The sequence below is a fragment of the Palaemon carinicauda genome, chromosome 31 (assembly GCF_036898095.1).
Source record: "Palaemon carinicauda isolate YSFRI2023 chromosome 31, ASM3689809v2, whole genome shotgun sequence".
Classification (NCBI taxonomy): domain Eukaryota; kingdom Metazoa; phylum Arthropoda; class Malacostraca; order Decapoda; family Palaemonidae; genus Palaemon; species Palaemon carinicauda.
The window spans coordinates 60,285,822-60,430,000 of NC_090755.1; the positions used below are offsets into that span (position 1 = coordinate 60,285,822).

The 144,179-nt window shown below is 44.0% G+C and overlaps 2 protein-coding genes across 2 annotated transcripts; one reads left to right on the top strand and one right to left on the bottom strand.

Annotated features, from left to right (window-relative positions):
- The first annotated feature begins 11,015 nt into the window (after positions 1-11,015).
- Positions 11,016-88,596, top strand: LOC137624423 (developmentally-regulated GTP-binding protein 2-like). The gene is made up of 8 exons (XM_068355169.1): positions 11,016-11,158; positions 44,603-44,763; positions 45,981-46,151; positions 60,585-60,728; positions 62,671-62,778; positions 63,538-63,695; positions 78,820-79,021; positions 83,175-88,596. The coding sequence occupies exons 1-8, from the start codon at positions 11,095-11,097 to the stop codon at positions 83,262-83,264; spliced, it is 1,098 nt and encodes a 365-aa protein (XP_068211270.1). The 5' UTR covers positions 11,016-11,094; the 3' UTR covers positions 83,265-88,596.
- A 23,913-nt stretch (positions 88,597-112,509) lies between these two features.
- Positions 112,510-140,163, bottom strand: LOC137624424 (eukaryotic translation initiation factor 2 subunit 2-like). Its single transcript, XM_068355171.1, has 8 exons — positions 140,012-140,163; positions 123,039-123,183; positions 122,234-122,506; positions 115,217-115,356; positions 114,231-114,360; positions 113,842-113,905; positions 113,531-113,669; positions 112,510-112,875 (listed from the first exon to the last, which is right to left on the bottom strand). Exons 1-8 carry the CDS (start codon positions 140,027-140,029, stop codon positions 112,825-112,827), a joined length of 960 nt encoding a protein of 319 aa, XP_068211272.1. The 5' UTR covers positions 140,030-140,163; the 3' UTR covers positions 112,510-112,824.
- Positions 140,164-144,179: the final 4,016 nt, after the last annotated feature.

Sequence of the window (144,179 nt, forward strand, 5' to 3'; positions counted from 1 at the left end):
ACTCATATCTATTTTTGTTCCTACTTTTCTGCTTTCTCTATTCAATTTTATCATCTTTTGCAATTCCCTCATGATTCACTAAATAGAGGTATGTCATCTGCAAATCTTTAGTTGTTCAAATATATCCCATTGATGTTAATTCCTACCTTCTCCCAATAAAAATTCTTAAAAAACTTCTTTTAGGCATGCGTGAATAATTTGGGATAGATGGGTTATTCTTGTCTAACACCTTTCTCATTCAGAATTTTCTATCTTTAAGTAGTTTTTGGATTGCTGTACTCCTAACATAAGATTCATCTATTCTTTGCCTTTGAAGGGCTTTCATTACTGCCGAATTTTGATAGAATTAAGAGCTTTCTCATAGCCTAAAAGTGCCATACATTGTTGATTTTGCTATTGTCTGGTTAATTACATGGATATGGTCAGTTGTGGAATACCCTTTTGTAAAGCCTGCCTACCCTCTTGGTTGGTAAAATCTCTTGCTTGAGGGTACACTCTGGCATACTATTCTACCTAATTCATCTTCTTGTTTTGTTAAAGTTTTTATGTTTTATATAGGAAATATTTATTTTGATGCTCTTACTGTTCTTGAAATATATTTTTCCTTGTTTCCTTTCCTCACTAGGCTATTTTCCCCGTTGGGACCCCTGGGTTTATAGCATCCTGCTTCTCCAGCTAGGGTTGTAGCTTAGCAAGTAATAATAATAATAATAATAATAATAATAATGATAATGATAATAATAATAGCAATATTATTATTAATAATAATAACAATATTAATAATAATAATAGCTGTCTTTCTATTTGGCCTAATATGACCTTTGTATATATTGTCTACATATTACTGAGAGTAAACTTACTAGGCGGTAATTTTCAAAACCTTTATCTCCCTTTTTTTTTTGGTAATTGGTATAACGATAAAGCCTTTCCATGCTGTAGGTATAGAGCATTCTTGTTGACATTTCGTACAAAGTTCAGTGAGTTTTACTAGCATGAAATCTCCTCCATCTATTAATAAATAAATGGTTAGGCCATCTTCTGTTGCTTCGTCTCTTTTCATGGCTTTAAATTTTTTTTTCTCATACTGATACTTTTGGTACCGGTGTAACGGTCTGAACGATCCCCCGGTCTCAGAATTCTCCTTGACATTGTATAATGGTTATTTTCCGCCATTAGCTCGCTTCGCTCGCATGAAAATAAAACATCAAGCTCGTATGTACTGGCAAGCGGTAATGTTGAGCTGCGCACGCTAACATTACAGGAAAATAAAACATCAACCTCGTATGCACTGGCAAACGGTAATGTTCGCGCATGCGCAGATTATCAAGGAGAATTCTGAGACCGGGGGGGTCGCTCAGACCGTCACACCGGCTCAGGTATTTCAGTGAATCGTTATTTCTTATGTCACTATTTGTATAGTAATGTATTGAAATACTTTGCAATTTCATCACTCCATCTTTTTTGGTGATATTTCCCTTTCTATCCTCTAAAGCAAATATCTGTTGGCACCATGTCACCCAAGGACAAAAAATCTGAAATATCAGAATTCTCAGAATTCCATGGTAAATTCGCTCTTAAGACACCTAATCAATGCCTGCTATCCTGATCTAAACTGGTTTAAAGGTTACTCATAAGCGACAAAGATAAAGAAAGGGTGGACGACATCGAAATGAGATTTCACGTCATTCATTTTTGGTAAAAAAAAAAAAAAAACTGCCTATGCTTTCAGTCATTTCTTAATATTGCTTTCCACATTGGCTGAAGTATGTACTGCTGTATCTGGGGGCAGCATTTACGTGCAAATCCTCATATTTCCAAACTTTATCTAATACTATTGAAATTTTAATATTTAAGCCCTTTCACGGGCCCGCTGAATCGACTTACTCCTTGGTAGTCAGAGAGGGGAACCAGTCAGGAGCTCGCAATGACCTTTTAAGTTTATATATTTACATCCTCCCACTTGTGACAGCAGCCCAAATTCGAGCTTGCTTAAATTAATGTTCTGGAGACCTCTTGGTTATATAACCATATTATTCCTATACATAAATTTGGGTATTGATGTTGGTGTTTATATGTCACTCATGAATGGCAGAGGCAAGGGACATTAACAATGCCCTAGAGACATACATATAACCAGCGACCAAGCACCCTCTCCAGTGTTAACACAAGCTTGGACCAGGGAGGACAAGGAAATGGCTGCTGATAACTCAGCAGGTAGACCTATAGGCTCTTCCCAAACCCGCCATCTTTTGCTCACAAAGATAGTGAGGTTGCAGACTCTACAAGAAACTATGGCGCTTCTCAAACCGGAGTCTGGCAAAAAGGCCATAAAGGGACGTTTGCAATAGGGTACCACAACCTATAGTCCATTTCTTTCAGCGAGTCAGATTTGCGCCGACTCACAGCGGTGCCCTTTTAGCTCGGAAAAGTTTCCTCATCGCTGATTGGTTAGAATTATCCTGTCCAACCAATCAGCGATCAGGAAACTTTTCCGAGCAAAACGGACACTGCTGCGAGTCGGGACAAATCTACCTCGCTAAAAAGAAATGGACTTAAGTGTTTGCCATTCTTCTTCGCTATCACTAAGTAACGCCGTGATCTCCACATGAACTGCTTATGGACCCTGTCCTTATCATGCACACTTGCACTCAGATCGTCCATCATATCTCATACATATTCTAGATCTACACCCATAAATGTAATAAACAGCCATGGACACGACACAATAATCTGATACACTTTTAAATAAAACTAGTCCCTCTTTTGTATGCATATTCCAACACAAAATTTGCTTCCACCAACAGAAATTTATATCTCCAGAAACTGCCTTCTACACCACCTACCATCATCACCCTAAACGTCATTTCTCTAACGGCAGTGCGATGATACATAAAGAATTTAATGATAATATTCGATAATTTTTGCTGCCAATGGCAATCCCATAGCTAGCAGGACAGCGCCCTGGAGACTAACCTTATATACATACTATATCAGCGCCCAAATCCCCTCTTCACCTAAGCTAGGACCTGGTATGGGAATGTAGATGACTCAGCAAGTAGACCTATAGGATCCCACAAACACCCCACCTCCACCATCACAAGGATGGTGAAGTGGCAGACACTACAAGAAACTATCGAGCTCTAGTTGAACTCGAACCCCAATCGGCAGGGACGTTTCCAATAGGCCACCACAACCTTTACAGTAATATACTAAATAAATCAAGACAGATTATCATTATTACAAGATAATCTACAACCCTAGTTGGAAAAGCAAGATGCTATAAGCCCAAGGGTTTCAACAGGGAAAAATAGCCCAGTGAAGAAACGAAGCGAGGAAATAAAATACAAGAGAATAAAAAATAAAGATAAAATATTCTAACAACAGTAATAATAGTAAATTTGATCTTTCATATACAAACTATAAAAACTTCAAAAACAAGAGGAAGAGAAATAAGATAGAAATTATTTCGCTTTCTAATATTTTTGTGGGTACTGATGAGAGTATACGAGTGATAAATCAAATTTCAGACTTACCGTCGTCCAGCCCGGGACCAGTGTCTCTCTCTAATAACGTCCGTATAAGCATGCAGATCAAATGGAAACAATCTCTTTATTGTAATTTTAATAATATAAGTACACCAGTATAAAATAAAAAGTACTATTTTAATCTCTCTCTCTCTCTCTCTTACACACACACACACGAGGCTCCACGTGGCACTAGAAAAGTTGGAAACCTAGGCCTACATGGCTGAGGACTGTGAAACGTGAAATGGAGAAGTATTGATTTAAAAGCTCTAGATAGAGACGACTGGCAAAGTCTAACCGAGGCCCTTTGCGTCAATAGGCGTATGAGATGATGAGATATATATGAGCGTGTGTTCTTCAATTTTGCACAAATGAAAATATTACTTATTCTGAAAAAAAAAAATGAAATCATGAATACTAACCTACAACACTATCAGAGAAAATGCGAATTGATACAACTTTTCTGTTTTAATTAAAATCTGACAGGAACTCTGGTACATTTTCCTCTATTTAGATATGTCCGTTTTCGTATACCAGGTAATTTTTTTTAAATAAAATCTGTGTGAAAATAAACTATACATCTGCGAAAAATGAGTGTTCTTCATTCATTTGCCAAAACATCAAATTCTCTCTCTCTCTCTCTCTCTCTCTCTCTCCTCTCTCTCTCTCTCTCTCTCTCTCTCTCTCTCTCTCTCTCTCGCATAAAACAGCACCTACTGATTTTCATTTACTAACCCCGACATTTCACACTAATATGAAATTACAAACAAGATACTCTTTACCAAATAAAGAACGAAAAGTAAAGGTTTTAATAAAAAGAAACAAAAGGGAAAATAAACATGCATTTTATTGAACAAGAAAGTGCATTACAAATAAAACTAAATACAGCAATATCAAAAGAATTACAGAGTATTTCACGCAGGCATGCAAGGATGAAATGCAAATGAATAAATAAATTAATATAGATAAACGTAAATAGGTGAAGAAATCAATAAAAACTCAAAACATGCATTTATTGACCTGGAAAGTGTATTATAAAATAGATAATCAAGTTAATAACAGCACAGAAAAATGACAATGTCGATTACACTGATATGCCAGTATGTTAATATATGTAGAGTCTAACATTCTTAAACTAAATAAAACATAACATAACATAACAGAATATTACCAAGGGTCTTAAGAGAAATTACAGCAACCTTAAAGAAAAGAATGTGAAAATTATACCATATTTACGACGTACAGTTGGACACAGGAATTTCTGGTACACCTCGCTCTGAAAGTTTCACCCAGCCACACCCATACAACGCGGCGAGTTCCTGTGTCTAACCCCGTTCCGCCACCTCTACCTACACTATCTGTTTGGTCACTCGCCGCGAAGTGAGGGTGTAACACGGTGCACTTCGAATGAGGTGTGCCAGGGACTCCCGTGTCCATCTGTACCACTGTACAATTTTTCCCTGTTGGAGCCCCTGGGCTTGTAGCATCTTGCTTTTCCAACTAGGGTTGTAGCTTGGATAATAATAATAATAATAATAATAAAAAGAGTAGGCCTACAACTTCTACAACTAGGCTTAGGCATAGAGTGATGGAAGAGAGCAGTAACAATGAGCAATTACTACTTCTGTTGCTAGGAACAACTAATAGGAAGCTTACAATAACAAAACTGAGAATATTTCTATTATGGATAGCTTACTAGAAGGTGAGAACTTAGCATTTAATATTACTAGTCATATTAGATGGAAGTGAGATGGAAGTGATAACTAGACTACAGGTACTATTACTGTCAATTCTACTCTCATTACAAGTACTGACATTAAGAGTAATGGCGATGATGATATGTAACAGAAGTGACAACTACTACTTTCCCCCACATAATAAAGAGCAAGTATCCGGTTATATATATATATATATATATATATATATATATATATATATATATATATATATATATATATATATATATATATATATATATATATATATATATATATATCGCACACGGCCAGCTCTACGGTCTGGGGAAAGGGAGAGAAGTAGTCATACCCTGATTAGATGGGTGGTGCCCATGTATAACTGTATATTTAGCCCTCATTTTTTGGCGGGTTGCGTTCACTAATAATCAATAACGATAAAAGCAGAAAAAATAGACCCCCCTCAAGAAGAATAAAAATAAATAAAAAAGGCAATTAAAGAAAAAGTTGAAGCGGAACTTTGCGCCACATCCAAATAATACGCATGAACGCTCTCTTTTGTCTACCATCGAGAAGCGTAAGAGGCAAGAGCAGCAGCCCAAGCATTATGTTGCATATAAACAATGCATGCACTCTTTTTTTTCATTTGTTTAATTTCCAACTGCAGGGTTCAAAATGGTAACATTTAAATACTACTTCCTACATGCCCATAATGGCTGCATTTGCCCCGCCAAGTGGGCTGCATCTGGGTTTATAAGTCTAGGTTTACATTGCTCAATTATATATATATATATATATATATATATATATATATATATATATATATATATATATATATATATATATATATATCACAAGCACACATGATTTCAATCAATGTAAATATCACCCACGAATGGCATTTAATACCGAATTCTGTCTTGGGAATATATATCTACTTGGAATTCATCTTATGGTAACAGCTGGCCGGGTGGAGATTCGAACCCCCACCAGGTCGGCTGGAAACTATGCCTGCAGAGACCCTACCGACTGAGGTAGAAGCTGTCATCATAAAATGAATTCCAAGTGGATATATATTCCCAAGATAGAATTCGGTATTAAATGCCATTCGTGGGTGATATTTACACACACACACACACACACACACACACACACACACACACACACACATATATATATATGTATATATATATATATATATATATATATATATATATATATATATATATTTCACTTGATCTGCTTATTTTTTTTTCTTTGCAAACGCAGTATGACAAAAAAGTGTGGATTCTCAAATAAATATTTAGACCGATCTGATAACAAAGTGGGTGTGGCCTATCAAGCGGTTAAACTTATAGATAGGATATTAATTTTAAGAGAAAATTTGTAATCTCAGAATGGTATTTTTTTCCTATTAAAACTGCCTGCAATGAAACTTAACCTTCATGAATACGAAATAGACCTAACACTTAAAACAACAATGATACAACACGAACACAAAATAATATTAAAAATCAGGCTGAACTAGTTTCGTTTCAGTTAATTTTCTGAATTAGTAAATTGGAACACAAGAATGGAAAATTTACCTGGGACTAAGAAGTAATGAAGCATTGGTCTAATGATATTTTGGCGCTTTTTACGTTTTGGTAATGCAAGCCTTTATACAACCGCGCGAATCTGAAACATATAGGCCTACATTTTCTAACCCACAAACTAAGATTGTTGCCCATTGCAGTAATGATTGAATTTGTGAATTCATTATATATATATATATATATATATATATATATATATATATATATATATATATATATATATATATATATATATATATATATATGTGTGTGTGTGTATATATATATATATATATATATATATATATATATATATATATATATATATATATATATATATATATATATATATATATATATATATATATATAATCAACGAAGAATTAATGAGCACATAGAAATGAAGGTATCAAATACCTTACTGACAAGAGTTGTTTGCAATATCCGAGTCACAGAGTCAAAACATCTAAAAAGAAATATTCAACGCACATTATACCAATAAAACTGAGAGAGAGAGAGAGAGAGAGAGAGAGAGAGAGAGAGAGAGAGAGAGAGAGAGAGAGAGAGAGAGAGAGAGAGAGAGAGTCCAGCTTATCCTTGACGCATGATGCATTTAGCTGACACAACTGTTAGGAATAATGATGCCATTAAAGTAAAACACCCCAAATGAACTCATATGCGAAATGATAATTGGCCTCTCATATTGTAATTATCTAATTGCTAAGACTTAGAGAAATACAATGTAAAATTAGAGAAATTTATCATTTTTTCCTTTCGACATTGTTCAATTATTGTTTGAACCTAAATAAAATAAACAACTGAACCATTTTCAAATTCTTATCCAGCATTGCTAAATAAAAGCTTAAAATGATAAAAAGCACAGCTAATCAACAATGATGTACCTCTAATTGCAATTAGGCCTATGCTAAGACGTATAACTACCCGGTCTCTCCCCGTCCCTAGGGCAGGGGAATTGATTCATTGATTTGGAGTTTACTGGTATTCCGACATCTAAGATCATTGAAGCCGATCGGGTAGGGGGAAAGAGAGTAGCCATACCCTGATGAGAGGGAGTACTCCGTACACTCGGAAACCACAATCTTCCAAAAATTGCCGAACCAGTGGATTGCAGTCTGGAAAGGGGAAGGGGTGGGAACGGTTGAATCTGTGTGGGCCCGTGTAATTAATGATTTAGCCGCCATTTTTGACAGGTCGCGTACACTAGTAGCTAAATAAAAAGCCACCAAAAACCAAAACTGACCAACAAGAAAAAATGAAAAGTTAAAGAAAACCGACAAGGAAAAAGTCCAAACCATTGAACTCAATAAAAAAAAAAATAAGTTGAAATCCCACAACCGAGCACTGCGTTGCACATCAAATTTGATCTTAACGACTCATCATATGCAGGTGTTAGCTTCTTCAACAGCCACCCCCCCCCCCCAACCTACTCCCCGTATCCCCTACCTTAGACAGCCCTCCCCCCCCCCCCCCAAGACCAAGCAACCTCCACCAGGGTCCCTTTAAAGACGAGCTGTGGCGCATAGCTATACAATTGAGGAGGCGAACACGTGTAGAAAGAATTAAATGTCGCCAGGTCGGGCTTTGACTTTGGTGGCATTATCGCATGAGACGACCATACACACACACACACACACACACACACACATATATATATATATATATATATATATATATATATATATATATATATATATATATATATATATATATACAGTATATATATACCGGTATATATATATATATATATATATATATATATATATATATATATATATATATATATATATATATATATATATATATATATATATACACATACATATAAACAAATGCAATCGTTTCTAGTCTACTGCAGGACAAAGACCTCAGACACGTCCTTCGTCATGTTCGGGGGTTTGGTCATTTTCATCACCACACTGGCCACTGCCGATTAGTGAAGTGGGAGATTTTTATCTGATCGCTCACAGCAAACCAACCTAGTATGGGTGGGTCTGACTTAGCAGATCATGTCAATACACAAATCCTTTTACCATCTAAGGTACCCCCACTCGGAGATGGATATATATATATATATATATATATATATATATATATATATATATATATATATATATATATATATATATATATATATATATATATATATATATATATATAATAATAATAAAACACGATAATAATCACTTCCACATTCCTCCCTTGATAACTCCCTAAAGAAAGATGAAGCCCAGTGTTACGTAATAATAATAATAATAATAATAATAATAATATTATCATTATAATTATCATTATTATCATTATTATTATTAGGAATAATTAACGAAATAATGATCGTACTTAACAGTAACAATGACCAGCTTAGCTTATGCAATGCATACAGAAATTAAAGTTTGATATATATAGATATGCATATATATATATATATATATATATATATATAATATATATATATATATATATATATATGTATATATATACATACATACATATATATATATATATATATATATGTATATATATGCATACATATATATATATATATATATATATATATATATATATATATATATATATATATATATATATATATATATATATATATATATATATATATATATATATACCAGTTTGCTTTGTACCCACAAAATCTATAAATTCAAACAATTAAGCACAAATATTCTAGTCACAGCGAATTCACTATACCTTGAACTTAATTTGCATTAAAAACTATAGCCTAGTCTAATGATATCATTTGAACCCATGAATTAACTGATCAAGACATGGGTGCGAAAACTAGTCAGGACACATCTATTTAATACATAAAATTATCTTAAATACAATATATATCCATATATATATGTGTATATATATATATATATATATATATATATATATATATATATATATATATATATATATATATATATATATATATATATATATATGTGTGTGTGTGTGTGTGTATAAGATGTGCTACAGCAAACAGTCACCGTCATGGCCTTTCGCCGAAAAGGTCAAATCGACGAATAAATAGCTACGATTTACAGACCACCTTATTGATAAACAATTAAACCGCAAAATATTTCATCATTAGGAACAAATGACAATATATTAATTAGAACTGTGGCTAACGTCACTTACTATTTCATCTAAAAACAGAACACCTACACAAAATTTCTTTACAAGTAGAAAACAATGTCATCTTTAAATGACTCTACCTTCATAATGACAATCAGCTGTCTAACCTATTCCTATTTTTTTTTTCAAAATCTAACAAATGATAGGTTAAAGCAGTAATTAAATCGATTCATACAGCATCATAAAGTATAGATTAGATTATTTTCGAAAAGGAATATTCTCAAATTATGCTGTTTGAAAGGATAAAATCACTAAAATATAAAGAATTTTTACTACTACGAAAGGATGAATTCAATTTGGGTTGAGGTATTAAAGCAAAGCATATTGACATAGTAGTTTGCAATTAGGTATTTTCACTCCTCTGATAAATGCAAGGTAATTGATCATAACATAATACACATACATTTAAGAGGCTATCTCATGCTGATATGCCAATGCAGAATACGAAATAACAACAACCTAATGAGAAATACAAGTGCTTACGCTAGTAGCTATTTGCAGCTGTATGGGCGAATGTACACTAGATTGGGAAATAACTCGGCTAACAACGTTATCCAGAGATATGACTATCAGTCTGTTAATTACAGAACACACTAGTAATTGTTCGAAGCAGATACGGATGGTGAGAAACACTTAAATGTCACGTAGCAGAAGACACTTTTCAGTTGGATGATGTGACGTTACTGCCATCTCTTCTCTACATTTCTTACTAACACTCAGTCTATACATCTTTGCAATTTGTGCAGCAAAATTTATACATATGTTACATACCTATATAAAGACAAGTTTATAAATACTTTAATTAGATTTAATCGATATAATCTAATCATTATTCATCTTTAAAAAAACTAATGTAATATACAATTTCAACATATTTATTTCTTTTCAATTTGTACAGCAAAATTTATCCATATGTTACATATCCATATGAACACAAGTTTATAAATATCTTAATTATATTAAATAAATATATTTTAACCATTATTCATCTTTAAAAAAACTAATGTAATACACAATTTCAACATTTATTTTGAAAGATGTTCTACCTACCTGTCTCCGTCAAAGAAAACAAAACAGCCATAATTTGTTCCTGCCTGTAAAACACGTTTCGGTACATAATAGTGGATTTTAACGTGTATCACCATGGGTATTCTGGAAAAGATTAGCGAAATTGAAAAAGAAATTGCAAGAACTCAAAAGAATAAAGGTAGATAAACTTTATTTGTGTGGCTAACAGGTGTATTTAGTCTTAATCTGCTTAGTTTATTACGGTATGCAATGTTCAAACCCATTATAAATTGGTGTTTTTATGTCTTGATTATCTGGAATTGGTTAATTTGCTGATTGCCATCAATTTTTATAATGGCTATATATGTATTTGGTGTCCGTGCATATTGCCGGTGAAAGATGATAACGCATTTAGGGTATGTCTACAGTAGTATATATTAGCTTAGGCCTTGACGGAGATTGGCATGCCGATATCGGTTCGTAAATTTACCGTAAGTCGCTTTAGATTTCTGTCACTTTCAGTTTACGAAGAAATACTGCATTTTGAGTTGAATGATGTATATAAATAAATTTTTGGTATTGATATGAGGGGTGAATGTAGTTTATCGGGACAGGGCAATATCTTTCTTATTACTAGCCCAATCGTTTTTCCTTATGGGGAAGATGTGCTTTACTATGATCCGATTTCCATAATATGAAATTATTTTATATTTTCTAAGTACAGCCCAAGAAGGGGGGTCCGGGGGCTTTCCCCTGGCTTGTGGTTGTGACCTGGGAACTACTAGGTTCGGTTAGGTTGGATTATGGGGTTTGTATGATAGTGACAGTGGTTGGGGGTCGCAGGTGCGCCCCCCCCCTGGTTAGGTCATTAGGAAGGTAAGGACACGGCTTGTAGGTCAGGTTGGGGGGTGGGGGGAGTTTGGGTTAGTTGTTGTCCATTTTTCTTGGCGTGTCCCCATGAACTACAAAGGCTCCGAGATTAGTTCAACTGGGCTCCACAAGGGACTAGAAGAGTTGGAAGACCCAGGCCTACATGGTGGAGAACAATGATGAATGGAGAAGTATTGAATTAAAAGCTCAAAATAGAGACGACGTGTGATATCTAACTGATGCCCTTTGGTAAAGTTTTACTGTATTACAGATTTCGGACAGAAAATATTTGTTTTCCTGTAGTAAATAATGTGATTTGACCTTCATTTCAACTGCAAACAAACAGAACAACCAATTCGACTAACTTTTAAGGAGCTGAACTGGTTGCTGTTATTACAGATGAAATGAAGGTGAAATCCGGTTAAATCACGTTATTTTCTACAGGAAAACTTATATTTACTGTTAAAATGTTTAAATATAATGACTTTTGTTATATATATCCTGTAAAAATGATTAAATATAATGTCTTGTTCAAATTCCGTGTCACTTCACTCACGGATGTACTGTACTGCGAATGCTAACATTAGCAACGTTACTAATGTTAAACAGAGTTACCGTTACGATATCATTGCTAACGTTAGCAATGCTACGGTAATATTAGCATGTGTATTTTAAATCATTTTTCCATATACCCTTTACACAATATATATAAAGGTACTAACAAACCCACCTAACCTAACCTAGAAGTTCATAACATTAGCAACACTATATATAATGGTTCTTGTTCGGCCACTGGCTCGCTAATGCTCCCAGAAAAATCGTATGTACTGGCAAGCGGTAATGTTGAGCTGCGCACGCTAACGTTAGCATCGTTACGATAACATTAGCAACGTTAATATAATGGTTCTTAAAATATAATGACTTATTCAAATTCCGTGTCACTTCACTCACGTATGTACTGCGAACGCTAACATTAGCAACGTTACCAATGTTACACAGCCTTACCAACGTTACCCTTTACACAACATATAAAAAGGTACAAAAAGGGTACAAAACCTAACAAGATCTAAAACCATTAAAATTAAAGAAATGAATGACTTTCCTTATTTGAATGCCCTTCCTGTAAGATAGGAAGGAACGGCACTTGGGGCACTGTAAACGTTGAGGTATTGCATTGTGTGCTTTAAGGAAATTATCAACATTGGATGTCTTATCAAAAAAATCACCATGAAATTTAGCAAATGCTTTTAGGTATGGAATACTGCAGTCACTACAAGTTTCTATAACTTCCTCCATTGCAAAATACGAATAAAAAGCTCACTTGAAATAACGAACACCTGACTAGGACAAAGGTTTCCACGGAAAAGGATTTGGTGGAAGGAGTATGAATAGACCACTTGAAGAGATAAGGGAAGGGGGTAGGGAAATATTAACCCCCACCCCCTGTGCAAACTTTCCATGCGTATGGGTTTGTGATTGGTTAACGGGAAAACAACGGAGTCTAGAGGGTAAACATGAATGAACTAGAATGGGAAACTTGTGTGAAATCGGGGTGTGACAACGCAATAACAAAATGAATAAAAGTAATATACTGTAGGAAGATAAAATGGAATGTGTGATAAATAATATTTAATGGATATATAAAATGGGGTGATTTTATAAGGCATCGGATAATAAAACGTGTAATATGGGGTCAATCGTAATATGTATACGAGGGTATTACATAAAAGGAATGGTATAGTTGAACTGGATCAAGTTATATACAGTACTTGAATAAAGAGGGTGAAGAAGACGAATAGTTACATTTCATGGTTAGAGAAGAAGAAATCCTATTGGTGGAAGAGGAGTCTCTGCGCAGGGAGGCGGCGTTTTTGCGCAGAAAGTTGAAACCTGCTATGTACAAACGAACGAACAAGAGCGACTACAACCGACAAGTAGAATGACAAAAAATAAATGAAAAACTGCTAATGTTAGCATGTTACGCTAACATTGCTGAAGCTCTACATCACACATAGGCAGCTCTGGTTACTGTATTTTTTCATGAGACATAGCATTTGCAACGGCGCCTCCAAAGTTTATCCAGTTATACTGTTCTGTCTTTTCCTTCGTTTACTATACGTCCAAGAAGGTAATGTATAGAGAAGAAAAGGCTTGTTTTACCATTATATATTGTTTCCCCAGTACAGTATGTTTTCCCCACCCAAAACCCCGAGTTCCCACTGGGGGTCCCCCATTATTGTAGGATATAGATATATTTATATATATTTCTGAAGCTATTCATTTGCGATGGGAAAGAGTGTCATTTTCGGAGAGCGGAATTTTTTCTATAGAAAAAAGTAGTTTTTTTCCTAGGTTACATTGCCCTGTAATACAGTAAAATAATACCGGCCCTTTATGTCTATAAGCGTAGGAGGAGGTAATGATTTCAAACCATGTTTCAGTTACAAAAGTGTATTTAGCAAATATATGATACATGTACTTCAATTTTTCTAGCCAAATACATGAACTATGTATTTTTCCTGTGTGCTATCTTTCAATGGCAATAATATCATGTTAAGTAGGAGATGATGAATGGAGAAGTATTGATTTAAAAGCTCAAGATAGAGACGACTGGCAAAATCTGACCGAGGCCCCTTGCGTCAATATGTGTAGGAGATGATGAGGAATGACCTTGTGTTTTATCTATTTCTGGCCATGAATATTAGGGCAAAAAACTCAGTCCTGAGTTTTCCCAAATCATATAAAAATGGTAAAATTATAGTTGTTCCGACACAGAGACTTACCTCGAAACACTTTCTAGGAGATTACTGGTAACTCCTCTCCGACGACCAGATTTTTATGTAGTTTCCCCCTACTTCCATGTTCTATACTGTCCTGAATAACGGGAGATAACATGACCTGGGGGCATTGCCCGAGAAGGTAGCGCGTCTTTGAGAAGCCATCGCCAGTAAGTTTTCTGGTCGGTTCGTGAACACACGTGCTTCACGACGCTCCTCATACTAAATACAAATTACTTAAAATTTGTGATTTATGGACGGAACACCACTTTAAACAAAATTAGTTTTTCCTGTAGTAAATAATAAGCTTTCACTGAATTTGACCTTCATTTCAGCAGGAAATAAACTGAAAACCCATGTGACTGACTAAGAACAGGGATATTTTTTTAGAAATCCAATGAATTTTGCTCCGACGTTCTGATAGCTTGGTGGGTTATTGTACATTATTTTTAACTCAATTCTCACTTTAACTGGCAGCCAATGTAGATTAATTAGTATAGGAGTGATCCTTTCTCTAGGTGGGACACCTTTTATCAGTCTTGACCCAATGATTTACATTTACACAATAATATATATTAACAGAACCAAATATAGCTGTTTGTTCCGTAACCGAAATACAAACCACGCTATTTACAGAGGGTTTACTTTCGGCGTAGCTGAAATGACGAGCCATTAGAATTTTAACGAGGGTGTATTACCCCCGCGCTAGTTAGCAAGGGGGTAGGGGAGTGGTAGCAAGCTCCCCCTCCCCCCCTCACACACCGGTGAACTGCTTCACTTCACTTTTGGCTCGGACTATGAACAGACGTCTCTGTCCCGTCCTCGCATTGCAGCCATTAATGTTTTGTCTTACTTAATTACTTACTTTTCTTATACTTAATATATATGTACATTCTTATGTTTATGTATATATTTGAGTATAGAAATACAGTAAGTTTCCTTTTCAGTGTTTGTGCTGTGTGTGTGTGTGTAGGAAGTCCACTCATTGTACGACAACTTCTCCGTGTGGTCTCAGGCCCCCACGGTGACATTTCATGGGTCGCGATCTCTCCCTTGGTCTCCCTTCGGCGGGCGCCGTGGGGAATCGTCATTGCTGGACTTTATTTATTAATCTGTTTCTCCGCTGTTCCTCCTTCCCTACGGGGAACTTGGTGTATCAGCGTAGGGAACATGGGAGTTTAGTTTGACTACGGTCTCTCTCTCTCTTCTTGAGGTCGTTCACCCTTTTATTTTTACTACGTATTACGGTAGCCCTCCTTCCCGTTGCGGGATGAATTGCTACTCCGTTTATTTTGTCTTAATTATTTTTAATCAAATCTAATTGTATTTGTTAACTTTTCAGCTTCTGTGTAGAACGCTTCCCTTCGGGGTTCATTCGTTCTTACTATTAGTGAACATTCTTAGATGAATTACATAATTATAATTGTTATAATTCTGTTTTGTTACAGTTCTCCGCCTTCCCCCCTTCCCGTGAGTGTCAGTGGGGGAGGAGGGCGCATTCCTGGTGTATAATTCTTATGTTCTTTTCCCTCGGGGGTTCCTCTTCGGAGATCCCCCGAGGGAATAAATGTTAACTAATTATTTTATTTTCACAGTTATCTTTCTAGTTTTTCGTTTGCCTAATGTGCCAACGAAGCAGAGTTGTCCTGTTGGGGCCTGGGGAGTCTGCTGTTGCCGCCTCCTCTACGACTTTATCATGGGCGTGTTCCCTTCTCCTAGAAGTTCTCCCGTGACAACTGTCAGCTCCTTAGTTCATTTAGAACGCTCAGGAGGCTCGCCTCCATGGGTGGGTAACTTCCCTTCCCAGGTTTGAGTTTTTTTCCCTTCAGGGGGGGCATCTTCTCTTACCTTAATAATTTCTGGTCCTCGGGTGGTTATGCTCTTGGTGCTGAGTGACCGCTTTTGTAACCATGCTCAAGGGGCTGAGCGGTTGCAAGGCCGGACCATGGAGTTCGTGCAATTATGCTCTTGGTGCTGAGCGATTGCACTTGCAGCTATGCTCATGGGGCTGAGCAGCTGCAGGAGCTCCTCTTCGGAGGGTTGCTCTTTATGGTCAGCTTGCTGATCCAACGGCCCTAAGGGGCACCTTCATCAGTTCTTCCTGTCTCTTCTATGAAGTGTTCACCTCTCTCGTTCGCGAGAGAGGACAATCATAGAGACTCCTCTTTGGAGGACTTCCCTGCTGTCGTTGCAGGGGCAGCTGAGTCCAACGGTCTCTCCTGCGAGTGTCTCTCCCCCTCGGGGGAGTTCACTAACAGAGACTCCTCTTCGGAGGACTGATGATGGTGCTCCGTGGTCGTCTTCATCTTCAGCCGCAGAGGATCATCCTCGACAAGAACAGACAGTTGCAGCTGCTTCGCTAGACCTGTCGGCAGTTCGTTCGCGATCTCCGACACCTTCCAGATCTTCTTGTCTTCCTTCTCTGTTCCTGGACGCAGAAGCACAGTGGGCGCCTCTCCACCCCGTTTTCCAAACGGGCACTGGTCCCTTCGGGGCAAAGGGCTTATCTCACATGTGAGTAAGTCCCTTTGGTGCTAGGTTTTTTACCTGTGCATCCTTGTTCTCGCATTAGTTCGCAAATGCTCTCCTGCTGTGGACCAGACTTCTGCTGAATCAACTCCTGATCGCCAACTCTTCTGAGACCTGTGCGGCTACGCGCCATGTGCACCTACGGTCTCCTGAACGCCCACGATCGCCTGCTCGCCGGTGCACATCTGATCGCCCTTTTCTGATGTGCGCAATGCGCGGCAGCGTTCGCCCTCACGCCCACGATCTCCGGATCTGGGCGCAAGCAGGGAGATTATTTCTTCACTGAACTCCACGTTCACCTGCTCGCCAGCGCGCATCTGCGCCCCCTTTCCTGATGTGCACAATACGCGCCAACGTTCGACCACGCTCCCACGATCTTCGGATCTGCGCGCAGTTCAAGAAGTTCCTACGCTAGCGCACAGGCGCTCACAGGTTCTTCTGGACTCACAGCGCCCTTCTGAAGTTTCGCGCCAAGCGCGCCCACGCGCGGTTCTAGTTCCAGCGCGCCAACGCGCCAGCACGCTTCCACTTCACACCGCGGCGCCCAGGAGACACCTAAGCTAGCGCACAGTGCTCTCCTTACGCGCCCGCGCGATTCTTCGCCTGCTCACAAGCGTTTTCAAAGCGCCAAAGCTTCATCCGTCGTAGGTTTCCTACGCGCCAAAGCTTCATTCGTCGTAGGTTTCCTACGCGCCAAAGCTTCATTTGTCGTAGGTTTCCTACGCGCCCACGCGTTAACTCTCCTGTACGCGATCGGTTGTTACGGGCCACCGCTCGCCAACGCGCCATTGCTTGCCCACGCGCCTTCGCCCGCCTACGAGCCATCGCTCGGTTATGTGCCATCGGTCTCCCGACCGCCAGCGCTCGCCCTCACCTGCTTGCCCCGCATGCGGGCGCACCCACGTTCGCCTGCGTGCGAACCAACGTTTTACCATCGCGCGAGCGCCAGGGTGATTTCGACCACGAATCCCGTCGGGTTTTCGCAACACGGGGAACCTGGCGAGTCTTCTGGAGCGCGTACTTCCAGATCACGATCTTCACCCCGTAAACGCAGAGCATGGCACGTGCAAGAGCAGGAAGAATCTTCCGAGAGGTCTGGGCAACATTCTTCTCCTTTTTTTCAGGCAGGCCCCATCATCTCTACTCCTCAGGATCGTTCAATTCCCTTCCCCCCCAGCGGGAGTCGCTGACACTGCGTCTGTCAGCCGTCAGCAGAGGAGGTACTTTGAGATCATGGGGGAACCTGGTTTAGCCCTTCCTCTCCACCAATCCGTGGAAGGGGCTTACCAGGGAGTTTTTCTCTCGAGAAATTCTCCGCCCGGCAGGTGACATTCTCGTCTTCGGAGATCTTAAGCCAGGAGAAAGCCGCAAAGTGTGCCATGCGGGCTACTTCGTGGCTGGTCGTCTGGCTTGGATCTCTGGACATCCTGTTCCGATCCGAGAATTTGTTCAAGGAGAGATCCAGAAAGGTCATGGAAACTTTCTTCCTCTCGGGCACGAGCACCATCGTTTCCCGGCTCACCAAGTTTCGAACTTGTGGGCAAACTCGATGTTGAAGCATTGAGATGCAGTGACCGAGAGGTTCCTCTCGGAAGTCCCAACCATGGATGTCGGCAAGCTCAGACACTCTTCCACCCTTGGAAAGACCTTGTTTTGAGCCCAAGGACGGGGACCGGACGGCTGAGAGGTGGAGAAAGTCGAATCTCGATTCGCTCCTCCAAAGGCGCTTACATCCAGACCCTACAAGCCTCCAGCGCCTCAACAACAACAGCCTCGTCAGCCTATTACATCGGAACCGGCCCCGACAGCTAGGACAAGGTGTCTAAACAGCAGCCCCCTCCTGTCAGAGACAAGAAGGGCGGGAAGTTCTCCTGGGGAGGCAGTAATCCTGAGGAAGTGGCCGAGACCGCAAACGCTAGGATTGGCAACCCCCCTGCATGGTCCCCAGTGGGGGGATGCCTAAGGTTGCGTGCTCAGGTGGCAGCAATTCGGGGCCGATTCCTGCACGATCTCCGTGATCAGCCAAGGATATCGCGTCCCGTTCTTTACATCTCTACCTCCACTGACAGCGAATCCAGTGTCGCTGAGGTCCTATGCCATGGGATCGGCAAAGGGGCTAGCCCTTCGGGCAGAAATCGAGACCATGCTTTAGAAGGATGCTCTCCAAAAGGTCATCGACGGCTCCCCCCCCCCCCGGCTTCTTCAGTCGTCTCTTGTAAGAAAGCGTCTGAAGGCTGGAGACCTGTCTCGACCTCTCAGCCCTGATCAAGTTTGTCGAACAAACTTCGTTCAGCGTGGAACAGCAGAGTCAATTAGGCTTGTAGTGAAACCACAAGACTTCATCTGCACACTGGACCTGAAGGACGGGTACTTCCAGATCCCAATCCATCCGTCTTCCAGGAAGTACTTGAAATTCAGCCTAGACAACAAGATATACCAGTTCCAGGTGCTGTGTTTCGATCTCACCACAGCACCGCAGGTGTCCACCAGAATGTTCACCCTGTTATCTTCATGGCCACACAGGAGCGGCATCCGTCTCCTTCGCTTTCTGGATGACTGGCTATCCCAGGCAGTCTCGGAATCGACCTTTCTTCGACACCGAGACAAGCTCCTGGGACTTTACCAGGATCTAGGGATCATGGTAATTCTCGAGAAGTCTTCTCTGCTTCCATCTCAACAACTGGGATATCTAGGCATGATATTAGACTCGAATCTCCAAGCCTTCCCATCAGATGACAGGATAGCAAGGCTGAGGAGAGTTGCACCTTTCCTCAGACGAGGAAAGCTTCCAGCCCAATCTTGGTTACGCCTCCTAGGTCACCTTTCCTCCTTGGCCAGGCTAGTTCCAATGGCTGCCTCAGGATGAGATCCCTGCATCGGCGGCCCAAGTCCGAGTGGAATCAAGACAACGATTCCCCGGACATTCTGGTCCCTTTGGGACCTGCGGAACGAATGGACCTGCAGTGGTAGTTGACCTACGGAAACCTTTGCAAGGGAATGGATGGATCTTCTCGTCCTTTCCCGGCATTTGATGCTGTTCTCGGACTCTTCAAAACAAGGGGGGGGGGCTCGTTCTGAATCAGGCCTATTATCAGAACCAGAAGGGTACCTCCACATCAATCTGCTAGGAATGAAGGCCGTATTCTGGCCCTTCAACACTTCCAACAGACCCTGGCGAGTCACTCCGTGAACGACAACTCACGGTAGTGCCTTTTGTTTCAACAAGCAGGGAGGTACTTTTTTATTACAAATTTCTCATCTTGCAGTAGAGATACTGAGATGAACCGAAGTTCACTCAATACCCTATCGGCTCGCTTCATTCCGGACAAAGGAATATGCTTTTCGACAGTCTGAGCAGGGCCTCACAGATAGAGAGTACCGAGTGTTCCTCGGCCCCCCTGGTAGCCAACAAGTCCTGACCTTGTGGACCTGTTTGCGACAGCCTTGAATTTCAAGCTGCCGCTGTACTACTCCCAGTCCCAGATCCCAAGGCACTCTGGCAAGATGCCTTCCTACACGGTGGGACAACATCGACGTCTACCCACTGTTCTGTCTGTTGAGAAGGGGGCTCAACAAGACCAGACTATCGGTCAACCTGTCGATGACTCTGATAGCTCCGCTGCGGCATCATGCAGAGTGGTTCCCGAAACTTCTGCATCTCCTGATTGAACTCCTGAGAGGGCTTACCCCACGACACGAGCTACTCAAACAACCACACTGCAACATCTACCACAAGCCGTAGCATCGCTTCGGCTTCATGCCTGGAGACCATCCAGCATCTCCCCACAGAGATAGGCGTTCCGCAACAAGTTGCGGAGCGGATGTCTCGACACCTGCAAAAGTCATCCGCAGCGGTCTACCAGGCGAAGTGGAGAGTCTTCTGTGGTTGGTGTTGTGGGAGAGGTACCTCTCCCCTTGATGCCACTATTCCAGCAATAGCGGAGTTATTGTATATCGGCGGGAGGAAATGCGCCTTTCGCTCTCGACGGTGGAAGCCTGGCCTTCAGGCTGAAAGGAATTGACATTTCGTCCTCACTGGATCTTTCTTCGCTCATACGAAACTACGAATTTACCTGCCCCCAGTCGGAAGTGAGACCTCCACCGTGGAACATGGTTCGGGCTCTTAAGAGATCTCCTTGCGAACCATTACGCCAGGCTTCTGATCATCACCTGTCTTGGAAGACGGTGCTCCCGCTCGCTCTGGCCTCAGCCAAGCGTGACAGTGAACTTCATGGTCTCTCGTACGACGCCGCCCATTCAAGAGGATAGGTGGAGGTAACGTTCAGGTTCGTCCCTGAGTTGGTTACTAGACTCAAATCTTGGAGTCACAGACCTTTGGTTTGACTCCTTCAGGATTTCGAGTCCCCGTTCTGTAACAGATGACCCAGACCTTCTCCTACTATGCCCAGTAAGGAGTCGGAGGGGTTATCTTAAAGGACAGCTGCAGTTCGTCCTCACGTGCAAGCCCTGTTTGGGAGCACAGGGAGGACGGAGAGGAGGGTCATCAAGAATGCCTTTTCAGCCTAGATTCAAAGGGTCTTCCATCACGCCTGAATCCAGACCCTCCTCCGTCACGTCGCCTTAGAGCACACGATGTCAGAGGCATCGCAACGTCCCTGGCCTTCAAGAGGAACTACTCTGTGACGCAGGTGCTACAAGCTGGAGTCTGGAAGCATCTAACGACCTTCACAGCCCACTACCTGCAGGACATGACCCACAGTGTGGAGGATTAATTTGATTTTAATTTATTTTTTTTGTTTTGCCAAATCGAGAGAGAGAGAGAGTTTTAGTTTTGTTACATCGAGATATTTTATTTGCTTTAGCTTTATCAAATAGAGAGAGAGAGAGAGAGTTTATTTGCTTTAGTTTTGTCAAATCAAGAGAGAGAGAGAGAGAGAATTTTATTTGCTTTAGTTTTAACAAAGAGAGAGAGAGAGAATTTCATTTGCTTTAGTTTTGCTAAATCGCGCGTGAGAAAGAGTATGTATGTGTGTTTGTGTCCGCGGTGCGCGCCGCCGAACAAGTGGTAATTAGCGGAATGATTGTTTGTAGTGGGAAAGACTGTCGGTATATTTGAGGTTGTTTGTTTAAATTTTTTAGCTAGGTTAGGGGGGTAATGAATGTCTTGGGCGAAAGCATTTTCTATTTAACTGTAGCAGGAGTCGGTTGTGTTTTTTTTTGTTCTTCGAAAGCAGGCTGTGAAGTGATTTTTTTGTATCAGAGTAAGTACTGATTTTATTTATTTTTGTTAGGCGCGATCATGAATGATAGAAAGTTTGTTATTTATATCTTTGATTATAGTGCGATAGTTTGGTTAGTTAGGAGTTTTCGTAAGCGTTTTTTCTTTTTTGTTGCAGGCCGTAATTCCTCCTTTGGACTCCATAACATTCTTTGGAGTTAAATTTAGGCCTTGATGGGGTTGCTTGCCTGCCTAGCCTTGTATATATAAATAACGTGATGATGACGACCTGGACCGTACTATGAACATAGGAGTAGACTGCGGATATTTATATTTAGACTGCTGAAATATAGAAGGAATTTTGATCGTTGACGTTGACGACCCGGCTGAAAATAGATTTGTTCTTGTTGATGATTTGATGATGATGACCACCGATAATGTGATTGGACAGTCGAATTGACTGCAGTTATTGTTTGCCAGGAAGTTGTGGCAATTGGCCACACACGTATATTATATATTTAAGAGGTTTCTCGTATGTTTTAGTATTAAGTGATTTACTGTATTTTAGTGTTTAAGTGATTTTCGTTACTGTGTGGGGACTGTTGGTGTTGGGTTGTAAGGTTTTTGTGATTGGTGAGTTCTCGGTACCCTCACGCACCGATATATATTTATACAACAAATTTTGTGTTATTTTTGTCTTGTTAAATTTAATGTGTGATTTTTGTTTTGGGTTGCGGTGAATATAGTTTTAAGGTTATGATTTGTTTGTTTTTCCCTTCGTGCAATAGTCCAGTTTGAAGTAAAGTAAGGGGAAAGTTTGTGTTGTGGGATATTTTGGAAGTTAGAGTGATCAAAGGTGTGGGGGTTTGTTATTGTTTACATCCCGCCACAACAGGAGCCTCGATACCTTTTCTATCGGCCCTGTGGTGGTTACACAACAGCTGGTCTAACCTCAGGCTCCTTAATAGACAGGTAGCAGAAGGTTGAGGGCATTGTTATCCGGTTTTAGACTGCATGAATGAAAGAAGTATGTCTGGCCCTTACTTCTTTTTTCATCCTCCCCTCTCTTGGGGAAAGCAGCATCCTGGGTTCTCTGCATAGCTGACCTCTAACCTCTGCAGGTAAACCATGCTTCCTTGTGTTCCTAGTATTAAGTTAATACTGTCACGTCCCCCATACCCTGACGAGGTGGTATTGGGAACGTCCTAGCCTAGAATTCCAGCTAAACGACTTCAGGTCGACTTCCTAGTACAAGTCACACTTCTTCCCTCCACACACAAGCTTATGTAGGTCGCACGTTTCTTGCGTAGCAAGAAACTTGCGAGGTGCAGGGACTCCTTTTCTCAAGTACTGCTCACTTGGATTCTGAGTCCCCGGGTAAGCCAAGCCAGTAAGGCTGGGGACTTTCCACTCTACCTAAGGATAAGTCACCCTATGTAAATAGCGTGGTTTGTATTTCGGTTACGGAACAAATGACAAATTCGGAGATAATTTGTATTTTTCCTAACCATACAAAGCTTAGCTATTTACACATATTTGCCCGCCAGCCCTGTCCCCCAAGGTAAGTCCTACCTCTAAGTCAAGTGAAGCAGTTCACCGGTTTGTGAGGGGGGGAGGGGTAGCTAGCTACCACTCCCCTACCCCCTTGCTAACTAGCGCGGGCGTAATACACCCTCCTTAAAATTCTAATGGCTCGTTATCTCAGCTACGCCGAAAGTAAACCCTATGTAAATAGCTAAGGTTTGCATGGTTAGGAAAAATACAAATTATCTCCGAATTTGTCATATTTACATTATTCGAAGTCACTGAAGTCAGATTCTTTGGATAGTATCATTGTCTTTCCAAGGGACAAATTTTTTTTGTGGGAGATGAGATATACCGGCAATTAGCAAAGAAAAAGGAAAAGGATTTTGCGATGAACCAGGACTTTCGGACTCATGGGGTGCAAGGAACAATGTTGCAGTGATCTGACAGATATCCTTCAAATATAGTTGTTCCATAACTGAAATACAAACCACGCTATTTAATACTGTATGGGTAATTACTTTCGGCGTAGCTGATATGACGAGCCATTAGATTTTTAACGAGGGTTTACTACCCCACCGCTAGTTAGCGGGGGTAGGGAGTGGTTGCTTGCTACCCCCCCTTCACACACACCTGTCATTTAGCTCACTTTGCTATCACCTCGGGTGACATTTAGCTCACTTTGCTATCAGCTCGGGTGACGGTCGGACGTGTCCGCTTTCACCCTCGCTTTTGTTGATCAGCCATTAATCTTTCTTTGCTTTTTCTTTTTCCAGAGTGTTTGTGAAGTTGGCCTCTGCCATCATGCGTAAGTGTCCTGGTTTACCTGACCGTCCCTGTGGCACATTTATGTCGTCGGTTGACACAGATCCCCACACCTTGTGTCCTCATTGTAGGGGCCAACGGTGTGATAGTGTTAGCGTATGTGGTGAGTGTAGGGAGTGGTCTGCCTCCCAGTGGGAGAGGTTTTCTCGGCGCCGAAGAAGTCTAAATGGGACATTTCTCCTTCAAAGGTTTCTTTGAAAAGAGAAAATCCCAAGGACTCTTCCTCCGTTGCCCAAACCTCCTCCGAAGCTCCCACTTGATCGGTTTCTCCCGAAAAGCTGCCGAGTGGTAGCGTAGACCATAGTTCTGTTGACCGATCCCGGGGTGTGGGAGAGGGAGTTGCCTCCCATAGCGAGGCAGCTCCTCCTCCTCTCCCGTAGGAGGATATTTCTTTGACTCTTAATAATAATGATTTACTACAGCTTTGGGCTTCCTTGGGGCTACAGGGTTCGCCCTCCAAGTAAGCTCTGTTTGACATGATCAAGTTGGGAGCAGCTGTCAAACAATCGCCGGCGGTAGCAGAGATCGATCCTCTGTCTATCGTCGACGTTGTTGTGACGGAGGCTTCTGATGTGTTATTTCAAACCTCTGCTCCTGATGTTGCTGTGGTAGCTGAAGGCTTAGTTCCCCCTCCGAACATCCTTCGAGGGAGGAACTAAGTCCTACGGTCTCTCCTGCCGGTGATTCTTCCCCTCGGGGGAGTTCACTCATAGAGACTCCTCTTCGGAGGACTGCTGATGGTCAGCTTGCTGACCCTATGGCCCACAGAGGGCGTATAAGGCGGAAAGCTCGCCTTCCCCTTCGCCGTAGAGGTCTTCCTTCACCTCACAAGGGTGTTAGGAGGCGCCTCTTCGGCTCGTCATCTTCGCAGTCCTCCGCAGAAGAACCTCGTCGTCGTTCACCGATCCTGCCAGCTACCTCCTTGGACCTCTCTGGAGATCGTTCGCGATCTCCTTCGGTGGAAGGTCGTCCTTACACAGGACACGCTGACCTTCCACTTTCCAGACCTGCTGTCGCCGTTCCTGGCTGCCGATGCGCTGTGGGCGCAATCACACCCTGTTACTAAACAGGCATAAAGGACTTGAGCACAAGATTGTGTCTCAGTCCCTTAAGCGCCAGGTACTCCCCGCGCGCCAACGACCTGCAGCAGAAGTTCCTGTCTTAGTGCGCCAGCGCTCACGTGCGCGCACTTGCTGTTGATCCTGCTGTTAAGCGCCCATGACCACCTGCGCGCCAGCACGCCCCTACAAGTTCCTGCAATAGCGCGCAAGCGCTCTCTACTGGTTCCTGTTGTATCGCAATAGCGCTCTCCTGCGCGTCAGCGCGCAAAGGAGGTTTCAGAGTTAGCGCGCAGGCGCTCACCGGACCTCCAGCGCTCTCCAATGCCTCAACGCACGACTGCGCACACGCGCACAACTGCTGTTATAGCGCGCCAGCGCACAGCCCTCGAGTCTCTCAAACCAACAGCGCACTTCTGTGCACCCGCATCCTGATGCGCGCCCATGATCTCCTGCGCGCCAGGCATCCCCACGATCTCCGGATTTGGGCGTAGTTCTAGTTGCTCCCGCTCGCCAGCGCTCACCTGTGCGCAGCCTCCATCGCGCGCCCTCGCCCACTGCTTCAGCCAGATACACGCTCCGCGCGATAGAGATATTTCTCCTGCGTGCGCGCCCAACGTTTTCGCCCTTATGGGCCCTTCGGCAAGATCCTGCGTGCGCGCGAACAATCGCCTTCGCGCGTGCGAGCGCTCATCCAGCCTCCTGCGCGCCACCTGTCATCGCCTGTTCAGGCCGGCACGCGCCATCGCTCGCCCGCGACCCAAGGCAGGGCCCATCGCGCGACCACCAGAGCGATCATAGGCCGATCCCACATGTGAGGCCGCAGGACATCGCTCGGCCAGATCATCATCGTCTCGTTCCCCACCCCGCAAGCGTAGAACAGTGCGCTCGTCAGAGGAGGAGAGGTTTCCGGATAGGTCCAAGGACTCCTCTTCTTCTGTTTCAGCATCTTTGCAGGCGAACCCTCGTTTGGTCACTCCTCCTAGGGATCGAACGATCCCCTTCCCTCCAGAGGGAGTGACTGACAGCGCGACTGTCAGTCAGCAGCCGTGGTTTTGTACCATTGTCAGAGCTCTCTTGCATGCTTTTAAGCCTGTATTCTCTGAACTTGGCCACAAAACAGGGGCGGCTTCGCCTCCCCTGAAGAGGAAGAGAGGAGTTCCTTTCGTGGTAACTTCTCCAAGGGCGAAACTGTCTCCTCGGAAGTCCTTGAGGAAGGCTCCCTCTCCCCCCCAGACTTTCTCTCCCTCCCCTGCGGACGAGGATTTCCTGTCCTCTGGGGAATCAGGTGAGGCGGGTCATTCCCCCATCGCACCAATGGGGGAAACCCCACCTCTCCCCGAGAAATCTTCTCTGGTAGCTGTTCCTTTGCACCATTCTCTGGAAGAGCTTACCAGGGAAGTCCCTCTAGAGAGAGACTCCAACCGGCAGGTCTCGTATTCGGCAACGGAGATCCTGAGCCAGGAGAAGGTAGCGAAGTGTGCCATGCAGGCTACTTCGTGGCTGGACATCTGGCTAGGGTCTCTAGGCATCCTGGTGCGGTCTGAGGACCTGTCCAAGGAAAGCCCCAGGAAGGCCTTGGAGACCTTTTTGCTCTCAGGCACGCGTACCATCGAGTTTCTAGCCCACCAAGTCTCGAGCTTGTGGGCTGACACTATCTTGAAACGACGGGATGCAGTGGCTGAGAGATTCAATCAAAAGGTCAACATTACTGACATTTGCAGGCTCGGACATTCTTCCATCCTCGGTAAGAATTTGTTTGAGCCTAAGGACGTGGAGCAGGCTGCTGAGAGGTGGAGGAAGTTCAACCAGGATTCCCTTCTCCATAGGGCCCTAACATCAAGGCCCTACAAACCTCCAGCTACCCAGCAACCACGTCCTGTCAAGAGTACGAAGAAGGCAGCGGCAGCGAAGACAAAAGTGTGTCAGCCCTTTCCTGTCAAGGACAAGAATGTCAAAAAGTCCTCTAGGGAAGGAAAGAATCCTAGAGGGAGCGGCCGTGGCTGCAAACGCTAGGATTGGCAGTCCCCCCTGCATGTCCACCAGTGGGGGGATGCCTACAATGTTGCGCGACAAGGTGGCAGCAAGTCGGGGCCGATCCCTGGACGATTTACGTAATCAGTCAGGGATATCACGTCCCTTTCATGACATCTACCTCCCCTGACAGCGGATCCAGTGTCGCTGAGCTCCCTTGCCATGAGATCGGCAAGGGGGCAAGCCCTTTGGGCAGAAGTCGAGACCATGTTGAAGAAAGACGCTCCAAGAGGTTGTCAACGGGTCTCCAGGCTTCTTCAGTTGACTCTTTCTTGTAAAGAAGGCGTCTGGAGGCTGGAGACCAGTCATCGACCTCTCAGCCCTGAACAGATTTGTCAAGCAGACCCCATTCAGCATGGAGATGGCAGACACGGTCAGACTTGCAGTGAGACCGCAAGACTTCATGTGCACACTGGACCTGAAGGACGCGTACTTCCAGATCCCAGTCCATCCGTCTTCAACCCGAGAACTGCTACAAGCCTCTTGAGCGGCTGTATGGGAAACTGCTATAAGCTTCTTCAGAGCGCAATTTTCTATTCCTTCTCGCAAATTCCCTTGTGAACTTATTCGACTTGTATTATTTTTTTCGTGATAAAACAATATATCTGGTAGAAGTTTGAATGTTTTTAACTTTATTTTACCTATATAATTATGTATAATATAAAACCTTTCCATAGACGTACTATAAGTTTTTTGCAAGGGAAAAATGCGAATTAATAATTATTTTCAGTTAAAACTTGTTTTATATTAACATATTAAAAACATGAATGATGAAAAATCAGAACATAACAACATACATACACATACACACAAACAATATCACATCGTAATATATTGTGTAGGAAGGGAAATAAAACCTGTGGCAACCCTCAAATCCTACCTCAGGATGGTGGTTACCTAGTGTAAATTATGACAACACTACCGAATGTTTTTGATTTGAATATCTACGAGTGTTTGTTTACAAAGTATAATTGTTCCGTAACCGAAATACAAACCACGCTATTTACATTGGGTTTACTTTCGGCGTAGCTGAAGTTGACGAGCCAATAGATTTTTAACGAGGGTTAACTATCCCCGCGCTAGTTAGCAAGGGGGTAGGGGAAGGGATAGCTTGCTACCCCTCCCCCCCCACACACCGGGGAGTTGTCTCACTTCATTTTTGGCTCGGACGATGAGCAGACGTGTCTGTCTATCGTCCTCGCTATTGACAGCCTTAATCTTGTCTTTTGCTTTTCCTCAGCTTGTGTGCTTGGAAATTGGCCTCGCCCTTTTTATTTCATCATGCGCAAGTGCCCTGGACTCGCCGGCCGCCCCTGCGGTACCTTCATGTCGGCGGTCGAAACTGATCCCCACACCCTTTGCCCGCAGTGTCGAGGCCAATGGTGTGACAAGGAAGTAACGTGCAGGGAGTGGTCTACCTCCCAGTGGGAGAGGTTTGCCCGCCGGCGTAAGAAAAAGTCCAAGAGAGACCTTTCTCCTTCAAGGGTTGCCTTGAAGGAGGAAGGCTCCAGGGACTCTTCTTCCGCCGCCCACACCTCCTCCGAAGCTCCCACTTGACCGGCCTCTCGTGAGAGGCCGCCGAGTGGTAGCGTAGACCCTTGTTCTGTTTCCTGATCTCGGGGTGTGGGAGAGGGCGTCACCTCCCATAGCGGGGCGGCTCCCCCTCCTCCTCCGGAGGAGGATTTTGATTCTAACGTTGATGACCATAACTCTGTCTCTAACGATGATCTCTTTCAGCTTTGGGCTTCCTTGGGGCTTAAGGGCTTGCCCTCCAAGGAAGCCCTGTTTGACCTTATCCAGTTGGGGGCCGCTGTCAAGCAGTCGCCGGTGATAGCAGAGGTAGACCCTCTGTCTATTGTCGATGTTGTGGTGGCAGAGGCTTCCGACGGATCTGGTCAAACCTCTGCTGTTCCTGACGTTGCGGATGGCTCTCCTCCCCCTTCCGAACATCCTTCGAAGGGGGAGGTGGGTCCCACGGTCTCTCCTGCGGGTACGTCTCCCCCTCGGGGGAGCGCACTGACTGAGACTCCTCTTCGGAGGACCGACGATCCTGATGACCTCCCTTGTGGCCGCCTTCGCCGTAGGGCTCGTCGTCCTCTTCGTCGCAGGGTCCTCCCATCTCCCTATAAGGGAGTCAAGAGGCGCCTCTTCGAGTCTTCGCCTCCTCCGTCCTCTGATGAGGATCCTCCTCGTCGGGAGCAGACTGTAGCAGCCACGTCCTTGGACCTCTCTGGTGATTGTTCGCGATCTCCTACGCCTACCAGACCTTCCACCTCCGGCGCAGATGTGCAGCAGGCTTCTGACCTCGTCAGCCGACGGGCATCGGTCCCTTCGGGGCAAAGGGATGTGTCCCACAGTGTGGGGGCTTCCCTTGCGCGTCAGGGTTCTCCTGCGCGTTCACGCGTAGTAGCGCGTAAGCACTCTCCAGCTTTGCAGTCTCCTGACTCACCTCGCCAGCGCTCTCCTGATCGTCAGCTCTCTCCTGAGCGCCAGTGCTCTCCTGATCGTCAGCTCTCTCCTGAGCGCCAGCGCTCTCCTGATCGTCAGCGCCCTCCTGTCGACAGTCAACAAACTCCTGTTCCTGTTGTGCGCCCAGCGCGCCAGCGGTCTCCTGAGCGCACAAGATCTCCTGCTCGTCAGCGCGCACCTGCACATCCTATTCTTGATAGGCGCCCTGCGCGCCAATGCTCGCCCACGCGCCCTAGATCTCCGAATCTATAAGTGGGCAAGGACCTGAATTCCTCCTCGCCCACGCGTTCCTGCTCGTCCTCCTTCACCTGCGCAGCAACGCGCACGGTCTCCTGCACGCACTTCTAGAGTTCTTGCGCGCACACGCGCCCTCTCATCCTGTGCCCGTTCGCGAGCGTTCGCTTTTGCGCGTCGCGCCTTCTGATCCTGTGCAGCAGTCTACGCGTCGACACCCTACGCGCCAGCGATCTCCTGCGCGTCAGCGATCTCCAGCGCGTCAACGATCTCCAGCGCGTCAGCGTTCTTCAGAGCTTCGGCGATCTCCTGAGCGCTCGCGCGATCTTTCGCTTGCGCGCAAGCGCTCTCCCACGCGTCAGCGCCACCTGGACCTTGATCGACATAGGTCTCCTACGGCCATCTCGCCCACACGCGGTCGTTCGCCTGCGCGTTCTACGCTCCATCGCTCGCCAACGCGCCACAGATCTCCAAGACACCATTGATCTCCTGCGCCTTGCCTTTCTCCTGAGTTACATTGATCGCCTGTTCGCCCGCGCGTTCCCTCGCCCACTCGCCAGCACGCCCGCGCGCGTTTATCTCCGCGTGAATACACGCCCGCGCTCCAGCAGCCCCCCCCCGCGCGATTATTTGGATCCTCCTCCGTGCGAGCGCCAGCGCGACCCCCGTTCTCGCCGGGTTCCGCAGCTCGTGGCGGCAGCAGGTACGCGTGCTTCTAGATCGCAGTCAGGATCGCCTCCGCGCAAGCGCAGGTCTCTCTCTCAGGACCAGGAAGAATCGTCGGAGAGGTCAAGTCAACATTTTTCCCTTTCTTCTTTGCAGGTAGGCCCAGTTGCGTCCACTCCGAAGGGTCAGGAGATCCCCTTCCCTCCAGCGGGAATTACGGACACTGTGTCCGTATCTCGTCAGTCTTGGTTTGGTCCTTTGATGAGAGCGGTAGTGCAGGCTATGAAGCCAGCGCTCGCCGATCTCGGACTCAAGCCAAGGACAGACTCGCCCCCGCTGAAGAGAAGGAGAGGAGTGGACTTCGTGGTGACTTCTCCCAGGGAGAATTTGGTTCCTAAGAGGTCCGCCAGGAAGGCTCCATCCCCTTCGCAGTCGTTTTCTCCTTCTCCTGTGGACGAAGCTTTTCCGTCTTCAGGAGAGTCCAGCGAGGCGGGGGTCTCTCCCTCGGCACCAAGGGGGGAGTCCCCTCCTCGTGGAGGAGAACCGACTCGCGTGGAAGGCACCTTCCAGACCTCTTTGCTGGAGTCTTGTATCCCGCCCAGGAGGGATCCCAAGGACTCCAAGACAGTTCCGAAGTCTTCTTCGCGAATTCGTCAGGAACCAGCCAGACCCCGGGAGAATGTCCACGTGTCTCCCCAGGAAGAGCCTCTGGGGACAGGAGACTTAGCTGCCATTCCGCAGGGAGGAGAGCAGCACGAGTCTGAGCATGCCTTCTGGCAGGTCTTGAGCCTGATGAGGCAGCTCAACAGGTTCAAGGACCCGGAGATCGCCCCTCGCGAGGGCAAGGACACGGTCCTGGACCAGGTCAATGGAACTCAGAAGCCCCCAAAGGCCAGCACGGCTCTGCCCTGGTCCCAGGGGGTGAAGAGTGCCAGAGACAGGGTCGACGCTCGGCTCTCAGACCTCGCCTCCTCCAGTTGTTCCTCTGCCGGGAACAAACTCCTCCCACCTCCTCTTTACAGCAGAGGAGGTACTTTGAGATCATGGGGAGTTCAGCCTTGCTCTTCCCCTCCACGACTTGGTGGAAGAGCTTACTAGGGGAGTTCTGCTTGAGAAGCTCTCCGCCCGGCAGGTGACATTCTCGGCGTCAGAGATCCTGAGCCAGGAGAAGGTCGCGAAGTGCGCTATGCAGGCCACTTCGTGGCTGGATGTCTGGCTGGGTTCTCTGGGCATCCTATTGCGCTCTGAGGATCTGTCTAAGGAGGGCAATAGGAAGGCCCTAGAGACCTTCCTCCTCTCGGGCACTCGCTTCATCGAGTTTTTGGCCCACCAGGTTACTAACCTGTGGGCCAACTCGGTCTTGAAGCGGTGTGATGCGGTGACCGAGAAGATCCACCCGAAGGTCCCTGCGTGGATTTCTGCAGGTTCAGACACTCCTCCTTCCTTGGGGGAAGTTTGTTTGAGCCCAAGGACATGGAACGCACAGCTGAGAGATGGAGGAAGTCTAGCCAAGACTCGCTCCTCCATAGCGCCCTCGCATCTCAGCCCTACAAGCCTCCAGCTCTGCAGCAACATCAGCAGCAGCCTCGCAGGACACCGAAGCAGGCGCCGGCAGCTAAGAAAGTGGTGTCTAAGCCCCAGCCTTTTCCTGTCAAGGACAAGAGGGGCGGTAAGTCCTCCAGGGGAGGCAAAACTCCTAGAGGGAGCGGCCGCGGCCGTAAACGCTAGGAGTGGTAGTCCCCCCGCGTGTCCACCTGTGGGGGGATGCCTACAAAGTTGCGTGCACAGGTGGCAGCAACATGGGGCCGATTCTTGGATGGTCTCCGTGATCGGCCAAGGTTATCGCGTCCCATTCTCGACATCTCAACCTCCCCTGACAGCGAATCCAGTGTCGTTAAGCTCCTATGCCATGGGATCGGCAAAGGGGCTAACCCTTCGGGCAGAAGTCGAGACCATGCTTAAGAAGGAGGCTCTCCAGGAGGTCGTCGACGGCTCCCCAGGCTTCTTCAGTCGACTCTTTCTTGTAAAGAAGGCGTCTGGAGGCTGGAGACCTGTCATCGACCTCTCAGCTCTGAACAAGTTTGTCAAGCAAACTCCGTTCAGCATGGAGACAGCGGGCACAGTCAGACTTGCAGTGAGACCGCAAGACTTCATGTGTACACTGGATCTGAAGGACGCGTACTTCCAGATCCCAATCCATCCGTCTTCCAGGAAGTACTTGTGATTCAGTCTAGACAGCAAGACCTACCAGTTCAAGGTGCTGTGCTTCGGTCTCTCCACAGCACCTCAGGTGTTCACCAGAGTGTTTACCCTGATTTCGTCATGGGTGCACAGGAACGGCATCCGTCTCCTCCGATATCTGGACAACTGGCTGATCCTGGCAGACTCGGAGTCGACCCTTCTTCGACACCGAGACAGGCTTCTGGGACTCTGCCAAGATCTGGGGATCGTGGTATATCTCGAGAAGTCCTCTCTGCAGCCGTCCCAGCGACTGGTTTATCTAGGCATGTTATTAGACACCAATCTCCACAAAGCCTTTCCATCAGACGACAGGATAGCAAGGCTGAGGAGGGTGGCAGAACCCTTCCTCAGGCAGGAAGAGCTTCCAGCCCAATCGTGGTTGCGTCTTTTAGGTCACCTAGCCTCCCTGGCCCGTCTGGTCCCGAACGGCCGTCTCAGGATGAGATCCCTGCAATGGCGGCTCAAGTCCCTGTGGAGTCAAGGTGCCGATTCCTGGACTTTCTGGTCCCGATAAGACCCTCAGAACAGGCGGACCTGCGGTGGTGGCTGATCGACGAGAACCTGCAAAAGGTAGTGGATCTTCTCGTCCTTCAGTATTGATAATGTTTCTTTAAAGTTGTATGACTCTTTCAAAATTTTAGGTGTGATTCTCGACAGCAAATTTACTTTTGAAAAACATATAAGGTCTGTGTCTTCTTCAATTGCATAAAAAATAGGCTTATTGAGAAAGTCTTTCAAGATTTTCGGTGATCAATCTATTCTGAAGAAGTGTTTTAATTCTTTCATTCTACCTTGTTTTGAGTATTGTTCTCCTGTCTGGTGTTCAGCTGCTGATTCTCATCTTAATTTGTTGGACAGAAACTTACGGTCTATTAGATTTCTTATTCCTGATCTAGATATTAATCTCTGGCACCGTCGTTCAATAAGTTCATTATGCATGTTGCATAAGATTTTTCATAACTCTGACCATCCTTTACATTCAGATCTCCCTGGACAATTCTATCCTGTTCGTAATACTAGGCAGGCAGTTAATTCTAATAGCCAGGCCTTCTCCATCATGAGGCTCAATACTACGCAGTACTCTAGAAGTTTTATTCCAGCTGTTACCAAGTTGTGGAATGATCTTCCTAATCGGGTAGTTGAATCAGTAGAACTTCAAAAGTTCAAAGTTGGAGCAAATGCTTTTTTGTTGACCAGGCGGACATGAGCTCTCTGTCAAGATGCTTTCCAACAACGGTGGGACAACATCGACGTGTACGCCTTCCCACCGTTCAGTCTGATGAGAAGGGTGCTCAACAGGACCAGACTATCGGTAAACTTGTCTATGACCCTGATACCTCCGCTATGGCATCACGCGGAATGGTTCCCGGACCTTCTGCAGCTCCTGATGGAGCTTCCGAGAGAGCTTCCCCCATGACACGAGCTTCTCAGACAACCACATTGCAACATCTTCCACAAAGCCGTAGCCTCGCTTCGGCTTCACGCCTGGAGACTATCCAGCGTCTCCTCATGGAGAGAGGCTTTTCGCAACAGGTTGCGGAGAGAATGTCTCGTCACCTGCGGGAGTCTACAAGGCGAAGTGGAGAGTCTTCTGTGGTTGGTGTCGTGGGAGGGGTATCTCTCCACTCGATGCCACTATTCCAGCAATAGCGGAGTTTCTCGTTTATTTGCGGGAGGAAATGCGCCTTTCGGTCTCGGCGGTGAAAGGCTATCGCTCAGCCTTAAGCCTGGCTTTTAGGCTGAAAGGAATGAACATTTCTTCCTCGCTAGAACTCTCTCTACTCATATGTAGCTATGAGCTTACCTGCCCTCAGTTGGAAGTGAGACCTCCTCCGTGGAACGTGGTTCGGGTTCTCAGGGCTCTTAAGAGACCTCCCTTCGAACCATTACGCCAGGCCTCTGATCGCCACCTGACTTGAAAGACGGCTTTCCTACTCGCGTTGGCCTCTGCCAAACGAGTTAGTGAACTTCATGGTCTCTCGTACGACATCGCCCATTCAAGGGGATGGGGGAGGTAACGTTCAGGTTCGTCCCTGAGTTTGTTGCCAAGACTCAGAACCCTGGAGTGCTGGACCCACGGTTCGACTCCTTCAGGGTCACGAGTCTCCGTTCTGTAACAAGTGACCCAGACCATCTGCTATTATGCCCAGTGAGGAGTCTGAGGCCTTACTTGAAGAGGACAGCTGCAGTTAGTCCCCGCGTGCAAGCGTTGTTTGTTAGCACAGGCAGGACGAAGAGGAGGGTCACCAAGAACACCATCTCGGCTTGGATTCGAAGGGTCATCCACCACGCCTTGAATCCAGACCCTCCTCCGTCACATCGCCCTAGGGCACACGACGTCAGGGGTATCGCTACGTCTCTGGCCTTCAAGAGAAACTTCTCTGTGACGCAGGTGCTACAAGCTGGGGTCTGGAAGCGTCAAACGACCTTCACAGCCCACTACCCTCGATACCTTTTCTATCGGCCCTGTGGTGGCTGCACAACAGCTGGTCTAACCTCAGGCTCCTTAATGGACAAGTAGCAGAAGGTTAAGGGCGTTGTTACCCGGTTTTAGTCTGCGTGAATGAAAGAGTATGTCTGGCCCTTACTTCTTTCTTCATCCTCCCCTCTCTTGGGGAAAGCAGCATCCTGGTCTCCGCATAGCTGACCTCAACCTCTGCAGGTAAACCATGCTCCCTTGTGTTCCTAGTATTAAATTAATACTGTCGCGTCCCCCATACCCTGACGAGGTGGTATTGGGAACGTCCTAGCCTAGATTCCTATCTAAAGGACTCCAGGTCAACTTCCTGGGACGAGTCACTCTCTATTCCTTCACACACAACTTACGTAGGCCACACGTTCCTTGCGGAGCAAGGAACTTAGTGAGGCGCAGGGACTCCTTTTCTCGAGTGCTACTCACTCGGAGTCTGAGTCCCCGGGTAAAGCCAAAGCCAGTAAGTCTGGGGACTTTCCACCCTTCCTAAGGGGTAAGTCACCCAATGTAAATAGCGTGGTTTGTATTTCGGTTACGGAACAAATGACAAATTCGGAGATAATTTGTATTTTTCCTAACCATGCAAACCTTAGTTATTTACACATATTTGCCCGCCAGCCCTGTCCCCCAAGACAAGTCCTACCCCTAAGTGAAGTGAGACAACTCACCGGTGTGTGGGGGGGATGGGTAGCAAGCTATCCCTTCCCCTACCCCTTTGCTAACTAGCGCGGGGGTAGTTAACCCTCGTTAAAAATCTATTGGCTCGTCAATTTCAGCTACGCCGAAAGTAAACCCAATGTAAATAGCTAAGTTTTAAATATTAAACTTAGCCGGTGAATATATAATAGCTGACGTCTCCGACGGCTCGACAGATTCCAAAAACTCGCGAGCGATCGCCGTGAAGGTTGCGGGTGTGACCACCAGCGCCGACTATCGGCCAGATACAGCATATACTTGTAAACATCTCCAGTTCTTCTCTGTCGGTCTTGTCGACAAGTTGGTTCCACTCGCTTTATGACCTCGAGTTTTCTACCGAATTGGTGAAGTACTTGGTTTTGGTTTTATTGCTTTCGCCGTGTTGGATTATTCAATACTATCTTCAAAAGAAATGCTTTTGAAAGGAGAGGAAAAGTGTTTTGCCCTTGCTTTTTTTTTTTTTTTTTTTTTTTTTTTTTATCTCTGGTTTTTCCATAGAGTAAAGATGGCCGACCCTTCCCTCAGTGTACGGAAGTGTGTTTAAGGCTTTTAGTAATTATTTTATCACGTTATAAATTATTGTTGATATTTATAGATTTTCCTCTATATATTTTATATCTCACCCGCCTTTATTAGGCTTCTTCGATTAGCTTTCCATTTATACTGAACATCAAGATAAATTTTATGTTTTGTTTATATGCGGCCTTTACCTATTCCTTGTAGGCGGTCCTAACTTGGAAAACGAAGTTAAACAACGTTGAGCCCATTCAACTTTTATTTTTGTTAAGTTTAAATCAATTGCTCTGTAAGAGTTATGAAATGAATATTTTTTAGAAAATATTTTAAGAAATATATTCTTTGAATAGTCTTCGTGCTGTTTTTTTTCAAAGATGAACTAACGTTTGGTTTATTTATGCTACGCAGTTTGCGCTCTATCGTTACGATAGAGAAAGAGAGAATCACGGTTTCACTTTGCAGAAAGAGTAAATCGATTTTGACGTTTTGTTCATTCTTCTTTCAAACTGAAGTGTTTTAGATACTAATTTAAAGGAACTTGTTAATTTTCAATTTCTTAGTCCTTTCAGTTTTTTCCTTTGGTCAAATAACCTGTTTATTGACTAAGGGTGAGTGGGCAATTCTCTTGTGTGTGACAAGAGAGAGAGAGAGAGAAAGAGAGAACGATCCGATCTTTATTCTCGTCCCAAGTCTCTGTACAAGGAGTTTGGGAGCGAGTAACGTTGTTCTCGATTCAGTTTTTTACTCTCGTCCCAAGTCTCTGTACGGGGAGAGAGGATAAAACGTTTTTAGTTTTTATTCTCGTCCAAAGGCACTGTACGGTGAGAGATTGAAAACGTAGTCTTTAGTGAACTAGTGTTTAGTCTCCTCCCCAGTCACTGATCCTTTTTAACTTTATATATTTCCGTTTGATTCGATATATATGTATATGTTTATTGATTTTTGCATGTGTGTTTCATTTTGTACTAATGTGCTTAAATTATACGACTCATTTCGCAATTATAACCTTATGATGTAAGGGAGAATTGCGTGCTTCAGGTAGAAATCAATTTTATTCATGCCTAATGTGAAATTATTGAAAAATACGATATCAGTGAAGTAAGTGCAAAAATCATGTTCTGTGTTGCGGAGGGTTCGTTTGTTCGTGCTTGTCGCTCCCCTAGTCCGAGACCTCTTTCAGGCTCCCCTGCACCAGGGAGAAGTAATGTCGTAGGACTTAAGGGGACAAGAGGCTTTAACCAACGTACATACGTTCCCTCTTTGGTATCGGACGTTTCTCGTCAAGATCGCCCTTACCATAAGACGGGTGAGACTGTGTTCTCCTCGTCATCCGAAGACTTTTCGCAAAAGAAACCTTGGCGCAAGGTTTCTAGACCCTTGAAGCGAAAGTCAGTCCCTTCAGGACAGGTCCAGCGTCCTGGCTGTAGCCATTGGGACAGCTCTGACCCTTTGCAGTCGTCGGAAGACTGTTCGCCTATTAAACGCAAGCGTAACACGGGGTCCGAGGGTCGCGGTAAAGGCAATGTTTTGCCAACACAGACGTTACCGTCGTCTCGGCCCGTCCCGACTCCCGTTGATCCTAAATGGGTTGTCCTGCAGGACATGCAGACTAAGCTTGCCTCCCTTATGGAGAAGTATGACGTTGAGCAGGTTCACGATGAACCTTCGCTTTCGAGTCGCCGTTACGCTAAACGAGACTCTGGCCGTCAGCCGCCCAAACGAGCATTTACTCGTCCGTTTGACATTAGTGCTGACGTTTCTTGTACTTTGAAACGTGATGTCAGTAGTTTTTCACGTCAGTCACGGGACATGGATCCTCCCTCGCTGCAGTCTCGTGTTGACTTTCAGCCGCTGCCGCAGTCTCGTGTTGACGTTCAGCCGCTGCCGCAGTCTCGTGTTGACGTTCAGCCGCTGCCGCAGTCTCGTGTTGACGTTCAGCCGCTGCCGCCGCAGTCCCGACCTGACGTTCGCCGACCGGCTCAGTTGCCTCGACTTGACGTTGAGCGTCAATCACCGCAGTCGAAGGTTGTTTTGCCTGCTCAGTCTATGCAGTCAAGGCAGTTCTGACGTGACGTCGAGCGTCAATCAACTTCAGTTGTTGTTGGTCAGTCACAAGGATTTCAGTCCTTTCAGCAGCGGCGTGACGTCGCTTCCTCTACTGCTACTGCTGCTCCTTTGCTTGTTGACATTGCCTGTCAAGCGTTGCCGCCGCGGCAGGTCTCTCTTTTTCATGAGACTCGGCAATTGTCGGACGAGGTTCCTTCAGATGAGGAAGTTGCTGATACTCCTCCTACTGATGTTCCTTTGGGGACTCTGTCAGACGGAGAGGAGCCTAAAGCTGCTCAGCCCTCTATGGACTTTAAAAAAATCATGCTGATTTTTAAGGATCTTTTTCCGGACCATTTTGTAACTGCTGCTCCTCGTTCGCCTTCGTCAGAGTTTACGCTAGGCCTAGCTACTTCGAAGCTGTCGTTTTCTAAGCTAGTGCTCTCTCGCTCTTCTAAGAGAGCTTTACGTTTGCTAGGCGACTGGTTGATCACCAGGAGGAGTTTGGGGGAGACAGCCTTTGCTTTCCCTCCTTTTAAACTGGCTTCTAGAGCGAGCGTCTGGTATGACACGGGAGAAGTTCTCGGCTTGGGAGTTCCTGCCTCTGCCCAGGGAGACTTCTCAAGCCTCATAGACTCTCCCCGTCGCCTGGCCATGAAACGCTCCAAGATTTTATGGTCGGCTTCAGAGCTAGACCATCTCCTGTTAGGAGTTTTTCGAGCGTTTGAAGTTTTTATTTGTTGGATTGGTCCCTGGGAGCCTTAAGTAAGAAGGTCTCTCAAGCTGTCAATGTATTGCTGTACAATTATGTCATGCATGAACAAGGCTATCAGGGATGGCTCCAATGATCTGACAGCCACGTTCACTGCAGGAACAAGGCTATCAGGGATGGCTCCAATGATCGGGCAGCCACGTTCACTGCAGGAGTACTTAAGATCTAAGTGCGCTCAATGTGTTCATTGTCAAGACAAACTTCACGATGAAGACTACCAAATCTGTCTTGGCAGCAGTAAGGGAAGGCGAGACTGGATGGTCTCTCTCGACCTTCAGGATGCATACTTCCACATCCCGATTCATCCAAACTTTCAACAACATCTGAGGTTTGTGGACGGGAAAGTAATGTACCAATGTCGAGCACTGTACTTCGGCCTCATTCCTGCTCCTCTTGTTTTTACAAGACCCTTGCAAAATGTAGCAAGCTTTCTACATTTTTTGAGGATTCAGAGCCTCCCTTTATTTTGACGACTGGCTAATCAGGGCGTCGTCATTAAATCGCTGTCTGGAGAGCCTCTAATGGACATTAGACCTAACCAAGGAGCTAGGTCTCATAGTGAACGTAGAGAAGTCGTAACTTACAGTACCCCATCCCAGACTATTCTTTATTTGGGAATGGAGATACAGTGTCTGATTTTTCGGGCCTTTTCGTCTCCCACAAGAATGGAACAAGCTCTGTTAAAAGTCCTTCACTTGCAAGAGAAAAACAGTTGCTCTGTAAGAGTTTGAACTAGCCTCGTGGGAACTCTTTCATCGCTGGAATAGTTTATCTCTCTGGGGAGACTCAACCTATGCCCTCTCCAATTTCACCTAAACCATTGGAACAAGGAGAAGGGCTTAGAGAGTATCTCTTTCCCAATCTCCAACTCAGTCTAGACATGTCTGACTTGGTGGGACAGCAACATCAGACTTCGAGAAGGTCTTTCTCTTGCGATCAAGAACCCAAACCATGTGTTGTATTCATATGCATCGGATTTGGGTTAGGGAGCTCCACTGGACAGTCTGGAATGCTCGGGTCTTTGATCCACGGATCAGAAGGAACTCCATTCAAGGCAAGTAACATCTCTCCTTTGGCGAGATTTGTGCAAGGAAAAATGAATGTCTTGGCGGACTGCCTCAGCAGAAGAGGACAAGTCATCTCCATGGAGTGGACGTTGCATAAGACTGTGTGCGAGAAGCTATGGATGACATGGGGTCAACCCACCATAGATCTTTTTGCGACTTCTCTGACAAAGAGGCTCTCGACTTACTGCTTTCCAGTTCCAGATCCAGAGGCAGCCCACATAGACGCTTTCCTGCTGGACTGGTCTCACCTGGACGTTTATGCCTTTCCACCTTTCAAGATCCTAAACAAGGTGCTGCAGAAGTTCACCTCTCACGAAGGGACCAGGTTGACATTGGTTGCTCCACTCTGGCCCGCGAGAGAGTGGTTCACAGAGGTACTTCTATGGCTGGTAGACGTTCCAAGAAGTCTGCCGTTACGGATGGATCTCTTGCGACAGCCTCACGTACAGAGATTTTATCAAAGCCTCCCCACGCTTCGTCTAACTGCCTTCAGACTATCGAAAGACTCTCTTGAGCTCGAGGGTTTTCGAAGGAGGCAGCTAGAGCGATCGCGAGGGCTAGAAGAGCCTCTACCATCAGGATCTATCAGTCGAAATGGGAGGTATTTAGAGACTTGTGCAAGTCCTCCTCTATATCCTCTTCCAAGTGCCTCTGTAGCGCAGATTGTGAATTTTCTGCCTTATCTGAGAAACGGTCGCTCCCTCTCTGCATCCACCATTAAAGGCTACAGAAGCAGGTTAGCTTCTGTTTTCAGGCATAAGGGTTTGGATCTTTCTTATAACAAAGATCTCCAAGACCTGCTTAAGTCTTTCGAGACTTCCAAGGAGCGTCATATTTCGACTCCTGCTTGGAACTTGGACGTGGTCCTACAGTTCCTTATGTCAGACAGGTTTGAACCATTAAATTCAGCCTCCCTGAAGGATCTTACCCTCAAGACACTTTTTTTTTGGTGAGCTTGGCTTCGGCTAAAAGGGTTAGTGAGATACATGCTTTTAGCAAGAACATCGGTTTCTCTGCTAATAAAGCAGTATGCGCTCTTCAACTTGGTTTTTTTGGCCAAGAATGAACTTCCGTCTCGTCCTTGGCCTAAATCATTTGAAATCCCCAGTCTTTCTGAGATTGTGGGGAATGAAGTTGAAAGAGTGCTGTGCCCCGTTAGAGCTCTTAAATTTTGTTTATCCAGAACTAAACCGCGACGAGGTTGTTCAGAGGCTTTATGGTGCTCCGTTAAAAAGCCCTCTTTGCCTATGTCTAAGAATGCGTGGTCTTATTTTATTAGACTTTTGATTCGGGAGGCACACACTCAATTAAGTGAGAAGGATCATAATTTACTTAAAGTCAAGGCTCATGAAGTTAGAGCGATAGCAACTTCTGTAGCGTTTAAGCAAAATAGACCCATTAAAAGTATTATGGACGCGACCTTTTGGAGAGGCAAGTCGGTTTTCGCTTTATATTACTTGAAAGATGTCCAGACTCTTTATGAGGACTGCTACACACTGGGACCATTCGTAGCAGCGAGTGCAGTAGTGGGTGAAGGCTCTACCACTACATTCCCTTAATCCCAATATCCTTTTAATATACTCTTGAAATTTTTAATCTTATTTTGGGTTGTACGGGAGACTAAGAAGTCTTTCGCAATCTTTTTGATTTGGCGGGTGGTCAAAATATTGTTTCTTGAGAGCGCCCAGATTAAGGGTATTGATGAGGTCCTGTTATAGGGGTGTTCACCCTGGTTATAGCAGATCCTGGGAGTCTTTCGGCATCCTAAGAGGATCGCTGGGCTTCATGAGGATAGCGGACTAATGAAGCAGAGTAATAATCAGAGTCTGCTTCCTTACCAGGTACCTATACTTAAGTCTGTTTTTTGAATAATTGTCAAAAACTCTTGAGCATATACGCCTTTATTGTATTAATACTGGTCTCTACCCACCACCATGGGTGTGAATCAGCTAATATATATCTACCGGCTAAGTTTAATATTTAAAAATGATATTTTGATTATAAAATAAATTTTTGAATATACTTACCCGGTGAATATATAAATTAAAGGCCCTCACTTCCTCCCCGATAGAGACCTAGGGGACTGAGAAGAACTGGAGATGTTTACAAGTATATGCGGTATCTGGCCGATAGTTGGCGCTGGTGGTCACACCCGCAACCTTCACGGCGATCGCTCGCGAGTTTTTGGAATCTGTCGAGCCGTCGGAGACGTCAGCTATTATATATTCACCGGGTAAGTATATTAAAAAATTTATTTTATAATCAAAATATCATGTTTGTATGGTTAGGAAAAATACAAATTATCTCCGAATTTGTCATATTTGGAAATGTGTAGTTTTTCTAACCATACAAACCTGAAGCTCTTTACACATACTGGCCTGCCATCACCTACTCCTGGAAGTCCTGCTTGCAATTGCAAGCTGGTTTGGCTAGTGCGTGTGTGAGCGGGGTGGTTAGTCCTACCCCCCTCCTCCTGATAACTATAGTTACATATTGCTAAAAGTTTTACAGGTGGTTTCAGCGGTCACCAAAATATATCTCCAAAGTAAAGAGCCTCGGGTTTCTATGGTTAGGAAAAATACAAATTATTTCCAAATTTGCCATGTTAGTTTTATAATTTTTTCATTATGCATAGTTATGTTTGAGAAAACTGTTTCATTGTGGTTAATTTAATAAACAACCTCAATCATATCTATGAGAGTGTATCCTTCGTAGGGTCTAAGTCTCCTATATTAAAGACAAAGGTTTGTAAATTTTTTGAAAAAATTAAATGAAATTTCATTTTCCATGGTATAAAAACCTTGAAGTCTTTTATCATACAATACTCCCTCTTCAAATGAGCTCTGTTTTTATTCCCTCTTCAAATAAGCTCTGTTTTGTTCGAAGGAATCTATAAGTTTATCAGTCTGGGAGTGGTGGACACCCTGTACTGTACCCATCTCCTAACTACTTTGTCAGCAAATTTCAGTGACTGATTCCAGCTGTTAATGGGGGAATATTCTTATGTTAAAAACTTCATGTTTTTATATTCAGGAATAATATAAATTACTATGTAATGTCCTGTTTTGCATTGCTTTAATAGGTTTTGCATATTTCATGATATAAAAATTTGGAAGAGTTAGCATTATACTATATAAAGCCTACTCTCAAAATATGTAAGTTTTCATCCTTTGGAATAGGCAGACAATTATTAGAATGTCTTTTCAGTGTTTCAGAAGTGTTAAACTGTGATCTACACTTGAAAATAATTTCATGACTGTCTTTATTATTCGAGTTAGATTGTTTTTATAATGTTAAATCTGTATATTATAATTCCTTTATCTTTTCCTTTATCTTTCTCTTTGCTATTGATAAATATCTGGTGAGCTTGTAACTCTCTTCATATCATAAGCAGAATTTATGGGATTGTTCTTTGCACTCCCCAGAAACATTTGTGTGAAGCTGAATCTTTCTAAGTTTTTGGAAAAGGTGTCAAATAACCAAAGAACCATTTTGATTATGTATCTGGAAACTGCCAAAAATTTAGATGTTTTTCACCAGATTCCAGATTATTAAACTTGCACAATTATTTGAAAAGTAGGTTAGTTTTGAATGAAAAGATCAGATGCAAATAGCAATTTATTTTCCATTTAATTAGGTTTTAAACATTTCAATTAATTTTCCCCAGCCACTGAATATCACTTGGGTGTGTTGAAAGCAAAACTTGCCAAGTATAGAACGCAGCTTTTAGAACCTCAGGGGAAGAAAGGAGATAAAGGCGATGGCTTTGATGTTATGAAAAGTGGAGATGCCCGAGTTGCTCTCATTGGTTTTCCTTCAGTTGGTAAGGTAAGTGTAAATATGAGTTTGTTGACAGTGTTAAGATGTTCCTCTAAATAACTGCATAGTAAAGTATATGGTTATAAAAGTTATAAAAGATGTGGTTTGGTTTATTTTGGAAATGTGAGTAGAACTTGTTTATTCTAATGAGACTAAAGTACAGTAGGTAAAAGGTAACTTCAAAAGAGTTTTAAAGGCAGTAAGCAATGATTGTACCTGTAAATTTATTTTCAAAAATTTTCAAGAATCATGATCTTGTATTTTGAAAATGGAATGCAGATAGATAAATAAGAAATGCTTTGCAGAAAAATAAAACTAACCAGCTGTGATGTTATGAACTATTTACAGTTAGGCAAAAGTCATGTTGACTTCTAATGATTTAAAATGAGCAAAAATATATGAAATAAAGTTGCAAAGCAAGCTTTCACAAAAAAGAATGGCCATTTATGAAAAAGAAGAAACTGGTAGAAGGAAACACATTCATAGTGTTAGATTGATAAAAATGTCAAACTGATTGATAATAACACCAGGTAAAATGTGAAAATCGCAGGAACAACGAGTGCTTTGTAGTGTTTTCAAGTACTGTAATTTTGTAGTGCTTTTAACCCTTTCACCCCCAGGCTATTTGGAAATTTCCAGCCCTTAACCCCCAGGGAGTTATTTTTTTCCCAGCACATTTTGCAGTATATATTTTTTAAATTGCTCTAACAGCCTTAATTTTTGTCATAGAGAGGTCAGGTTGGTCTCATTTTCTTGGAAAATGCCTGAATTTTCTCAAAAAATATAAAAAATATTAAAAAAAAATTTATAGCATTTTCTTGCAAGGACGTACCGGTACGTCCATGTGGGTAAAGGGATGGCTTTTGTGAAACGTACCAGTACGTCCTTTGGGGGTAAAAGGCTTAAAGACTGGCTTTTCAGAAACCTTAGATATTTGGAGGATGGAAGTTGGCTGTTAATTGTTGGAATCAACACTAATTGAGATCTGGCAAACTGCCAAAGTATTTAGTCACTATTAGTGAGGTTTCTGTAGGCACTGAAGCATATAAATATTGCTGCATGTTTGCAAAAAAAGAAAAAAAAACATTAAATAAATATAAGAGTTTACGATGATGTTTTTTTTTTTTTTTTATATTTTAGATACTCTTCTAGGAACTACCTGGCTAATCGCAGGTTTTGTTTATCATCAACTTCTGAATGATTGAATTTTTATCTTTTTTTTCCAGTCAACATTGTTGAGCACGTTAACCAACACTCAAAGTGTAGCAGCGTCGTACGAATTTACCACATTGACGTGTATTCCTGGTGTAATTGACTATAAGGGTGCCAATATTCAATTACTTGATTTGCCTGGTATCATTGAAGGAGCTTCACAAGGCAAGGGTAGAGGAAGACAGGTGAGTTCGTCTTTTTTAGTGCATGTTTGTTCCTAAACAAAATACAGGCCATTGTCCTTTAGGCAGAGAATATGTTTTCAGCAGAAGCTGGAGGACTGTTGAATCATTTTAACGAGTAGTTAAGCAACAGGTGGGAGTGAGGGCGAGGAGGCCTTCCCCCCTACCTGTTAAAAGCTCTTATGTTTTCGGTTGCATCGAATAGTTTTACTGTTGAGCCCATAATCAAACTTTTCATTGTGTCGTCACTAATACTAACCCTTTCGCTCTATATTAAGGAATATATTTTTGGCGAAGCTGGAAGGCTAGCAATAAGACTATTAGCAAGGTATAACTACTCTGCCACAAGGTAGCGGTGAGGTAGGGGATAGTACCGGATACCCCGCTGACACACATCTGTGTTGTCTCGTCACTTTTTGCTTTTAGCTCCGTTGAGAGTGGACGTCTTTCTCTGCCACTGTTTACTGACTGCCATTTGACTGATCTTTTCCTTTGCTTTTTTGTTTCAGGTGTGATTGTTTCTTCTAGGCCAGCATGCAAACTTGTCCTTGACCTGAGGGGTGGAAATGTTGCGCCTTCATGTCTCCTGTCGAGACCGACCCACATTCCCTGTGTCCGGCCTGCAGAGGAGGATCGTGTACGCAGGAGGATACATGCGTTCAATGACGAGTGATCTTCCTCCCAGTGGGAGAGGTTTGGTAGGAGGAGGAGGAAGAAGGCAAAGAGGGATTCGTCTCCTTTTTGGTCATCCTCGAAGGGGAATAAACCCCAGCCTTCTTCTTCGGCCTCTCTTATCTCTGCCCGAAGCTCCTCCTCGGTCACCCTCTGCGAAGGCTCAATCGAGTAGGAGCGATGACCGTTTAACTCATGGGGAGGACTCTGCCGCTTCCCCTAGCTAAGCGGCACTGCCCTCTTTCTCAGGAGATTCTTTTACAGTTGATATACTCCAGCTGTGCCTATCCTTGGGATCGCTGGTCCTCCGTTATCAGAGGTTGATCTCGATCCTCCTCTTAGAGACTCAAAAGGTAATGCACCGGTGGAGTTTCCAGCAGTCCTTCCTGTGGAAGTCTCTGCTTCTGCAAAATCACCGCCTTTACTGACTTTGCCTGTGGCAGATCCTGATCAGCTTGCTGACGACAGCACTCTCCCTCGTTCTGAGCTTGCTAAGTCCGACGCCTGTTCCTGCTAGTCACTGTGGACACCTTTCCCAATCACAGGTTTGGTCCTCCCCAGAGTGGTCTCTGTCACGGGGAGTAAAGACAATGTTGTTGTATTTGTCCATGCCTTCCTCTAGTTTCTCGGAGCGTGGTTCCTCTGAGCATGTGGGTGAGGTAGCTTGTAGGGCGGGTGCAGCTGCGACAACTCGCCGGTGAGTTCAACGCTACCAGTGACTGTCCATCTTCATTCGCCCTTCCAGTTTGTCTCTCCCTGCTGTCTCGTCTTGCCCAGCTGACTCCTCTTGCTTAGCAGACTCGTCTCATCCTGCCCCTTGGCTCGCCCAGTTCCTGCTTCAGATCTTTACAGAAGTGCTTGTCACACTCCCTTGGGAGTTCTGATGATGAGTGCAACATCTCCAACTTCGCATAAGCAATCTTCTCATGATCAGAGAGATCTCGCAGACAACAATCAACGCTCGCCACCTCCAGCTTGCAGCACCGACAGTAGAGACAACCGATGCGATCCAGAGCGATCGCCCAAACATTGATCAACATCATCCAGACGACACTACTCACCAGCTTGCGACCAACGGCCAGGGTGCAACCAGCTTCCAGCTCGTAACAGCGTGTCTCCTTGTGACGTATCCTCTACTTGTGATTGCCTGTCAGTTCATGATAACCTCTCAGCTTGTGAATGCGATAGCGCTTCAGCTTGCGGTGTTACTTCAGATGTGATGACGCTTCATCTTGTGGCTTCACTTCAGCCTCAGCTCATGAACAGCCAGCAGCTCGCAGCAGCAAAACAGTGCGTTACAGCGCTTCGTCCCACGACTGTGGAACTTCACGCGACCTTATAATGAATCGCAGTGACGCAGCAGCCCTTGAGCATGTTCGGGAGAGTTCTCCCTTGTGACTCCCTATCTAGTAGGATAAGCGAGTGATCGCCGAGAATGTTGACAGATGTCCATCCACAATCTCCGACGCATTCCTCCCAGCTGGAACGTGATGATATGCCAGTGTGTATAAAAGGTAAGCGTAAGCACTCATCCCCGCACTAGGACAGACGGTTACATCTGGTTCGAGAACCACTGCAAGGGGCTTCGACTTCCATCCCATCATCCGGTGAGGACACGCCCTGGTTTGAGGAGTTGGTAAAGGCAGTTAAGCAGGCGGTTACTGGCTCTTTGCACGCTCCTGAGGTAAGGATAAAGTATCTGCAGCATTTACTAGCACTCCTTGGATCTCGTCAGAGTCTTCAAGTGCTGCAGGGGTCACCTCTCCACCTTCAGACCCGAGACGTAGGAGCTCGGTTCAGGAAGAACCATCAGAATGAATCATGTTACAGTATATCCAATTCTTTCTGAGGTTTGTAACCAGCCATCAGGTTCTGCAACACTACAGCAGGACTTCTCCAAGCTGAAATTTAGACCGAGGATGACGACAAAAAAACTATGTTAAAGAGCAATGCCTCCTCTGGGGGACACCCTTCACCCCTTTATCAGCAGGAATTGGAGATCTCTCTAACAGAGCCTTACCCCCTTTTGCCAATCGAGGTTGTCCCATTCACTCATGCCGCTCCAGTTTCAGAAGCAGACCATCTAGCTCACACCTCTTCTCCCAAGAAGGAGAATGTGAGACCTTCCTTACTTTAGGAGTTCTTGCCTCAACCTCGGGAGAGGAAGTATACCAAGACAGTGCTGAAGAACTGGTCTTCAAGGATGGAGGCTCCTGTCTAGGAGAAACTTCAGAGTGCCACGCACTCGACTTCAACGATGATGACCAGAGAGGTTCCAGCATCATCGAGGGACTCAGCGAGGCGTCAAAGGACCACAACGACCCACCCCGGGCACCTAAGGGTGAGAGCACGTGAGTGGATGATTCTCATATCGACTTGTTCAAAATATTAAAAAATGATCTTCACAAACATGGCTTTTGATGAAGATCCACAAGGTGGAGGTACGTCAGAGTGGTATATAGCACTGCCACCTGTGTTCCTCCCAAAATAGTGAGTAGATCCAGATGGGTGTGGTGAGTAGGCTGGCTACAGCAAGTATTTCTATTTCTGTGGCATACTGTCCAGCCTGTGCAATGTTGCTGACATCTACATTGTTTTCATGTGTTGCAATTTGCTGAAGGAGATGTTCTCCTTCATGTACCGGAGTGTGGGCATGGAGAATGCTGTGGTTTGTCTGTCTGAGTGCCTGTAAGAGATGGTCAAGAAGAAACTGTTACCATGACTCCGTATGGCAATGGTGTTGATCGGCTCCTCTTCATGACTGATGGTCTGCTAAGCTGGTGATGGTGGAATCTTTCAGATGCTGAACCCCGAAATCTTGGCACGCTCACACTGCCACTATCTACTGGGTCGAATATCAATGGTGGCGCTGGAGTGAAACCAGTCTCCATGCAGTCAGGTGAAGGTGAAGGGCTGGATGAAACAGACACTGATGGTGTTGGTGGTGTGGATGGAGGGCTGTTGGAACCTGGTGACTGTGGATAGCTGTGGTAGCTGAGTCTCTGCTTAGCCATGAGGTATGGCTTTATCCTCATGGTGTTCACCAGCTGTTTCAGCCCCTTCAGGGGTCCATAATGTGTGCCATAGAAAATGGACTCCAGGACTTTAAAACATTATAAAATTCAAGGGATACAAATTTATGCCTTGGAAAATGGACCCATGTGCAAAAACTGCATAAATTGACATTTTTCAAGAGGGTCCATATTCTATGCAACAGAAAAAGGACCTGTGGTTTAAATAACTGTATAACTCTTACCAATAAAGTTTGTGATGTCATTGTACTGAGGGCCAGGCCAGAAGTAGTGGCTCACGAGGGAATTGGTCTTGTTGACACCCTGGTGATCTGCTGTAGGGGCAACAAGGCATGTCTGGGGGATGGCCTCCTTTTCTGTAGCCCTGATGGCACGAAGGTGCTTCTGGGTCTTTGGGTGAACATAGTGAAGAGTGCTGTTTATTAGTACATACCTGTTGGCCGTCCTGAAGTTCCTCCTGGTGTTCTCTGTGTTAGCAGAGGCTGGCCAAGCCTTTGCTTGTTATAACAAATAAGTGAATGCTTGATTTAGGCAATTACCCAGCTTTTGTGTGAGACTTGTTTATGATTTGCTCACAGCCTAGTTCGGAAGCAAAGTCTTTTAAGCAATAACAATCAGTACGGAAACAACATTCAACCAATCACTACGGTGGAAATGGAAATCACTTAACCCTTTTACCCCTAGGCTATTTGGAAATTTCCAACCCTTAACCCCCAGGGGTAAATTTTTTTCAAGCACATTTTGCAGTATATTTTTTTTTAAATTGCTCTGACAGCCTTAATTTTTGTCATAGAGAGGTCAGGTTGGTCTCATTCTCTTGGAAAATGCCTGAAGTTTCTTAAGAAATTATAAAAAATATGCAAAAAAAAATTTAAATAGCAGTTTTTTGCAAGAACGTACCGGTACGTCCATGGGGGTAAAGGGATGAGTTTTGTGAAACGTACCAGTACGTCCTTTGGGGTAAAAGGGTTAAAAACAAAAAGTCTTATCTATCATCATATATCTTAGCCATGATTATGGGTATTATGCATTACTTAGAAGTCTTAGCAGTATTCCTTTAACCCCTAGCTACTTTACCTCCTTTTTGTATTTCTTTTCTTCCATCTTGCTGTCCACCTTCTTTAACTTATACCTCATAGTGTAACTGCAAAGTTTTCCTATGTGCACTTTTGTCATTGAGTGGTCTCAAAGGCCCCATTGTTGAGCTATACAGCCCAAATTCATGAATCTAATCTAGCCATGATGGTAAGAAGACAGTGGAAAATAGCACCCTCTTAAGTCTGGATTTTGATAGATGGAACCCTAATGATTGTTATGCATATCATAAAGCAATTTTGTTTTATTTTATGTTCACATTAACCCTTTTACCCCTTGGCTATTTGGAAATTTCCAACCCTTAACCCCCAAGGGGTTATTTTTTCCCAGCACATTTTGCAGTATATTTTTTTTAAATTGCTCTAACAGACTTAATTTTTGTCATAGAGAGATCAGATTGGTCTCATTCTCTTGGAAAATGCCTGAATTTTCTCAAAAAATTATCAAAAATATGAAAAAAAAATTTTTATAGCATTTTTTTACAAGGACGTACCAGTACGTCCATGGGGGTAAAGGGATGGCTTTTGTGAAACGTACCAGTACGTCCTTTGGGGGTAAAAGGGTAAATAGCAGGACTTATAAAATGATGGGTATGAGAATAAGAATACTCATTTCTAATATGCACTGACATCCCCTTTGCTTCAGGAATATCAACATTCTTTTGTAAAAACTTGGAATGAGCAGTTTAGTAATTATTTTTTAAAAACCTGGAATGATCAGGTCAGCAAATGGTTTTTAAACCTGGAATGAGCAGGTTCATAATTTTTTTAAAAACCTGGAATGAGCAGGTCAGCAAATATTTTTTCAAAACCTGGAATGAGCAGGTCAGCAAATATTTTTTCAAAACCTGGAATGAGCAGGTCAGCAAATATTTTTTCAAAACCTGGAATGAGCAGGTCGGCAAATGTTTTTTTAAACCTGGAATGAGTAGGTCAATAATTTTCTTTTTTCAATATTAAACTTACCCGATAATCATGTAGCTGTCAACTCCGTTGCCCGACAGAATTCTACGGGAGGGATACGCCAGCTATCACTATACTAGAAGGGGGTGTACTCACCAGCGCCACCTGTGGCCAGGTACTACAGTACTTGTTGTTGACGCCACCTCACTTTTTCCTCTGTCGTGCTTCCGGCAAGACGTTCTGGGATACGCTTATGATTTTGAAGTATTGTTCACGGCTTTTGGTGAAGTATTTCTTCAAGATTTCAGCTTTCGCTATACTGGATACCTTCATAATTAGCTTAGATAGCTTTTATTTGGTTTTTTGATTAATGGTTAACGATCTTTTTGCTTGATTTGGAATCCCCCTTGACTAACTCTTTGATTCAAGATGTCTGACCTTTCACAAGCCCCACCCCATAGACGATGTAGGTCTTGTAATAGGCGTGTTCCGAAGGCCTCGGTTGATCCTCACACCGCTTGTTCTGACTGTAGGGAAAGACCCTGTCAGTTGGAAGATCGATGTGAGGAATGCGCCGGACTTTCGGAACTTGAATTTGTGCGATTCTTAAAATATTCAACTAAGTTAGAGAGAGAGAGGGTTAGGAGGAGTTCTTCTCGCTCTTCTCTTTTTTCCTCACCACACGATCCTCAACCTTTTCCTCCCCCTGTAGTGGCTACCCCCGAACCTTCTATTTGTGCTCAGCCTGATATGTCAGTTGTTTTGCGTGCCATTCAGGCCTTAGGAGACAAAGTGGAATCGGTGGTTAGTGACCATAAGTCTCTTGTGGCAGAAGTCAAAGAGCTTAAGGTCAAAAGTGCAGTGGGAGGTGATAGTGCCAGTGTTGTGCCGAGTACTAGTGTCAGTGCAGTGCCAAGTGCTAGTGTCAGTGTCAGTGTGGTGCGTGAGGGTACTTCTGTGCGTGCCAGTCGTCCTCCCAGTCCGGGACCTCTTGCAAGCTCCCAAGCCCAAGGGAGAAGCAATGTCGAAGGGCAAAAGGGTTCGGCAGGCCTTGATCGGCGCACAGAAGTATCCTCGGTGGTTGCGGGCGTGTCTAACAGAGACCGTCACTCCCACCCGCAGACGATTGAGCCCGTCTTTTACTCGTCTGCTGAAGAATTGTCAGGGAGGAAACGTTGGACTAAGGTCTCTAGACCTCTCAAACGCAAAGTCCAGACCTCAAGAGCTCTACAACCTGGTTGCAGTCATTGGCTTAGCTCTGACTCTCCGCTGTCATCAGGTGACTGCACACCTCCTAAGAGAGGTAAGGTGTTGCCACAACAGACCTCATCCTCTGTTCAGGCTTTACCTCAGCAGACCTTAGCGTCTGTCGACCCCAAGATGACTTTGTTGCAGTCCATGCAGTCACAGCTTGCGGTCTTAATGCGTGAGTGTCAGGCTGAGAAGGTTACACCTCCTCCTGCGATCGCTCCGCCTCGCCGCAGTCCAGTCTGCCAGGCGTATGATGTTGAGGTTCCTCAGGATACCTTACCGCGTACTGAGTTGCCAGTTACCAGCGGTGTGCAGCTACCTCCGCCTTACTTAAGACAACCTCAGCAATGGGAGCAGGAGTCTTACGCCTTTCTGCCTCCGCTTCCGCCTGCAGTTCCACCAGCGAGGCAGCATTCTCTTGAGGTACGACAACCTCTTCCATCCATGAGGCAACCACCTCAGCTCTCGCTGCAGCGACCTCAACCCTCCTCAAGGCGAGAGCCTCAACTCCTCAGGCCTGCGCCTCAGGAACCTCAACTCGCAAGACAAGAACTGCGTTCTGCGCAGCCACTACCTCAACTCTCGCAGCTCTCACCTCAGGAACCTCAACTCGTTCCTCAGGAATTTGCTACTGCGCATCCGCCTCCCTTACAGCAAGCGCAACTCTTGAGGCAAGACACTCATGCTAGGAGTCAGCCACCTCAACCCATGCGCCTACCTTCCTCTACTCTTCCTGCCCAGTCTTTGCAGCCTGAACCTCAGGATTTTACTCAACAGGGACTTGAGGATGAAACCACAGGCGTTGATGCACCCGCTTGTTCAGACTCTGCTGTTCAGCATTCCACTGTTCCATTGCCTTTCGCTTCGCTACACTCTGGTGATGAGGCTTCTGATGAGGAAGCTGCGCACCTGGACCCCTCATCAGACGTGGAGGAACCCAAGTCTTCTCCTTTATCCATTGACTTTCGTAAGGTCCTGGCTCTTTTTAGAGAGGTATACCCAGACCATTTTATCTCTGCTACCCCTCGCTCTCCGCCATCTGAGTTTTCGCTGGGCATGCAACCTGCTAAGTCGACTTATACTAAGCTCGTCTTTGCTAGGTCATCTAAGAGAGCCTTAAGGATATTGGAGGAGTGGTTGCAGTCTAAGCAACAGTTAGGGAAGACTTCCTTTATGTTCCCACCTACTAAGCTCACTTCTAAGGCGGTGTATGGTATGCCACAGGAGAAGAACCAGGCTTGGGAGTCCCTGCCTCTGCCCAGGCTGACTTCTCGAGTTTGGTCGACTCTCCTCGTAGATCAGCAATGAGGCGCTCTAAAGTTTGTTGGACCTTCTCCGATTTAGACCACTTCCTAAAAGGCGTTTTTCGTGCCTTTGAGATGTTCAATTTCCTAGACTGGTGCCTGGGGGCCCTGAGCAAGAAGACCTCCCCTGCAGACAAGGACTCGGCCATGCTTTTAATGTCCTGCATGGATAAGGCTATTCGGGATGGATCTGGCGAGCTTGCTTCAATGTTTGTGTCAGGAGTTCTTAAGAAAAGGGAGCAACTGTGCTCTTTTCTTTCGTCTAGCATCACACCTTGCCAAAGGTCCCAACTCCTTTTTGCTCCGCTGTCTAAGTTCTTGTTCCCCGAAGAGCTTATCAAGGATTTGTCTGCGGCCTTGATCCAAAAAGACACTCATGATCTTGTGGCCTCTTCAGCTCGTAAGGCTAAGGTTACGCCTTCAGCTCCCAGGACCTACCGCACCCCAGTGGCTGATACTCCTGCTACAAGGTTTATTCCGCCCTTTCGTGGCAGAGTCCCCAGCCGAGGAAGCTCCCGACCAGACTCTTCCAGGAGCAGGTCTAGGAAAGGTCCCAAGACTTCTAAAGGCAAACACTGACTCACCTCCTCTCCAGACAGCAGTAGGAGCCAGACTCAAGACCTTCTGGCAAGCGTGGGAGAGAAGAGGTGCAGACGCCCAGTCTGTCAGGTGGTTGAGGGAGGGTTACAGGATACCATTCTGCCACAAACCCCCTTTAACCACTTCTCCCATCAACCTCTCTCCCAACTACAAGGAAAAGGACAAGAGGCTAGCGTTACACCAGGAGGTGTCGCTCTTGTTACAGAAGAAGGCAGTGGTTATAGTCCGGGACCATCAATCCCCGGGCTTCTACAACCGTCTCTTTCTGGTGGCCAAGAAGACAGGAGGTTGGAGACCGGTGCTGGACGTCAGCGCTCTCAATGCTTATGTCACCAAGCAGACGTTCACTATGGAGACGACGAAGTCGGTCCTAGCAGCGGTCAGGCAGGAGGACTGGATGGTCTCGTTGGATCTGAAAGACGCATACTTTCACGTTCCTATTCATCCAGACTCCCAACCTTTCCTGAGATTCATTTTTGGAAAGGTTGTGTACCAATTCCAAGCCCTGTGTTTTGGCCTAAGCACAGCTCCTATGGTGTTTACGCTTCTGATGAGGAATATTGCAAAATTCCTCCACTTATCGAACATCAGAGCCTCCCTTTATTTAGACGACTGGCTGTTGAGAGCCCCCACGAGTCGTCGCTGTCTGGAGAGTCTCAAATGGACTTTAGACTTGACCAAGGAACTGGGTCTATTAGTCAACTTGGAAGAGTCCCAGCTCACTCCCTCTCAATCCATTGTTTACCTGGGAATGGAGATTCGGAGTCGGGATTTTCGGGCTTTTCCATCGGCCTCAAGAATAAGCCAAGCCCTAGAATGCATTCTGAGCATGCTGAAGAGGAGCAGTTGCTCGGTGAGACAGTGGATGAGCCTAACAGGGACCCTGTCATCGTTAGCCCTGTTTGTCGAGTTAGGGAGACTCCACCTCCGCCCTCTTCAATTCCATCTAGCTGCTCATTGGGACAAGGATTTGACGCTCGAAGCAGTCTCTATACCTGTCACCAAAGAGATGAAGACCACTCTCTTGTGGTGGAAGACCAACCTCCTTCGCAAGGAGGGCCTTTCGTTAGCAATTCAGACCCCCAATCTTCATCTCTTCTCGGATGCATCAGACTCGGGCTGGGGCGCGACCCTGAACGGACAGGAATGCTCGGGAACTTGGAACAAGGAGCAGGAAACTCTCCACATCAACTGCAAAGAGCTGCTGGCAGTTCATTTGGCCCTAATGAACTTCAAGTCCCTCCTGCTAGGCAAGGTGGTGGAGGTGAACTCAGACAACACCACAGCCTTAGCTTACATCTCCAAGCAGGGAGGGACCCATTCGAGGAACCTGTACGAGATAGCAAGGGACCTCCTCATTTGGTCAAGAAGTCTAAACCTCACTCTAGTAACGAGGTTCATTCAGGGCAGCATGAACGTCTCAGCAGATCGCCTAAGCAGAAAGGATCATGTCATCCCCACGGAATGGATCCTTCACAGGAGCGTGTGCAACAGACTTTGGACCTTGTGGGGTCAACCTACGATAGATCTGTTTGCCACCTCCATGACCAAAAGGCTTCCTTTGTACTGTTCCCCAGTTCCAGACCCAGCAGCAGTTCATGTGGATGCATTTCTGCTGAATTGGTCCCATCTCGACCTTTACGCATTCCCTCCGTTCAAGATCATCAACAGGGTCATTCAGAAGTTCGTCTCGCACGAAGGGACACGGCTGACGCTGGTTGCTCCCCTTTGGCCTGCAAGAGAATGGTTCACAGAGGTACTTCAATGGCTGGTCGACGTTCCCAGGACTCTCCCTCTAAGAGTGGACCTTCTACGTCAACCTCATGTAGACAAGGTACACCCAAACCTCCACGCTCTTCGTCTGACTGCCTTCAGACTGTCGAAAGATTCGCTAGAGCTAGAGGCTTTTCGAAGGAGGCAGCCAGAGCGATTGCCAGAGCAAGGAGGGTATCCACTCGTAGAGTCTACCAATCCAAGTGGGAAGTCTTCCGAAGCTGGTGTAGAGCCAATGCAGTTTCCTCTACCAATACCTCTGTAACCCGAATAGCTGACTTCCTTTTACATCTAAGGAATGAGAGATCCCTTTCGGCTCCTACGATTAAAGGATACAGTAGTATGTTGGCCTCAGTTCTCCGCCACAGAGGTTTGGACCTTTCTTCCAACAAGGACCTTCAAGACATTCTCAAGTCTTTCGAGACTTCTAAAGAACGTCGTTTATCCACTCCAGGCTGGAATCTAGACGTAGTCTTAAGGTTCCTTATGTCCCCTAGGTTCGAACCTCTCCAGTCAGCTTCCTTCAAGGACCTTACCCTCAAGACTCTTTTCCTCGTCTGCCTTGCAACAGCTAAAAGAGTTAGTGAGGTTCACGCCTTCAGCAAGAACATTGGGTTCACATCCGAATCTGCAACATGTTCTTTACAGCTCGGATTCTTAGCTAAGAATGAACTTCCTTCACGTCCTTGGCCTAGATCGTTTGAAATCCCTAGCCTTTCCAACATGGTGGGTAACGAGCTAGAAAGAGTTCTTTGCCCTGTCAGAGCTCTGAAATATTATCTTAATAGGTCAAAATCTATACGAGCACAGTCAGAAGCCTTATGGTGTGCAATCAAGAAACCTTCGATGCCCATGTCCAAAAACGGAGTTTCGTATTACTTAAGGCTTCTGATTAGAGAAGCCCATTCTCTAATGAAGGATGAAGACCTTGCTTTGCTGAAGGTAAGGACCCACGAAGTGAGAGCTATAGCCACTTCGATGGCCTTTAATAAGAACCGTTCTCTGCAAAGCATTATGGATGCAACTTATTGGAGGAGCAAGTCAGTGTTTGCATCATTTTATCTTAAAGATGTCCAGTCTCTTTACGAGAACTGCTACACCCTGGGACCATTCGTAGCAGCGAGTGCAGTAGTAGGTGAGGGCTCAGCCACTACATTCCCTTAATCCCATAACCTTTTTAACCTTTCTCTTGAATCTTTTTATTGTTGTTTTTGGGTTGTTACGGTAGGCTAAGAAGCCTTCCGCATCCTTTTTGATTTGGCGGGTGGTCAATCTGTTCTTGAGAAGCGCCTAGGTTAAAGGTTGTGTAGAGGTCCTTTAGTATGGGTTGCAGCCCTGTATACTTTAGCACCTTTGAGTTGATTCAGCCTTCCAAGAGGAACGCTGCGCTCAGTAAGGAAGACGATCTTATTAAAGGCAGAGTAACGGTTCAAGTCGACTTCCTTACCAGGTACTTATTATTTCATTGTTATTGCGGATAACTGATTATATGAAATACGGGATACTTAGCTATCCTTTAGTCTTGTACACTGGTTTTTCACCCACCCCCCTGGGTGTGAATCAGCTACATGATTATCGGGTAAGTTTAATATTGAAAAATGTTATTTTCATTAGTAAAATAAATTTTTGAATATACTTACCCGATAATCATGATTTAATTGACCCACCCTTCCTCCCCATAGAGAACCAGTGGGCCGAGGAAAAAGTGAGGTGGCGTCAACAACAAGTACTGTAGTACCTGGCCACAGGTGGCGCTGTTGAGTACACCCCCTTCTAGTATAGTGATAGCTGGCGTATCCCTCCCGTAGAATTCTGTCAGGCAACGGAGTTGACAGCTACATGATTATCGGGTAAGTATATTCAAAAATTTATTTTACTAATGAAAATAACATTTTTCAAAACTTGGAATGAGCAGGTCAGAAAATCATTTATTTTTAAACCTAGAAGGAGCAGATCAGTAATTTATTTTCAAAACCTGGAACAAGCAGGTCAGCAAATGGTTTTTTAAGCCTGGAATGAGCAGGTTGACGAGTGCTGTATTTCAGAAACTTTGCTTGTATAGACCATCATTCTTTTTGGAGGCAATTTCAATGGCACTAATATTGCCATATTCCTTACTAATGTTACATTTCATCAAACAATGCTGCTGCTATCTTAAACTTCTTCATCCTGGACTTTGGCCCAATATCTTGAGATAGTGAAAACATAAAAGCTAATGAAAAGGCCACTGTACTTCATATTTAAAAGTCAGCTTGACAATTTTTATTATTATTATTATTGTTATTATTACTTGTTAAGCTACAATCCTAATTGGAAAAGCAGGATGCTAGAAGCCCAGAGGTCTCAATAAGGAAATTAGCCCATTGAGGAAAGGAAACAAGGAAAAATAAAATATTTTTAGAATAGTAATAACATTAAAATAAGTATCTCCTATATGAATTATAAAAACTTTAACAAAACAAGAGTAAGAGAAATTAGATAGAATAGTGTGTCCGAGTGTCCCCTCAAGCAAGAGAACTCTAACCCAAAACAGTGGAAGACCATGATACAGAGGCTATGGCACTACCCAAGACTAGAGAACAATGGTTTGATATTGGAGTGTCCTCCTAGAAGAGCTGCTTACCATAGCTAAAAAGAATCTTCTACCCTTACCAAGAAGAAAGTAGCCACTGAACATTTACTATAGAGCGTTCCATCATCAGTCTGGCCTATCATAGAAGGATCCTTCAACACACTAGTGGTATTATCTCAACAGGTGGCTGGTACCTTGGCTTTAAATTGCTAGGAAATTAATGTTGTTCATTGCCCACTTAAACATTAGCTATAGCAGAAAATAAGGGATAACAGCTTCAAAAAGAAAGACTTGTACCTCTTCAAATATAATGTTTAATTCAATGGCTAGACTACTTTGTTTTAATTTACAAATGCTAAAATTCATAACTATACCGTACTTGCTATTGCTTAATATGTTACATATACTGTTGGCTTTTTCTTTGGTAGTGTAAAAAAAAAAGTTCTGCATTAGAAAATGATTGTACCAACTGTGATGTACGGAGCGGAGTTGTGGGGAATGAAAGTAATGGAGAGACAAAAATTGAATGTGTTCGAGATGAAGTGTCTTGAGGAGTGTAGTTGGTGTATGGTTGGTGTATCTCTATTGGATAGGGTTAGGAACAAAGTAATGAGAGTGAGAACATGTGCGAGGAATGAATTAGCATCCAGAGTGGATATGAATGATTTGAGGTGGTTTGACCATGTAGAAAGGATGAAAAATGGTCATCTGCTGAAGAATGTGATGAGTGTAAAAAGAAGGCCAAGGTTTGGGTGGATGGATGGAGTGAAGAAAGGCCTAGGTGATAGGAAAATTGATGTGAGAGTAGCAAAAGAACGTTCTAGGAATAGAAATGAATGGCGAGTAAGGTATTGAAGTCCATGATTGTAGACTATACTCATAAATTAATTATTATACAGCAGATCCTTGCTGAATCCCACAAGAAAGCATAATTTTCTAAGAAAAAATAAAATATTTGCATAATATATTTGCTTACTAATCCTCTGTTGTTGTTTGCTATTTCGTAAGGTTTACTAGTTAGTAGCAAGCAACTCATTTATATCATGATGTTATTCAAGAGGGACAGAAACCCACTCCTCTCAAAAGAAAAATCCAACAATCTGGTATAAACATTTTGAAAAATACTCTTGAGCAACACATTTGATATACTGTAATTTGTTGTACTATTGCTCTTCATAAACGCATATCATTACCGAATGACTGACAGTCTCAGTGCTTTGCCATTTTTTTTTCAGGTTATTGCTGTTGCTAGAACTGCCGATCTTGTCATCATGATGGTAGATGCCACAAAGGGTGAGATCCAAAAGGAATTACTTACAGCTGAATTGGAGGCTGTTGGTATTAGGTTGAATAAAGATAAACCAGGAATCTACTTTAAGGTATGACTAGTTCAGTAAACTGAATTTATTGAGTACTATCATTTTGCAGTGTCTAGTGAATTCTTTTATGTTTTCACATTAATTTAACATGTATTTCATCAGTTAAAAGAGGTCTTGAGATATGGCAAGGTCCAAAATTCAGGTAAATTTTCATGGTTTAATCTCAGATCTATGGTAAAGGACAATCCACAACTATAAAATCATACATAGGATTGTACAAAACCACAAGGCACGGTATGAATCTTTATGAAAATTATTATAGTGAATAGATTCCCTGTCCTAGCCTTTAGCAGAAAAGTCTTGGGATATCATGGAGACCCCACAGCACTCTTAACACCAAAAATACTGTAGTCACCAAACAAATTATCAGTAACAGTCACAAACAGCTACTAACTTTGGTATTTCTTATATGACAAATTGAAGACGAAACAGACTCACAAGATCGGACTGGAATCCATATGAAGAAAACATAAACAATCAGCTTCGTGAAATACTCTTTGCTTCAAATGATGATACTTCTGATTTTGATAATTTATAAAAATAAAGGAAGGCTGGTTCCTTTGTCCTAACATTTATAGTACAGTATGTAAACAATAAGATATGTCTGTATGTATAAACTTGTTATGGAGTTTCAAATAATTTAACAAGCTAATATGGTAGTTATTGAATTAAATTTCTAAAGCATCTACAAAAAAACATTTGTTCCTAACTGAAGGTTTTTTTTTCCTTCAAATATTTTAGCCATGAAGAATTTACGGCTTTCTAGATATTAATCTCTGGCACCGTCGATCAATTAGTTCATTATGCATGTTGCATAAGATTTTTCATAACTCTGACCATCCTTTACATTCAGATCTCCCTGGACAATTCTATCCTGTTCGTAATACTAGGCAGGCAGTTAATTCTAATAGCCAGGCCTTCTCCATCATAAGACTCAATACTACGCAGTACTCTAGAAGTGTTATTCCAGCTGTTACCAAGTTGTGGAATGATCTTCCTAATCGGGTTGTTGAATCAGTAGAACTTCAAAAGTTCAAAGTTGGAGCAAATGCTTTTTTGTTGACCAGACGGACATGAGTGTTTTTATAGTTTATATATGAAATTTTTGTTGTTGACGTTGTTAATAGTTTATATATGATATATCTCTTTTGACATTACTTTTTTTAGAATGATTTATTGTTAATTTGTTTTCTTCAGTTATTTATTTCCTTATTTCCTTTCCTCACTGGGCTATTTTTCCCTATTGGAGCCCCTGGGCTTATAGCATCTTGCTTTTCCAATTAGGGTTGTAGCTTGGATAGTAATAATAATAATAATAATAATAATTGCATTGTTGGTCACAGGAATTCTTTGGTTAATCAATCCCATCATAGTGGGAGACAAAAGATGAGCCCCTCAATATAGGAGGAATATTTTCAGTACAGTACAGAAAGGAGAGGCCTTTGTAAAACTTGTCTAATGTATCGGTGGCAGTGGCAGGTTTAACAGTTTAAACATGTAATCCCCATATGATAAGCCGGCAGTCACCAGAAAGAACTCTTAATCAAGATGGTGAAAGGATTTTTATAAAAACACGATCAAAGAACTGACTGGTATAGGTGAGCATGAAATTTGAAGGAAGTTAATTTGTGTTTATTTAAGACAATGATGTTGGGTACTTAGTATTTTTGTATGCATTTCAGATACAATTTTGTTTGTATCTGTAGTTTTTGTAGAATTAACTTCACTGTTAGAATTTATTCATGCTTAACCCCTGGTTTTCTAGTGAATGGCGACCTTGAATTGACTCGAAGGCCATGTGCCCTAACTCAAATATATTGTAGTTGTTTTATCTAAAATATGAAATTTTTTTTCCAATTTGTTTTCTCAAAAAAAAAATTGAACATTTTTCAACTTCCACTTGATGTTCTAAAAAATTTACACTTGTAAATTTTCTCAACAGCAAAAGAAAGCTGGTGGCATCAAATTTAATGCAACCTGTCCTCTTACCAAAGTGGATGAAAAGATGGTACAGATGATTCTACATGAATATAAAATGTTCAATGCTGAGGTAAGGTGTTTTATCTCTCTCTCTTTTTTTTTTTTTTTTTTTTTTTTTTTTTTTTAGAATAGTAAAATTAAGTCATCTCAGTTTTAGTTACTTGTATGGAAGTATTTTCAATATAATATCCTCTGATTTGCATTTTTTTTTTTTTTTTTTTTTTTAGAATAGTAAAATTGAGTCATCTCAGTTTTAGTGACTTGTATGGAAGTATTTTCAATATAATATCCTCTGATTTGCATTTTTTTTTTTTTAGAATAGTTTTAGTGACTTGTATGGAAGTATTTTCAATATAATATCCTCTGATTTGCATTTTTTTTTTTTTTTTTTTTTTAGAATAGTAAAATTGAGTCATCTCAGTTTTAGTGACTTGTATGGAAGTATTTTCAATATAATATCCTCTGATTTGCATTTTTTTTTTTTTAGAATAGTTTTAGTGACTTGTATGGAAGTATTTTCAATATAATATCCTCTGATTTGCATTTTTTTTTTTAGAATAGTTTTAGTGACTTGTATGGAAGTATTTTCAATATAATATCCTCTGATTTGCATTTTTTTTTTTTAGAATAGTTTTAGTGACTTGTATGGAAGTATTTTCAATATAATATCCTCTGATTTGCATTTTTTTTTTTTTTTTTTTTTTAGAATAGTAAAATTGAGTCATCTCAGTTTTAGTGACTTGTATGGAAGTATTTTCAATATAATATCCTCTGATTTTCAATACATTGTTTCCATAACATGATTATATGGAAGTTTGTGCTATTTCAGGTTATATTTAGAGAAGACGCTGCAGCTGATGAACTTATTGACGTTATATCGGCGAATCGAGTTTATATGCCGTGTTTGTATGTCTACAATAAGATTGATCAGGTGTCGATTGAAGAAGTAGACAGAATTGCTAGACAACCACATTGTGTAGTTGTTAGGTATGTAAAGATGTTTTTACATGGTTCAACTTTATTAACCCTTTTACCCCCAAAGGACGTACTGGTACGTTTCACAAAACTCATCCCTTTACCCCCATGGACGTACTGGTACGTCCTTGCAAAAAAATGCCATAAAAATTTATTTTTTCATATTTTTGATAATTTTTTGAGAAAATTCAGGCATTTTCCAAGAGAATGAGACCAACCTGACCTCTCTATGACAAAAATTAAGGCTGTTAGAGCAATTAAAAAAAATATACTGCAAAATGTGCTGGGAAAAAAATAACCCCCTGGGGGTTAAGGGTTGGAAATTTCCAAATAGCCTGGGGGTAAAAGGGTTAAGTTAATATAAAAACAGAAAGTGGGTTATATCTCATCCCTAGGGTATTTGTATGGCTCTTCATATTTGCTCATATGTTTGGCTATAAATAATGAAAGTAAATTAGCAAAGTGATAAAAATATTTTTTTATTAATATTGGATAGCATTGAAAGTAATGTACTAATATTAGCATGACCAGCTCATCAATACAAAGATATATTATCATAGGAAAATCATTTGGAAAGGTATGTCTTGCAGGCAAGTATATAAGGGTTTACGCTCTTACAATGCAAATTTTAACTGAATTAAGATATGTCTGTAGATTTCTGATGGTGTTTTGCACCATAGGTACATATATGTATAGAGATTCTGGCATTTCATAGCTGAATTTTTACTGTTCTCTTATTTGCTACTCTGGTGGAGAAATTTTTCCTGGTAATCCTATATATTTGGTGCCACCTATGTGATCTATGAATTTTCAACCCGTGATTTTTTCTCGACTGTATCCTATAGAGATATATTTTTCCTGTTTACCATAGCTTTTTATGAATAGAACTTACCTGGCAGTTATATATATATAGCTGAGTCTCTGACTGTGGCAGAATTAAATAAAAAATCGCGGCAACCGCCTTGTGGTGGTTGTGTGGTTAGATGGTAATCAACCCTTACAGGGTGGTACTTGGAATCATTCCCATTTTCTGTTCCTCAGATTATCTCTGCCGGCCGGATCGACAACATCGTTGGTCCGCCTTTCAGAGTTTTTCGGATCGCTTTCCCTTCATCGCCTTTTTGGACTTCGTTTTTGGTGAAGTACACTGTGTTGGGATTTGGCAATCGTGTTGTTTTTGTTTTTTGTCTTTTTTCCTTTATTATCATGAGTGAGAAAATTCATTATCGTGTTTGTGCGAATGATATTTGCAAGGTGAGGTTGCCGAAACTTTCGGTTGACCCTCACACTATCTGTATGGGTTGCAGGGGGTTTGAATGTGCTTTAGATAATAAGTGCAAGGAATGCGAGGTTTTAAGTGATAATGATTGGTTAGCTATGCAGCGCTATGTGCGCAAACTTGAGATTGATAGAGTTAGAAGAGCTAAATCAAAGTCAAAGTCTGCTAGTGAGCCTAGCTTAGATTTATCTATTGACCCTTTGCTTGTAACCCCTTTGGAAGGTATTCCTTCCCCAAATGTAGTGACTCCTGCCCCTTCTACAGGACCTGTGCCTACGGATGACCCTGGGTATGCTAAATTAGCTGCTGAATTGGAGGCCATTAAAGCACAGTTGGAGGTCTTTAAAGGTAAGGGTGTTGGTGAAATTAGTGCTTGTGAAAGTGCAGTGGAGGTGGCGACTGATCGAATCTGTCATACCCCTAGGTCTAGACCTCTACCAAGCTCCCAGGACCAAGGGAGAAGGTACGTTGAAAGCCGAAAGGGGGTGAGAGGTGCTCATCCTCGGTCAGTCGTCGCCTCAGACAGTCCTGTTGCGATCTCCCAGGCTGCTCTTGACCGCCGTAGGAAAGGCGTGTCGGATACGTTTGTGTCTTCGCCTGATCGTTCTCCCAGACGTAATTGGCGTTACGAATCAAGACCAATGAAGAGAGGGTGGAACCGGGACATGCAGTCTCGTTCTCCCTCTCCCGGTTCGAGTAGCAGAGACCCTGATCCTTCGGAAGACGATTTCGATGTTCCTGTTAAAAGGGCGAAACAGAGAGTCCTTAGCCCAGTTAATCCTGCTAGACTCCCTGCTTCTTCTGCCAGCGCTCCCACTCAAGCCGTACGACAACTGCCGTCTTCGACACCGCGAGAGCCAGCGGAGGTTGCTAAAGCTTTCATGGTTGTTATGCAGGAACAACTTTCATCGTTAGTTAAAGCTTTCAGCCACCCTTCTCAGTCCGTCAGACGTAAGGACGTCTCTTTGCCTGTTAAGAGATCTTCATCTAAGAGAGATTTTAGTATCTCTCCCAAGAAACCTCTGCGCACTTCGTCGGCCGTACGACAACGTGCACCCTCTTCATCGGCACGCTGCCAGGAATTTCCTTCCCCCCCTCCCGCCGCCAGGACGATACTGCCTCTCGTTCTCGGCGCCGTGACGATTCCGTTTCCCTTTCGAAACACCTGGACGTTACTGCCTCATTTCTTAGGAAACAGGATGAATGCAGTCTGCATTTTCAAGGCGACGGCAGCCTGCATCTTCAGGACGCTTCCGTTTCTCGTCATCGTGACGATACTGCCTCTCGTCATTGTGACGATACCGCTGCTCGTCATCGTGACGATACCGCCTCTCGCCGACTGGATGTTAGCGGCGCTCGGCGCCAGGATTCAAACAGCTCTCGCTGCCAGACTGCTGGCAGCCCAACTCTTCGGGATGTTATCCTTGAGCAGGACCTCGAAGATATTTCGGAAGAGGAAGAAAAACCTGCCGACTCTTCTAGCGATTACAAGGTTCTTTCTCGCTCTCTTTTGGAACTTTATGGGGAGGAATTTCAACCTTCGGCCCCTCGTTCTCCTCAGTCTCAATTTACCAGGAAGAAAGCTACTAAGCCTTCGGCCTTCATCAAAATGAAACTTTCAATTTTGGCCAGGAAAGCTCTCGCTAAAGTGGGTGATTGGATGGAGGAACGGAGACAAGCTGTTAAGACCCCCTTTTCTTTTCCACCGTCCCGGCTCGCTTCCAAGGCCGGTATGTGGTTTGAGACTGGGGAACCTTTGGGGTTAGGAGTGCCTTCCTCCTCCCAAGGTGACTTCTCGGCTCTTGTGGACTCGGCAAGAAGGCATGCTTTAAACTCTGCCAAGGTGATGTGGTCCATGTCGGAGCTTGATCACCTCGTCAAGGGAATTTTCAGGGTTTTCGAGGTTTTCAGCTCCCTGGACTGGTCTCTCGGGACTCTGGCCAGGAAGTCTGAACTCCTGGAGGACAAGAAGGACCTGACGAGTATCATGTCCTGCATGGACAAAGCTCTAAGGGATGGAGCTAATGAATTGGCTTCCCTTTTCTCAGCAGGGGTCTTAAAGAAGAGGGCCCTTTTGTGCTCCTTCACCTCTAGATCTGTGACTGTTGCCCAGAAGTCGGAGCTGCTTTACACCCCTTTTTCTCGTCATCTTTTTCCTGAAGCTCTGGTCAGAGATATCTCTCTTTCTCTGACTCAGAAGGCTACTCAGGACCTTTTGTCTCGGTCGGCTAGAAAGACCTTACCTGTTGCTCTTGCTCCTCTGAAGAAGGAGGAGAAGAAGTTTCAACAGCCCTTTCGGGGCAGGATCTCCTCGAGAGCGGATTTTGGGGGGAGAAGACAAGAGTCAGGGCCAAGGACCAGCAGGGGTGCGTTTAGGCCTCGGTCTAAAAAATGAGATGGAAGTCCTCCAGACACCAGTAGGGGCAAGACTGTCTCGTTTTTGGCAGTCTTGGGAAAGGAGAGGGGCGGACACCTGGTCCCTCTCAGTCGTCAAGGAAGGTTACAAGATCCCCTTTTAAAAGAAACCACCTCTCTCAAACTCTCCCCTGGCCTTAGTGGCTCAGTACACCGACGCGGGGAAACGAGAGGCTCTTCTGGAGCTAGTCGACCAGATGTTGGTCAAGGGAGCAATAGAGCCAGTTCAAGACCTCGCCTCACCAGGCTTTTACAATCGCCTGTTTCTGGTTCCCAAGAACTCGGGTGGATGGAGACCAGTCCTAGATGTCAGCTCTCTGAACGCCTTTGTGGAGAAAACAAAGTTCTCCATGGAGACGACTCAGTCAGTGCTGGCTGCAGTTCGTCCAGGAGACTGGATGGTTTCTCTCGACCTACAGGACGCTTATTTTCACGTCCCCATTCATCCGTCTTCGAGGAGATATCTGAGGTTTGTGTTCCAGGGCAAGTGCTTCCAGTTCAGGGCACTTTGCTTCGGTCTCAGCACAGCTCCCCAAGTCTTCACCAGACTTATGGCGAATGTGGCAGGCTGGTTACACCAGGAGGGGATAAGGGTCTCCTTCTATCTAGACGACTGGCTGATCCGGTCACAGTCGAAAGAGAAATGTCTGGAGGACCTAATGAAAACTTATACGATCACTCAGGACCTGGGACTCATCGTCAACTGGGGGAAGTCTCAGACCGAGCCGAATCAGACTATTCTCTATTTGGGGATAGTTCTGAATTCAGTTCTTTTTCAGGCTTCTCCCTCCCAGGAGAGGCAGACCAGGTGCCTGGACAAAGTCAAAGACTTTTTGAGGAAGCAGGAATGCTCAGCGAAGGAGTGGATGAGTCTGCTGGGAACTCTATCCTCCCTGGAGCAGTTTGTCCCTTTGGGGAGACTGCACCTAAGGCCTCTGCAACACTTCCTCGCAAAGGTTTGGAACAGAAAGATCCAGGAGGACACTTTTTCTTTTCCCATCCCGACAGAGATCAAGGATCTTTTAATGTGGTGGCTGGACCCAGCTTTGTTGGGAAAAGGGATCTCCTTGTTCAAGAAGAACCCTGACCTAGTGTTATTCTCAGACGCGTCCGAGTCAGGCTGGGGAGCAACACTAGGGAACAAAGAGGTCTCAGGTATTTGGGAAGGGAGTCAGGTCAGTTGGCATATCAACAGGAAGGAGTTGATGGCCATTTTGTTAGGGCTCAAGGCCTTCAAAACCTCGGTCTCGGGAAAGACTGTGGAGATCAATTCCGACAACACCACAGCTCTCGCGTACATAAGGAAGCAAGGGGGAACTCACTCCCTCTCTCTGTTCTCAACTGCGAGAGAGCTTCTCCTCTGGGCGAACGAGAACGAGACCCAGCTGTTGACAAGGTTTGTTCAAGGGCAGAGAAACATCAGTGCAGACATGCTCAGCAGGAGGGGACAGGTCCTTCCTACAGAGTGGACTCTCAATCCGCATGTCTGTCGGAGCCTCTGGAAGTTGTGGGGCAGACCAGTAATAGACCTTTTCGCCTCCGGTCTAAACAAGAGGATCTCGAACTACTGCTCCCTAGTACCGGACGAGGAAGCTGTTGCAGTGGACGCCTTCTTGATGGATTGGACGGGGCTGGACATGTATGCCTTTCCCCCGTTCAAGATCATCAATCTGGTTGTCAGGAAGTTTGCTCTCCTCGATTCGGGACGAATGACCCTAGTGGCTCCATTCTGGCCTGCGAGGGAATGGTTCACCGAAGTGGTAGGGTTACTGATGGACTTTCCAAGAAGACTCCCGGCAAGTCCAGATCTTCTCAGACAACCCCACTTCGAGAGATTTCACCAAAACCCCCTCGCTCTCAATCTGACTGCCTTCAGACTGTCGAGAAGCTCGTTAGATCTCGAGGCTTTTCGGCACAAGCGGCGAAAGCTATTGCCAGGGCAAGGAGGATCTCTTCACAAAGAGTCTACCAGTCAAAGTGGGAGACCTTTAGAGCTTGGTGCAGGAGGCGCAAGGTTTCCTCGTCCTCTACCTCTCTGAGCCAGATTGCAGACTTTCTTTTGTACCTCAGGCAGGATGCTAAGCTGGCTGTATCTACCATTAAAGGATACAGGAGCATACTCTCAACCGTCTTTAGGCATAGAGGCTTAGAGTTATCTCAGAATAAGGACTTGCAGGACCTCATTAGGTCTTTTGAGACAACGAAGCAGGTGCACTTAAGGCCCCCTTCTTGGAACCTGGATGTGGTGCTTAAGTTTCTGTGCTCCAGGAAGTTTGAGCCTATCTCGCAAGCTTCTCTGCGAGATGTGACTAAGAAAACCCTCTTCCTTTTGTCTCTAGCGACTGCCAGGTGGATCAGCGAGGTCCAGGCAATCGAGAAGCGTGTAGGCTTCACCCTAAATGGAGCGGTTTGTTCCTTGAGGTTCGACTTTCTCACCAAGAATGAGAACCCTTCGAAACCCTGGCCTAGGACTTTTGAAGTCCCTAACCTCACGGATCTAGTAGGTCAGGAACAGGAAAGCCTCCTCTGCCCGGTTAGGGCTCTCAAGGCGTATTTGGCTCACACTAAGAGCGTGAGGGGTGCTTCCAACTCCTTATGGTGTTCAGTGAAGGATCCTCAAAAACCCCTGTCAAAGAACGCTTTGTCCTTTTTCCTGAGGGAAACTATTAGGGAAGCCCACCTCTTTTGTGAGGAAGAAAACTTCGCCCTGTTAAAAGTACGGGCTCACGAAGTAAGGGCCATTGCTGCTTCGCTGGCATACCGGAAAAATATGTCAGTTAAGCAGATCATGGACGCAACGTTCTGGAGGAGCAACTCTGTCTTCGCTTCTCATTACCTCAGAGAGGTAAGAGTGGACTATGATAAGTGTTATACCTTGGGCCCATACGTAGCTGCGGCTTCTGTATTAGGCAAAGGAGTTACTACCCCCACTCAACCTTAGTTTATGTACTTGTATATGGGTTTGTGTTTTTTTTATGGTTGTCTGAGGTCCTCGTCCTGTGGTACGGTTCCCTCAGTCCAGATAGATAGTTTATATCTATTTCTGCAAGGTTAGATGGTTAGCTTTAGTAAGGTTGCAGGTTTTTTATATGGGAAGGTAGTTTTCTGAAGTCTAGTCAAGTTGTTGGTCCTACCCCTTTGACAGACTCGATTGAGTTGTTTGCAGCGTAGCGGGTCTACTCCTGGTTGAACACTCCTAAGGGAAAGCGACTCTAGAGGCAGTTACCTTTGAAGTCAGCTACCTTAGCAGGTAAGGAATCAAGGTGTTTGTTCTCCTACAACTCTTTTGTTGTTTCCCCAACTATGTTTTTTCTGTCTATTTCCCTCCTCCAAATGTGTGAATCAGCTATAGATATATAACTGCCAGGTAAGTTCTATTCATAAAAATGGAGTTTTTATGATAAAACAAAGTTTCATGAATACTTACCTGGCAGTTATATATATATTTTAAAGCCCACCCACCTCCCTTCAGGAGACAGGTCGGGCAAAGATAATCTGAGGAACAGAAAATGGGAATGATTCCAAGTACCACCCTGTAAGGGTTGTTTACCATCTAACCACACAACCACCACAAGGCGGTTGCCGCGATTTTCGATTTAATTCTGCCGCAGTCAGAGACTCGGCTATATATATATATAACTGCCAGGTAAGTATTCATAAAACTTTGTTTTATCATAAAAACTCCATATTACAGTACTATATATTGATATTTGTTCCAACACGGAGTACTTACCTCGAACTACTTTCTTAGGAGTATCTGAGATCTCCCAACCGACCAGAGTTTTGTGTAGTCTACCCTATACCCATTTTCTATGAGGGGTAACCTCAGGCGGAGTGATACGCGCCCTGAGGCTAACCCTGGGTCAGAGAGCATGCTTGCTCAGGTCTCGACCTACAGTAAGTTCTCTGGTCGCGTCGCGATATCATCTCGCCGCTCTCCTTAATCCCAGTGTGACTCTTTGTGTCCCTGACCCCATTGTGTCTCACGTGGTTCCTTTGTGCTTTTCCCTGTGCGTTCTTGTGTCTTGTAGTGCTTCCTGGAGCATCCCCGCCATTGTCCTGGGCCTATGGCCGGTAAATCGTGTGGAGCGTTTCTATCGAAACCTGAAGTAGACCCGCACTCCTTGTGTTCGTCGTGTAGGGGAAGTGTGTCCGTAGTGCGTGTCCTGGAACGAGGTGCAGTGGGTGCGTTATGGCACCAAAAAGAAGAAGGCGATGAAGAAGTCGCCTAAGGAGTCGCGCATCGCTTCTCCCCTTGCTTCGCCGGGCGTGTCGTCGGGCCGAGCTTCCCTGCCACCCTCCCCTACCCAGAGTAGGGGACGAGGTAAGTCTGTTGCGGGGAAGAGGCCTGTGGCCCTTCCCCAGGAGTCTGAGCTGCAAGATAGTGGGGTTGTGGCGTCTTTCCAGGCAAGTGTGGGGCCTGAGGGAGGGACGGGAGAGTGTGTGGGTGACGGAGTCCTGGTGCAAGCAAGGCAGGGCACGTCTCCTCTGATGACCCTGTGTTGGGGAAAAATGTCCCTAATTCTTCTCCAGCCTCCTGGGCTTGTTTTTCAGGAACTTCTGCTGCCGAAGGTACCGCGGAGAAGGAACACTCGCCGACAAGAGGACCCCCCTCGCATGGGTACCCCCCAAAGACACCGTTCATGTCCCCTCTGAGAATGGAAGAGGGGTTCAGTTCCTGGTCCCCCACTGAAAAGCGTCCGCGCTCCCATCCAGCGCCATCTGCTACGTTTCCGGACGTCTTCCTACAGGCCCCGCCGCCAGTCGAGCGTCGCGGGATCCCTCCTACGTCTTTACGTGAATCGGCCCCACCTAAACGGGCTACAAGTCGTCGGGTTTGTTAGTCGAGGCTTTTTCCTGCTCCTCGGAGGACGAAGCCCGGAGAAAACACAGAAGGCATCGAGAGAAGTCCCGCAGGAGGCACTCCCGTTCGCGCTCCCGCTCCAGGTCTCCCCACGGGAGAAGACGTTCTGGATCCCCCAGGAGGAAATGGAGAAGTGGCTCCCCAGACGAGGAATGGGTGGTTATACCTCGCAGCAGACTGTTGGAGTTAGCAGCGGTCCCAGGCTCTTCAGGTTGGCGCCCTAGAGCCCGTTCGCCGGAGAGGTACTCTTCCAGTAGCAGATTCGACCGACGGAGGGAGTAGTCGTTCCAGGTCCCAGCAGACAGGCATAAGTCCGCAAAGGTTCCGGCTCCATCCGCCCAGCGGAGAGAGTCGCCCCTTCGGTCTGGCAGCCGCGTTCAGACCTCTAGGACATCCCTGAGCCGTCAGGATCGTGAAGGACGGCTCCCCTCATCGAGTAGACCCGCAGACACGTGGTCCTCCGTGAGGAAGGATAGACCAAGGATGGAGGCTTCCGTCTCGACGGCTATGCCCGTTCTTCAACCAGAACCCCAGGAGATGGAGAGGACCAAGGCCTTGGCTTCTCCCCGTACGGAAGCCTCCGACGGAGGTGCCCCGTCGCATGCAGCAGTTCGTCCTGCGGAGGGACTGGACGACCAGGGAGAGGGCTCTGCAACGGAAGTATCAGCCTATCGCAGAGTGATAGGCCTCATCTGGAGACACCACAGGCTAGACGAGCCCGAGCCCTCCTCCGAGGAGTTCTGGCGGTCCAGTTTCAACAGACTGATGGATGCCCCCTTCCAGCAGAGACCCTCCCTGGCCCTGCCGCTAGCCAGGGATGTGAAGCTAGGTAGAGCCCACGTGGACAAGATTGTGGCCAACCACGCCGAGGCTCCCAAGAACCAGAGTTCCTCCAAACTACTACAGAGCCTGAAGTCCCAGAGCAAGTTCTACCTTCCGGAGGGCCACCATGCAGGCGCATGTACCCTGGAGCCTGCACTCGCCGTTTTGGGACAAGGAGCTGCGGAAGAGAGAGCCTCGTCAGCGCCAATCTGTTTCTCCCCTGCAGAAGCCACCATGATGGAGGAGATTGCGAAGGACCTGGTGAACGTCTCCTCCTGGCTGGATTGGTGGGCTTCTACCCTGGTGGGCGTCCAGGCATCGTACGACCTCACGGTCCCTGAAAATCAGGCCTTACTCAAGGAGCTGATTAGCTCGGGAGGTAAGGCCCAGAAGTTTCTCTCATACCAATCACTAGCACAGGCCGCCAACTGGGTCCTACGGAGGAGGGACACGGTCCTTAACAAGATAACCAGACGGCTCCCCGACAGAGAGGCGAGGTCCCTGAGAAGCCTAACCCTGTGGGATGACTCGATTTTCCCCCTGAAGGCAGCTGAGGAGTCGATTGAAAGGGTCAGAAAACTCAAGGACCAGGGCGATCCCAGACCTCCCCCAATGAGGAGGCCCGCGCACAGAAGGTCGACCTTCGATGTTCCTCCGCCATCTCGGCCTACTCCTAGCCAGACCAGGAGAGACACCCCTACTACGGCCTGGTCACAGTCCTCTCAGCCCTCCCGTAGGGGAGCAGCCTCAGCTCAATCCTCCTATAGGCCTTCGTACGCAACGTCCAGAAGAGGGCGTTTAGGCCCCACCTCTAGGAGAAGAAAGGGAGGGAGGCCTCCTACTCCTGCCGAAGCCTCAGGTGGGTGGATGCCTCAAACACTCTTGACAAGCATGGAAAGACCACGGAGCAGACCCGTGGACAGTAGCAGTCCTGAAGGAAGGGTACAGGTTACCCTTCCTAGCGGAACCCTCACCTCTGATACCAGATTAGCAGGCAGGGTGGCAAGCCCCCAAGGACCCCTTGAAAAAGACAACCCTACAGGAAGAAATCTCAGCGATGTTGGCAAAAGGAGCGATGGAACCAGTCAAGGACCCTGGTCTGGGGTTCTACAGCAGGCTGTTCCTGGTGGAGAAGGCGACAGGGGCCTGGAGACCGGTCATAGACCTCTCAGCCCTCAACAAATTCGTGTGCAAGACCGACTTCAAGACGGACACTCTGAAGTCGGTCTTAGCATCCTTGAGGGAAGGGGACTTCATGATGTCAGTAGACCTCAAGGACGCCTACTTCCAAATTCCAATTCATCCATCCAGCAGGAAGTACCTACAGGTGAAATGGGTTACCCAGGCGTTGCAGTTCAGGACCCTCTGCTTCGGGCTGTCCACAGCCCCTCAGGTCTTCACACATTGTCTTCACAACTGTCTCAGCCTGGGTACACGAACAGGGCATTCGCCTGATTCGGTACCTAGACGACTGGTTGTTACTTTCAGCCTCAGAGGAAGTACTGAGGGAACAAGGTGCGAAGCTTCTGCGGTTCTGCAAAGTCCTGGGTATCATCATCAACCTGAAGAAGTCCCAGTTGATACCCTCCAACAGGATGACCTACCTCAGAATGGTTCTGGACTCCTGGTTGGCGAGAGCCTTCCCCTCCGCGGAGAGATTAGACAACCTAGACCGAGTCCTCCGCCCCTTCCTGTCGGACCAGCCCAGGAGAGCGAAGGACTGGCAGAGACTGATAGGACACCTTGTGTCATTAGAGAAACTGGTCCCCCAGGGCAGGCTGAAGCTCAGAGGTCCAGTGGAATCTGAAGGAGAACTGGAACCAGAGGGACTCCCCCCACAAGGTGATCCCGGTGTTCCCGGAGACGAAGGAAGTCCTAGAGTGGTGGTGCGGCAGGTCGAACACCCTCAAGGGAGTGCCCTTCCCAGCCGACCCTCCGGAGATGCTCCTGTTCATGGACGCATCAAAGGAGGTGTGGAGTGCCCATCTGCTTGGACGTTCAGCAAGAGGGACCTGGACGAGCGAGGAGAAAGCCCAACACATAAACGTGTTAGAGATGCGGGCAGTACGAAAGGCGTGCCTGGAGCTCGTCCATCTACTCCAGGGGAATACCGTGGCGTTGATGTGGAACAACGCCACGGTAGTGGCCTACATAAAGAAACAAGGAGGACTAAGATCGAAGGATTTGTGCATCCTCATGTTGGAACTGCTGGAATGGGCCGAAGTAGAACAGATCAGGATCTCAGCAATGTTCATTCCGGGAAAAAGGAATGTCCTGGCCGACAGCCTCAGCAGGATGAGACGAAGTAGTGGGTTCCGAATGGTCCCTGCACCCAGAAGTAGCCAGAACCATCATTCTGAAATGGGGGTCGCCGGTGATGGATCTCTTCGCAACGAGGTTGAACGCTCAGCTCCCTGTGTTTTGTTCTCCTGTCCCAGACCCAAGAGCGGCGTTCGAGGACGCCTTCCAACATCCCTGGGACATCCTCGACGTTTACGCCTTCCCCCCCTTCGGGATGCTCAGACAGGTCCTCAACAGAGTAAGAAGGGCGGACAACCTGTGGATGACTTTGGTAGCGCCCTGGTGGCCGGAGAGAGAATAGTTCGTGGATCTAAAAGAACTGGCACGACTTCCACCTTGGCCCCTTCCAGACAGGCCAGACCTTCTTCGGCAACCACATTTCCAAAGGCTTCACGAGAACCCTCGGTCCCTCCGTCTTCACGCGTGGAGGTTATCGAGCGTCTCCTGAGGAAAGAAGGCTATTCGTCGTGGACGGCAGCGAGGATGTCAGGCTACCTGAGACGATCATCGGTAGCAGTCTACCAAGCAAAGTGGTGTGCCTCTAAGAACATCAGGCCCCTGAGGGCCTCCATCCCGGAGATAGCGGACTTTCTGGTTTATCTCAGGGACGTGGCAAACATGTCCATCCCGGCCATCAAGGGAGTACGGGCTGCTCTGGGTCAAGTCTTCCTCCTGAAGGGCATCGACCTAGGATCCTCCAGACATCTATCGATGCTCATTAAGAGCTTCGAACAATCGTGTCCCCCGCAAGCCGTTCGGGTGCCACAGTGGGACGTGGGCAGGGTCCTGAAGATGTTGTCAGAGCCTCCCTTCGAACCCCTAAAGGACATTGTGGACAAGGATCTCACCCTCAAGACGGTTTTCCTATTGGCATTAGCTTCGGTGAAACGAATAGGGGAGATACATGGACTGTCCTACGAGGTCTCTCACTTGAAGGGTTGGCGGGAGCTCACCTTCAGGTTCATGCCGTCCTTCGTTGCGAAGACCCAGAATCCTGCCGTGTGGGATCCCAGGTTTGAGGGGTTCTCAATACCAGCAATTCCTCGTTCGGACAACTCGAAGGACTTGCGTCTGTGCCCTGTCAGGGCCGTAAGAAAATACTTAGAGAGGACAGCCAGACTTCGGCCCGAGATCAAAAGTCTGTTTGTGTCCACGGGCCTGGTGAAGAAGCCAGTCTCGAAGAACACTATCTCCTTCTGGTTGAGGCAGGTGATCATCAGGGCCTACAGTAAGGCATGTATCCCCCTGCCGGGAAAGCCCAGACTCCACGACATTAGGGGTCTGAGCACCACGTTAGCGTTCGAGAAGAATATGGCAGTGGGCCAAATCCTGAGATGAGGCACCTGGGCTAACCAGTCTACCTTTACTGCTCATTACTTGAAGGACTATTCAAGAAAATCCCCGGACGGTTTCTCGATAGGTACCGTCATCTCTGCGCTCCAAACGGTTTAAAGGTCTGGCCCCAGTGATATCCATGGGTAGAAAGTACAAGAGACACAGGTTCGTTCCTTAACCCCCTTGTTCTTCCCCCCCCTTTTTTCCGCTTAAATTGGTCTCAGATAGGACTCTGAGCCGGGATACAAGGACCCCTATTTTGGAAGGACATGGCTCCTAGGATTTCTTGCACAGGTGAGTTACTTAGACACTAAGATGAGTTTTTTGTGTAGTTTCCCCTATTCTCGTTTTTCCTTGGGGTCATCAAGACCTAGCCTCCTATCTAGGTCTTGGGATATATCTCAGCATGGTCTCGGAGGGTTAAGGCCACTCCCACCTCCTAAAGTATAAGTCTCCTAAGAAAATAGTTCGAGGTAAGTACTCCGTTTTGGAACAAATCACAAATTTTTAAGTAATTTGTATTTTTCCTAACAGTACTTACCTCGAACTACTTTCGGGTAATGGCCCGCCCTTCCTTTCCCGAGAGCCTTATGGAATTCTTAAAGACCTAAAACTACCAAGAACTTACTGGAGGTCGAGACCTGAGCAAGCATGCTCTCTGACCCAGGGTTAGCTTCAGGGCGCGTATCACTCCGCCTGAGGTTACCCCTCATGGAAAATGGGTATCGGGTAGACTACACAAAACTCTGGTCGGTCGGGAGATCCCAGATACTCCTAAGAAAGTAGTTCGAGGTAAGTACTGTTAGGAAAAATACAAATTACTTAAAAATTTGTGATTTTAAGCAATTTCTTGATTTTTAGTTTAAAGATTTTCTTCTGAAATTCCCATCAGTCCTATTGTTGTGGGATCGAGATATTTGCTAATACAATATATTATTTTTAAAAAGTGTATCAGGATTTGTAAAGGGATGTGAGAGAAGGAAGTTGAGAGTTAATGTGGGTAAGAGTAAGGTTATGAGATGTACGAGAAGGGAAGATGGTGCGAGGTTGAATGTCATGTTGAATGGAGAGTTACTTGCGGAGGTGGATCAGTGTAAGTACTTGGGGTCTGTCGTTGTAGCAAATGGTGTAGTGGAAGCAGATGTAAGTCAGAGAGTGAATGAAGGATGCAAAGTGTTGGGGCAGTGAAGGTAGTGGTAAAGAATAGAGGGTTGGGGATGAATGTAAAGAGAGTTCTGTATGAGAAATTGATGGTACCAACTGTGATGTATGGATCAGAGTTGCGGGGAATGAAAGTGACGGAGAGACAGAAATTGAATGTTTGAGATGAAGTGTCTAAGGAGTATGGCTGGTGTATCTCGAGTAGATAGGGTTAGGAATGAAGTACTGAGGGTGAGAACGGGTGTAAGAAATGAGTTAGCAGCTAGAGTGGATATGAGTGTTGAGGTGGTTTGGCCATGTTGAGAGAATGGAAAATGGCTGTCTGCTAAAGGTGATGAATGCAAGAGTTGATGGGAGAAGTACAAGAGGAAGGCCAAGGTTTGGGTGGATGGATGGAGTGAAGAAAGCTCTGGGTGATAGGAGGATAGATGTGAGAGAGGCAAGAGACCGTGCTAGAAATAGGAATGAATGGCGAGCGATTGTGACGCAGTTCCGGTAGGCCACTGCTGCTTCCGCCGCTCGCCTTGGATGACCGCGAAGGTAACAACAGTAGGGGATTCTTTGTTATGAAGCTTCATCTGTAGTGGATAACGGGGGAGGGTGGGCTGTGGCACCCTAGCAAAATATGGAAATTCACGGGACAGGAAAATGAGAATTGTATGTACAATAAATAGATTAAAGAAAGCATTTGCGCTAGATGCTTGCTTAGGAGGAGTAGTGGCAAAGTTATAAGAACAAAGTTGAAATTAAATAATTTCATGGTCTGAGTTGGTCTAAACTACTCTTATTAGGGACATCCACCAGACAAATAGGAGACATTATTTAAACACACTTTTGTCATATATATTTTTCAGATCGTTGTAAATGATTTTAAGTAACAAACAATGTTTTGAGCTGAACTAACTCATGAATACTTGTGTAATGTAAGTTATTGATATTTGACATGATTTTTATTTCAGCTGTAATATGAAATTGAATTTGGACTATCTTTTGGAAAGAACTTGGGAAGAACTCTCTCTCCTTCGGATATATACAAAGAAACCGGGTCGAGCTCCGGATTTTGCAGACCCAATTATTTTAAGAGGTGGTGCTTCTGTTGAACATGTGTGCCATTCCATTCACCGATCTATTGCTGCAGTTTTTAAATATGCCCTTGTTTGGGTAAGTAAAATTTTTTGTTACATGTTTTATCTTTTATGTATGTTTCTTTTAAGGCTCCTTGTAAGGGTATAACTCTTATAGTGTGCCTTGTGTGGGTATACTGTAGAGAGTACCAAAGGGTTTTTGCAGTGGCCTTTGGGCCCACTGCTTCATTATTTCTTGCCCTAGAATATTTGTCAATATTCTTTGGTTGCTTCCTATATTGATATCTTGACTTCTTTAAGATTCACGTGCCTCTTTTTCGATGACCCTTATTATCTGATTTTTTCTTGTTCTTATTCTACTGATTTTCTTATGAAATGGCTACTTTTGTTGCAGTCACTGTTCTTTTGCTATTTCTTGTACGGGTTATTCTAGCTAATCTCTCTCTCTCTCTCTCTCTCTCTCTCTCTCTCTCTCTCTCTCTCTCTCTCTCTCTCTCTCTCTCTCTCTCTCTCTCTCTCTCTCTCTCTCTCTCTCTCTCTCTCTCTCTCTCTCTCTCTCCACTTGTATGCCGTTAATACAGAAGGGCTCTCTTTCGCTCCTTCATCTTGGGTTAGGGCTGTCAGATCCCAAGTACAAGCCTATCCAAATGAGTCAGTACGAAGGACCCCTCTGTAATTCGTGCGCACTGGCTAGTTCAGTGGTGATGCATTTACCTTGCATTTGCATGAAAGCAGATTAATTGCAGCCTGAGACTGTGAGTTCAAGCTGTTTACTGAGGAGGTTATTTCTGTGGTTGGGCACTGCCGTGGGAGGTTCAGCTTGCCCTTCTGATGTTCTTGTGTGTGTCTCTTCATATGATACTGGTACTGAAACCTGACATCTTTCACCATTAAGGACAATTTCTTCTGGTAGCAAAGAAATATGAGGGAACCCTTTATTATTATTATTATTGATACTTGCTAAGCTATAACCCTAGTTGGAAAGGCAGAATGCCATATGCCCAAGGGCTCCAACAATGAAAATAACCCAGTGAGGAAAGGAAATAAGGAAACAGAATAATGTGCTTGAGTGTACCCTCAAGTAAAAGAACTCTACAAGTTAACTCTTACCCAAGGCAGTGGAAGACCATGGTACAGAGAGTATGGCACTATCCAAGGCTAGAGAACAATGATTTTATTCTGAGGTGTCCTTCTCCTAGAAGGGAATAGTGAAATTGATGAGGAATTAATATTTGTTGTTCCGAGTAACAAACTTGTCTTGCTAAAGGTTAATTGTTGATGTCCTGCATTTGTTCCTATGAATATACAAACCTTTTGTTCTTTTAAATAGCGATATATCTTCAATAGCACTGGAACACCCTTTGAATAGTTAACTTGGTAGTTGGTTAATGACAGGTGGTGCAAGGGAGAAAGCCCTGCTCACCAGCCTCTTTCAGAATATGCACTATTGTCGATGGCTGCAACGGGTACAGACGTATCATTGCGCTGCCCTTGCGACTGCTGCATCTTTTGTTCTATATGTTGTGATAAGTGTTGGTACTTGTTTTTAGTGAGCTCTTTTGTTTATAACCGGAAGTGCAATGTAAGGTAAGCATATGGTGAAGTGAATTTTATTCTTATGAGAATACAAACATGAATCTCATTTGTTGTGTACCTTTGTGAATAGGTGACTAAGCAACCTTCTTAGTGTGGTGTTCTTGTTCTTCTGATCAGGAAGACAATTAACTCAGTGTTACTCCTCTCGCTTCATGGTAGTTTCTCTACCTCAGGAGGGATTTACCTAATTCAGATTGAGTGTCTCCCATACGTGAGTGGCCGAATGAAAATATTCATCTGGCGGGCACAGATGGCACCAGCCAATTGGTGGGATACTACCACTAGAGTTAGTGGGTCATTTAACTGGCCAGACAGTACTACATTGGATCCCTCTCTCTCTGGTTACAGCTCAGTTTTCCTTAGCCTACACACACACCGAATAGTCTGGCCTATTTTCCACATTCCCCTCTGTCCTCTTACAGCTGACAACACTGAAATTACTAAATTCTTCCTCACTCAAGGGGTTAATGACTGCCCTGTAATTGTTCAGTAGCTACTTTCCTCTTGGTAAGGGTAGATGAGGGACTAGCTAAGGTAAGCAACTCTTTTAGGAGAATGACATTCCAAAATCAAACAATTGTTCTCTAGCCTTGGGTAGTGCCATAGCCTCTGTACCATGGTCTTCCATTGTCTTGGATACTTTCTTGCTTGAGGGTACACTCAGGCACACTATTCTATCTGTTTCTCTATTTCCTTTCCTCACTGGTTATACTTTAGCTAGTAATAATAATACCGTATAATGCATGCTATGGATCATAAGATATTTAATTTTTTTGCTATTATTCTCCTATAAAGTTTATTTATTTCCGTATTTCCTTTCCTTGCTGTGCTATTTTTCCTTGTTGTAGCCTTGGGCTTGTAGCATTCTGGTTTTCCAATTAGTGTTGCAGTTTAGCAAGTAATAATGATAATGTCTAGTAGACAATAAATACAGTACAGTAATACATATAGCAATTCCTTACTTTTATTCTTGTGGTTGGCCAGCACGCTGTTATCGGAAGTAACTTTTCCACTTGCCAGACATAATGGACTGCAGAAAAAGGCGCACAAATTTAAAAAAAAAGAGCATCATCAAAATCCTGAATGCATGTCATAAACAAAGGTGGCAAACTAATGTTAAAGTAACGCATAATGCAGTACAGTACTCCGCTGCGTTAGTTTCTCTCCGCATGGGTAATAAGTTCGTAGTATTAAAGAACCAAAGGTCTTAACTCGAAATGGAATTACGAGGATTTTTTCAAGTACCTTATGGGAGCCTCTTTGTAGCAGCAAATTGTCGTAACCCGAGGACCTTGTAGCAGCAAATTGTTGTAACCCGAGGACCTTGTAGCAGCAAATTGTCGTAACCCGAGGACCTTGTAGCAGCAAATTGTTGTAACCCGAGGACCTTGTAGCAGCAAATTGTCGTAACCCGAGGACCTTGTAGCAGCAAATTGTCGTAACCCGAGGACCTTGTAGCAGCAAATTGTCGTAACCCGAGGACCTTGTAGCAGCAAATTGTCGTAACCCGAGGACCTCCTTTATATCTTTGTGGAATATCGACTGTGAATGGATTAAACCCGCTTACCAGCGTCCCCATCTGATGGGCTTCCACTGTACATCTTTTAAGTGGTCTTGCGAGTCGGTGTAATTTACCTGTATAGGCACATTTACTTTCAACCTCAAATGATAGTTACCTAAACACTCCTTTTTCATTTTCCTTCTTGAAAAGTTTTCAGCCTTTCCCCTTTTTACAAATTATAATGTCTTTTGTCTGACCGCTGTTTTATAAGAAAATTATGGGAAAAAAATCTTCCCAAGGACCCATGCCCATGTTTTTTAAACATAGGCCTAGTTTAAAAACTGAATGCATGCACACATACACATGAGTTAATATTGTATATAATAATATATATGACTATTCATAGAGATATAACTCATATCAAACATTTGAAGAATATTAATTTGAGACCTGCAGATAGTATTTCATTAATGTACACCTGAAAAATTCTGCGCATCAATTGATTAGTCTTTTTAGTACAGTAATAGTCCAAGAATAATGCCCAAATGGTGCTAGATTTTTGCTTGCAGACTAGTGCAATACAAGTTTTTATTAAACGAGGTACCACTGTAAGTGTACATGTTATTCAGGTTAGGATGAGACACTAAATTTTATGACAAGAGTTATTTTCACATAGAATGTGCCCCCCTCCCCCCCTAACCCTGCAAGTTTTGCTGCTTCACTAAAGTTAACTTAGGTTGCTGTATGTGGCAAAACATAGGCGTTGTAGATGGCGCATACTTGGAGAGACAAACTTTTTCTGTCTGACAAAACAAAGATGTCAACTTGGTAACTTTTGAACCACAATACAGAAAATGTGATTAATGGGTAGGCATGAAATAAAATTTAGTTTAATTAGATTAAGATTATTATCGTCATTATGTATAAAAACTAAATCCTCTATTGCTTCCTTAGTTTTTATTGTTTAGCATGTTGCATTATATTTTGTATATTGTAAATAAGTTAGTAGTTTCTTTTGCAATATTTTTCACAATTTCAAGTCTACTTAGCATAACAATAGCAGTTCTTAGAGAAATTTATTATATTTTTCAAGAAGTTTGATCATATAACTAACCTTTGATTTCCTTTTCAGGGCAAAAGTACAAAATTTAATCCTCAAAGAGTTGGTATACACCATACAATGTGCGACGAAGATGTTATCCAGATTATTACCAAGAAGTAGTTTTATTATATTAAGATAGCCTAACAAATAGCATGAATTGTTACATTGAGATTGTTATTTTCACTTTGATAATCATTTTTGGAAGATGTGATTTAAAGATATATCCAGTTTGGATAAATATCTTTCTTCTTTTCTTTCAGTGTCTGATAGATTGCCTTTCATCCTCATCTTTAGTCATCCCATTCATCATCATTGTCATGATTTGAATTTTACTGTCGTAAGTAGTTTTGTTTGAATGACAAGGGCTGTTAGATTCATCATATTTCTTGAATACCTCAAGAATTAAATTATTGTGCTCTCAACGGCACTACTCCGCCAGTTTACCGTTCATTTAGTTTGACTGGGCTTTCATGTGATTTTTATAACCTTCTCATGGCATTTAAGGTTATGTTGAGCGCTTTTGAAATAATTTAGTGTACTTCATGGGTTTGAATTTTTATTTTCTTAATTTTTCTAGTGGTCAGTTGTACATCTGCATAGGTTTGTTTCAAGAGGGTATAAGTCATGTTTAGTTTTGTAGATACTATTTTATGGAAATTGTACATTTCTTAAAAATATTTTTATTTTAAAGGGATCATTCGGTCTTGCAGCTAGCCCTAACTTTGTATTGGAAATCACCCGATCTTCGTGTTATGTTGGTCAAGTTTCTTCAGAGTCAATCCAGGGATAAGAAATGGTGTTTTTTGGTAATCTATTTTCTTTTCCAAAATATTTAGGGCTAAAAAGTAAAAATTGGAAACCACCATTTTACAACTTTAATGTATTGTAGGTATGTTTATATATTTGATTTTGTTACTGAGGAATTTAAGTTTTCAAAAGATTGACTTGGTATAATCCATGGGTACTCATAGTTGGGTTACAGTATAAACACTTGAATTATGAAATCCAAAGACTGATTTCAATATCAAACTGCGTTTTCCTTAAAGAGGATAACTTTGGCAATATATGCCAGCAATGGGCTGGGAACAAAACCTAGATTGCAGGTAGATATGCTGCACTAATATTGTTATTCCTAGTCATAATATGTAGACCAGTTAATATCCTGTATATACAAAATATCAAAAGAATCTTTTGGCTGTGCTATTTAAGGTATGGAGTCTTATTTTTTCAGAATTACTTTTTAGAGAACATTTTTGAAAGCTTGGTAAAATAAATTTACATTTAAAGGGTAGATGATGTAAGGAGAAAAGTTTTCAGAATCTTTAATTGATGTATAAATTTTTGCTTTTATCACATTAGAATCACAAAGAAATTTTGAATAGATTTTTCAGAGATAAATGTTTGCAAAAGTTGAATAAGAACAATGTAAGAGAAAAGACAAGGTAGGCGTTTCCATTATTTCACATTCTTTATTTTCATGTCGAACGTTTTAGAATGAATTAATTACCGTAAAAAACTCGAAGAGAGAATGAATAGGAAAAAGGAATCTCTCGCTGATGTCAGGCTCATGTCCTAAACAAACTGAACTTGGAAGAGAAGTAACTAGAAGCTTCTGTATTGAGTACTTATGACTTATTTTCACGAGATAAAGATACAGTACCACTTTGCAGTATTCTGCTAATTTGTTCATAATAGTAAGAAGTTTGAAATGTGATTACTTAATTTTATGAGGAGCTGACTTTCGTATATTCTATACACAGACCAGAATATTTTATTTCTCAGAATTTTATTTTTTTTCATATATTTGATTACATTTTGAAGTACATAAACATTGATATATTTGCACTGTCATCAAGTGCATGGGTAGCAGACCTGTGTCATTGCTGTTGTTCAAGTGTGTAGCAGTAAAGTGTCCAGATGTATTAAATTATCAATTATATATTAGTTGCTAAGGATTTAGGGAATTGACATTTTTGATAACAGATGATGTATTTTGTAGACATTTCCTTTGGGTTGTTGGGAGACACAAGGAAACTAAAATATATACTAATAAACTTGGATAATTAAGATGTAAAACCAGATTGTCCAATAATGCAAAATTCAACTTGCTTTGCAACATTACATCACTCTAATACTTGGCATAGATATGGCAAACTCTCTAGCAGTGTCTTTCTTGTACTTTTGATCCACTTTTCATGTTTAGATATGGCCATCCCACACAATTTAAATCACTGGTTCAATGTTGGACTTCACCTCTTAAGGCAGTTCAATTCTACACAAGCCTGCCACTCCCTGTGGTTATTGCTTGGAGGCAAAGGTTGTTCTTTTTGCCCATTTCCTTGATGTTCAGAATGGGGAAATTTCTGTTTACCTGTCACCTTTCTTGACTTTCCCTCTTATACAAAGCAAGTCTTTGTCTTCTTTTACTGTTATCACGTGTTCCTTTGTCAGTCTTTATAGTTTGTGCCAAATTAAGAGAGCAAATAAGCTTGACTAAGAGTTTAATAGGGTTGCATTTGCATTCTAGTTGCATGGGTTTCTGGGTAACATCTTATTTGGTTGGCTCTTTGTCCAGTATTATATAATACTTTTACTTTCATTTAAATCCTTTTTTCTCAAATAATGTATATCTCCTAGGTATCTTTAGCCAGATTGCTTTTGGAACTAAGTTCTTATGAGATTAGATTAACAATTACTTTACCTAGTGTATACACACTCTTTTGAAGCAAGCCAAAAGGCCATTGACTCAACCAAGAAATTTCCTTAAGACTGAATGTTATACCAGAAATGAAAAAGGGGGAAAAGGGAAGATAGTAAATTGAATAAATAGATAGGAAGTAGTTGCGGGTAAAACTTGTACAATATTAGAAAATTATGGCAAATGTTAAAATACTTATCTTTTTGAATACCAATATCTATAAAACTGTCAACCATATATTTATAGTTTTGTGGTATGACAAACTTGAATCCCCTGATATTGGCTATATTAAAATCATGTTACTTAACACAGTAAGATGCTGATATTGAGCAAGATAATTAACAACCATTAAATCAGGAAACTCAGGCAATAGGCATAATTGTGAAAATTCTTTGTTACAAAAGTGTATGGTAGATGGCCAAACTGGAAATCTAATGAATTGTTATAAGTACCATGTCAAGGAAAATCACCTATGTCAGTTTGGTCTAGAGGATGAAAGCCTTGAAGTGTTCAAAACCAAAAAGAATATTCTTATAATGGTAAAACCTAAGGTTTCGTTGAACCTATCCGTCATTGGAAACCCAATTTTCTGTTTTCAGAGTTTTCAGCTACTTCTTTGGCTACTAAGCATTGCTGCTTATGTTTTGTTCACAGTTTTTACTATCATAATATACCTTTCTTCCTCAATTTCGGCATCAACACCATGGCACTCTTTGACTCATATCTAATAGTAATGCATTGCTGCAGATGAGACATTAAAGGTTCCACAGTAGAGGATGAAATGAATGTCGCATGATTAGTTCTCAGACTTGATGCTACTGCTCTAGCTCACAAGGAAAATCCAGTACTAACATATCATGCCACGTGTTGGATACATCAGATGAATATTCAGGGGTGTAGGGACCTGAAGGTATTTATGTTGCAATTACTGTATCGAGGTTACATTTGCTGTGCAACCCTACTCTTTGAGTGACCTCATTGATAACTCATTCTCTAGATCCTATGGTTGGTAGCAAGCGTTTTTATGTTGATGGAATTTTGCATTTCTTTAAGGTTGACTGGATTTGGTCTTTGTGTCTCTTCCAAGGGTTGCAAGATATTTGGTTGCCATTGTTTAGGTTATATAAAACTTTTTATGGTAGCCGATTGTTCGGCATACAGATAATGTGACCAAACCATTGACAATACCGTTAAAAATCTGTTGTAAGTGGAGTAAAGCCCCTTGGTCTACTGAAGGCTTTAGTTACTAATCTCTGTGTTTAATTAAAAGAAATAGTTGCCTCAGCAGCATTGAGATTGTTAAGTCTTATCTGGATTTTTGATGATTTTCTTTTCTTGGCTACTGCATTCTACTAGTAGAAGGCAAATAAGCTGACTGAAATTTCCTTCTTTTTATGTACATAAATATACATTGGCTATTCCAAGGAATATTCTAAGTTTTGTCCAGGTCATCAGTTTTCTTTGGTTTCTTTCAGGGGAAACCACAATGTTTCAAGCAATCTCTATTATCTCACTGTTATAATTTATGATACATTGTTTAAATTATCACAGTGAGAGATGACCTCTAAAACTCTCCAGCTTGTAACTCAAATTTAAAAGATAAAAATCAATTAAAATAACCTAAAATCTCCCTAATCAAGGTTGTGCAAGATATATAATAATTTAAAAACCTCTTATTTTATATTTCTTATATGCATACTGACTATAAGTAGTTGATTATTCAGGATTCAAGGTAATTTACAAATAAATTTTTCATTGGTGAAAATGTTTTCTGAATACTTCTGCAGTTTGAAAGAATCACCTGGATTTTCTGCAACTCTTATTTATTGTCCAAGGGTTCTTTAGTATTTATTAAGTGAAAAGCAAATTTTGTAAATATTGGGTCTAGAAGATCGTACTGTATTGTATTAAGAAGGGGAATTTTGGTGTGAAAACTTTTAGTTGCAAAAACTTGGTTTGAATCACGGTACAGTATTTCATAGAAGACATAATTATTGACTGATCGAAGGATAGATTCTTTGAACTTGGGAAACTTTTTGTTTGTCGCAGTTTTCAAATTATATTTGGCTTTTCTCGGAATTGGAATTTACTGTTTTGCTGCAATGTTCTAATTTTAAAAAAGATTAATTTGGGTATATGTGTCTGCTTAGGTTGAAGTTTATCTATATTTCAAGGCTTATGATCCCCCCCAAAATTAACCAAGGTCAGCTAATTGTATAAAATTTTATAGTTCCTGTGTTGCAGTTGGTTCAAACTTCTGATGATGTCTGATTCAGTTTAATTATAATATTAGGGCAGGCTTCAAATGAAGCCATTTTTGTTGCCAAACTTCCTTCAATCATTTCCTTGTGAGACAAAATTATTTTTAATAATGTCAGTGGAAATGTGATGATTGTTTCAACAGTTGGGAAGTGTGAAAGAGTTACATCAGACATGACGTAGCTGTGTTAGAACTTGAGCAAATACAAAACAAAAAATATAAGGTTCACTGATCAACTGAAGACAATTGGAAAACTAGGAAAGTTCCTTATTAGACCTGCTGTACTTATTGTTACTGAATTCTCAGTCAAAAGCATGGACTTTCGTAGGATATTGTAATTGATAAGAAAGCCAGTGGAGAGAGTGTCATCATACCCAAGTTTTATGTAACAGATACCCATATCTTTCATAATGTAAATCATACTTGCATACACTTTATACACTGAATTGATCATTATGTGCATGACAGTGTCATTCAATAAAAATTGCTTTCCTTATTGTATTTAATTAATCGAATACTGTACTCAGAATGTATTCTAATATATTGTGTGATTAACAGTATCCTTGAATATATTCTGTTGTGCTTTAATCAACATGTTATTTGTTCATACAACAAACCCCTCTTATTTTACAAATTCCCTATTTAAATATCAGGTTTTATATTATCTTCATGAAATTAAAGGATTAATTTGGTTTGGTTTTTCACCCTCCTCTTGGGAAGTTCGTCTTGCCTTTTGTACCTGGTTTGGTCCATCCAATTAGTACAGTACAGTACATGAATAGCTGTGTTATTTGCTAATCCCAGTGCTTATTAGTAGAAATGTTCCTTGGTAAATTATATAAGTGATGTCAATAAAAGCTTTTTCCTGATTTTGAAAAGGAAAAATTTGAGCTCAGCTAAGGGATTTTGACGAAGGAAAAATCTATTTCTGGGCGAGAGACCCGTGCCGCCCAGTGAAATGCTTCTTTAACATCATTTCTAAGGTAAAAACTGCTATGAACTTACCAGAGAAAAATTGTATAGGAATGCTAGGTTGAACCCAGCTCGCTCACCTTAATAAGGTGTCGGTATAATACTGGAGCGCTGAATAAATCATAACCAGAGGCCTCGCACCATTTAGATATCTCCTGTCAACATCCCCGAACAGCGAGGTGCCGTTCTACATCCTACTACTACTAGCAATCCCACGCCAGTGACGTCTCTCCTTTTTCATAGCACCACTATTTAATCCTTAGTACTTTTGATGAATGCTTATCTGGTTTGGTTTTCAGTTTTTACAGCCTTATGGTCCCCTTATCCTTTTATAGTCAGGGAGTACCTCCCTTTGTAATTGTGCCAAGCAATTTAGTTTTTGGCATACATCTACTGGGTAGTTAGATACATTTTGGCATACATCTACTGGGTAGTTAGATAACAGGCTTGTGAATCTGCATTGTGATAATTATCACCCAACCAACCATTCGTATGAACTTGATTTGTCATCACCTCATGGACATTTATAACACAGATGTGGGAATGTGCCATTTAAAGACAAGCCTATGCAGTACTTTTCCAAAGTGCCATCTTGCATAAGCTACTTTCTCACACTGTGCATTGGTTTTAAGTTGTAATTTAGATTTTAGAATGTCTTATATTATTACATTAATGCAGTAATTTTTTTTATTAATGATGTATGCATACTTGAGGTGTTGACATTATTTTAGTTTGCCATACAAATAAGAAAATCTAGGATTATTTTTATGAAATGTCCCCTGATGCTCATATTGCTTCTCTATGGAAGCTCAGTCATATCAACATTTAGCCTTTTAGCTAAAAAGAAAATCCCGATTGCCGTAGACTTTGGCCTCTAGTAAAGTAATGAGCCAATCTAACTATGGTAATAAACCAATAGCTTGGGTAAGCCTAAGCCATACTGCATTTGTCTTCAGTGCTGTCAGAGGATAAAAATGATAGTCACCATACTCCAGATTTCAAATGCTTTTGGAGGTCTTGATTTGTTAGTAATTGCTGTGTATGTTGTTTAAGGGAATTGTTTCATGGCAATTATATCTTGATTTTTCTTTGTCTCTTATCAGGAACAGTATAGTGATATAGATACCATGATTGTGAGGAGTGTGTAGACCTCACTGTTCCTCATGAAGAAGTACCAGTATGTTTTTGTTTTGATACTTTTAAGGTGTACAATTCTTAAAACATTGCCTGTTAATACGTCTATATGGAATTAGGGGTTTTTGTTCTCTATCATAGGTTCTAAAATACATTCTGTAATATAGATATATGTTTATTTTATCTGGTGCTGTCAATAACTAGAATTAGTTTGGATATTGTTAAATATTTTACTCTTATGTGGAAAAAACTTTTCATTTCAGCCATTAAAGGTTATAGATTCATGTTTCAAATATTAAAGTGGACATGTTTAAACCTTTTAATATTGGAAAAAAAACTCCAGTAGTCAGTCTAGTTTTGGAAGTTACATGAAGTTTTATATTATTTAAAAAGTTTGAGTTTTTAACCTTCAGAATATCTTACGATTAAATCTCTTGTAGTGTATTTAAAACACATTTTCCTGTTGGCATTGGCATCAGCTAAATGCATGTGAATTTCAAGCACCATTTTTTAAAGTTTATTTTGGGGATCATAAGATTAATTTTTTTTTACCTACTTTCAGAGCTAAAATTATTTTAAGATTAAAGGTTTGCTGCAATTTCAAATTCTCTGGAAAAGGAGGTGAGCATAGATTTCTTTGTAGGGTTTGAGTGGTAGCTCAATGGTCTACCAAGTCAGTATTCACTTTAGATTTTAAGGAATTCATGCACATTAATTCAAATAGGAATCAGGGGGTAACTTAACATTTATTGATAAAACCTGGAGTTTTGTAATTCAAACTTTAATTTTAAGCTTTGCTATAAAAAAAAAAAAAAGACGACGATCAATGAGTCTAGAATGTTGATTAATTTTATTACTTGAAAAGTATGTGAAATTTCTTTCCTTTGCAGGGGACTAACCTCCATCAGTGTGGGAGTCAGTAATATGAACATCAGGGAAGACTTGTAGAAATAAACCATTTTAATAATGAAATTTGCTTTCTAGCTACATTAACAAACTTTCGTTCTTTACATAGAATTCAGTGAAAGCTGGCATATAGCTATAAAAACTTTTAACGAGGTGCCAACAACCATTACAGTTAGTACCAGTGGTAGCGGGAAGAAGTGCTGCTGCCCACTCACTCATACCTTCACTTTGATCTCAGTTGTGGTTGGAGACAGACCTCTTATTCCACGTTGCTGTGGCAAATGAAACTTTCACTGCTTTATTACCATTTTGACGCATTACTGTATTGTCCTTGAGTTGTGGACTTGATTAATATCATGACTACAAACTCTTTAGGTTGGTTAAAAGTGAACACCTGTAAGCTCAGAGGCTTGATTGATATCATGACTACAAACTCTTCAGGTTGGTTAAAAGTGAACACCTGTTGGCCCAGAGGCTCATCTTTACCTCCTTGGAGTTATACTTCCGTGAACTCCCCGTTGTGACGTATTAGCATCTCAGGGCTATTGTCTGTTAGTTGGAGGACAACATTATGGTTCCATTCACCCTTTAGATTGGTTAAAGGGGAACAACTGTCACCCAGGGTCTCACCTTTAGATACTTAGAGTTAGACTTCCCTGAAGTCTTAGGATGAGAGGAACTCTGCTTTCATCTGTGGAAGCCAATATGTCGGCGAACACACAAGCAACACGTGTGCTAGTGAGTACTTTTCAGCCTTACTTGATGGTAGCGGTCAAATTGCTAAGGAGATATGCTTTATAAGCTACCTCTACGCGCACTCATAGCTAGCTGTTTTCTCCCCCTGAGCTCGCTGACCTTTTGGGTTTATCTATCTAGGCAGCTCAGAAGCGTCCTTGCATTTCTGTGGCAAAAGTGCTCCAGCTCTAAGACTCTCCTAGGAGATCTTGGCAGCTGTCTGTGGCTGCTGGCACCAAAGATGAGAGCTTTCCTTTCACCTGAAAGTTGCTTGTAGCAAGCAATAGCAGGAGGCAATTCAGGCTCATGGCTAGTCTAGATTGCGGTGCCAAGTGTGAAAGCTATCCTTTCACCTAAGAGCTTTGCTTGAAGCAAGTGATCTCTCGACACCTTGTGATGTGCTTCAAGCTCACAGCAAGCCTGAATTACAGCACTAAAAGTGAAAGCAATCTCTCAACGCCTTATGAGCCATGCTTGCATGCTATTCAATATCACTGCTAGCTTGGATCACGGTGCCAAAGGTGAAAGCTATCCTTTCATCAGAGAGTATTGCTTAGAACAAGCGATCTTGCGCTACAGGTTCATGACGCGTTTCAAAATCACAGCACGAGCCTGTATCACACAGTTATGACTGTTTATGCTTTTCTAAGTGGAGTAGAGCACACGAGCACCTGTGACAGAATGTAGTTGTGTGTAGGCTTGTGATTCTGTGGCATTTCGCACTCTCAGCTTTCACTTTAGGTGATCGTAGACCATTGTTCAACGATTGAGGTGGTCGCTTGGCTCACCCAAACTCTTCTCTCTTGAATGCTCTTTGAGTTAATTACTGTCTTACTAAACCCCTAATATGCATGAGAAAGTTAGGGATATAAAATAGGGGGTTTATTTCACTGTTTGGGCTAACCTAAAAGCTCAAGGATAGGTCGAGAAACCTTCGTGCCCTGCGATACAACTATCCAGCGTATGTATTTAGTTTAAACTTTTTTTTTTAAGAGTCTGCCAACACTAAGAAAGAGGGAATGTAATTGAAGGATTTGACATTTTTCCTCCTAATCTCTCTCGTAAGGTTATATTAAAAATCATGGGTTTTCTGTAAGGATTCCCAAAAATTTTCGAAGGACTCTACTGCTATTTAGAATTCAGTTGTTTTGGGAAAATAAAAATTGCTTAAGATTTGTAATATTTTTTGTAATTGTGTTTTTGACTTAATCTTGGAGAAACCAACAAGAATTCGGGTGTGTTTGGGTGAAGCACTATCCTTCCCATAGTAAAATAACATTGGAACGCAGCTCCTTACTAGTACAGTGGTAAGGCATTCACCTAGCATTAGCTGGGGCAGATCAATCCTACATCGGGATCGTGTTTTCTATGTTTCTTAACTTGTATTCAGTTTTCTTGAAAAGCTTTACGCATAGAGGCTATTGTATGGGGTATTGTTTGCACGTTAAAGTTATCTGCCTTGGGAAAGTAATTACTGTATTTAGTTAATGACAATTGAACAGGGATGAGCCCTTTTCTTTTGTTTAAATGCATAGCCTTTTAAAACCACTTAGTAAGAGTGTCAATGGACACTCCTACCGCTTCTTTTTTTCTTCCATTGGAAGAAATAAGTGTTAGCTGCCAGCCTTCCATCAAGGACAAAGAAACTGCAAAAGTTGAGCGCTGTTGAGTTTTCTTGTTAAACAAGCCTCAAATGTTGGACCGACACCTGGAGGCGAGCGGCTTTGGAACGTTTACATGCAACTGATGTTTGTGACCGATCGCTCTCCTGTTTGCTATCCGTTACATGCCTCTCAACTACTCTTGATTGGTCATATACCCTCACCTGTCTGCCTAATAAACCACATTTTCTTCAGGAAAGTACAGCCTGAAGTAAACAAGTGGGCGAAAGGTAAATGAGTCCTAAACAATACAGACCTAGGTAGAGGCTCATGTAAGTACTGTAATGTTATAGGAAATACAATTACTTACTAAGGGCTCTAACAGGCCGGGGTGCTGATATAGTTGTACTTGGACACGTTCTCAGAGTCGTCACTTCGTCTACCCTCCTAGCCCCTGGCATGTCTGCTGGCAGGCGACATGGAGACCTCAACCTTTTTGGCTCAGTCTAAGGACGGAGACTGACTGGACCAAAGAGAGTTAGGCTAACACCTTTGGCACCCAGCAGATCCTATTCCATCCAAGATCTGAGACTGTATTCACTCAACATGAGGCTAGTCACCCTTATCCTAACCCCTCTGAGCTCGGTTTTGACCCTTTGGGTACAGTTGACAGACACTGGCAAGCAGGTTGCTCGTAACACCAGTGTGATTTGGAGACCGTGAATATCCAGCTTGCGGAGTTAGCTAAACTTACGCCAAGTATGCTCATCATCTATCTCACTTACTGGGGTTAGAACAGTGGTGGAACACTCAGCCCAAATATCTGCATCACACTCATGCTCTGTTTCAAGGGCGCAAGACACAGGTTTGGGGATCTATAGCGAGCTTCGTTCATGACGCGATCCTGATCTTTATTATCCAATGTGATTTGTCACCAGAGCACTCAGGCTTTTTGGAACTCACAGTTACTCATGTTATTCTCCTGCTACCCAGTGCTCCGCCACTTTGGTCTTGCAAAACTCCACGAGTCTTCAAGGTAGTACCTAAGTATTAATCTGTAAGGAATGATATACAGTACCAATTTTGGGTGTTGTACTTCGGCATATCGACAGCTCCTCGAGTGTTCACTTGAAGGTTGACAGTAGTTCAGCTTGGTACTTTGGTATGTCGACAGCTCCTCCAGTGTTCACTTGAAGGTTGACCGTAGTTCAGCTTTGGTACGTGGCAACTGCATTTGTCTTCTCTGCTATCTAGACGATCGGTTAATCCTAACAGACTTGGTGGAGACCCTTCTTCAACATCGAGTCATGCTTCTAGAGTTTTGCTGCGATCTGGGGCCGTGGCAAACTTGAAGCCTTCTTTGAAACCCAAGCAGAACCTAGTGTATCTTGGAATGCAGTTAAACATGAGGGAAGGTCAGCCAATTGGAGATAAGAATTGTAAGATTCAAGGAAGTGGCTCAGCAGTAACTGATGCAAAGTTCTCTTCCAGATCATCCATGGCAGTGCCTGCTGGGTCACCTGGCCTCATTAGAGCGTCTGGTGCTCAATGTGTTCACTTCAGTGGCAACTGGAGACCTTTTGGTCTCAGGGCAGGGGTACTCCTAGAATGCTCATTCCAGGGGGATTGAAGCAAAGACCTGAATTGGTGCATACTGGTCTAGAACCTTCTCAGATGGGTAGCTCTTCTTTCTCCCTCTCCAAAGTTGATGCTCTTCATGAATGCATCAAAAGAAGGGGGAGGCTTACCTGCTGGAGAACATGACCTCCAGGCTGTGGTCAAAATCAGATTAGCAATGCCACATGAACCTCCTGGAGTTATCAACATACTGTACCTTGTTCTTCAACATTTCCAACAGCTTCGTTTGGATTACTCAGTGTGTTGATGAGTGACATGACCAGTGGTATATCTAGACAAACAACGAGGTTCTATTTCACGGAACCTAGCAGTCTAAATACTGAGAGAGAACGAAGACGATGTGACGTCCCCGTCAGCCCCCGTTCATATCGGACAAAAAGAACATTTTGGCAAACAAATTAAGCAGGAAGACTATTCGATAGCAGGTTCTAAGGGGTCTTAACCAGGGGTCTTTAGACCCTGTAAATAAAGCGACGACTGTTGGGTCGCAGACAATAGACCTATTCTCTACGTCTGTTAACCGGGACTTCCACGTATTCCCCCCATTCTGCTTAATAAGTTTCTCCTCAACAGAGTAAGATTGCAACCAACCTATCCATGATGTAGATAGCTCATTACAGCAACATAGTAGAATGATGACCTGCCCTCTTCCTGACGCTGACAGAGGTTCTAAGGGAGCTTTCTCCTCCCCACAACTGGCTGTACCAACCAGATGCTTAGATTTACTATTAAAGTGGGATCCCTGGGACTTGGTGTTTGGAAGGTATCTAGTATCTCCTTACTGAGGTTTTTTTTTTTTTGTTGTAACTAGAAGTGAAACCGACGTCTGGTTACATCAAGAGGTCCCTGATCTCAGTCTACCAGGCAAAGCAGGTGATCCTTTGTGGTTAGTGTAGCAGAAGGGGTCTCTTTCCTCTCGGAGCCACTACCCCTCTAGTAGTGGAATTCTTACTTTCTCTTTGGTAGAGCTGTTCATGCTCATATAGTTTGAACAAGCTTACCCTCAGTCAGAAATGTGACTAACTTGTTACATGGGGCTTAGAACTGTGATATAACTCGGAAACGGTTTCTTCTTAGTTTAACCTTCGATAAGTTTTAGCAAGTTGCATGGTCTCCCCTGTGACAACACCCATTTTCTGAGAATGGGTCAAATTACTTTTAGCTTCATCCCTGAGTATGTTGCCAAGACTCAAATTCAAACCAATGATCCTGATTGGCTGATGTAAGACAGCCGAGGTGCTACTTAAATGAACTCGAGGAGTCCTATAATATCACAAATTTTAAGTAATTTGTATTTTTCCTAACAGTACTTACCTCGAACTACTTTCTTAGGAGTATCTGGGATCTCCTCCCTAACCGACCAAGAATTTTGAGTAGTTTCCCCTATCGCCGTTTTCCCTTGTCGGGTCCCTCCGTGGCGGATGGATACTCGCCCTGAGGGGACCCAGGGTCTGCACGCGAGAGTGCGCTGCTAGGTCAGAGTCGTCAGTAAGCGTATGTTTAAGTACTACTCGAACTCCTGTAAGACACTCGGGGCAGGGTGGGTGGGCAATAACCCGAAAGTAGTTCGAGGTAAGTACTGTCAGGAAAAATACAAATTATTTAAAATTTGTGATTTGTTCCAACACGGAGTACTTACCTTGAACTACTTTCTTAGGAGACTTACACTTGAAGAGGAGAGAGTGGGCTTAGAGGCCAGAAGATCCCGTTAACATACTGGGGCACGGGACCTAGATAGGAGGCTAGGTCTTGACGACCCTGTGGACAGGGTAGGAGAGTCGGGGAAAGCACGCAAAAGTCTACCTTATGTACAACTCGCCTTTATGTATAATCCGGACATGGGTTTCCACAGAATCCATCTCTCACATGGTAGGAGGAAAGGAAAGAGGAAACAGGGGGTAGCAAGGAATGGGGGGAGTAAGGAGGAAACTTGTGTCGCTTGCGATTACTTCCCTCAGGCTACCCGGGGCCTTCAACCTTTAAACTTGTTGCATGGCGGAAACTACTGGCCCAATGGAGGAGTCCAGGGATTTCCTCGTACAGTCTTTCAGGAAGTGGGCCGTAAAGGTGGACTGCCTGGCCCAAGTACCTGCTTGCATGATTTGACCCACTGCCATGTTGGTATCAAAAGCCAAAGAAGTGCTAAGGCCCCTAATATCATGGGGTTGCGGGGTCCCAGGAACCGCAGATCCAGCACTGTTGTAAGCCCTCTTGATGACTTGCTTAAGTCAGAAGGAGATCGTATTCTTAGACACTGCCCTCTTGACTGGGCCTGAAGAGACAAACAAACCTTTGATGGCTGGCCTGATTTTGGCTGTCCTACCAAGGTATTTTCTGATTGTTCTCAATGGGCACAGGAGCAAGTCTTCCGGATTGTCTGAGTGAGTGATTGCCAGAATTGAGAACTCCTCGACCCTTGGATCCGCAACTGCTGGGTTCTGGGTTTTGGCCACGAATTCGGGCAGAAACTTAAAGGACAATTCCTTCCACCCTTTTGAGTGCGAGACCACGAAGGACAAGCCGTGGAGCTCACTTTACACATTTGGCTGAGGCTAGGGCTAGTAAGAACATTGCCTTGAGAGTGAGATCTTTATCCAGAATGTCCTTAAGGGGTTCAAAGGGAGGCCTCGATAGTGCCTTGAGAACTTTGGATAAGTCCCCCAAAGTTCTCAAGGCGCGAACCCTACTAGAGGTGCGTGGGGAACAAGACTGCTCGAAACTCCTGATGAGCATGGAGATGTGGCGAGATGCCCCCAGGTTGATGCCTCTGAGTTGAAAAACTTGCCCCAGTGCCGCACGAACCCCCTTGATGGCTGGAATGGAGACCCCCAGGTTGTCCCTCAAGTGAACCAGGAAGTCTGCAATCCTGTGGACTGATGTGTCTAAGGATCTCAGGTTCTGTGTGGCACACTACTTCACGAACGTGGCCCACTTGGCCTGGTACACCACGCACGAAGACTTTCGGAGATACCCTGACATCCTTGAAGCTGTTTTCTCCGAGAACCCGTCCTTCCTTAACAGGCGCTTGATAACCTCCAAGCGTGTAGCTGCAGGCACTGAGGGTTTTCGTGTAGTCTTCGGAAGTGCGGCTGGTGTAGTAGGTCTTCCCTTACTGGAAGAGACCATGGAGGGAGTGTGGCCAGGTCTTGCAGATCCGCGAACCACTCCCTCTCCAGCCACCAGGGCGCTACTAAAGTCATCCTTGTAGCCTTTGACTGCCTGAGGATCCCGAAGGGATGAAAGGCGTCCTCGAACGCTGCTGTTGGGTCTGGCAGTGGAGAACAGAACACGGGTAACTGAGCATTGAGCAACGTGGAGAACAGATCTATTATTGGTGAGCCCCACAACTGGAGAACCTCCTGCGCCACCTGCGGATGTAGACCATTCCGACCCTACCACTTGTCTTGTCCTGCTGAAGCCGTCGGCCAGTACGTTTCTCTTCCACGGAATGAACGTGGCTGTGAGAACGATGTGGTTTTTCTCGGCCCATTCCAGGATCTGAGCTGTGAGGTCGCACAGGCCTCCCTGCTTCTTTATGCAAGCCACTACAGTGGCGTTGTCGCACATGAGGGCTACTGAGTTTCCTCGGAGTGGATGGGCGAAAGTCTCGAGGGCCCTTTGAACTGCCAGGAGCTCGAGCAGGTTTATGTGGAAGGTCTTCTCTTCCAGGGACCATTTTCCCTCTGCCGTTTCTTCGAGTAGATGGGCTCCCCACCCCTCCTTTGATGAGTCCGTAAAGAGCAACATCTCTGGAGGAGCGGATGCGAAAGGTATGCCTTTTAGAGTGTTCTCCCTGTCGGACCACCAGAGGAGAATGTTCTTGATGGCCTGAGTCATCCTGACTACGTTCTGCGGAGAGTCCCCCGGTGACCAGAGGTCCTTCAGATTCCATTGGACTGGCTTCAGCTTGAGCCTCCCATGAGGGACCAACTTCTCCGAGACTAGGTGTCCCACGAGTCTGGCAATCCTTGGCTCTCATTGATGTGTCTTGTCAGAAACGGCCGAATGACTTGGTCTAGGTTGTTCAGTCTCTCCTGGGAGGGGAATGCCTTCGCTAACTGGGAGTCCAGGACCATCCCTAGGTACATCATCCTGGTGGTGGGGACTAACTGGGACTTCAAGTTGATGGTGATCCCTAGGTCCCTGCATAACTGCAACAGTTTTGCCCCCTGCTCCTTTAAGGCTGCCTCTGAGGCTGAAAGTAGCAACCAGTCGTCGAGATATCTGATCATTCTGATGCCCTGTTTGTGTGCCCAGACTGATACCACGGCAAACACCCTCGTGAACACCTGAGGCGCCGTTGACAGGCCAAAGCAGAGGGTTTTGAACTGCAGGGACTGGGATCCCCACTTCACTCTGAGGAACTTCCTGCTGGAGGGATGTACGGGGATTTGAAAATAGGCATCCTTGAGATCCAGGGACATCATGAAATCCCCTTCTCTCAAGGCTGCCAGCACCGACTTCGTCGTGTCCATCTTGAAGGACGTCTTCTCGATAAACTTGTTCAGGGCCGAGAGGTCGATGACTGGCTTCCAACCTCCCGTAGCTTTCTCTACCAGGAAGAGCCTGCTGTAGAATCCTGGGGACGATTCCTAGTTGTGGAGCTCCCTTGTTCAACATGGCTGACACCTCTTCCTGCAAGGCTGCTCTCTTCTTGTGATCTTTGGGTGCCAGCCATTCCGCTCGATGTTCGGGGATCAGAGGGGGCGGTTCCGACAGGAAGGGAATCCCGTATACCTCCCTGAGGACCATCACGGACCATGGGTCCGCCCCGTTATCTCGCCATGCTTGCCAATATCGTTTGAGGCATCCCCCCACCTGAGGCGTGGGAAGGTGTAGGGGGCCTGTCTCCCTATTTCCTTCTGGGGAGACGGTTTGAGCGGCCTCTCCTTGAGCCTGAATACTTTTGCCTAAAAGAGGCCTGAGCTGGACCACTGCCCCTGCGGGAGGGAAATGGGGATTGGTGCTAGGAAGGGGAGGAGGCCTCCTGTCTAGCTGGTGGCGAAGCTGGGCAGGCCCCTTCCACTGATGTTCTCCTGTGGGGAGGACGTCTTGCCGCTGATTGCCTGGGCTCCGACGAGTCCTTGAGTTTGCCCACTCTCTCCATCGTCTCAGCTACTGCCTGAAGGGGAACATGGTCTCACCCCACACCGGAGCATTCCTCAAGAGCCTTGCCTCCCGTTCGGGGTCTACGGGGAAGCCTGTTAAGGACTGTATCCCTCCTCCTCAAGACCCAGTTTGCCGTCTGGGTCAGTGACTGGAAAGTGAGGAATTTCATCGCTTTCCCCCCCAAACGGATAAGTTCTTGCTGTAGGGCTTGGTTCTCTGGCACTAATAGGTTGTTGCTTGTTGGAACCCTGCTAGGGTGCACGCCTAGCAGTCCAGCCAGGAGGTCACGTTAACAATATCCTGGGAGGTGTCCTCCATCATGGCGGCCTCCGCCTGAATAAATACCACTGTGGCAGTAAGGCTCCTCTCATGCGTATTACCCTGGTTTAAGGTTGCGACGGCTTCCTCTAAGGTGCGGGGACCTGAATGACGACTGTCCGGCACATAGAACATTTTCTGGGTCCTTAGTACAGATAGGAGCTTGAAGGACCCTTGGGCTCTCAGAGTTCTTATGCCCTGCTATGAACCGGTCAACATGATCCATGCCCACGGCTACGTCGGGTGCTAGGGGTAGGGTCAAGGATGGCTTTCGCTGCACCGGATTGGCCACCATCCTGCCCAGACCTGAAAGCCAGGCCTGCTCTGACGAAGGTTGCGGCTCGTCTAGCCTGTGATGGTGTCGTATTAGAGCTAGGACCTTCCTGTAGAAGGACACCTCATCTGGGGAACACTCGCCGGTGTCCAACAAGCCCTCTACCACCTGATCCTCCGTGTTGGCTACATCTTCGATCACGGATGGATCCGTGGGAGCGGACGTATCCATTCCTTCATGCCGGGTCAATGGAGCGGCTGCCTCCGTCACGGATGGAGCCGCTGGGGTGGAGGTAGCCGTCATGGGGTCTACCTCCGCCCGGGGAGATCCGTGGAGCACCAAACTCTAGTTGTGCCAGCGGCTGCATCCTTAGCTTGGACGGAGCTGGTGAGACAAAGGAAGTGGGCGCCATGCTGCTGGGTCGAGTCCGCGGCTGCCCCTTCTGGACAGATGGAGCCGGTGACTTGCCGGGCAAGGAAAAGTGTGCCAACGGCTGCATCCGACGTGCGGACGGAGCCGAAGAGACACTGGGCAAGGGCGCGGAAGCGGCCACCGAGGCAGGCAGTGGAGTGGCAGGAGCCCTGCTTGATCCGCAAGGGTGAAAAGCCACCGTAATGTACTTCTCCCTGGACGAACTCTTCTTCTTACTCCTTCTCCTCGTGGTCTTGGCCTTCTTCCTCGCAGGACCTGAGTACTAGCTCGCCTTCCTCCTCTTGGATATCTTCCTTTTCCTTCTCACCTCCCAGCCACTGGAATCCTCTGACGAAGACGAGCTGTCGGACGAGCAACTGCCCGAGGAAGATGACGACGAGGAGGAAGAGCTGTCAGAGTCCTCCGTATCTTCTACTACTACTCTCGGGGCCCGTTATCTTGCTACTGGGGTGGCGGGCTGCATGAAATCTGATGGAAGCGACGCTGAGGGCAGCGGGGGCGTGCGTAAAGCATCTCAAGAGGCAAACCAGCCCTCAAACTCCTCTTCTAGCCGCAAGGGGGACCTGAAGGGCATCCTTGGCGCCGTCCACACAATGGAGTCAGGGTCTGACGAGCACGTGGTCCTCCTTTTTTTGTTTTGCCCGCCCCCGGAGGCCGCTATACCTGTAAAACACTGCCACGATGGGGGTATAGGAGCTGTTTCAGGCCTCCTCCACACCGGGTCTTCACTGGAGACGGGTCTACAGCACACACTAGCAGACCCCCCCACTCGTCTGCGTAGGCCCCTCACAGTTAGCATCCCCGACATCAGACTCATGGGGAACGGCAATGGGCCGTTTCCCCGCAACGAACTTACCTCGTCCCCTACCCTGGGTAGGGGAAGGGGAAGGAGAACCTCTCTCCGAAGGCGCTGAAGGAGACGTCAAGGGCGAGCTGATTTCCGCCTTCCTGGGAGACCGTTTGGGCGCCGCCTTCTTCTTCTTCATGGCGAACAAAGACCACTGTAACTCTGGCCAAGACTCACACTCCGGAATGTCAGGATGCCTGAAAACTTTAAATCAATCAATCAATCACACTCCGGACACGTGGAGGCAGGGGAGCACTTATTGCCCCTACACGAGGAGCACAGCGTGCGGGTTGACATCAGGCCTGGACAGCCAGGCCCCGCAAGACTTACCGGCCTTGGGTCCGGGGACAACGCCGTTGAGTTTCCATAAGGGAATACGAACACGCAAGCAACACAAGTAACACAAGGAAAGGTCGGGGAAACCCAAAGGGAAACACGTGGTACACAATGGCGGGCCGGACCGGACCGGACGGGATATGAGAGAGAGAGCGCGGCGAGATGTGATCTACACCGCGACCAGACGCTTACTGACGACTCAGACTTAGCAGCGCACTCTCGCACGCTGACCCCGGGTCGCCTCAGGGCGAGTATCCATCTGCCACGGAGGGACCCGACAAGGGAAAACGGAGATAGGGGAAACTACGCAAAATTCTTGGTCGGTTAGGGAGGAGATCCCAGATACTCTTAAGAAAGTACTCTAGTTCGAGGTAAGTACTCCGTGTTGGAACAACCTAAAATATACATGCTAGGAAAGGTCTACATAGTGATCATGCCTTATTATTAAGTAATATTTTTTACCTATTCAAGCACTTCCTTGTTAGTACAGGCAGTCAAAAAGAGCGTGATGAGATACACTTGTCTCGTGGATCAGGCAGGTCATCAACTGTGCCAGTACCCCCTCCCCTTTTTCCGACAGCGAGTATGACACGACGTCAGGGGCAACTAGAACTTTTCTGTGATGCAGGTACAAGTGTGTGATGGAAGAGACAACCTACCTTCACTATCTGCAAGACATAACACAACACACATCCTTAAATTTAAGACTTATGGTAGCTGTACAGTAAGTGGTATAGCTACTTTGGCTCCTCACAGTTGTTCAAGGGCAGAGGTTACAGTGTTAGTCTGGGATGAATCAAAAGGAAATGACTAGTATTTTCTTTTCTTTATCTTCCACTCTCTTAAGGCATAGCATCCAAAAACCCTGTCATCTGGAACTCTCTCACTGCGAGGAGTTGGGAAATCGGATCATTGCGTTTAATCACAAACATGACAAATTCGGAGATAATTTGTATTTTTCCTAACCATACAACCTTAGCTATTTACATGGGGTATTACTTTCGGCGTACCTGAATGACGAGCCATTAGATTTTTAACGAAGGTTAACTACCCCCTCGCTAGTTACCGAGGGGGTAGGGAAGGGGTAGCTATTTAACCCTCACACTCCGGTGAACTTATTCACTTCGCTTAGAGGTAGGACTTCACGGGGGACAGGGCTGGCGGGCAAGTATGTGTAAATAGCTAAGGTTTGTATGGTTAGGAAAAATACAAATTATCTCCAAATTTGTCATTTGTTCCGTAACCGAAATACAAACCACGCTATTTACATGGGGTGACTTAACCCTTAGGTAGGGTGGTAGGTCCCAGCCTTACTGGCTTTGGCTTTGCCCGGGGACTCAGGATCCGAGTGTGTAGCACTCGAGATAAGGAGTCTCTGCACCTCGCAAGTTCCACGTGCGGCCTACATAAGCTAGTGTGTGAAGGAAAGAAGTGTGACTCGTCCTAGGAAGTTGACCTGGAGTTCTTCAGATGGAAATCTAGGCTAGGACGTTCCCAATACCACCTCGTCAGGGTATGGGGGACGCGACAGTATTATTTAATACTAGGAACACAAGGAAGCATGGTTTACCTGCAGTGGTTTGAGGTCAGCTGTGCAGAGAACCCAGGATGCTGCTTTCCCCAAGAGAGGGGAGGATGAAGAAAAGAGTAAGGGCCAGACATACTTTTTCATTCATGCAGACTAAAACCGGGTAACAATGCCATCAACCTTCTGCTACTTGTCCATTAAGGAGACTGAGGTTAGACCAGCTATTGTGCAGCCACCACAGGGCCGATAGAGAACGTATCGAGCCTCCTGTGGGTCACGTCTTGCAGGAAGTGGGCTGTGAAGGTCGTTTGACGCTCCCAGACCCCTGCCTGTAGAACCTGCGTCACTGAGAAGTTTCTCTTGAATGCCAGGGACGTAGCGATGCCTCTGACATCGTGTGCTCTAGGGCGACGTGACGGAGGAGGGTCTGGATTTAGGGACAGATGGATGACCCTGCGAATCCAAGCTGAGATGGTGTTCTTAGAGACCTTCCTCTTCGTCCTTCCTGTGCTCACAAACAGGGCTTGCACTCGAGGACGAACTGCAGCTGTTCTCTTAAGATAGAGCCTCAGACTCCTTACTGGGCGCAGTAGATGGTTTGGGTCATCTGTTACAGAACGGAGACTCGAAATCCTGAAGGAGTCGGACCGTGGGTCCGGAACTCCAGGATTCTGAGTCTTAGCAACAAACTCAGGGACGAACCCGAACGTTACCTCCACCCACCCCCTTGAATGGGTGACGTCGTATGAGAGACCATGAAGTTCAGACTCGCTTGGCTGAAGCCAAAGCGAGCAGGAACACCGTCTTCCGAGTCAGGTGACGATCAGAAGCCTGGCGTAATGGATCGAATGGAGGTCTCTTAAGAGACCTGAGGACACGAACCATGTTCCATGGAGGAGGTCTCAATTCCGACTGAGGGCAGGTAAGCTCGTAGCTTCGTATGAGTAGAGAAAGTTCCGGCGAGGAGGAAATGTCCATTCCTTTCAGCCTTTAGGCCAGGCTTAAGGCTGAGCGATAGTCTTTCACCGCCGAGACCGAAAGGCACATTGCTTCCCGCAAATACACAAGAAACTCCGCTATTGCTGGAATAGTGGCATCGAGGGGAGAGATACCCCTTCCACAACACCAACCCACCACAGAAGACTCCACTTTGCTGGTAGATCCCTGCAGATGACTTTCGCAGGTGTCGAGATATCCTCTCCGCAACTTGTTGCGAAAAGCCTCTCTGTGAGGAGATGCTGGATAGTCTCCAGGTGTGAAGCCGAAGCGATGCTACGGCTTTGTGGAAGATGTTGCAGTGTGGTTGCTTGAGTAGCTCGTGTTGTGGAGGAAGCTCTCTCGGGAGTTCCGTCAGGAGCTGCAGAAGGTCCGGGAACCACTCTGCATGATGCCATAGCGGAGCTATTAAGGTCATTGACAGGTTGACCGATAGTCTGGTCTTGTTGAGCACCCTTCTCATCAGACAGAACGGTGGAAAGGCGTAAACGTCGATGTTGTCCCACCGTTGTTGGAAGGCATCTTGCCAGAGTGCCTTGGGGTCCGGGACTGGGGAACAGTACAGTGGAAGCTTGAAGTTCAAGGCTGTCGCGAACAGGTCCACCGTCGGGGAACCCCACAAAGTCAGGACTTTGCTGGCTACTAGAGGATCCAAAGACCACTCGGTACTCACTATCTGCGATGCTCTACTCAGACTGTCGGCGAGCACATTCCTCTTGCCCGGAATGAAGCGAGCCGATAGTGGAATCGAGTGGACATCGGTCCATCTCGGTACCTCTACTGCAAGATGGGATAGCTGTTGTGAAAAGGTACCTCCCTGCTTGTTGATGTAAGCCACCACCGTGGTGTTGTCGCTCATCACCACCACAGAGTGACCCGCCAGGATCCATTGGAACTGTTGAAGTGCCAGATATACGGCCTTCATTTCTAGCAGATTTATGTGGAGGCACTTTTCTGATTCTGACCATAGGCCTGAGATCCTGTGGTTCAGAACGTGGGCCCCCCACCCTTCTTTTGAAGCGTCCGAGAACAGCATCAAATCTGGGGGTAGGACGAGAAGATCCACTCCCTTTCGAAGGTTTGCGTACGTCACCCACCAGTGAAGGTCCGTCTGTACCGCAGGACCCATAGGGACCAGAATGTCCAGGCAATCGTGCCCTTGATTCCACTGGGACTTGAGCCGCCATTGCAGGGATCTCATCCTGAGGCGGCTGTTTGGAACCAGACGTGCCAAGGAGGAAAGGTGACCTAGGAGACATAACCACGATTGGGCTGGAAGCTCTTCTCGTATGAGGAAAGGATCTGCGACCCTTCTCAGCCTTGCTATCTTGTCGTCTGATGGAAAGGCTTTGTGGAGATTGGTGTCCAAGATCATGCCTAGATATACCAGTCGTCGAGATGGAAGCAGAGAAGACTTCTCGAGATTTACCATGATCCCTAGATCTTGGCAAAGTCCCAGAAGCTTGTCTCGGTGTCGAAGAAGGGTCGACTCCGAGTCTGCCAGGATCAGCCAGTCGTCCAGATAACGGAGGAGACGGATGCCGATCCTGAGTGCCCACGAAGATATCAGGGTGAACACTGGTGAATACCTGGGGTGCTGTGGAGAGACCGAAACACAGCACCTTGAACTGGTAGATCTTGTTGTCTAGGCTGAATCTCGTACTTCCTGGAAGACAGATGGATTGGGATCTGGAAGTACGCGTCCTTCAGATCCAGTGTACACATGAAGTCTTGCGGTCTCACTGCAAGTCTGACCATGTCTGCTGTCTCCATGCTGAACGGAGTTTGTTTGACAAACTTGTTCAGGTCTGAGTGGTCGATGACGGGTCTCCAGCCTCCAGACGCCTTCCTTACAAGAAAGAGTCGACAGAACAAGCCTGGGGAGCCGTCGACGACCTCCTGGAGAGCATCCTTCTTGAGCATGGTCTCGACTTCCGATCCCATGGCATAGGAGCTCAACGACACTGGATTTGCTGTCAGAGGAGGAAGAGATGTTATGAACGGGACGCGACATCCCTGACTGATCACGGAGATCGTCCAGGAATCGGCCCCGAGTTGCTGCCACCTGAATGCGCACATTTGTAGGCATCCCCCCACTGGTGGACATGCAGGGGGATTGCCAATCCTAGCGTTTGCGGCCTCGGCCGCTCCCTCTAGGATTCTTGCCTCCCCTGGAGGACTTTCCGGCCTTCTTGTCTTTGACAGAAAAGGGCTGCTGTTTCGACACCTTCGTCTTTGCTGCCGCTGCCGGTTTCATCAACTTGGCCTGGCGAGGTTGTTGGGTGCTGGAGGTTTGTAGGGCTTAGATGTAAGAGCCCTTTGGAGGAGAGAATCGTGGTTCGATTTCCTCCACCTCTCAGCTGCCTGTTCCACATCCTTGGGCTCAAACAGGCTCTTTCCTAAGATGGAAGAGTGTCTGAGCTTGCAGACATCCACGGCTGGGACCTTCGCGTGGAACCTCTCGGTCACCGCATCACGTTTTTCAAGATCGAGTTTGCCCACAAGTTCGAAACTTGTTGGGCCAGAAACTCGATGGTACGTGTGCCCGAAAGGAGGAAGGACTCCAGGGCCTTCCTGGTGCTTTCCTTGGATTACAGCAGGATGCCCAGAGACCCTAGCCAGACATCTAGCCACGAAGTGGCCTGCATGGCACACTTTGCGACCTCCTCCTGACTCAGGATCTCCGGTGCCGAGAATGTCACCTGCCGGTTGGAGAGTCTCTCAAGAGACTCCCCTGGTAAGCTCTTCCACGGAGTGGTGGAGCGGGAGAGCTAAACAAGGCTCCTCCATGATCTCAAAGTACCTCCTCTGTTGGACACGAGGAGGTGGGAGGAGCTTGTTACCAGCAGAGGAACGGCTGGAGGAGGCGAGTTCCGAAAGCTGGCCCTCAACCTTATCTCTGGCACTCTTCACCCCTTGGGACCAAGGCAGAGCCGCACTGGCCTTAGAGGGTTTTTGAGTGCCATAAAGTTGGTCCAGGACCGTATCCTTGCCTTCACGAGGGGCGGTCTCGGAGTACTTGAACTTGTTGAGATGCCTCATCAAAGTCAGGACTTGCCAGAAGGCGTGCTCTGAATCATGCTGCTCTCCTCCTAGTGAATTGGCAGCAAAGTCTCCTGTCCCCAACTGCTCTACTTGGGGGGACACGTGGACGTTCTCCTGGGGTCTCGCTAGCTCTGGTCGAATGCTTGAAGAAGACTTCGAGACGGTCTTCGAGTCCTTCGGTCCCCTTCTAGGAGGGATGCAGGACTCCAGTAAAGAAGTCTGAGGGTTCTTCTCCGCCCCAGCACGTAATGATTCTCCTACTCAGGGTGGGGTCTCTCCCATTGGTGCGGTGGGAGAAGGTCTCACCTCGATAGATTCTCCTGAGGACGGAAAAGCTTCGTCCACAGGAGAAGGAGAGAATGTTTGAGGGGGGAAGGAGCCTTCCTTACGGACTTCTTAGGAGCCAGTTTGACCCTAAGAGAAGTCACCACAAACTCTACTCCTCTCTTCCTCTTCAGTGGGGTCTTTGGTTTGAGACCCAAATCAGCGAAGGCAGGCTTAACAGCCTGGACGACGGCTCTGATAAGGGACCCAAACCAAGGCTGTCGACTGACAGACGCAGTGTTAGAGACTCCCACTGGAGGGAGGGGGATCAGGCGATATTTTGGAGTAGACACCACAGGGCCTGCCTGAAAGGAAGATGATGATTGGTGCCTTGGCCTCCCTGAAGACTTCCCCTCCTCCTGCGAGCGCGCTGTTCTGTGCTTGAGGGTTGGGGGGGGGGGGGAATCGTGAAGATGATGACCTGGTAGTACGCGCTCCTGAAGACTCGCTTGGCTGCTCGCGCTGCGAAACCCGTTGGGAATCGCACTTGGGGTCGCCCTGGTGCTCGCACGATGGACAAATCGCAGGGCGGAGATGAAACCGCGGGCGCGCGTGCGGCCGGGAGAATGACGGCGCGCAGGCGGGCGTTGGCGAGAAGGTAAGCGATCGCACACAGGAGAGAGCGCGTGGGCGCGTAGGTGACCTTCGGCGAGCAGGATTGTGGTGCACGGGCGCGTTGAAGAGTGCTTGCGCGCAGGCGATGGATCACGCGGGCGCGCAGGAGATCACTGGCGCACAGGAGCGCGGTCTAGAGCAGGCGGCTGGGGCGCAGGGCCTGCAGGTGTAGAAGCGCGTACCAGAGGCTGCTCGTGGCCGCGTGCAGGAGACTTCTCGTGGGTGTGTAGTGTCTCGTCCAACCCTGGAAGAGTGCAAAGGCAAGTGCGCACGATGGCGCGAGGCGAGGGCTGACGCCTGGGCGAGATCGGAGGGCGCGCAGGTGATCGCGAGCGAGGAGGAGGAGGAAGAGTCTTCTTGCCTGCGCCCAGATCCGGGGATCGTGGGCGCGCGGGCAAACGATGGCGCGCAGGAGAAGATCGCTGGCGAGCTGGAGATCGTGGGCGCGCGTGTCGGGAACAGGGCGTGCACCAGGCGAGTAGGAGATCGCTGGTGCACAGAAGATCGCTGGCGCGTAGGCGAGCGCTGACGAACAGGAGAGCGCTGACGAGTTGACTCTGCCTCTGCTGCAGGAGATCGCTGGCGCGTAGGAAGGTCCTCAGCAACAGCAGGAGAGCCGCTACTGTGCGCTCGAACGTGGGCGCGCAGGTGAATCCTGGCGCTTAAGGGACTTGCTCACATTGTGAGACAATACGGACACAAGGTGTGAGGGTCAGTCTCGACCGCCGACATAAAAGTCACACAAGGGCGGTCGGGTAAGCCATGATAGAGGTAGAGGCCAATTTCTGAACACACACCGAAAGAAAAAAGAAAAAAGATTAAGGCTGTCAATATGCGAGGGTGAGGTAGACACGTCTGACCACCATCCAAGCCAAAAGCGAAGTGAATCAGTTCACCGGTGTGTGGGGGGGGAGGGTTAGCTAGCTACCGATCCCCTACCCCCCTAATGGCTCGTCATTCAGCTACGCCGAAAGTAATACCCCATGTAAATAGCGTTGTTTGTATTTTGGTTACGGAACAACTTGATTATATGTAGCCCCATGACAATCACAATTATGTTCACAATTTTAATCACCTTCACATATCAACCCGCTGGTAGTGAAAAGCTGTTGGTTTACGTGGCAGGATGCTTATCCGTCGTGCTATTATGCTCGGATGCAGCAATCCCAGGTTGAAAAGACTTCCACCCACCTCAGGACGAGTCTTTAGAGGTAAACATCAATAATAAACTTCCAGAGTAGCAATATGATCATCAGGCGAGTAAAGAAATAATATTATGTTAATAAAATACTTATTTTTGGGGAGGTGCTGTGTGGTCTTCAGGGTCGTCCTGACAGTGAAGACTACGAAGGAACTTTCATATAAAGACCTTTGTGGAAAACTAGGTAGTGAACTGTTGCCTCAGAAAGTGGGACCATGCAAGAATTCTTAATTCAGTGACCCTTCCCATCAAGAGGTTCTGTAAGGAGAGAAATTTATTCCTCTCACCCTTCCATATGTCGGGTTCACTCAACAAGGATGGCCTAACGTGTGGGCTCCTGTGAGAGGCGATCATGTTACTGCTGGATTCGAATGCATGGAGACTATTATGTTTGCACCATCTCTCTTATGAAAGACAGATTCCGGTTCCATTCCTTCTATAACCATAGAAAAGATCAAATTTCGAGGGTTCTAGCTCCGGGAATACATGTTTGGATCAAAGAAGAACTGGGTGCTCCTGCTCCTCTGGTCTTTCCTCTCAAAGACAGAAATCGCGTGCACTTCCTCCTCGATGGGTATGATCGAATGGGGGAAGTGATCCACCCCAAGGTGGCATGCATAGCTTCTCAGTACTCTTCCTTTACGAAGGCACAGACTTGTTACAATTAAGGAGTCTCTCCTTCCTGACTCGTCTCAGATGCACAATCCTTCCCCAGTCAACCATGGTGAAGCAGACTTCCAACAGCATGAACTGAACAGAGGGGGGGAGGAGCTGTCACACACCCCATTGCAAGAATAGTGTTCTTGTCTTCATGGGTGGGCACCATCTTCTTTAGCTCGTGATGTGTCTCAGTACCTATGCGATGATCACGCTCTGTACAGTGCCTGCAGGAGGAACTAAGGCATCATTAGTCACGATGCTGCTCCTTGTGTAGGAGGGGCCTCAACTCCTATCCCATCGCTAGATCTGGTCTCTTGCTCATCCTCCACACATCAATACTTCCTACTGGGAGAGAGAGAGAAGTGAAGGGAGCACAAGTCTACTTCAAAGAGGAGAAAATCCTGCATGCGTAAGAGTAGTGACGTGTCCTCTTTGTTGCCTTGGTATTCCGGTCAGTCTTTTTCTCAGGCGAGTGTGGGGGGGTGCCACTTTTGTTACCTGAAGGTGTGGGGGCTTTGAGTCATCCTACATTGTGGTGGTCCAGCTACAGCGAGACAGATCCTGGATTTCTTCCTTCTGGTCATTATGTCCTTGGGAGAACCCCATCAATATCAACCAAGAAGCTGAGGTTGTAACTGTTGTTCTCTCTATGCAGTGGTGAACGACGTTGTAACTATTGTTCTCTCTATGCAGTGGCGAACGACGAAGTACAAATGTACTCGGAAATAGTCTTCACGGGATAAACACCCTTATCCTTTCTGCCTTCTTAAGGAGTCCTGTACTGATATCCTTATTCCTGGAAGTGGGCTCTTCCCCTTGTGAAAATAAAAGCTCTGAGGTCCAGGTAACTCATTAGTAAGAAAGCCTTCAAGACTGTAGGATAACCAGACCAGCTCAGGGGACTAGGAGACACACCTGTGCTCTCCACCAGAGCTGATTAGGGAGAAATGCATTTGGATCCCAAGACTGGTGAAGAAGGTATGGGTTCAGCGGCCTCAGCTGCAGTCTCGGAAGGCAAACTATCTTTTTTACTTCTTTTCTCTCCTGCTGCAGCACTCCTACATTCTGGGTAAGTTGAAGAGAAGCAACTCTGTTGGTCTCTGCAAGGAGTGTAGGTCTACTGGGGGTCAAACTCGTGGTGCAACATTGGTCAGGGACAGGGCACTTCTGCATTTTGCGGGACTGCTCTAGAATGAAAATGAAAAGAAAGAACAGTAACAATGCAAAAATCAGCTCGGCTCGTGGAAAGTGACTCAACTGATAGACCTCAGCTTGAACTAGAATAGAGATAAGCCATGCAGAATAATGATGTAATTCTCCCCTTCTCCCTCACACTCCCATACAGGATGCATCGTTTTTCTCCCTAGTCAGGACAGGGTAGCTGGACTTTTTCCCATTTAAAAGGACAAGGGCTTGAATTTGTATCAGAACAAATGAGGTACAAACCACTTGAAAATGGCGTCAATACCACGTCTGGTCTATGGGCCAGCGATTTTGTGCTAGGCAACAAAACATGCATATACGGCACAAAAATTTAGCTCACAAGCCAAACTATGCTCCTAAACCAATTTGCATTGATATGCTCTCGGCCAAAGTTATTTGTAAACTAAGATATTTTGTACCTGGAAGGACATGAATGGATATCAAGGTAACTGATTGGAATCCCAAAGAGATCTCCTAACTTTAGCAAGTTCCCCGTAAAACTCATACACATGCAAATAAAGGTCTAACAGTGATTATAAGTAAGATTTTTTTATTATAATTTTAGTACATTTTAATGAAAAACTGCAATTTTTTGAAGCAACAACAGAATATTGTCATATATTTATTCTAAATATGAAAACTTCTAAAGCCCTATCAAAGATGTAATGAAACTGAATAAAAAGTTCACATAAACAGTAACAAAGGGACCTAAACGATGATGTGTTTTTGTTAAAGTTTATCAAACGCTTCCATCCATAATATTTCAACAATTTCTGCTAAAAACCACTTCCACGCACATAAAGATCTAGCAAAAAAATTTATATAATATACTAAAACTATACAAATTCCTAATTCTTGCTTGCTCTGATAGCTTGTCTCTGTTGTTTGTTGGCAACAGCCTGCAAAGAAAAAAAAGGGATTAATAAAAATATACATGAAAAAATATTCAATGATAATTGGTAAAGAATAAAAATATATATGATGAATGAAATACTTTATATAAATATTTGATCAAACTTACTAGATCACACGGAATATCAATAGCACCAAACTAACTTTGGCTAACAAAATTAATCGATATAAAATGAAATAGCATTAACTAACAAAATTAACAATTAGTAATACTCCCAGCTAAGGACCTGTAATCCTCCTCCTTTAAATGTTAAAAGTAATACTGTATCATGTAATATACATGCAAAATATGAATATACCATCTCAAGTGGTTAATTAAAAAAAATGAAAAGTATAACATAGCAATTACTGTATACAAGAAATACCTAATTTAAATGCTAAAATTCCAGCCATTAGACAAATCACTGCATCAAAATTACCTCTAATGTGTGATTTACACCCAACAATTGTCTCAAGCTTATTTGTCAAAGTAGCAATCATTACACTGACCAACTACACAGAAAATTAAGTGTTTCGTTCCCTGATCTAATGCTTCGAGAAAACTTAAATTAGTAAACAAAAATATAATTGAACCAGACTAAAATTACACTACAGCATTGAACTAAAAATTTAGGCAAAAACCTATAAAAAAGTATATCATACCTGGAAACCAGACTTGATTGGGGCAACAGAACATCTCGAATTACACTGCTCGCACTGGAGGAAATAAAGACGAGCATCCTTTTGTAAAATAGTGTCAGGAGACCGGCATGTATGGCAGGTGACATACTCTTTAATGTATCTGAAAAGGAAATTGAACTTTTAAATGACATCAAAAGATACATATGCAATGAACCTGTATCCTGTCATTCCAGTAATATACTATATTTCTTATTATCATGGGAATACAATATACGACAGATAAACACTGAATGATTGAATACCAAACTTTAGTTTATCATATAAAGACTAACCTTCTTAAAACATTTTCTATTTGTTTTTGCTGGAACCTGCCCTTGATAATTAACTGATTATTACCTGGAAAAGAACAAAAGGAGTTTTTTTTTTTAAATCTGAAAATATTTCAACAAGAACAATACACTTCTTAATAGACTACAAGGATAAGGTGAAGGGAATTATCGATACTAGGAATAAAACCAAGGGCCATATAATTTTAGTATTGCTAACACTTCTTTACATACAAGCCTTTAAATTTCTGTTGAGGAAAGAAGCACAAGACAATCAATCCCAATAATTAAAATAAATCTCATGACATTTTAAATACAATACTGAGAAAATATAAAAAATACTAGCAATCCCATCATTTAATATATTTTATGACACGTCAAATCCCAGATCTTACCATCAATACTTCCAGAAGTACCCAATTCTGCCAAAAGAAACTGAAGTACGTGTTTGGGCAATCTGTGAAGAAGACGGCAAATTTCTGAAAAGTTGGCGAAGGCTGTCTTTTTGGAACCAATCCTTACAACCTGTAATAGGGAATAAAAGAACAATGGTAAAGTGCTATCCTTGTTTACTTATCATCTCTTAAAATTAGTCTGTAAAATATTGCCACACCATGGGTTTCCCTTTTATCTTCTTTTTAGTTAAAAAAAAAAGACATGGGTAATTAAGCCTTAATAACAGATAAAACTAAAAAAAGCACTCAAGAGTGTATACCTCCCCACAGCAGCTTTTCTCTCGAAACCAGCTTGCCTTTCCCAGAATAATTTAGACCATACACGTATTTGAAGTCTGTGACTACCATGTGCAAACTTGGGGTTGAAGTTAGGGTTAATTCAGTCAAGCAAAAAACCCCCTGGATTTTTTACCAGACTTTCAAAATTGAATAACAATCACATCTCAACATAACAATCCCTGAAAGTTTCACTAAACGAGTAAAATTGTTATGTGCGAAATTTGGGGTTGAAGTTAGGTTAATTCCGTCGAGCAAAAAACTCCCTTGACTTTTGACCAGACTCTCAAAATTGAATAACATTCACATCTCAACATAACAATCCCTGAAAGTTTCACTAGACGAGTAAAATTGTTATGTGCGAACTTGGGGTTAAAGTTAGGTTAATTCCGTCGAGCAAAAAACTCCCTTGACTTTTGACCAGAGACTTTCAATATTGAATCACTTCCACATCTTAACATAACAATCCCTGAAAGTTTCACTACTCAATGAGTAAAATTGTGGTCAGGAAGTTGTTCACAAACAAAAAGACAGGGTCGAAAACATAACCTCCCAACTTTGTTGGCGCAGATAAATATTCAAACAAATTAGCTATCAGCACTGCACAGTTTATGGAAATGAGATTAACTATTTTTTAAAAATTAACTCACCTGTGGGGGTTTCATGACGAACTTTTTCTTCTCACCGGTGGCCATTTCAGGATTCTTTTCACGTAGTTGGTTGAATGCTCGTTCTAGCAACTCATCATAAGTGTAATCTCTTTCTGTGCCCGTCCAGCCATCGCCTGATTCTGTAGATTATTAAACTAGTAAAGTACAAAGAACTTTTGACAAATGCCATAGCCTACCACAATGCCATTTTTGTAAAATACTGACCATTCTACATAAAAGCTTAATAAACCTACTTTTATGTGTAGGAATCCCGAATTTACATAATTTTTACGTGAAATATAAAATCCTCTTCCTAAATGATTAACTTTATCACTTGAAAAATTTTAATAGCAAGTTTTTATATTGTATGTCAGTGAATTGGATCTTTTACATATACTGTATGTACACACCTAAAAACAAACACTACCAGCATAACTTACAAATTACAGTACCAGAAATGGGTACAGTATAAAACATGGTTTATTTAGAAAATCAATAATGAATCTGACATATAATCTTTTATATTATAAAATGGCTGTAGGCATTTGTAAGTATAAATAGATTATTATTCATAACTCACCTCTGACTTCTTCACATACAACAGCCTCCTCTGAGAGCATGAATAAAACAAGTTTATGTATAAATTTTTTTTAATACAGCTTCTCAAAGGTGAAAATACACTTAAAAGTTCCCTTCACCTAAAGCTAAATATATCTATTTAAAACCACAAGTAGTATCAGTTTTGTAAATCTATAGAATTTTTAGTTTAATCTACAGATTTAGGTATCATTATAAACCACTAAAAAACTTTAAGACTCCTACTTGTCCCAATTGTCCATCTATAAGCACAACCATCATTGCACCCCTAACATAACTGGCTAACAGATGTGTTCCGCTTATTGTAAAATCCACAAATTTTAGGTTATTTGTGTTTTCCCTAACTATGCAATCCTAAGTTCTTTAATTAGGAGGTTAATACAAAAGCAGCTGGAACTCGGCAGATAAAACTTATGACGAGGTGTCAGCAGTAGCAGATAATTACCGGCCAGGGGCGAAGAAGCCCCGCTCTCATGCTGGTACACTGAACAGTCACTTTGATTGCATCTAGGACTATATAGGGTGGTGATAGCAAGAAGTTAAATGACTCAGGTTTGTATAGTTAGGAAAAACACAATTACTTCATCTTAAGACACCATGCAAACCAGGGTCAATACAACCGTCAGGTCCATGGAACAGGCAACCAAGGAGAAAATCAATTACGGCATACAGTTTCATGGCTTTGCCTGAACATATCCATCCTCCCCCTCTTAACGAGGAAGGTGGAACAAACACCTCTATTCAAAAAGAATACAAAAGCAGCTAGCTAAAGGTGATGCTTACCTCTTATCTATGCATGTGGTGGTAATAAAAAAAAAAAGGGGGGGGGACTAAACTCTTGACCTTCAATTACATTGTAACTGCTATCTTAGAAGTGATACTTTTGGTCCTGTAAAGGAGCTAGGGTCACATCACCACTTGCTGAGCAACAATCACAGGCCTGAGTGAAAACATGTCCAACGATTTGTCAGCGCATTCTTACAAATAATGCAAAATGATGGTGCTCTGACACTTACATGCTCCAGCATATAAAACTTGAGCCATCGAGAGTAACACCAACTCCTCTAATTTCATAGGCAATCACTTTAACTTATTCTGATCCTCCAGGGGGATCTTGGGTATAATGCTGGTAATAGTCTTCCATAGCCAAAAGGAGATTGTACTTTTGGTGACCTTTTTACTCTACCAGTGCTTACGAATAGGTCTGCAACCTGGGTTCTTTTAAGGTAGAAAACCAGGAATCCAGGATAGACAGATTTTGAGTCGGCTACAAAGTCAGGAACAAACGATAGAAAGACCTACCTCCAGTGTTCAGAATGAAAGAATAATTATAAAAATTTGTAAATAATTATAAAAATTTGTAATTTGCCTACCTGCTTTGTTGATACCAGGGTAAGCAGTAACTCAGTTTTTAGAGTAAGGTCCCTATTTGAGTTTTGCATCAATAGTTCATAAGGAGCTCTCTTCAAATACGGCAAGATCTTGGTTACATCTCAAGCTAGAGTTCAAATCTTACAGGGAGGACAGGTCTACTCTATACTCCTGACAAGTACAGATATTTCCCATGATGAGGAAATATCCACTCCTCTCAGTACCTGACTAAAAATACAAACAATACCCTATTATCATTAAAACGAAGAAAAGTCTTTCTCTTGTATGCTAAAACATCTGCCACTAGTGGAATAGAGGCTCCAAGAGAAGTATTCCTTCGACACCATCAAGCACAGAAGACGGTCCGCTTCACTTGGTAAATGTCGTTGGTGGATTTCCTGAGGCATGTCTCCTGTTGTCTCGCTTGACAAATCTCTTTTCTTAGATGAGCTGCTGGATACCCTACCCCTATGAAGTGATAGGAATTCCAGAGTTGTGGAACGTCTACAGGTTGGGCTGACGGGGCAGGTTGTGCCGCTTAGAGGAACTCTCTAGGAAGCTCCACTTGTAGATGCTAAAGGTCTGGAACCATTCTGCTTGAGGCTATTTCGGAGCTTTAGTCAACTTTAGGTCTTTGGATGAAGAAACTTTGTTTTTCACCCTACAAAGAAGACAAAAGAGAGGAAAAGCATCGACATCGAGGTCTTCCTATGAATGCTAGTACAGTACACATACTCAAGTGCTGCTGCTGGGTCTGGCACTGGTGAGCAATAACACTGCCAGTTTTCTGTTGAGACTTGTAGTGAACAGGTCTATTGTTGGGAAACACAACAAGGTTGGGAGCTTCGTTGTTGCTTGGGGATGCAGATCATTCTGACCCAACTATCAGAGCCTTTGACTCAATGTGTCTGCTATGGCATAGTGTCTTTTCTCTCGCCAGAAATGAACCAGGGTGAGAAGACTACTGCATTGTGGACTGCCCATTTGAGCACCAATACCACTATTTGGCAGAGTCTGTGATATTGTACTGTCTTTTTCGTTGACATAAGCCACTATGGTTGTATTGTTGTTCATCAAAGCAACCGACTTGAAGATACTGGAAGCGTTGAAGTACTAGGTAAGCTGACTTCAACTGCAGAACATTGATGTGAAGAGACTGTCTTCTTGTGACCATTGCCCTGATGTCAGATAGCCCATTAGATCGGGGCCATCCTCTCGTTTACACCTCTGTAAACGGAAGATCAGGATGGGAACACTAACGGAGAACCCCAAAACAAATTTTCCTCATCTAGTTGGTAGAGTTTGGTGTTGCGCTCGATTGGTACCAGGGTCCGGGGAGAGTTGTGGTTTGCGACCACTATCTTTTTATGCAACACTGTAAAGATCGTAGATGGAGAAGACCATGAAGAACTTGTTTCTCTACTGTCAAGTGACACGAGTTCCATTGTTGTGCTGCTAACTGGGACTGATGGAAGAAAGGCTGAGCTACCTTCTTGAATCAGGGTACCTGTCCTGGGAGGGATAGATGTTTTCTGTTACCCTGTTATATCCCCTGTCCAGGTACAGTATATCATTATTAGCTTTGAAAGCTTGGATTTCTCCAAATTCATCACAATCCCCAGATCACAAATAAATGAGAGAAGTCTGCCCCAAAGACGAAAAAGTTGGAACCGAGTCCGCCAGTATCAGCCACTCGTTTAGATGTCAAATCAAACGATTTCGTTGGCATGAGCCCATACTAACACCAAAGTAAACACTCGGGTGAACACCAGGATGCTATGGACAGCCACGAGCAAAGAACTTTAACCTGAAAGACTTTGCTTCCTTGGGCAAAGTGTGGATACAGGTCTTCAACTTGCAATCACTAAGTCAACTGAAAATGACAGATACGATGGAAGAAATATAGTAATAAAACAATATAATTTAATACAGTAAGCAAAACATTTGTTATAACCTGATATCTATTACATATGAAACCAGACTATTTGTTGACTTTTGTAGCTGGAAATCATAGGAATGGAATTTAGGTTAGGCCTAACCTAGACCAAAATTTAACAAAATTGGACTTAACAGTTTCTTGGAACCCATTAAGTTTGTAAGTTGAGAACCTGTACTTCTTTGAAGAATGATTTATCAGGATTGGAAGTATGCATCTCTGGGATAGAGTGAGATCATAAATTGTTCTTCCTAAGAATGTCTACCCATGCTGAGATATCTATTATGAGTACCCAAACCCGATGCTTTCTCGACCAGAAACAGATGGCTGAAGAAGATTGGATACCCATCCTAGACTACTACTATAGTGCTCTTTAGGACTATAGTCTGCGCCTCTGAATGCAGACTGAGGTATTCCTTTGTTTCTCAGTAATAGAAGGACCACGTCCTAAGAGCTGGAATGAGGAGACAGGAGAGCTTGTAAATTGGAGGCAGTAACTGAACACTGAATGTACACCAGACACTGCTCTGCTCCCTGAAAGTGCCACCTAATCCACCTCTGTCAGGCATCCCCCATTGGTGGTGGCTGAATGGATGAATTGCTGGTCCGCACTTAAAGACTGCCTCTGCCTCTATGGTTGAGGTTGACCACTCTGTTGATGAAAAAGCCGACTAAAATCAGCAGGGTTCCGCAATGTCGATGGTGCGGCTCTGAAGTCGCTTCTACTCTACTCCGGTCTAGAAGTTGCACCCAAAAATTTGTCTACAAGGAAGAGAGGACCGGAAGCAGTTGTTTGCCTCTGCCTCTATGGTTGAGGTTGACCCCTCTGTTGATGAAAAAGCCGACTAAAATCAGTAGGGTTCCGCAATGTCGATGGCGCGGCGCTGAAGTTGCTTCTATTCTACTCCGGTCTAGAAGTTGCACCCAAAATTTGTCTACGAGGGAGAGAGGACCGGAAGCAGTTGTTTGTGATCTCCTAAACACCGCCACTCAGTGGAAACGTAAATCTTGGTTTGACTTCCAACAACACTTCTGAATAGTAAGCACTACCTGCTCCAAGAACGGCAGTCCTTTGAACGATATATTTCTCCAGTTCAGTACTTCTTTCTAGTTTAATTGTCTCGCAAAATTGGAGACAACCACGTCTCGCTTCTTCAGAATTCAGTTAGCCACCAGGTGGACATAAAAACCCACTGATTTTGCTCCTGACAGAGCATTGGACTTGAACTGCCAAATCTTGAGTTCACAAAGTCTTCACTTGAGGATAAATATCCCATTCCCCCATACCAGTATTCTAGCCAGGATGTTACTTGAAGGGTTGATATTGCTGTGGCATCCATAGCTGTAAACTTAAGGTGCTGAGCTATGAGCCTTTCAGCCAACATCAACAAGGTCAAGGTAGCAACCGCCTGGTCATGAGGCAAGAGAGAGGGATGAGAGTCCCGTGTTACATAACAACGCTTCTGCCTCAAAAATGCTGGTGGCTGGCTATTAGAAGGCTGGCCTAACCTTAGGGAGTCTTCACGAGATGAAAACTGCATATCGGCCGTATCGAAAGCTTCCTTGGCTAGCTCAGACCAAGGGAATCAAGTCATTGCCTCAAACACTGAGGAGCCACAGTGCAATTGGTCTACAGCCAACTTCCTGTTTAAAGGTCGCTCATGAATGGCAGACGCAAGGGGCAGTGACATTACCCTAGCAAGCAGGACAATGCCCTAGACTGACCATATTACATATGATCAGCACCCAAGCCTCCTCTCCCCCCCAGGCTAGGACCAGGGAGGGCCAGGCAATGGCTGCTGATGCCCTGATCCTGCCCTCGGGGCGCATTCCTTGGCGGCGGGGGTAGGCCTATGTAGAGAATGGAGTAGGGGGGTAACGGCGCGAAAACCTTGGTCGATAGAGAGGAGATCACAAGTGACTCCAAAGAAAGTAGTTCGAGGTAAGTATTCGTGTTGGAACAAAGGAAGATTCAGACTGCTTCTTCAGGTGAGATGGTGTACAACTGAATGTGAGCAGGTGAAATGACGAGATATCAATTGTGAGTAGGTTAGAAGGTAGTGTTTCTGTAGATGTGTGTGATAATGAACATCAGAGGTGAAAAGTGTGTGCAACTGCAAACAGGCGAGATGGTGCCCTCATAAGAGCATGCAATAGCTAAGAGATGAGATGGCGCTCTCGTAATGAGCGTGCCTCTATTTCGGGAAGACCAACATGTTCCTACCTGATACAGTCTTCTTCATTGACTCGTAAGGAGTTGGACATTCCACAAAGTCTGACTCGAGGGCGGAATATTGACCAGCCACTCAAGTTCAGACCCTATGACAATGTCATAAGACGCTGAAGTTTTATTACCCTTCGAGGGAGTGATTATTTAGGCTAGCCTTTCTCTGGATAAACCCTGTAACCACAGGGAAATCCAAAGTAATAGCACAGCATCGTCAACTGGAACAGGATCTGAAACTTTGAGACTCCTCCCGAAGGAGAGACTCGCATGTTTTGCTAAGGGAAACGTGAATTCCCCGAATTAAGACTTGTCCTAGAGTTAAAGAGAGAAACTTTTAACAACAAAGCTTGAAGAGAAGTTAATAGGTTGTTATTTGGCAGATGGAATCAAAATTTCTGTTCAGTGTACCAGTCTGGAGGGTGGGGCATCCATCCCACCTGGCGTTAGTTACTGGCCACTCTCAACACCTCGTAATAAGCATACGAGTTTCAACTGACTTGAATCAACGTCTTAATAAAGGTTTGTACTCATGTAAGAACAAATACATTTTAATGTTTCCTGCAATATGCAGTACAAAGGACTACTCACAAGACCCAAGTCACACCAAGTACAGATTTTATTTGAGACTAATGAGAAATAATATGTCCTTTGCATATCCTGAACAGGTAAAATTTCAGTAAAAAAAAAAAATAATTCCTAGGTATAGCACACTAATTTTAAAAAACAAGAAGCAAGACAAATGGATTCCTCAGGGTACTCGAGACGAAGAAAGTTAGGCCCTTTTGTATATGGGTGTAATTCTACTCTCATTTAATGTAAAGGGGACAGACTAGGGAGGAGCTGCATTACATAAACAAGACATCACAAAGGTCGGGCAAAAACTTACCCAATTCTCCATCTTTATCATCAATAGCATCCTCCTCTGCAATAAGTGTGTCAAGTTTCTTCTTCTTGGTCCTCTTTTTTTTTGCCTTGCTGAAGTCCATGTCTACATCGAAGTCCTCTACCTCTGCTACCACAGTGGTTGCAGGGTCAATGTTCTCTTCGTCTCCACCAGTGTAAGTTTCTTTACCGTCAGGCAGGGCATCATTTAATTCGTCTAAGTTGAAAGGTTTTGCCTTCTTTTTCTTGGGTTTTTTCTTGCCAAAGAGTTCAATTTCTGGAAATCCATAGTACAATTAGAACATTTATTTCTGGATACAGCCAAGTGATACTTCACAGACAATAAAAGACTTAATACATGATAATAAAGACTACAGTGGAGTAAACTCTTAGGTTACAACAGATTTGATTAACAACAGCTCCTATAATGGAATTGTATAAATTCTTTGGTAGATTCACACAAAATTCTAACATGTTCACCATGTGTTTTAAAATGTATTTCTTAGAATACCCATAGATGAGTGAATTAGGAACTTGCATACAATACACTATCTAGGTGTTCTGACTTGTGTCAAACAAGAGTTACAATATTCATAAGAAAAGATCTCCATAATAACAAGGAACTACTTCATTGTAAACTCAAATTACTGTAACAATGAAAAAAAGAAAAAACTATGATAAAAGTTAAAATTAGTCAAAACTCTTTGAGGCAAATAACAGAAACCAAGAATTAAATAGCTAAACATCACTAAACATTACTTTCTAAAAAAAAATTACGTTAGTACACTATAGTACATCAAGCTACTTACCATCCATCTCTGGGGTGGTTTCCTTTGGCTCCGGAACCTCGACATTTTCAGGTGTGGGAGCAGGTTCAACGGGGGTTCCACCACTATCACCAAAGTTAAAGCCCGTTTTTTTCTTTTTCTTTTTCTTAAGGTTTGGATCGAAAATCTGGAAAGGAAGATAACATCAAATATTTCAGAAACTTGAATTATTGCCTTAATTTCCAAAAGCAATAAAAAAAATATTTGGGCTTGTAGACCTCCAACAAAACCTTTCATGAAGATACAGTAGGAAAGATTAACAAGAAGCAAGGCACATATACAATTATAAACCAATCAAAAAGGGCTCCTTGAACTACACAAACTAGAAAACTTCATACACATCAATGACAAGAGGAATCAGGTTGGGTTAATTTGATATGAGCACTATAATATGACACGATGTTTAACCTTGCATTCTGTATTGTTCACTGACATATCACATCTTCCACTGCATATACTATACTGCAGCCATGTGCCTCAATAATGGAAGACACTCTGTTAGGCAAGGTTATGATTACACTATATTTAGTAATACTAAAGCAGAAATGGCACCACCTATGATTCAATACTGCATCACTCACGACTCAATGTTGCATCACCCATGATTCAATGTTGCATCACCCATGATTCAATGTTCCATCACCCACAATTCAATGTTGTATAACCCATGATTCAATGTTGCATCACCCACAATTCAATGTTGTTATCACCCATGATTAAATACTGTACCGTATTACTCATGGTTCGATGTTGTATCACCCATGATTCAATACTGATTCGCTCACAATTCAATGGTGTATCACCTACGATTCAATATTGCCTTACCCACAATTCAATGTTGTATCACCCATGATTCAATGTAGTATCACCCACAATACAATGTTGCATCACCCACGATACAATGTTGCATCACCCACAATTCAATATCGCATCACCCAGGATTCAATATTGCATCACCTGTGACTACAGCTAGGCTGACACTTGAACGATTCTGTGGCACGCATTGGCACAACTCGAGTCGTGCCAGTGCGCAAACTAGCGTGAAGTGTGCGTAAACCCGTCGTGACTGCGTGCCATGTCGAGAATTTTGAAAGGTTCAAAACTCTGGTCACAACAAAATTTCGCGACCGGGTCGTCAACTATGCGCAAACTGTTCGTGAACTCGTCGGGACGATGCGTGCCAGTGCGCACCATGCCACGACTGTCATGACCTGCCACGAATAGTTCACGAACAGCTCCCGTCGAGTTCACGAATTGGCGTGCGTCGCAGCGTGGCCATGCCTTCCCACTGACAGTCACGTGTACTTCATGTACTGATGGCACGAGCAGTTCATGACTACTGCGCGACAGTGGTGCTCGCATCGGTGTGGGGGTATATTTAAGGTTTCCTGGACACTGCTCGCCATTCCAGAGATCGCCAGCGAAGAGAAAATTTATATCACAGGTATCAACATGCCTAAAACAAAGCAGACACAAGGAAGAGCAAAGCAGGCCAGAGGCAGAGACCGCTGAGAGAGATCATTCCCCTCAGTCATCCATATCAAGTCTCGATGTTATCACGGAGACACAGCAGGATCAACTCGAAAGCCACAGGCAGCCAATCCAAAATTGACCAGGGGTTGGGGAGGTCCCCTTTTTATATGGCGTGCCAAAGTCGGCACGACACTGTCCAAATTGCGCAAACTCGTTGTGCCAATGCGGGAAGTGCGTAAACTATGCGTGAACTTGTCGTGCCAGTTCGTGTTAATGTGGACACTGATGGGCATGCATTCGTGAAATTAAGTCGTGAACAGTGCGGGAGCTTCCCAGTTAATGGCCAAAAGTTGTGCAAGTGTCAGCCCAGCTTTACAGAGCACAGATAGTGTTCCACAAACCTCTTAATTCTCAATTAGTATTGCCCATTATATCGGATATATTCATAATTTTTCTATAGATTTTCAATATACAAATATGATTGTGCTCTTGTTAACTGAAGACAATGATAATATGACTACGATAACAATTTTTTATAATTCTAATGAAAATAAAAAAGGCTAATTCTTCAGTCCAATCATCACTATATATTAAAATTACATCATCAGTGCTGACTGTAACAAGTTTTCCAATACTGTACTCTACCACATCAGAAAAAGCAGATCCTTATGCCAAAATTTTGTGATCCACCAGACTACTGATATTGTAGCCCCCTACCCCCTTTGAGTAAGGAGGAGGACCCAACCCTTTAGATTAGGATGGGAGTCTGGTTAGGTTGCAAAATTATTATTTTCACTAAGCCAATAATTCCGATATCTCACAACACATATGAGATGTGTATTTTTACAATTATCTTTGGAATGATTTGCACATATTTGTCATTGGTGAATATTTTAATATGACAAATTCGTAGATAATTTGTATTTTTCCTAACTATACAAACCTTAGCTATTCATTAGGGGTTATACTTTTGGCGGAGCTGAAATGACGAGCCATTAAAATTTAGCGAGGGTTAACTACCAACACCGCTGGTTAGTGGGGGTAGGGGGGGGGTAGCTTGCTACCACTCCTGTGATTTAGTCACTTAGCTTGGAGATAGGACTTCAAGGGGGATAGGGATGGCGGGCAAGTTTGTATAAATAGCTAAAGTTTTTATAGTTAGGAAAAATACAAATTACAGTATCTACGAATTTGTCATTTGTTCTGTAACTGGAATACAAACCACGCTATTTATTAGGGGTGACTTACCCATTAGGAAGGGTGGACGCCCCTGCCAATCTGGCTTTTGGCTTTGCCAGGGGGCTCCTTATCTGAGTATGTTAGTACTCAAAAATAAGGAGTCCCTGCCCTCGCTAAAACCTTGCTATGCAAGGTCCGCGGCCTACGCAAGCTGTGTTGAGACGTGCAGAAGTGTGACTGTCTAGGTAAACTTATTCCGAGTCGATGTAGGAAAGACCTGATGTAACCAAGACTTGCCCAATACCACCTTGCCAGGGTACGGGAACGCAACAGTATTAGCTTAATACTAGGTACACAAGGGAGCATGGTTTACCTGCAGTGGTTTGAGGTCAGCTTATGCAGAGAACCCAGGATGCTGCTTTCCCCACAAGAGGGTAGGATGAAAAGAAAAGAATAAGAGCCAGTCAAATGTTTTCATTCACGCAGATTAAAACCGGGTAACAGTGCCCTCAACCTTCTGCTACTTGTCCAATGAGGAACTTGAGGTATACAACCAGCTGTTGTGCAGCCACCACCGGACCAATAGAGATTGTATCAAGTTCCTGTGGGTCACGTCTTGTAGGAGAAAGGTTGTGAAAGTCACCTGGAGTATTCACATCCTTTCTTGTAAAACCTACATCACAGAGTAATCTGCTAAGAAGAACCAGGGGCATAGTTATGCCCCTGACACTGTGAGTCATCATGTCGAGATGATGTTTCGGTGATCCTCCTCTAGTCTCTCTCAGTGCTGATGATAAGAGAAGGGACCCGGGTGGGCTGTTGCCGTTTTCTTTAGGTTAAGTCTCATACCTTACCCTGGGTACAGTAACAGATGATCTGGATCGTCCATTACCGAGTGGAGTCTCGTGTAAGATCCGTCACCTCTGGAGACTGTGTCTGGCAACATACTCAGGGACAAAACTGAACATTGCCCTTCTTAATAATGGGCGATATCGAAAGAGACCATGAAGTTCCTTGACTCGTATGGTTGCTGTCCAAGTGTGTAGGAACATTGTGTTCCTAAATCAGGAGAAAATTTGTTGCCTGGTGAAGTGGAACATAAGGAGGTACCTTTAGGGATCGGAGAATTTGAACCATATACCGAGAGGAAGGTCTCAATTCTGACTGGGGAAAGGCAAGTTGTATGTTTGTATGAGTTAGGAAAGTCTTTCTTTCAGTTTGAAGGTGAAGGATCAAGGTTGAGTGATCATCATTACCTGTTGGAACAGAGTAGGGGGTCTTTTCCTCTTGTATATACTCGAGGATTCCGCTATTGCTGGAATCGAGGTATCGAGTGGAGACACACATTTTCACATGACAACAACCAGACAAGATGTTATACTGCCTGGTAGACTGATGCTGAGGAATTCCTAAGATATCTAGACAACCTTTTCGCAAAGAGGTATTGGGTAGTCTCCAGGCGTACAATCATAGCAAAGCTATAGCTTGTGGTAGGTGTCAAAGTGGGTTGTCTGTTATGTGGAGAGGGTTCTCTTGGAGACTATCAGGAGCTGCATAAGGTTTGGAAACCGTTCTGCATAATGCCATAGCGGAACTAGGAGTGTCCTTGAGAGGTTGACCGATGTTCTAGCCTTCTTGAGTGCCCTTCTCCAGATAAAACAGGGACGAGACGTAAACGTCATTTTGTACCAGCCGTTGTTGTCAGAGCGCCTTGGGGTCTAGGGCTGGGGACCTCGTAAAGTCGGGACTTTGTCGGCTACAAGGCAATCCAAAGTCCATGTGGTACACCTTATCTGAGATGCAGTGCACAGATTGTCAGCATGAGCCTCTATGTGGTGTGTGTCGTCCATCACATCACTGAGTGGTCTGTTAAGAACCGATGAGGCTGCTGAAGGACCAGAAAGTTGGCCTTCATCCCTCAAGAGATTCAAGTGAAGGTACTTCCGGACTGAGTCCAGAGGGCTGAGGTCATGTGGTGCAGCTATGGTCCCTCCTCTCTTCTTTTGATAGTGTTCTAAGCACAACCTCAAGTCCGAGGGGTGGGGAAGGATGAGAAGGTTATGCCGCTCTGTACATTCTCGACTGACACCCATCCCTTGAGGTTTGTCCAAACTTCTGGTCCCATAAGGGTCAGAATGTTTGGGGGATTGAGGGTCTGATTCCACTTCGACTCAAGTCCCTTTGGAATGGGAGTCATTCTCACTTTGAGAAGGTGTCTAGAATCATTCCCAAATACACCAGTCTTCTGGGAGGGAAGTAGGGAAGACTTCCGCAGGTTTACCCTGATCATTGGATCTTGGTAAAAAGACTTCAGAATTTCCGGTGTTAATGCAAGGTTGCCACTGAGTCTGCTAAGGTCAGTCAGTCGTCCTGAGACAGAGGAGACAGAAGCCGATCCTGTGAGACCAGGATGGGTGTAGTGGAAAGACAGAAGCACAGTGCCTTGAACTGGTGTTTCTTGTTTGTCTAGACTGAATCTTCCAACATTCCTAGATGGATGGTTTGGACCTTGGAGCAAGTGTCCTTTAGGTCCAGTGTGCAAATGAAGACCTGAGGTCTTAGCCCTTGTTCGAACTCCAACATGGTGTGGACATCGACCCAAAGGGACAGCTCCTTATGGATCCTTTTGCATGGAAGATTGTCGACGCTGGAGTCCTGACTCATGTCGTAAAGGATCAGACGCGATACACAGCGTAAGAATTCTTCTGAGAGAGAATTCCTTTAACTTACAGAAGGAAGGCGACGCTTAGCCTTACCATGCGCCCTGATGGGATTGATGCTATTCCTTAGAATAGAATCAATCTGGCGAATGTTAATCAATGGTTAACCGTTGGGTATCGTGGTTACTGTGCAGTTGGAGAGTGCTCACAAGTAGTTCCCTGTCGACAAGCCGTTGATGAGGGTTGTCGAACGTTTGCCGATCACTTTAGTGTGATGGCGAACGGACAGTAGCGAGAAGTATGTTGTATACCTTCTGATCTTGGAAACTACAGGAAGAGGTTGACTAGTAAGTTCGAGTCACGAACTGCTGGCGAATTGCCGATGGCCAATGAATCGGTGGTCTGTTAAGAGATCAGCAAGCTGATTATGGTCACCCCTGGTTGGTCAGAGATGAGCAAGCTGAAGATGGGCTGGTCAAAGATCAGCGAGCTGAGTTCAATGATCAAAGAAAGATGAGCTGCCCATCGGTGATCTAGTGATCAGCAAGCTGATGACTGGTTATTGACTAGCAATTGGTGATTGGAAACGCTAGCAATCGGAGATCGTTAGTCATTCGTTGTTATATATGTATCACACACAGCACAAACACTGAAAACACTGAAAAGGAAACTTATCACATTTCTATACACATATATATACATAAACATTAAGAATGTTTTCATATATATACAAGTATAAGAAAAAGTTAAATCACAGGTGTGTGAACGGGAGTGGTAGCAAGATACGGGCCCCTACCTGTTTTTATATATATACAAGTATAAGAAAAAGTTAAATCACAGGTGTGTGAACGGGAGTGGTAGCAAGATACGGCCCCCTGGTGTGGGTAGTTAACCCTAAATTTTGATGGCTCGTCATTTCAGCTCTGCCAAAAGTATAACACCTAATAAATAGCTTAGTTTGTGTTCCAGTTGCAGAACAAACTCGTTTTTGGGGGTGTTTCCTGCGCCTAAAAACTGTGTTTATCCTCTAAGATCCTCACACAAATTCTTTACATACAGGATGGATAAGACATAAAAATGAGTGGTCTGCACCAGCAACAATAGCCAAGAGATGTACAGTATAGAACACAAGATAATCAGTTAGAAACTTTATGGTTAATGTATTTGACAATAGATTAACATATGATACAATTTAATGTGTTGTACAAGCATAGGCCAACTGTACTTCACTAAGCTGACATCGAATGCCAAGGAACTGGCCAAAGGCTATTATTATTATCATTATTATAAAGACTTGCGAAGCTAAAACCCTAGTTGGAAAAGCAACATGCTATAAGCATTCTAGTTTCATATGTACAGTAGTATGATACTTTGATTACTAGAGGAACTGGAATTCGCTATACGGAATGGACGAGTGCTCGTTAGTTTGGCATTTCTCTCTATATGGCTAAAGGGGCTGGGGAATGACCACTTACATATGTCGATCAAAAAGAGAAGTCTATTTCTCACTCTAACTCCATTGTCTACATTTCGGTGAGTGAATGCGAGTTATTCTCATGCGTTGCTTACATTCGCTTTTGTCAGCTCCGGTTTTTTTTGTATGATGTAATCATTACCCGGCTTTTATAACCAATTAAAAGCTTCCAAATATTTATGCACAAAATTCCTGAATAATGTTTTATAACAGCAATTTTTTTCCACCCTCCCCTTCAGTTTCGGCTTCACCACCATCACAAAGATGTCTCCATGAGGGAAGTTTACAGTAACCTACTTCTTAATTGAGTGTAATTTAACTTGCCGGCAATTGATTATGATGAAAATTAAAGTATATTATCATAACTGTTTATGATTCACTTCACATCCTTCTGATGGTTTTTGCTCCGCCGTGACTTGCTACGCTTGCAAAACCAACATTACATCAATGCTCCCATGTTCTGGTAAGTCATACAAATAGAGCTGCGCTTGCAATCGTTGTGGGTCATTATTTCTGGGATATGTTTTTAAACTTTATAATGGTTTTTGCTCCGCCATGGCTTTCTGCACTCACAAAATTAACGTTACATCACTGCTCCTGTGTTTTGGCAAGCGATGCATGTTGAGCTACGCTTGAAACTCCATAGATCATTATTTCGCCGATATTTTTTCACTTTCACATTAGTAAGAATTGCTATACACGGAACACTGTGTGTTTTCAGCTGCTTATATGAACCATATATTTTTTAAACTGGGTATTTTGTTCAATTTGCATTTCTGACCATTATTATTGTTGCAAATCACTTAATTTTTGCATCTCCCAACCAAAATAACCTGTTTTCCACTGGGGTTCCTCATTATTGTCCTTATATAAGGAGCTCCAAAAACTCAAATGAGTAATTGGTCCAATAACCAGGGTTAGAAATGCTTAAAACATAAGATAGCGAGTATGACAAATAATGGTTCATGTATTTGGCTAGAAATTAATTGAATATACCTATACCCACTGCTAGATCATTTTGAACTCCAAAACCAATACTCAGCAGTTAAGAATGACTTGGATAACTACTTTCGAAAAAATGTTATTTTTATTACTAAAATAAATTTTTGAATATACTTACCCGGTGATTATATAAGCTGCAGCTCTGCTGCCCGACAGAAAAACTCTACGTTCAAAATACGCCAGCGATCGCTATGCAGGTAGGGGGTGTACATCAACAGCGCCATCTGTCGAGCAGGTACTCAGTACTCAATGTAAACACAGAACTCAATTTTCTCCTCGGTCCACTGGGTCTCTATTGGGGAGGAAGGGAGGGTCCTTTAATATATAATCACCGGGTAAGTATATTCAAAAATTTATTTTAGTAATAAAAATAAAATTTTTCAATATTAAACTTAGCCGGTGATTATATAAGCTGATTCACACCCAGGGGGGTGGGTAGAGACCAGCATTAATTGTTTACATTATTATGAGCTAAGTATTTTGTATTTCATTTTAGCAGTTATTCAAAATAACAAACATAAAATAAATAAGTACCTGGTAAGGAAGTCGACTTGAACAATTACTCTGCCTTTTTTAAGTACGTCTTCCTTACTGAGCCTCGCGATCCTCTTAGGATGCTGAGCGACTCCTAGGAGCTGAAGTATCAAGGGTTGCAACCCATACTAAAGGACCTCATCAAAACCTCTAATCTAGGCGCTTCTCAAGAAAAGAATTTGACCACCCGCCAAATCAACCAGGATGCGAAAGGCTTCTTAGCCTTCCGGACAACCCAAAAAACAACAATAAAAAACATTTCAAGAGAAAGATTAAAAAGGTTATGGAATTAGGGGAATGTAGTGGTTGAGCCCTCACCCACTACTGCCCTCGCTGCTACGAATGGTCCCAGGGTGTAGCAGTTCTCGTAAAGAGACTGGACATCTTTAAGATAAAAAGACGCGAACACTGACTTCTCCAATAGGTTGCGTCCATTATACTCTGCAGAGATCTATTTTGTTTAAAGGCCACTGAAGTTGCGACAGCTCTAACTTCATGTGTCCTTACCTTCAGCAAAGCATGGTCTTCCTCATTCAGATGGGAATGAGCTTCTCGTATCAACAGTCTGATATAATAGGAAACTGCATTCTTTGACATAGGTAAAGAAGGTTTCTTAATAGCACACCATAAAGCTTCTGACTGTCCTCGTAAAGGTTTAGTTCGTCTTAAATAGAACTTAAGAGCTCTAACAGGGCATAAGACTTTTTCTAGTTCATTTCCAACCAAATTTGAAAGGCTTGGAATATTGAACGATTTCGGCCAAGGACGAGAAGGTAGCTCGTTTTTGGCCAGAAAACCAAGCTGTAAGGAACATGTAGCCGTTTCAGATGAAAATCCGATGTTCTTGCTGAAGGCGTGTATCTCACTGACTCTTTTAGCTGTTGCTAGGCAAACTAGGAAAAGAGTCTTTAAAGTGAGATCTTTAAAGGAGGCTGATTGTAGTGGCTCGAACCTTTCTGACATAAGAAATCTTAGTACCACGTCTAAATTCCAACCCGGCGTAGCCAAACGACTCTCCTTCGAGGTCTCAAAAGACTTAAGGAGGTCCTGTAGATCTTTGTTGTTAGAAAGATCTAAGCCTCTGTGACGGAAGACTGCTGCCAACATGCTTCTGTAACCTTTGATCGTGGGAGCTGAAAGAGATCTTTCCTTCCTCAGGTATAATAGGAAGTCAGCTATTTGGGTTACAGAGGTACTGGTTGAGGATACTGATACCGACTTGCACCAGTTTCGGAAGACTTCCCACTTCGACTGGTAGACTCTAAGAGTGGATGTCCTCCTTGCTCTAGCAATCGCCCTGGCTGCCTCCTTCGAAAAGCCTCTAGCTCTCGAGAGTCTTTCGATAGTCTGAAGGCAGTCAGACGAAGAGCGTGGAGGTCTGGGTGTACCTTCTTTACGTGTGGCTGACGTAGAAGGTCCACTCTTAGAGGAAGAGTTCTGGGCACGTCCACCAGCCATTGAAGTACCTCGGTGAACCATTCTCTCGCGGGCCAGAGGGAAGCAACCAACGTCAACCTTGTCCCTTCGTGAGAGGCGAACTTCTGCAGTACCTTGTTGACAATCTTGAACGGGGGGAATGCATAAAGGTCTAGATGGGACCAATCCAGCAGAAAAGCATCTATATGAACTGCTGCTGGGTCCGGGATCGGTGAGCAATATATTGGGAGCCTCTTGGTCCTTGAAGTTGCGAAGAGATCTATGGTAGGTTGGCCCCATGTGGCCCATAGTCTCTTGCACACATCTTTGTGAAGGGTCCATTCTGTTGGGATGATTTGACCCTTCCGACTGAGGCAATCCGCCATGACATTCATATTGCCTTGTATGAACCTCGTTACTAGAGAGAGGTTTAGATCTCTTGACCAGGTGAGGAGGTCCCTTGCAATCTCGAACAACGTCATAGAATGGGTCCCTCCTTGCTTGGAGATGTACGCCAAGGCCGTGGTGTTGTCCGAGTTCACCTCCACCACTTTGCCTTGAAGGAGGGACTTGAAGCTTTTCAAGGCCAGATGAACTGCCAGTAGCTCCTTGCAGTTGATGTGTAACGCTCTTTGATGCGAGTTCCACGTTCCCGAGCATTCCCGACCGTCTAGTGTCGCACCCCAGCCCGTGTCCGATGCGTCCGAGAAGAGAATGTGGTTGGGGGTCTGAACAGCCAGGAGCAGACCCTCTCTGAGGTTGATGTTGTCCTTCCACCAAGTCAGTGATGACTTCATCTCCTCGGAAATGGGGATCGAGACCGCTTCTAGCGTCTTGTCCTTTTTCCAGTGAACAGCTAGGTGAAATTGAAGGGGACGGAGGTGCAGTCTCCCTAACGCAATGAACTGTTCCAGGGATGAAAGCGTCCCTATCAGACTCATCCACTGTCTGACTGAACATCGGTCCTTCTTTAGCATGTTCTGGATGCATCCTTGGGCTTGACTTGTTCTGGGGGCCGACGGAAAAGCCAGAAAAGCTTGACTGTGAATCTCCATCCCTAAGTACACTATAGTTTGGGATGGGACCAGTTGGGACTTTTCCATATTGACCAGGAGACCCAATTCCTTGGTCAGATCTAGAGTCCACTTTAGATTCTCCAGACAGCGACGACTGGAAGAAGCTCTTAGAAGCCAGTCGTCCAAATAGAGGGAGGCTCTGATGTCCGCTAAATGCAGGAATTTGGCAATATTCCTCATCAGTTTCGTAAAGACAAGAGGAGCCGTGCTTAGGCCAAAGCACAGGGCTTGAAATTGGTAGACAACCTTCCCGAAAACAAACCTTAGAAAAGGTTGGGAATCTGGGTGGATGGGGACGTGAAATTAAGCGTCCCTTAGGTCTAAAGAGACCATCCAGTCTTCCTTCCTGACCGCTGCTAGAACAGACTTTGTCGTCTCCATGGCGAACGTCTGCTTTGTGACAAAGACATTCAGAGCACTGACGTCTAGCACCGGCCTCCACCCTCCTGTCTTCTTTACCACTAAGAAGAGACGGATGTAGAAGCCCGGGGATTGATGGTCCCGGACTTTGACTACCGCTCCCTTTTCTAGTAAGAGAGACACCTCTTGCTTCAAAGCTAGTCTCTTGTCCTCCTCTCTGTACCTGGGAGAGAGATCGATGGGAGACGTTGCTAGAGGGGGTTTGCGTACAAACGGGATCTTGTACCCTTCTCTGAGCAACTTCACAGATTGTGCATCTGCGCCCCTTTTCTCCCAGGACTGCCAGAAGTTCTTGAGTCTGGCTCCCACTGCTGTCTGAAGAAGGTGGCAGTCAGACTCTGCCCTTAAAGGACTTGGTACCTTTCTTCTTATTCCCACGTCTCCCTTCGGCACGAGCACCTCCTCTGCTGGAGGCTCTGCCACGAAAGGGCGGAATGAATCTGGACGCTGGAGTGTCCATCCTGGGTCTAGACACGGTAGGCAAAGGGGTGGCTTTGCGGGCAGAAGACGCAACCAGGTCATGCGTGTCTTTTTGAATCAAGGAGGCAGCAATCTCCTTTATCAACTCCTCTGGGAAAAGGCACTTTGAGAGAGGAGCAAACATAAGTTCCGATCTCTGACACTGTGTTACTCCAGTTGACAAGAAGGAGCACAGGTTTTCCCGTTTCTTGAGGACCCCGGAAACGAACGAAGCCGCAAGCTCACTGGAACCGTCCCGTATGGCCTTGTCCATGCAGGACATAATGAGCATGGAAGTTTCCTTGTCAGAAGGGGAGATCTTCCTGCTCAACGCTCCCAAACACCAATCCAAAAAGTTAAAAACCTCGAAGGCTCTGAACACTCCTTTCATCAGATGGTCTAAGTCTGAAGGAGTCCAACAAATCTTGAAGCGTCTCATGGCTAGCCTGCGGGGAGAGTCTACTAGACTTGAGAAGTCGCCCTGGGCAGAGGCAGGAACTCCCAAGCCGAGAACTTCTCCCGTGGCATACCAGACGCTCGATCTGGAAGAGAGTTTCGCAGGGGGAAACGTGAATGCTGTCTTCCCAAGGTGCTTTTTGGATTGCATCCATTCTCCCAACACTCTTAAAGCTCTCTTAGACGAGCGGGCGAGGACGAGCTTCGTAAAGGCAGGCGCGGGTGACTGCGTGCCTTAAGCGAACTCCGATGGAGGAGAGCGTGGGGCCGCAGAAACAAACTGATCAGGATACATCTCCCTGAACAGTGCAAGAACTTTCCTAAAGTCCAAGGAGGGTTGCGTGGTCTTGGGTTCGTCGATGTCCGTATGCGGGTCGTCAATGTGTGCAGCGTCGTCATCATCAGAGAGTCCATCATCTGAATACTGAGGAGGAAGCGGCAAAGGAGCAGGAGTTGGCTGGTCAGCTGAGTCCGGCAGCACGGGTGCATGCGTGACTGAACCGGACGCAACGTCATGGAACTGTTGCCCAGTCTGTGAGCTGGCAACAACCATAGCAGCGCGGGGGCGCAAAGCGTCTACTCCTGACTGTCTAGTCTGCTGGGGCGAGTAGTGGTAACCACACTGGGTTGCGGAGGTTGACGCACCGCGTCAAAACAAAACAACTTAGGTTGTTGTTGTAACTCGCGAACGTCAACGGAAGGTTCCGTGCGTCGCTGAACGTCAACATGCGGCTGGCAGGGTACACTGGAACGCATGGGTGGCGGGACTCTCACAGCTGGAGTGCGGGAGAAGGTAGCCTCAGCGTCCACTGGACGCACAACCGTGGGTGGTTGTAGGCTAGCGGTTGGTGCAGCGTCAATCTTCTCCGCACGAAAGTCCTGCATTAAAGACGTCAACTGTGTCTGCATGGTCTGCAGCAAAGACCACTTAGGGTCTACAGTAGCAGGTGCGGCAACAGACGGTGTTACTGCCTGATGCGGTACTGCTTTGCCTCTCTTAGGAGGTGTGCAGTCATCGGAAGACTGCAGCGAGTCCGAACTGACCCAGTGGCTACAACTGGGCCGTTGGACTTGCGCGGAAGGGACCGACTTTCGTTTAAGAGGCCGCGAGACCTTGGTCCATTGTTTTTTTCGAGAAACATCTTCCGCAGACGAGGAATAAATGGGCTCTCTCGTCTTCTTGTGGGTGGGGCGATCTTGGTTAGATACGTCCGAAACCACGGAGGGAACGTCTGTTCGCTGATTAAAGCCTTTCGAACCCTTTGGTCGTACGACATTGCTTCTCCCCTGGGCTTGGGAGCTTGCAAGAGGTCCCGGACTGGGAGGACGACAGGCACGAACAGACGAACCCTCAAGCGCAACATTATCTACAACACTTTCCACAACACTACCACTCACTTTGTCACTACCCACTGCACTCTTACACTTCAACTCCTTGACGTCTGCCATGAGTTGGTTACGGTCACTCGCCAATGACTCGACTCTCTCACCCAGAGCCTGGATGGCACGCATCATATCTGCCATCGAAGGTTGTTGAGTGCTAGAAGGGGGATCAGGAGCAACCACTACAGGGGAAGGAATAGGTTGTGGGGCATGAGGAGAGGAAAAATCAACGGAGCGAGATGAACTTCTCCTGACCCTATCTCTCTCTAGCCTACGTGTGTATTTCTGGAATTCGATGAAATCGAATTCCGAAAGCCCAACGCATTCCTCACATCGATCTTCCAATTGACAGGTTTTATCCCGACAATTGGAACAAATGGTGTGAGGATCGATAGAGGCCTTCGGAAGACGCCTTGAACAGTCCCTAGCATTACACTTCCTGAATTTAGGGACTTGAGAAGGGTCAGCCATCTTGAATTAGTCAAAGGGGAATTCAAAATCTATCCAAAGTCGTCAACAAATAATCCAAAATCAATAAAAGAATACAAGGATGTATTAAAGATAACCTCTGCAAAGCGAAAGCTACTAATTAGAAATGTGTACTTCACCAAAATATGTGAAAACCAATCCAGTAAGCAACAGCGAATTTAGTAGGTCTTGCCGGTGGCACGACAGAGAGAAAATTGAGTTCTGTGTTTACATTGAGTACTGTACTGAGTACCTGCTCGACAGATGGCGCTATTGATGTACACCCCCTACCTGCATAGCGATCGCTGGCGTATTTTGAACGTAGAGTTTTTCTGTCGGGCAGCAGAGCTGCAGCTTATATAATCACCGGCTAAGTTTAATATTGAAAAATTACCCTTTGTTCGCCTTTTGTTTTGGTTGCCAATGATGCAAGGAAACCCTGAGAAAAGTTCATAAAATTCCCAACAAGTGGTTCTCCTGTTCAAACTTTGAATTTACATTTTCTGAATTATTAGCATTGGTAGACATTTGTCATCTCCAATTCGAACTGTTTTACTGCTATACGACCTTCTCTTGGGCAATCTCCTAATTTGACCCAGAGTGGTATCACACAATGCTTAATTGTTTATATGAGTAGGAAATGTTTCTATACAGCATATACAACTATCTGTAGCCCTGTAGATAGTACCATTGGTGCACTTCATATCGTGCAATGGCTGCATTACTTAGGGTCTTTGCATCTTTCCTTTGGCCCATAGGTGGAATTCCTTTATATCCTTCTACTGAACTCCATTCCTGCTTCCTTTCTTCCTCTTTCTTCTAATTCCATTAATGCTTCCTGTACAGCCTCTTCAAATTTTTATTTCTTAGCGCTTCTGATTTGTTTTCCCATCAGTTACACCTGAGCTTTGTATTGCTCCAATGGCCAGGACAGAGCTATATATCCCAATTTCATAAGTCTAATCCAACTAGGGTTGTAGCTTAGCAAGTAATAATAATAATACTAATAATATGCAGGGTTACTTTCTTTGGGTAATGTGTATAATGTTGGTTCACCAATTATTTATCCATGAATACTAGCCCACTCGGCTAATGCACGTAGCACAACATATACCGTTTGCCAGAACAGAGGAGCAATAAAATAATGTTTAATTGCAAGTGTAGCAAGCCACGGCAGAGGAAAGACCCGTAAGTGAATAATTAGTATTCGTTCATCAACCAACATATTCGTAGATATAATAAAATATGGGTGACGAAGATAGGCAGGATTCTTGTTTTCTAAGCAAACAGCAGGTCTGGTAACCCGATGAGCTACACACACCCTTTTTGTATCAATCGGGGTGCAGGTATGATAGCATACACATACAGTATATGTATGATGACGGCTGAGCAAGAATATGGCAGTGTAAGGGGGGTTACAGGGGGTGTTAGTCCCCCTGTTAGGTAAGTAGGTAAGGACATGGCCTGTAGGTTAGGTGTGGGGGAAGTTTAGGTTAGTTGGTGTCCATTTTTAATGCACGCTGGAGGATCAGGCCACTGATATACAAAGGGTCCCATCAATCTATATCTATGGGGCATAGGTAAAAGCTTCATTAGTGTCAAAGACGGTGGGATCAAGGGGAGCATTAGGTTTCGGTTATTGGAGCCTTTGTATATCAGCGGCCAGTACATCATGCGTTGATTAAAAATGAACCAAAACTTTCCCCCCTAACATAACCTACAAGCTGTGTCCTTACCTACTGTACATACCTAATGGTGGGGAGCCTAACACCACCATGCAACCCCCTTACACTGCCGTATTCTAAGTTAGGCATAGTAATACATAGAGGTGTCTGCTATCATATATATACCTCCGGCTTTTCTAGGCCAAACTCATGGTAGATGTACGTTAGCACAGCCTGTGTAGTACATTTTCATGAAACCTCTTTAAATCTGATAGTATGATAAGGAAGTATGTGCCAAAATAGCATATATATTTGTTTTATTTTGATTGCTGTCACTCATGAGTTAAAGTGTTATAGGAAATTAAGAGCATTTTATACAACTACAATAACCACCTCTAACTTGACCTAAATAGGCGTCCTTTCTTCACCCGAGTTTGCTCTAGCAATCATCTCCATCAAACTAACTCACAATTCAACGATAAGGGTGTACGTACGATAGCAACCACCTGTACGTATTATAACGTCTAACTTATAATACGGCAGTGTAGGGGGATGTCGCTAGTCAAGTAGGTAAGGACACGGCTTGAAGGTTAGGTGTCGCTAGTCCCTCCGTTAGGTAAGTAGGTAAGGACACGGCTTGTAGGTTAGGTTAGGGGGGAAAGTTTAGGTTAGTTTACGTCCATTTTTAATGAACCCGTGAGGAACTGGCCGCCAATACACAATGTCTCCCAACGATACATCTCTCTCTCTCTCTATATATATATATATATATATATAAATAGAACTTTCAGGGGAGAAATTGCAGTTTCCGAAACTCGCATGGAACAAAATAAACAACTGGTAAGCATTAGCTTGTGCAAACGAAATTCTTATTAGTAGTAATCAAGAGATGATAGTGTGAGAGTTTTATAAATCGTATTAAATGATAGGCCTAAATATGTTAGTAATGCCAAGTTAGGCTTAGAATGACCTTAACTAAGGCAGGCACGTCCTACATATTTGGACAATATGTCTCGCTTGCATTTTAATCTATGACCTAAAACTATTGGAGTAATGGTTGTAGTAAACGAATATTTACACATTTCCATCGACAGAGGATAGACGATTAAACAAAGGTAAAGTAGGCCTAATAAAGAAAAAAAAATCACCGGGTTATGTTACTAGGTGTCAATGACGACGGGGGGAAACGACATGCCATCCATCTGGGTTCAACTTAATTTGGCGCTCCCTTTACACAACGTCCTAATTTACACACCAAATGAAACTCGAACATTCACACGATTGAACTTACAAATTCCTCTTCCGCCATTGTGGGATCCAGTGTGAATTTCAATAAAAGAAATCCTTGAGATTTCGTCAGCCACCACAACTATAAACAATAAAAGACGGGAAACTATAGACGAAATGGTCGTTGCATCTTTCTTCTCTCCGTCGTACTGAGGATAAAAGTTATCGTACGTGAATAAGAGTGTCCCCTGTGTTATAGTTATTGTTGGTAATGATCATAAGTATAATTGTTAAAAGATGTTTATAATTATTCATTGATAATTTTTGTAAACTACTAACAATATCAAACTTGCCAAAAAATACGTTTAAATTGTATATTATCGACATTATTGTACATCGTGCGTAACAAGCTTGGACGACTAACAGATATTAGGGAAACAATTATGAGGAATGGGATCGGTCTTTAATCTACTTAAATTGTATAATGTTGTATTTCTATTAGCTACAAAATAGAAATACCTAACATTAATTAGCTAAAAAAATAATTGCGATAACCCATAAATTAAATTTCTTCAAACTATCATGTGAGCACCGCAAAACGATGTCTGTTTTCTGAGAGGTCCAATAAATATAAACATAAGAGCATCAAGACAATGAACAAGCTATAAACTTTCCAAAACTCTTCCCACATGGCTCCAAATACTTGGAATATTGTTAAATTCCACTCGATATATATAAAAGGGTAGGACAATAGACCACTCACACACACTATATATATATATATATATATATATATATATATATATATATATATATATATATATATATATATATATATATATATATATATATATATATATATATATATATATATATATATAATACGCACAACTTTAACCCTTCCCATCCCCTCATTATTATTATTATTATTATTATTATTATTATTATTATTATTATTATTAATTGCTAAGCTACAACCCTAGCTGAAAAAGCAAGATACCATACGCCCGGGGGCTCCAACAAGGAAAAAAAGCTCAGTGAGAAAAGGAAATAAGGGAAAATCAAATATTTTAAGAAGAGTGACATTAAAATAAATAACTTACCAGGGTAAGACTATCCCTCTCTTCCTACCCCCCGACAGACGGAGAGAGACCGAGTAGTTAAACATCTGGCAATGATATATATATCCGGTGTGACCGGATATATATATATATATATATATATATATATATATATATATATATATATATATATATATATATATATATATATATATAGGTGTGTGTATACTGTATATATATGATTTTACATTAAATATTCATATTTCAAATGTCAAGGCACAAGTTAGTCATTACTTCTAATTCAATTTACTTTATTGATATCTTACTTAAAGGAACTAGATCTAACTATTGATCTTTCCCTGACCGGGATTCGAACACATGTCTAGTTAGGCCAGATTGTGTGAACGTCAATTAATTCAGCACTGGCCGTGGAATCAGCAGAGTTCGTTGGTTCTGGTTAATGCTTGGATAGATTTTTATTATTATTATTATTAGTAGTAGTAGTAGTAGTAGTAGTAAAAAAACATTCGCTGCTATTTAATAATTTTTGAAGTTCCGTCGATTCAACTGCCTGATTATTATTATTATTATTATTATTATTATTATTATTATTATTTTTATTATTATTATTATTATTTGCTAAGCTACAACCCTAGTTGGAAAAGCAGGATGCTATAAGCACAGGGACTCGAACATGGAAAATAGCTCAGTGAGGAAAGGAAACCAGGAAAAATAAAATGTTTAGGAAGTATAACAACATTAGAATAAATATCTTATCTAAAAATAACTTAAATTCTATTCTGGCTTTAATAGGCAGCCAATGTAATTCAATTAGTATAAGAGTGGTCGTTTCTTAGGATGGAACACCTTTTATCAGTCTTGTTCCTCTGTTTATTAAGTTGCAATTTGGGTACATTGTAATGGGTGGGGTTATTATTATTATTATTATTATTATTATTATTATTATTATTATTATTATTATCACCAATACTTATTATTATTATTATTATTATCATTACTATTGATAATAATAATAATTATTATTATTATTACTATTATTATTATTATTATTATTATTATTATTATTATTATTATTATTATTATTAATCCTGGTAATATCACAAACACAAGTTTTTTTTTTTTTTTTTTTTTTTTTTTTTTTTTTTTTTTTTTTTTTTTACAGAATATTCCCCTAAATACTTCTTTAAAAAAAGCAATGTTTCTAAGGGGATGTCCAAGATTTTCCCTACATTATTTATTCAAGCAATGACAGACAAATTACTGTAAAGTGACACACGTAGGTCATAAACTCTACTAGATTTCGGGACCAGGTTGTTGTCAATATTTATTTGGATGTCACCCAGGTTTCTTAAGTTGTTTTTCTTTCCTACCTTCACAACTCATTTTCAATTTCATTTCATTTAAGTGGTTTAATTGTCATCTATTCCCTAACACTAGTAAGAACGTGGTTTAAAGTTTCAGCGGTATCATCAACGTCATTTATAGAGAAGTATAATTGTGTATCATCTGCAAATAGTTTTTATTTCCCTTCATATTTCTATAGTACTTTTTAGACCTATAGTATAGATACGAAATAAGAATAGCCCTAGTAAACTTCCGTTTGGTTTCCTTCATTTATTTCAACAGTTAAGTTGATATTTCATTAAATCATCATAATTTTTCAACAATCATACTTTTTTTTTTTAACCATCAAAATAGGTGTCAGACGGACAGACTCCTGTAGCAAGGGCTGGACTTAGAACCAAAAACCTTTCCTTTCCCTGCCTGTCTTTTCCTTTCTCAAACTGATTCTAATACTATCTAATATCGCATGAGGGTCTGCCCCTCTCTTTTATTCTTCTCCTGTACTTCTCTTTCTCCCTTTTTCCTTATTCTTTACCATCCCGAGTACCTGCCTTCGGGCTATAAACTGGATTGTATCCAGGGGTACTTATCCTTTCCCCATATTCCCCACTTCCCTATCCTTATCCGTATCCGTATCCGTATGGTTTCCTTCTTCTTAAGGCTGGGAGCACACTAGCGACTCTGTGGCGCCACAAAGCCACAACATCGTGTGGCGGGGATGTGGTCTCCCATAGGTTTCCCTTATTTTCAAAGCCACGCCATGCCTGTGGCGGGGATGAGCGACAGAGAGCCACAGTTGCTTGCCACAGTCGCTAGTTTGCGCGGCAAAACTTGAAAACAATGGAAACCTATGGGAGACCACATCCCCGCCACACGATGCTGTGGCTTTGTGGCGCCACAGAGTCGCCAGTGTGCTCCCGGCCTAATGGTTCATATGATGAATGAGAGTTAACAATTCGTACACTAAAGTTTTTGTCAAATAAGTAATCTTTTGGATGCTCAAAGGTTTGATCTTCAATGTCGATAGACCGTAAATCATTAAATAGCAGTTCATGAACAACCGTGAATATATATATATATATATATATATATATATATATATATATATATATATATATATATATATATATATATATATATATATATATATATATATATACAGCGCTATGGTCGAGTAATATCAAAATACTATATTTCTTCTTACACATCTTTTTTATCAGAGCATTCACAACGAAGTATATAAATGTCCCCGTAGAATTCAATTGTCTGTCTGCTGACTGGTTGTCTAGCAATGCTTCAATTCTTTCTTACCTTTTACCCCCAAGCTTTGTTGAACTTTCAAGCACATTTTGCTATATATATATATATTTTTTTTTTAAATTGCTCTAATAGCCTTAATTTTTTCATAGAGAGGTCAGGTTAGTCTCATTCTTTTGGAAAATGCCTGAAGTTTCTCATAAAGTTATAAAAAAATATGCAAAAACATGTAAATAACAGTGTTTTGCAAGGACGTACCAGTACGTCCATTGGGGGTGAAAGGGTTAATTACTAACTAGTTGTTCAAGAATTACATATTCGAGCACTTTTGAAATGAAGGATAGATTCGAAAGACTGTAGGTCAGTATGAATTGAAGACTTGATGATCTAGGTTCTAGAGCACTTTTGAGAACCGGTTCAACTATAGCTACTTTTTCATATTTAGTGAGTTTACACTCATCAATGCTAATATTTACTATTCTTGTAATTACGTGAATATTAGTATCGGATCAATCGCACAATTTTTCTTTACCCCCTGATGGCTTCATC

Bases quoted from the DNA above. Each gene is read 5' to 3' on its own strand.
- LOC137624423 (XM_068355169.1), top strand. From the start codon at position 11,095: ATGGGTATTCTGGAAAAGATTAGCGAAATTGAAAAAGAAATTGCAAGA. The intron at 46,152-60,584 runs GTGAGTTCGTCT...TTTTTTTTTCAG, and splicing joins GCAAGGGTAGAGGAAGACAG to GTTATTGCTGTTGCTAGAAC. The intron at 79,022-83,174 runs GTAAGTAAAATT...TTTCCTTTTCAG, and splicing joins TTAAATATGCCCTTGTTTGG to GGCAAAAGTACAAAATTTAA.
- LOC137624424 (XM_068355171.1), bottom strand. The intron at 113,906-114,230 runs GTAAGATCTGGG...GTTCTTTTCCAG, and splicing joins TACTTCTGGAAGTATTGATG to GTAATAATCAGTTAATTATC. The intron at 113,670-113,841 runs GTTAGTCTTTAT...TTTCCTTTTCAG, and splicing joins ATAGAAAATGTTTTAAGAAG to ATACATTAAAGAGTATGTCA.